Source organism: Leptosomus discolor, chromosome 3, assembly GCF_034619465.1.
Source record: "Leptosomus discolor isolate bLepDis1 chromosome 3, bLepDis1.hap2, whole genome shotgun sequence".
Lineage (NCBI taxonomy): Eukaryota > Metazoa > Chordata > Aves > Leptosomiformes > Leptosomidae > Leptosomus > Leptosomus discolor.
This window is the reverse complement of record NC_141393.1, coordinates 68,357,603-68,496,083: the sequence shown is the minus strand read 5'-3', so window position 1 is coordinate 68,496,083 and position 138,481 is coordinate 68,357,603. Positions and strand designations below refer to the sequence as shown.

Sequence of the window (138,481 nt, the reverse complement as noted above, 5' to 3'; positions counted from 1 at the left end):
CCCATCTTTTTTCAAGGGAAAGGGGAAGGGTAAGGGGGAAGAACATCTTTCCTTCCTTGTGGTTAACTATGTATCTTCTGCAGTCAACTGTAAAACCAATAACCACAAAAATATACAAAATATCTGTACTCTCAACACCAAATTAACATGGGAAAAAAAACCCCAAAACACTAATACTGCATCTTCTCAGAAACTCCCCCTACACCATGGTTAAAGCCACAGCTGCGTTTCTATATTTACAATGGCCTGCAAGACATGTCTCACCCTCAACAAGCCCTGGCCAGCGCAGCGTCAGCACATAAAGACCACATAACACACAATCAACTGTATTTCAATTATGAGGACAGAAAGTATCTTCAGAATATTAGTTGAATGTAGTCAATGCCCAAATGGAAATGGATACTAAGGCACATCTCTGAGAAACGCTCAGAGCCCACAGAGATTTCTCTTTGCACAAGCTATGCTAATCATGAAAACCACAAATGGCACCCTGAGCTGTGGTACGACTAATATAGAAAAGCCTTCTCATGCGATTTAACAATAAGCGTATAAACCAGTCATTATTAATCATGTCACGGGAAAAACAAGCTGCGTAGGCTAAGTTAATTTACCAGCAGCAACCAAAGGACAGCCAGACTACGACTGGCTAGCCAAGCACAGATGACAGCCATCTTCAGCGCCTGTGTGGACACCGTGCCCTGCCTGCAGAGGTCACAGGGGGTTTCAATGGTTCTGAGGGGCCTGAGCAGATCATTGAGGCACATCTCCATCAAAGATTAAGGCCGCGGCAAACAGCAGATGACAATAAGGATCATCCTTTGAGCAAGCAACCAGTGCAAAATCAGGTTTGGCACAGTAAAAGAGCACTAGTATAAAAGTACGTGCAAGCCCACAAATGACTCCATTCCTGCACATTAAACAAATTTACATTAGGTCTACAGTGAGGCCACCCTACCGCCCAGTTACGTGGCTCTCCCACCTTCCTATGCATCAGTGGTAGCATTCAGACAACCCAGATTCAAGGTAGTTCAACAATCCAGCTTGCAGACTCACCCAAACACTAACCACGTTCTTTGGTTGGTGTGCAAACCACTTATTATTGTTAGTTTTTGAGCCAACGCACAGTTCATCATCTGACTATAAACCACCACTACTGGTGCAAGTCAGAGACAAGGATGTGCGGCTCCGATAGTGGGAGATGGCACATCAAGTGTCTACAAAGACTACCTACCTACAGAGGGACACCTTAAGTTATTCGAGTCAGCACTGTCACCCAAAGAATGGCCCTGCCCTCCACGTAATTCCCACCTTCATGCAATGAACTCCATGAAAGACCTGATCAGTGTCAAAGCTTGGACACTTTTATTTATTAATTTCTGGCTTCAGTCCTCCCTCCCCCAAACCTGGTTTCCAATGTAGTTCCACAAGCATCTGAGGAGGGCGCACCACGAGGCCACGGACAAGAGTTTCTCCTGGCAGCAGCACTAGCAATTATACATGCAGGTAAAACTATGGCCCAGGCCAGTCCAACAAGGCAGCTGAACCACTGAAACAGTCACGAAGAGCCCACCAAGAGGGACAAGGAAATTTGGTAACAAACTGTCAGACCTTCCTATTTTCAAAATCACTCTTTTCAGCACAGCGACCAAGCTGGGCACCACTCAACTTACAGGCGACCTGCTCTGACAATGCAGAAGCCTGGCTTAAAAGCCCAGTTTACCATCTGAATTTTTTTTGCCATCATTGTCCTGCCTCAGGTGACAGCTCAGTTTGGCCCTTCCCAAGTTACACATTTTGCCTCTTAAATACGTTCCTATAAAACCTGTCAGCTGAAGCAGGAAAGAAAGTGAAAGTAGTCCAATGATAATGAGTTAAAACTGAAACGTGAACATGTTACTAGCAACTGCTTACAGCAACATAAAAACACCATGAAGGGTAGAGGGTAGGGCGAAAGAAGGCTACCAAGCCTTAGGGATGCTTCAAGCTAGTACTACGATCCCCCGTTAACTATGTAATACTGATTTTTATCTAAAGGAAAATAAGTGCTTGCGCTAAAAAGACAATCACGTGTTTATATGGAAGTAAAAACATATTATTGTTCATCTCAGTTCTGTTCAGGCAGCCTGTATCTCTCCAAACAGCACGTCAATCTGCAATGAGAAGCACAGACAAGGAAGATGCACCTGACCTGAAAGCCCTCCTTCTTTCAAATACAGACTCACCCAGGAGAGCCCCCAATAATACTACTATTCTTAAATCTAAGAAAGCAAACAAAGCAGATCAGGCTGTAACTGTACCCTCTCATTGTAACTTCATAATTTCACTTCTTTAGTAATTCTAAATAATTTTGAACACTGCTGTTATCAAGATCTGCTTTTGTTAATTTTTAAAATCAATCAGAATTTGTAGGAAGCTACACAGAAGAACACAGGTCATTTCAGAACAGTTACCCCTCATTATGAGACATGTATACATGTACACATATATTTTAAGAAAGCCTTGCAGACCAGTGCTGGCCAGCTGAAGCACGGGACAGAAGCGTTTCATACCTTTGGAGCTCAAGCTGGGCACTCACTTTCCTAGACTGATTTTCAGGAACGCTGAGTTTCTCTAGGGGATTTCTTCTTGGCGGTGTGGGGGAGAATATAACTAGAGCCACTACTTAAAAGGTCATTTACTTAGTTTTGTGACAGCTTTGAAACTAATTTTGGCTGAAAACCTCCGCAACAACGTAGATAGAATTTACAAAAAAAAAAAATTAAATATTTACTATGAGACATTTCAGTAATTCGCTTAAGCGAACAACCAACAATCCTCACCAAACATTTCTCCTCAAATTACACAATTACGCCGTGATTTTGCTCTCTGTAGCTTTAAGCAGGTGAGTCGGCTCTGACTTTTTACTGACATCTGCCGAAATGACTCATCAGCTGCTTTTCTCCAACAAACAACAAAACACCCCGGAGGTTGCTATGCAATCGATTTCACAGGCTAGCTGCAGAGCCTGCGTGTTTCTCCTTAGGTGCCAACATTATGCCTCATGCTGTACGAGCCAAGAAAAAATTAATCCCTTCATGAAGAAGTTTACCGTGGAGAGCAAGAACTTAAACTTTATTGTTTTAAACTGAAGATAGCAAGAGTGACAGCCTTGAGGTACTGCAAGAAAATATCTACACGGTTTTGGAAGAAAGTAATTTGAAGAAAAGGGCAAGTCTTTGGAAAAGACTTGGATTGGAAATGAGGATTACGAAAGCTCTGGAAGCCTGAAGCTGGTCCTGGAATGAGGACAGAGATGGGAAAGGCAGCCACAGAAACAAATGAAATTGTAACGAAACTCCAAAATTTTAAAAAGGGAAAAATAAGGTGAGCTGTGAGCAGAACTGTGTGGAACAAAAGGCAAAGGGGTCTAGGACAATGACAAAAGTAAACCCAGGGGTATTCTCAGAAAGAGACCCAAAAAGGAAACTGGCAGGGGTGAGAGGATGAGGCAAGGGTCTTCAGGCTTGACAAAAAGTGGGAAAGAGGCAGAGCAGCCGCTTACTCCTGCATCAGAGTCGTGGGAATATGGGTTGCACAAAACGACAGTAGATGCTCTTTGAACCAGAAGGCATCAAGAGAAGGAAAGACCCAAATAAAGTGTTCAGACGTCAAGTACATTTTAAGTGTCCGACCAGAGCTGACACAGTAATCCCTGTGCTCCCACGGTCCCAGAACACCACACGTTCCCTCCTGCTGTTGACAGCAGCTGCTGATCTCTTACCACAGTCAGGTAACTCTGAAAGTGTTTCGTTTTGGTTTTTAATTTTCTTTTTTTTCCTGAGCTCCTTCTGAGCATTATCTCCAGCTACTACTACTAAACAGAAGACATAATCCAAAGAGTTTTGTTGCTTTACCATCCAAACTCAATCTCTATGTTACAGAAGTACAGGAAAACCCGCTTCCCTCGCTACCTTTTTAACATATTCCTGATCAACCTGTAAAAGAAAATGGAAATAAACAACCATAATGGCTTTTTTCATACTGTAGTCAATGGGCAGGTTTATTACATAGGAAACGCTTCTCATTTTTCACTACCTCTTTGGGATATTTCCTCATCAACTGTGTCTCTCATTACACCAGATCTTTATTCTCGGCAAGCAAGAAGTCTTCCAAGTCAATATCCAAATAATAACACCTTCTAAATATCACGGTGGGTCATCATACACACAAATCCCTAAACTAAAGCATGCCTACTGGCATTAGTTACCAACATCATATCGCTTTACTCCCAGTTCAAAAAGCAGCATGAAAGTTGCCTGTTAAAAACAGCAGCAAAATCACAGCTACCATGAGCAGCCTATAAAGTCAGCAGAGGACCACATGCCTGAAAACCAATTTTTTTGGAGTCACAAGATCAATACTATGCCACTTACCATAATCTTATTTGTATATCATGAAGCTAGAAAGCTATCATCTCAAAAATACTTGTGTACGGTTTGCAAGGAATTTGTTATGCTCCAAATGACAAATAAGGTCCGAGGGCAGGCAAAGGTTTAGTCAGCACAAGTACACAAAAAAAATCATAGCTCAGATGCCAATCTGAAATAAATATGGTTAACTGTACTCCTAATTCCTGTTTAAAAACATGTTTTCTCTTCCTAAATACACTATGCCTTTTGGGATCTCCTATCAAAAGGTCTTTAGAAATTCTCCAGTAAATCCTGGAAATTCCAGAGAAGAAACGGTGTATACAGCAGTGACATATTCCTGTTCCCAAAACGTACTTCAGTCTCACCAGATCAATCTTTCTTCCTATCTTCCCCTCTCTGGCTGACTCCTCAGTAGCTCATGCTCTCCCTCCCTGCATAAGCCTTGTTATTTCAGTTTTCACAGGCAGGCTCCACAGACCTTTGCTTAGATTTCTCAGACTCATTCTGTCACTTCCACTCTCTGTATGCTGCCTGGTTTGTGTATGAGTTTAGTAATCCAGTGCACAAGGCTTCATGTATATTTACTTGTCTGCTCTTTCTCTATCTCTTTTTCTGTTAACCCCCCCCATCTTCACACCAGTGTATACTCAAACTTTCCTTTGCACATGCACAACTGCATCCCTGGTTGAGAGCTATAGATAAAATATGGAAGACCACAAGCATTTTAACCACTGTATTATCTACGCCTGCAACTGTAAAAGTCAGCCACTGCTCGCTATATTCTCACAGCACTTCTGAGAGAAATGAAATAATTGTGTTTATCCGTCTGTCCACCTTGCCCCATTATATTCCTATTAACTTTAGAATCCATTACCCACGTTTCTGCCAAATTTGTCAGAGGAATACTTCCATGAGTTTTACAAAAACAACTGGCCAGACGGCGGACAGAAGCCTCAAGGAGCCAAGGACAACTGAGTATATATCCTCAGTCTTTGCTAGCCACTGGCTGGCCACGCAGCAAGCAGGAACACCCGACTCAGCTGGCTGTGCACACACAGACAGGGCAGATCGGGACACAGGCAGTCCTGGGGAGAGAGAAGCTACCGAGGCACTGAGGGCAGTAGGAGACAGGCAGGAGTTACTACAGTAGGATGTGGCAAACAAGTCCTCAGGAAACCAGGTTTCATTAATTCTCCTCACAGAACAACTCTCCTTCAAGCACAGTTTCCTATGGAAACTAAGTTTACATAATCACACTTTTCACCAGTAAGCTTTTGGATCCTTCGGCTAATTTCAGCTAGAACCAAGAGAACAGTAGACGTTTTGAAGACAAGCGTTTGTGTTTATTGGAAACTGGCAGCTTGGGAGCACTGAGGGAAAGGCTGCAGCATTAGCTCAACAGTTGTCTGTTCACCTTGGCCATCTGGGCAACCAGCGTGAGCACAGCTGGGACACGGATGGAGCTGGAAACACTGTACAAGAAGGAAGGAACTAAAAGTACCGTAAAGTGGAACGGTACGGGACACGGGCAGCAGCCAAGGGTACTGAAGTGGAGGGTGCTGGGACCTGGTCTGACAGTAACTGAAAACACACCAGTTTCACTACTATGGAAACAATTCTCCCTTGTCCCCATCCCAGATACTGAAGTTCCACCTGACCACTGTGGGCAGATATGCAACAACAAAAGCATGAGCTGGAAACATTTTAGGGAGCCTTGTTCAACTTGGAAGTGAAGCCAAAGCAGTGAGAGAAACTCTGTAGTTTTCCTTCTCAACTTGATTTTCTTCTCTTTATTCAACTAATACGTAAGATATGCACCAAAAATTTAACCAGGGTCCATATACCCATCTGACATTTAGCAACAACGAGCCTGTCTCTGATGTAAGACAGTGCCAATCCATTTCCCCCCACTCTCAAGAAGAGAGGGAGTAGACAACAAACCAACTGAGCTACCCACTTTGTTAACGTGCAAGAAAACAAAATCCACCTCGCCCTCCTGAGATTTCGTACTGCAAACGGAAGCAAATCTTGTTGCAACTAAGTAGGTCAGACTTAAGGACATAAGTGGTGCATGAAGTCATTTTCAAATTAAAATACGACCACAGTACTACTGCCTTGTTCTGTAATAAGTACCAGGTGGGATATACTCCCATGGAATTCACTGCAAGGCTAGAATCTACATTTTATGGTTTTCTCTGTTTGCTCAGACCCTAAAGCACGTATGGGTATTGTAGGAGCAGGGCCTCAGCCAGCATAAACCAAACCAGCTGCACTGCTTACACACATCTGTATCCAGAAAGGATTTAAGACAGATGTCCTTTAGAAGCAGTTAAACCCACGGTTTTGATGACTACGGTCAGCAATTCTACTGAAGAGTACACACTTATTTTTCACAACTGGACAATGACCTTAGCTAAGCTGCAAGTGGTACTCTGGGAGCCAGTCCGTGGTGCAGACGGCTATTCAGAAGCAGGAGGGCATCGTTAGAAAGGCAGCGGGACTTCACAGCGGTGCGGGGTTCTTTTCCCATCTGAAAGCAAGGACCCGGAGGAGGAAGGAAACGTAAGAGTGCAGGTAAACATTCACATCTGCCGTAGCAATGCCCGCGAAGTCCTCAACTGACCACGGATGAAACGGGGAGGCGCTTGGGGAACCTGACCTTCCACGCACGGAAACCGCAGAGCTATTGATACGCTCAGACCCGGCACGTCCTACGTGCCGGAGGACCCAGCCGTGCGGATTTCGGTGCGCTACTAACGCCGACCACCGAGCCCCGCGGCACCGCAGGGCGGAGCGGCGCAGCCAGACCCGCGGGAGCCCTCCGCGGGGCGCAGCCCGCCCCCGCCGCCTCCTCCCGCGGGGCAGCCCGGCCGGAGGCCGCCGCTCCCCGCCCCGCGCCAGGCCCAGGCTCGGCGGAGCAGCCGCGCACCTGCGCGGGGGCGGCGCGCCCCGGTCAACGGTCGTAACGGTTGTAACGGCTCCTCAGGCGGCACCCAGCCCCTGAGGCGGCAGCGGGCGCCCGACCCCCGCCGGCCACCTCGGCGAGCAGGCCCGGCCCGCAGCCGCTGTGCCCCGGAGGGGGGAGGCGGGCCGTCTGCCCCGCCTGGGCCGGTGCCCCGGGCAGGGCGAGGCGGCAGGGGCGTGCCCGCCCCTCAGGTGCCGCCGCCCCGCCGAGCCACGCAGGCAGGCGCGGGAGCGGCCTCCTCCGGCCCCCACCGCCCCCGCCCGACCCGCGGAGCGCCCCGCGGCCCGCGCCGGCCCGCCCCCCGCCCTGCGCCGCACTCACCCCGCCCGGTGCCCGCGCTCCATGCCCCCGGCCGGCGCCGCCGCCAGCCCCCGCCAGCTCCCCAACATGGTGCCGCCCGGCACCCTGCCCCCGCCCCGCAGCCAATGGGAGGCCGCTCCCCCTCCCCCGCTCCGCTCGCCGCCCGCCTCCCGACCAATGAGCCGGCCGCCTTTCCCTCACCAACGGGACGCGGCGCGCCCTCCCATAGGCCGGCTCCTAGCGCCCTCGGCCTCTCGCCTCCAATAGGAGCGGCGGAGGGAGCGCCACCTCCGGCCGACCAATAGGGTGGGAGCGGGGATTAACCCCGTGCTGCCCGGCGGGGAGCGGCAGGCGGCGCTACGCGGGGCGGGTCGTGTTCTCTTGCTCAGGGGGCGAGGGCGGGAAGCAGAGTTTTTCGGGGGAAATCAGGGAAAAGAGGCGGTGTTTTGTGGCTATTAAAACCCCTCAGCTCGGAGCGCGTGTAGCAGCGCTCCGTGCGAAGGGGCCGCTGTGGCAAACAGCCCCGTAACCGCACACAGCGCCGGTGGGAGGTGTTCGCCCGGGGGGCGGGTTGAGCAGCGGAGCCTTGGCCCCCCGGGTAACGCAGTGCTGAGAGGCTGCGGAGCCCCGCTCTGCTGCGGCTTGGGACTACAGCATCGCCCTAGCGATCTGCCTCCTTCTAAAGTTTATCCAGAACATGAACAGGCCCACGCACATTAATTTACACTTTTTTTTTTTTTTTTTCCCGATGTGTACACATTCCTAATAAAAAATAATGCTCCAGTGTTGATTTAATTTAACAGGCATTACTCGAAGTTTGGCAGGGAAGGCGCAGCTGGTGCAACGCCAATCCATCGCAGCAGGAGTCACCACCGCACAGCACAGGAATGTTCTCCGAAAAATGCTACAGCGAGAACCGTGGGGGAGCAGGGAGGTAACAGGGCACAGCTATTCCGGTCGCACACAGCGCCCAGGGCACACAGGCGCCGTACGTGCTCTGTAACTGCAGCCCATACGACCCGTCCCTCCATGGCTCCTCGCTCTCCAGAACGCTTTCTCCATCATTTCTGCTCCACGTGCTGTTTCCGATTATTTTTTGTCCCTTTTGCCCACCCTCTTTCCACTTCTTCCTGTAATCAGTCTGCCAAGCCATGAAAGGTCACTCCCTCCCTTTCTTCAGGCCTCTTAAGGGCATCTCCTGTAGCTCTTCACCAATCCAGTGCCCACCATCCAGGTCTCCCGCGACTGCATCTTGCTTTTCATTGCACAAATTGCTGCTGAAGACTAGACGCTACTTTTTTTTTTTTTCTTTAATTGGGGTAGGGGAAAAGGAGGCATATCAGCTTGGAAGACTGTCTCCCTCACAAAGCACTCCCTACCCTTGGGTGAGAGATGCAAATGAAGCAGGTCTGAAGGCCAAGCCAGCAACAGCAAGCGCCAGATCTCAGTTACAAGGGCAATGGCAAGAAGTACAAGCTTTCCACCACAGAAGTTCATGGTGGAGGAATCAGCTCCGTCCCTCGGCTCTGCTCCTCCATCTGCCAGGGAAGGAGTTCACAGGCAGGCACACTGGGAACGCAGACATGGGACCGGCTGTCAGGGAAGAGGGGAGCTTGTTGAGAGACACACTGCAGCTACGTCCCAATCCGTCCAGCTTCCACCGACTCCTTCCTAAGCCAAAGAAAGTTTCTTTCTGTGGTGCTGGAAAGCAGTCTCTCGCAGAGATATGCAGAACTTGGTGCGGAATTTTTCACCTGGCACATGGATCTAACATTTCCTATGCAAAGCATCCCAGATTTGTTCGGTACCATGCATCCTAACAGCACTATTTTTATTATCATTGGCTCGCCGTGACTTTGTAAGTGTAGTTGAATGCAGTATCTTCAGCTGCTTTAAGACTGCAACAAATACTGCATTTGCAGGCTGGCCTGTCTGAAGTGGAAAACAAATATATTTCTTTCCAGGAATTTTCCCCTCCCCTCCTCATTTTTAAGCCTCAGAATGAAAACCTTTTTTAACAGGACTTTTTAAAACCCCTTTGAAAAAAAAGTCATACCTAGTACTTTATGACTTCCTGCTCCCAGCTTCCAAGCGTCGCAAGCAAACATCTTCACAGACATCCAGACACAGGATACTTCTCTTGTGCAATGTTATTGCTAGAGGGAAAGATAATATATGTATATATAAGTAATAGTGCAGTTTCATTGTTATGGACTGCATCTCCACTAACTCTTCACTGAATTAAAATTTTAAACCTAACTACAATTATGGTTTTCATTATTAATTATCACTTAAATATTTCAGTGCTGAGCACTTGACTACAGCTATAGAACATTAAGAGCTAGAAGCGGCCAAGCTGATTAGGTTATGGACAAGCCATGGAGCTGGGCATGGTGGGTGGCAGAGGGACCAGGAGACAGGGTAGTCACAATGGACCATCATCTTCTGAAGCTGATGGGCAGAAGAGCTCCCATATCCCTTGCCAGGGAGACAGTGGTCTCCAGGAAGATCAAGAAAAAGAACTGATGGAGCTGAGGCTGCCTACAAAAATCTGTAGGTCGTGGGAACAAGGACTGTCTCAGGCTGGAGAACAAGGTCTGACTGGGGAACAGCAGTCAAAGGGCTGTCTCAAAAGCTGGGGCTGGTGCGGGAAGGAAGCCAGAGAGACTGTTAAATAATTCTATCTGCTCCAGGAAAATCTCTGCGTGCTCAGAAGGAGAAAGCTTTAAATCAACATACACACTGTCACCAGATGCTGCACAGATCTTCCTAGTCAGAGGGGTGCGTGATCCTGGCAACAACTGAAATCAGATTTGTACAATACAAAAGAAATTCCTGAGTCAAGAACACCACTTAGACCCAGTGAAGCATGTTACGTGTCGCTTTGCAGAAGACATCTATATAAAATAAAACCATGTGCCAATGGAAACATTAAGCTAAAGTTACAGAAATAATTTCAGACAGGGTGATGCTGAGGTCAGGTATCAAGCACAGGCTCTCAGATGGAAACTCTTCAACTGAATAGGTGCTACCTCCAAAGCTGTATTTCTCCCTGCTAGGCAGCAGTGAGAAGAACAGGTATCGATGCCTTGAATTAGCTCTGAAGAAGAGTTCTTGGATATTGTGAAATGGCAATGGTGAAAGAACCTGAAATAGCAGGACCAGCAGAGATGAGACAGAGCCTGGGGAAGGACAGGGCAGGTGGGTTGAGGAGCACTTATGTGCACAGGGTCTTCTCAGTCTTGCCAGGCTTGGCTGCATCCCATCATGTTAGTGTGGTGGTAAATGCAACCTAGTGCCCACCCTCCCTACACCTTCCTTGTGGTGCTACCTTTAGGCAAAAGGAAGGACCACAAGTTTGTTGTTCAGTGGAAAGATGCCACATGAAAGCTTTCACCATGACTAGAAAGTGGCAAAGGGGTCCCTCAGTACACGGTCAAAAAGGCCAGATCCTTAGTACTGGGATCAGATGGATGGGATCTGGGCTTTGGACAATGGGCAGGGCATGCAGAAGTCTCCCAAGCAAGCACGAAAATCAAGCGTGACACATGATGACTCTGTCAAGGTGACCTAACCAGTTGGCAGCAGCTTTGCTAGCACCTAAGGAGCAGATCGGCCAGGCAGGGCTTGCTCCTCTCTGCTGGACCTGTCCAGAGGGATCCCTTTCCAGCCTGAGATACTATGCCCTCCAGCTGCTGGTCACTACCAGCAGATGAAGTCACGAGCACCAAATTTCTGCCTGCTGAGAAGTTCTGCATCATCACTCCCTAATCTGCTTCAGGGGAAAATCAACAGGGTTAGTTTGTACAGGCGCTTTGAGCTACCTTGGGTGATTTTGCCCGGAGCAGATTAGGAAACACACACCTCAACTGCTCCCCAGACAACGCTGAGTGGAAGAGTTACAATAGGAAACTACGTGTGTTAGTGTTTTCATAGCGCACCGCACCCTGAAGCGTGAAGTTAAAGCAGTTATGCAAGAGATTAAAACCCTTTTTGTAATGGTGTCAGGCTTATTACACAATTAGATTGTAATTTTTTAATTAAATATTGGGATTTTTTTCTCCAAAACTGTGTTTAACTGGAAAGACGAAAGCATACATTAAACATTCAAACTTCCTTAATTGCTTTTAAATGTGACTACAAACTAAACACTGTTTATTTGCAGTATAATTGCCAAGCAGCACCAAGACCTCACCTGTCCACCTGAGCAGGAAGGCTGGCAAGGGAAGAGCACAGCAATAGAAATTTGCATTGCACAACCTGATTTTATACTCCCTGCCTCCCCACCGGCCCCTCCATGTGAGTGTGTGCGTGTGTACCTTTGACAGTCCCGTGCCTGCTCGGCAGGGGAGTTGCCGGAATCCCAGCCTCATCTGCCAGTGGAGCAGCAGCCAGCTCACTGTAGATCAAATGTCCTCACGGCGATCGCGGCAAGGGGGAAGAGTGCAGGTCCCTTGGAAGAACAAAACAAAAAGCAGTTAATCGAAGCCCAGATGTTGGTTGGGGTGGGTTTCCCGTGGAGCAGAACTACTACCCTCTGCATCCTTCCCACCAGAGGCTGTGCCAGGAGAAGATGGAGAACTTGGGGATCATTAAAATCTCACCAGAGCTGCACGCACAGTGAAAACCTGACAACAGCACTGAAGTGCCTGTTTCGAATTGGCCAGTCCAGCCACTGCAAAAACAAAATCCAGGGAGTTAAAGGCAGTTTTCTGTGCTTTCACTTTTTGCATGAAGGGAATGAAAGATTAAAAAAATCAGGTTGGTTTGTTTGTTTGTTTTGGCTTGTTTGGTTTTGTTTTTTTTTGTTTTTTTTTTTTGGAATCAGAATATTTTTAAATTAAACTGCAGTTCTGGTTTGGTTGTTTCATGAAGCATCAGTGGCCAAAATCAATCTTTGGAAGGTAGAATCCAGTTAATAAAAGCTGTGTGCATTATTTTCAGCCTTGTTTGAAAGATTAGCCTGGGAAAAAGAATGGGAGAAGAGTGGCTGCCTTGCTTGGAAAACAAACTCCACAGAGCAAGATGGTGCCAAAGAAAAGGAGCAATACCTACAACACAGTGGTTTTCCCTTTCTCACTAGAAATAATAGGGGTGTTAGAGATGCTGGATTTAAAATATTCTCAGGCTTCATGTAACAAGCCAAGCCCTGTTCAACTGAGAGGTTGAAACAAGTCACTGTGCCACACAACATGCCAGCCAGGCTTTTGTATACCTTCTTCTTCTCTTGTATGTGTACATTAGCGGGAAATAATTCAAGATATTTAAATCATATCTAGCTGACATTAGAGCAAACCAAGCATGTCATGCAGAGGCTCTTACGGTTCTTCCTATCACTTTTTCAGGCCGTCAGCAGTCACTTGGCTATTTCTTTACCTGTGTCACTGTTTTATTCAATTCCTGGTGTGAAAGTCCTTCATTCTTCACGTAAGCTTTTTGAAAGTATGCTCAGCCATTTTGAGAGAGGTCAGAGCAAGGATCCTAAACACTGGCTTGAGAACCAATTTGGGAAACTTTTAAAGTTATTTAATCTTAACCCCAGTTTGGCTGCTTACACAACAGCTACAGTTCTAGGGCTGAAAGAGAGCTGCTTTCACAAAAAAGGCTTTCAGCTCCTCTCCTGGAGGAGAGGACATCACCCAAACTTACCTAACCTTTATTTAAAAGGAGCGATCGATGCTGTTTGTCCTCCATGGCTACAAGTTGACACACTTCCTTACAGATAACCCTCATGATTGAGGGCTGTATGCAACTGTTGCAGAATATGGGGTGAATTTGTCTCTCCCCTTTCGTTCAGAAGGCTATAGGACTGTTATGTGGTGGTAAACTCAGGAGACAACCCAAAGGAAATACACCTCTGTGAAGGGCAGCCCTCAGGGCCAGAGTTGGCTTGGTAGAAGGGGAGCCTGCATTACCCCATCTGCAGCTGGCAGGGCTGCGGATATTGCATCTGGAGCACAACCAGGAGGGATTTTGGGCGGGTGGGGATGGGGAGAGAGCAAGCCCAGCCATTTTGAGGCTAAGCTATTCATATGTCAAGTCTAATCCTATTTCCATGAGCGTTTCCAGTCCTGGAAGCTGAATCCATCCGTAAGAATTTTTTAAGTGTATATAAATACTTTTCATCTCAAAGCTTTTTACAAACAGACATGCTGGGTCTGTGCAGAAATCCTCTCCCTGATGGCTGAGATAGGACTCCTGCTTGAAAATGAAGCGACTGCTTGGCCACTTGCTGCTCCCCCATGCAGCAGTTTTGCATCGCATATTAAATATTGATCTCAGCAGAGGTGAAAGCATGGAGCTCAAGGGAAGGTTGACAAGGCTAGTTAGTTAAGTAAAACCATACTGCAATTTGGCCATGGTCCTGAAATATCCATTATTTTGAGAAGTGAGATGGTATCTTTAAACCCCTTGATACACTAGAGCTTGAACTTCCTCTATGATGGAAGTCAGGTCCAAAGACGGAGTGAGGGTCTGGTGCTAAGGCAAATTGACCAACATCATTCTTTCAGTGGGAAAATGATTCTACAGCATAACGCTAACTGTATCCAACCTCGCTTAGCCAAAAAACCAAAGATCAACTTCTTGCAAATAGCTCTAGCAACCATTGAGTTTAGATGACAACTCATTTCTACTGCATGTTCTGTCCCCACTCAGCCCAATCTGTCTCAGTTTTCCCTTCTGCAGACAAAGCAGACATGAGAGAATTAAACACGTTGTCATCCTTGGAGGAAATTAATTAGACCAGGTAATTCTCGAAGTGAATAATGCACTTCCAGTGCTCAGGTTCACTATGTTTCAGACAGCATATGAGAAACGGGAGTGCTCTCAGACTGCCACCATCTCCCGTGCAACACCTGGCTGCACTCACATCACCAAGAGCCTCCTCAATAGCCATCCTTGTATTTCTGATCTTTAACTCTGCATGCAAATGGGGATCCTGTGCTCAACTGAAGCGAAGAGGGAAACTCATCCCTTTTTAATTGGGATGCTCTCTGCCCAGAAGTAAATTCAGAAAGCACACACAGTAAGGCCTCTCAAGACACACCCCTAAGAGCCAGTCAACTAAGTGACTTGCAGCAAGAACAAGAAAAAACCACAAAGTTGTTGCTCTGCATATTCAAAATTCAATATTCATATTACAATCAGACAAACGGTTTTGCTCTTGCAGTTTTCAACAACAGTCCAGAGTGGAAGGGAAATGATTAGCATCCTGACTTCACCTCGGCATGGAGCAGCTCCCTCCGACGGTTCTAGCTGTGCAGAAGAAAGTCCTTTGGGAAACTCGACCCATTACAGGTACATTCTTCAGATCTTGTGGAATATTCCTCATCATCCTCTTTTTGGCAAATGAGCTTTTGTGGGTTTACCTACAACATTAAAAAAATTATATCTAATAGAAAAGACAAAGAATTTCTGGTTTTTAATTGAACTTCGAAAAATTTGAAACTTTCACTGGAAAAAAAAAATTCTTTAAAAGAGGACATGAAGGAATCTAATTACTGGCCTGTAGTATCAGGAACATGGACCAGCAAGACCTGCAGAATGTCCCTCCACACGTCTCCACAGGGTGTCAGTGTTATTTCAAATTTGGGCCATTTTATATTGGAATCACTAATTTTCTCACCACATTATTTTTGTAAGTCTGCTCCTCAGAGGGGTGCTGCCATCACAGCCTGCTTGTTACAGAACTTCCCCTTTCCTCTCATAGCCAGCATTAAAATGAACTTCCTTAAAATGGGGAGATAAAAACACATAGTCATGGTGGTCTGGGGACAACAGGAGGATTTCAGAGATTTGAAATGGGGTTGACGTTCACCACTCCAAATCTGCTACCAATTTGCTGGTGGGATTCCCAGTTCCTGCTGGGTGATGGTCTTTCAGCAGGTGATGCAAAGCTCTTTCACATGCACTTACCCAGGGCTGTGTGTCCTTTCCCTGACAGACATGTAGCCACACTGAGCATCTCTGGCACTTCAAGAGACTGCTGCAATCCATTCTGTGTTTTAAAGTCATTCGAGAGCTGACTCTGAGGCAGAATAAAGCTGTTTAAGTTGACCCTTGCCAAAAATTATTTTCCAGACATGTTACTAATATGGCTGTGCTGAAACAAGGTCCCACTGTACTCTGGCAGCTGTGGCAGATGTGTGGTGCAACACACAATATCCCCACCAACCCATGTACTCCAAGTGACTGCACAAGCCAGCTTCAGTTCTTCTGCAGAGGCTCTGCTGGGATGCCCTCTGAACCAACGCTCCCACTCTCAGTGGCTTGCTTCAGTTTCCATTGGTCCAGCCGCCCTTCTACAATACTTCTTCTCATAGAACCTTCTGACCTGTAATTTTGGGAGAGTTATTGGAGGCACACCTCATCCCCAACAGGGATGGACCCTGGGTCAGGAAGTTTCTACAATTATTAACTACTCAGCATTTCACATCTTTACCATATTATTCTGAAATGGGCCATTCCTTATCAATATTAAGGACGTTATCCCAAAGTTTTCCTGAAAGCAATGCTCAAGAATGTGCTTGTATAGGGACAGGCAAAAACAGGCAGCATATTGTGTGCTTAGCCCTGCAGAGGACATGCTCTGCCTTAGATACTAGGCAGTAGTTTGTCAAATAGTGTTTTTCAGCAGAACCACCAATTTAAGTTGCCCCCACCATGCTTCTCACTGTTTGTCCTCCCATCCCTAGGCCAGCCCTTCAGTTGTGCCAATACGTGAGGCTATGCTGCCAACTGAATTGCAGAATTGACTTCGATTAAAAATAATCTGGCAACAAAGTAATAAGTATATATTTAACCCAGATTAATTATCCCATCTAATTCACCAACTGGCTGCATGTTAATTGCACCATCAGGAACAAGCATGGGAGGAGCAGCAGGCAGGAAGGAGGTGCTGGACACTCAAATCAGTGCTGTTAACAACAGCTACGTTCAATCTATACCCTTGGAGTCTGACCTGCACTAAAATAACAAAGAGATGAACCCCCAGATCTCCAAAAATACCTAGGGGACCCATTTCCCATAGATTTTGGGGTTTTCATGTTCCTCCTACACAAGCAACCAGCTTACTTTCTCTGGCGAATCTGTCCCAAACTCTGCAAGCAGACAAGCTCAGAGGTTGGGAACAGGCAGCTGGACTCCTGATCTCCAAGTTGATACGCGCTTCACAAGCTCAGCAGCTCTCAGGTGGTTGTTCACAAGATTACAGTTAGTCAGAAGCTGGTTGATGGATCTTCCACTCAGTGGCTAACCTTCCTTGCTATAGCCCTTTTCAAAGACTTTTCTACAGGATGGCCACTACCTCTACTAAATTACAACTACTTTTTCAATTTGAAGAAAGCTGGAGGAGTTGGGACGTGATGGTGGCAGGTCACACAATAAGATGAGGACCTTGTGTTGGAAGATTAATGGAAGGCCAGGCTCTGGGATCAATGCCAACTATTTCCAGTGCTGAAGCAGAAGAGGAGGATGTTTCCTCTTGCCGCAGTTCTCAAGGGCAAAGCGAGGAAGATCACATGGCCCAAAGAAACTCCAGAACAAGAAAGCACCTTGCAGACCTTCACCAAGACTCCAAAGCAGTCGTTGCAATATGGGTTTGTCCTGGCTGGTCTAAGACAGCTGGTTCTTTCTGCTTTCCCCTACCACAGCAGAGCAGAGCACTAGGCAGGCTACCAGCCTCACAGCAAGCCCTGCTCCTGCTCAAAGCTACCCGGTGGTCTGCAGAACATAAAAAGATTTTGGAGCAGCTGCACTAGATGATGGTAGAGAAGGAATATTGACTGGGACCACTGTGGCTATTTCTTAAGCCTTTAAAAAAGAAACATCATGGCAGCTATTTAGTATGGTTTTTGAAAATTCAAATATTGACAGAAGGAAGTTTTCCAAAGGATGCCAGCAGCTTTTGCAGCAACCCCAGTAGTAGAAACACACTGCGGCGTCAGATGTGGGCTGTAGCACAGACCAAACCCACAAGCTCCACACGGACGGAAGAACTACCAGCTGAGCAACAGCAGCGCTTCACCCTTCTGCAGCGTGTTTGACTGCGCACTGGAGCAGGGGGTGGTGAGGGTTGGAGGGTGGAAGGGAGAGGCTAAAATGCCCTGAGGAACTGCAATCACACTTGCCAAATTCTGCATTTTACTGGGAAAAGGAGAGAGTGACTTCACTTTCTACCTCCCCTTCCCCACTTCCCCTACCCCAAACAGACAGATGTGGCTCTGCAAGAAATTAATTACAGATGGAGGCTAAAAAAAGGGAAAAAAACCCCAAACCCTCAACCACAAGGTTTTTTCCTCTGCAGACTTGACGATGGATGGGGCGACCTGGGAAAACTGGCAAATGGAAAACCCATTACAGATGTGAGGTTTGGAGAATAAGGCTGAGGGACAATTTAAGAGTTGTAAATTTTAAGTTTGGGGGTATAAATGCGTTGCTTAGCAACAAAAAACAAATAGGAAACAAGAAGCCTTACGAGAGAGATGCTTAAATATTTTAGAATCCCTACTTGAGGTGAAGACTACATTACCAGAGACCTGAGGGGCTGCTATTCTCAACAGCTAGAGTCAAGATAGAAAGAAAATGAGGATTTTAATCTCATTTCCACACAGAAATGTATTTAACTTATTTTGGGCAAGAAAAATAGTTATTTGTTTGTTCCCATACTTGTTTTACACAGCATGTGCCCGATAAGATCAGAATACACAGTGTATCTTTAAGCACTTTGCTACCCAGGAAAGATTTCTCATAATATGTTCAAATATATGCAGGGAAGCTGCTTTACTGAGATGTACAATCATTGCTACCATATGTCTGACCCTTGCTACATGGTCCAATGCATTTTTACACTGCTGCATAAATCTTCTCCTAAAATTCCTGACATCTCAAAGGATGGCAGGGGCCTCCATCTCAAGGGAGAGAAGGAGAAGGGTGAAAAAGAACAGATCACCTGGAAACAAATGCTGAATGTTTCACATTATTTCTTCACCATGAAAAGACAAGGATAAAGGAGAAGGAGAAAAAAAACATTACCAGCTTTGGAAGGTCTAATGTTACTGCTTTTGCTTTTTTTTGATCCATTGAAACACTAGAAATACAAAGTAAAGCAAAGCACAAAGTTTCCAAAATGAGCCTGTGACCAAAGCCTCACTGTCTGCAGCAAAACACTAAGGGAACTCATTAAAGATTAAAAAAGAAATTCACAAGAAACTAAAACTCCCTTGAAAAATTCTTTTCTTCTAAGAGCCTGTAAAAGTAGTTCTTCAAATACCTACATACACACACGGACATATATACACACACGGACATATATACACACACGGACATATATACACACACGGACATATATACACACACGGACATATATACACACACGGACATATATACACACACACATATATCCATACACATATTTATACACAAAAAAGTAAGCATCAGGTAGTTCTTTGGGGTATTAGCCCATAAGATTACCTCTGGCGTACGCTGAATTGGTAGGAGCATGCTCTAATCCTCTCCTGCACTGCTGAACATGACATCATTCTGTTTCTTTCATGAAGGAGGTCCACATTAGTGGAGTTCGGAAATAACCCAGACATTCCCATTTGATTTTGCTGCTTGAGCTGAAAGGGATATTTTTTTTTCCTATCTGAAAAAACCCAAGAGCACAAGCTCAACCAAGTAAGAACTCTTGAAATAACTGAAGCTTGCAAGAGTTAAAATCAGTAGGAAAGTTCCTTGGCAGCTTAGAACTCCAGGCCAGTAAAACCAGCTGTTCATATATATACTTTACCTTCAAAATTAATGAAAAAAATAGAAGCAAAATGGACACATCTTGTTTAAACTAATGGCTTGTTTAATATAATGGCCAGAAATATGGAGAGCAAACAGCACTTTGAGAAAAGGCATTCTGACATAAGACAAAACAGTTCATCACTCACACACTTCTAATTTGGAGGACTAGAAGAGTTTTATACTTCTCTAGAAAGAGAAGACAGAGAATGCAGTATCAAAGAGAACTGAAAATTTTGCCTAGAAATGCATTCAATTTCAGTCTTTGGTGTACTGATTAAACCAGTTCAGAGGGCTGTTTTTTTTTTTTGTTTGTTTGTTTTAAAAAAAAAGCTGTAAATTTGGATGATGATTATTCTTTACTTCAACACAATATAAAAGAAGGCCTAGAAGGGCTGTCCTCGTTCACTGCCTCCTGGCCTTTCGCCTGCCCTGGGATCACATAATTCTTTCAAGGAGTACACTTGGCTTTGTTTGCTGTTCAGAAAAGGTGAAGTAACATACAGGCCACCTGAAACTGAAAATGTGATGAGCTAACGTGACAAACATCAATAAATTTTGAAGATCTAACAGAATATTAAAGGCTAGGGCTACCTTTAAAGATGAGGGGAATAAGTATTTCTATACAGATCCTCAGCAGTTTTATAAGTAGCACTATATCAGCTGAAATTACCAGATGCAAATTCCATGGACAAGATTCAATGAACAAACTCCAACTGTGCTTAATCTCCTAGGGTTAAGAGCTGTTCAAAAATCCAACCAAATACCATTTTGCAGGCATGCTACAAAGATGGTGTAAATCAGAAAACAGTGTCTGCTGCTATATATCTGTACATCTGCCTGAAAGCCAACACTAAGCCGCTTCTGGAAGACAGGCTTTTGGGAAATGGCTTGATCTTTGGCCAGAAGAGTCATGTAAGCAAAGCTCATATAGGATAGATTTCAGATAGACAGTTTTAGCTTGGCCTGGGACAGGAGCAGAGACCATAAGCAGACAGATGGTAGAAACCAAGTGTGTTTAAGGTACCTGAGCTTGTGTTTCTCTTTCCCATCTTCCCATCTAAACCCGTACTAGCAGGACTATTAAGACTTCTTTCCACCACTGTCATTGCAAGAAGTTTTTTGCTTTGCAGACCAAAGTAGTGAAGGGGCATCTTTCCAGTCCCTGAATTAAAGACTAGGTTATTAAATCACCCATATCTCTCATTTACTACAGTAAATTAAGCAGAAGAAAATGCCTACTGCACAAAATCTCTTGGTAGAATAGCATCAGCAGATGACCTTAATAAACAAGGCCCTAGCAGCTCCCAGTAGTTTTTTCTACGATCAGTTAAAACTATTTGACAAGATGGTAAATACATGCCAGGAATGGATGGTCTCATCTAAGCACACAGTCCCTGCTGCTGCTAATGCTAATAATGCCACTAACCTGGGGTAGCATTAGCTGGAAAGTTTTACAGAGTTCCTTCAGATAGGATGGTTGCATCCAGAGGATAGTGATCAATGGCTCAATGTCCAGATGGTGACAAGTGGTGTCCCTAAGGGGTCCGTCCTGGGACCAGTGCTGTTTAATATCTTCACCAATGATACAGACAGTGGGATCGAGTGCACTCTCAGCAAGTTTGCAGATGACACCAAGCTGAGTGGTGCAGTCGACACGCCTGAGGGATGGGATGCCATCCAGAGGAACCTTGACAGGCTGGAGAGGTGGGCCCATGTGAATCTCATGAGGTTCAACAAGGCCAAGGGCAAGGTCCTGCACTGGGGCAATCCTCATAATCAATACAAGCTGGGGATGATGTGATAGAGAGCAGCCCTGCTGAGAAGGGCTTTGGGGAGCTGGTGGATGAAAAGCTGGATATGAGCCAGCAATGCACACTCACACCCCAGAAGGCCAATCGCATCCTGGGCTGTATCAAGAGAAGCGTGGCCAGCAGGTCAAGAGAGGTGATTCTGCCCCTCTACTCTGCTCTGGTGAGACCCCACCTGCAGTGCTGTGTCCAGCTCTGGAGCCCTCAATATGAGAAGGACATGGACCTGTTGGAGTGGGTCCAGAGGAGGGCCATGAAGATGATCAGGGGGCTGGAGCACCTTCCCTGTGAGGACAGGCTGACAGAGTTGGGGTTGTTCAGCCTGGAGGAGACTCTGGGGAGACCTTATAGCGGCCTTCCAGTACCTGAGAGGGGCCTACAGGAAAGATGGGGAGGGGCTGTTTACAAGGGCACATAGTGATAGGGCAAGGTGCAACCGTTTTAAACTAGAAACGGGTAGATTTAGATTGGATATTAGGAAGAAGTTTTTTACCATAAGGGTGTTAAAGCACTGGAACAGTTTGCCCAGAGAGGTAGTGGAGGCCCCATCCCTGGAGACATTCAAGATCAGGCTTGAGGGGGCTCTGAGCAACCTGATCCAGCTAAAGATGTCCCTGCTCACTGCAGCAGGGTTGGACTAGACAGCCTTTGGGGGTCCCTTCCAGCCCAATGCATTCTATGATTCTATGATTTCTAGGATTAAAAAGGCAAGAAAGCCTGGGATCTTACACACAAAAAAAAGCCCCTATAATTTCCTCTATTTTCCTCTCTCCAAAATTCACATGGATCTTCACTGCACGAAGTGCAAGAAAGTAAAATAAACCAAACTCATTATTCCACCTTTGCCAGCTGCTTTTCCTTGCGATGAAGCTTTTTTTTCCATAACATTCCCATCATAGGTGCATTGCGAGGCTGGCCTGCTGCAGCACTGCTGCCCAGCCTGGCTTGCATCTTTTCTGGAAGAGAGTGGCATAGAGAAGTCATAGTGAAAAATGAGCCTCGCTTTGTTGGATTCTTTCCTGGGTAAAGGTAGGAACTCCTACCAAATCCCATGTGCTTGCAGCCAAATGCATTCCCTCAGCCAACAATGTGACACCAGGTCACTTGACACAGGGAGCTTAACAAAAGGAAAAAAACCCTCAGAGTTTACCCGTACTCTGGAGTGAAAACAGGCTGCTAAAAATTGCACTCGAATTAAAGAGCATTATAGTGTGGAAACTGAAATCTCATCAAATATTCCACTGGAAAACAGAAGGAGAAGCTTCTCCAAGCACAAGACAGCGCTGCTGCTCTTGGAGAGCAAGAGGGAGCGAGCAGCCAAAGGGCTGGACAGGCCAGCCCAGCTGAACAAGCCTCACTTTTTTTTTGGATGTTGCTGAAACCCTGGCTTTGATATGAGCTTCATGCAGAGGAGATAGATGTGGGGCAGGAGAGATGACGGGGAAAAGGAGCACACACAGAGAGATAGGAAGGGAAAGGGGCTGCTCTGTTCCCAAAACCCCTGCCTGCCCCATCCCTCGTGAAAAGGCTCCTTCAGCCAGACATATCTGTCAGTCTCTGATCTGCCTTTCAAGATTATGATGCTCTTTGATTTTATTCATTCCTGCTGGAGGTTTTGCTTAAATATAAACAGCAGAGTATTTCAGCAGGAATTAAAAAAAATACAAATAAAAGAAATAAGAAATTCCCCAAACCTCCAGGCACATTTTAAAACACATTAAAAAAGACACAACAGTAACAGCTTCATACATACCACAGTTGCAGTGATTTGGAGCAAAAGTAAGGTACATTGAATGTGCTAGTGTTTTGTTTTAAAATATGGCCTATAGACTTCACATTCGGGCGGGAGCCCTCTACAACACTGAAATCTCCTCTTCTTTCCCCAAAGGAGAGAGTGAGAAATTCAGCGATTCCCACTTTTCCCACCTGCATTTCTGCTCCTCCACGCTCTGGGCAGGCTGGACTCTGGGAGAGCAGAGGCTTTTGTGAGGTCCCCAGGACTCCAGGAAACACAGGCAGCTTTACATTAGGATTTACAACCAGTAGGTGAAGAACAACTCAAGAGGTGTTTTATTACTTGTGATGAGGGACTATCAAAGAAGCCACAGGGTACTTTGCCAGCCATTTGGTGTTGTTTCTTTAGTTCTTATTGGCAGCGCTCTTGGTTATTGCTCTATTTTTCTTTCCTCTCCTAGTCGCTTATCTTTCATCTTACAGCCTCCAACATTGATTTAATTGCAATGCACTGTATGTTGGAAATTAATCGACACAAATGCTGAACAAATTTCAGCTGCTAAGGAAAAAGAAAAATAAAAAAAGGTGGCAGCTCAAGCTCCTGACATACACAGGCCACGATACTACTCCAGCACTTTATCACAACACTGGTTGTGCAAACAGAAAATTAAATCCTGGGCTTGAACTTCAGGGCTCCTAGTAATCCTGGGCCAAGGATGCTCAGGTCAGTAGCACTCTTTTCAATTCTGCCTTGCCAGCACAAGGGCTACAGCAAGACAAAACACGAACCAGAGACAGGACCCTTCAGCTGACCAACCCAGTTGAGAAACTCACCCTGTAAAAGATGAGGATGGCCACAAACCTATGAGCTGTATTCCTTTTTAACCTTAACCCCGATGCTTTTCTATTTCCTCTGTTCAGAAAAGGAAAGTGTACTGCCTTTGCCTGAAGTGAGCTCTGCAAGTCCCTCAACCTACCAGTAAAGGCAGAAGGCCCTTTTGCACAGATTTAGACATTTTTATTTTCTGGTGTCCTGGTTTGGCTGGGATACAATCACAGCCCAGCCACGTGAGGCAGGCCGTTAGCAGTTTTGAGTCATCCAGGGCAGCTGCCCTGAGCTACCTACAGGTGTAGCCCATACCATAACGTCACAGTCATTGCAAGGAGGGAAGGTTTGCTGAGGAAGGGGAGCTCCTGTGGGGTTCCTCCTGCTCCTCCTCTGGCTTCTCCCTGCTCCTGAGGACTGCTCTCCTGTTGATTGTGATGGCTGGATACTCATTTGTCCAAGTATAACTTCACATACCTTTGTTGGTACCAGTGCTATTTTCATTAAATCTGTTTTCACTTCAACCCATGGGTCTCCTCTCCTTTTTCCCAATTCCCCTCCCTGGCTGGTGAGGGTTCACTGGGTGATAGAGCGACTATTATAGTTTAGCCCGGGATAGGGGCTAAACATGGACACCTGGTTTGAAACATGGCCAAAGGATGAACAGCTTTTCCTTCAGGAAGCACAGAGCTTTAACAACACATCCCACCTTGTGATTAACAGTAATGGTTTCGTAACTGTTTTGACACAAAAAATGAAACCAGATAACAGTCAAACAGCATGTGGAAACTAAATGTATTTACCATATTCCTGTGCTTTTAGCAAATCTCAAGTACTGCCTGAAATAAAAGCTCAGACTTGCATGGCGAGTGGCACATGTACGATCTCTGTGAAAGACAAAGCAATTTGCCAGTTTAAGAAATGGAGGTGAATATCTCCTGACACTCGTTTGCACTGTGTGCAAATAAAGGGGCCCAAACCAGGGCAGTTATTTTTTATAGCATCACAAATGTCAATACAGATGGACTAGCTGCCTGTGTAACTTAAACAAAGAGGGAGAGGTGGTGTACGCTGTTCATCTATGCTGGAGGATTTAGAAGCAAATAAACCTCTATTAATCTTTTCTGGCTTGTATGTACAGATGTTTTACTTTTTGTAATGCTATTTCAAGTTAGACCCAGATGTTGTAAATCAAGCTGTAATACTCATTAAATATATATATTTATACATATAAGAGCATTTATTCTACCCCTTCAGCATTCCAAGCAGTTCAGCAGGGCAGAGCACCCACCCTCCGCAGAGAGTGCAGATGGCATACTTGACCATGGCAATGCAACACAGTTCAAGCAGCAGATCTCTTTGTAAATGGTTCCTCCTTGAGCCAAGACAAGAGACTTCCAGACTAGTCTCTCTCAAGCAGGAGGCACTGGTGTCTGTAAAATGCACCTGCTTTCCGAGCTGACAATAACAACAGGTATTGGACCACATATGGAGTTCTTTTTAGAATGAGATTAATTTTTTTTTCTCTCCATTGAGAGCTACAAGGCATTTTGGATACCAAAACTGAATTTTAAAAGTACTAAGAATTTTTTTTTGTTTGTAAATTATACCTTCACCAAGAACCCTTCGTGCTTATGAAACTCCTTATTCACCTTTTCCACAGATTACACTGTTTGAGGTGACTGTTCAGTTCTATACAGACTGCTATGTAAATGACCAGTTAAGCCCAAGGAAACCTTCACCTCATTTTTCAGTCCCACCATTACTTTTGTACTCACTCCAGTTTATTTTCTGGTCTGCAATGCCTTTGCTTGGCCTTACAACCATATTAACTTACCACTACAATCCTTTCTATTACCAAATCGTTTAAAAGACATACCTATGCTTTTATGTAATAAAACATGAAAAAACACAAAAGATGGAAAAACTGCAGTCCAGTGTAAATCATGACGGGACACTGATAATAAATGACCTTATTCATGACAGATAAAGCAACAAATCCTCATTTAACACACCAAATAATTTATCCTTAGCCGTAAAGACACTCAGTCTGACATTCAAACAGCCGTCTTTGTACGTACAGAGAAGCTGCCAAGTCTCCATACTTGAATGATCTCATAGACTCTGGAAAAAAAAAAAAAAAAGAATAACAAAACATTTTACCATACTAGCTGAATACACAGGGGCATAAAAGGTTCGACTTTAAAGCATTTTAGTGGTTTGGGTCCTAGTACAGATCTGTAGACAAGCTTTGGGAAAAATTATGACCACAAAGTCACAGAAAAATCAAAGATCTAAGCAAAACCTCCTTTAAGTTTTCTTGCCTACAATAGTGCTATCAATGAAGAATAACCACCACTATCTACTGCTGTTCTCTCCCCTACTCATACCAAGCGTAACCCGTACTTGTTTCACAAACAAGGAAAAGGTACGTAACAAATTATAACCACTATTGGAGAAGTTAAAGTGTAAAAGCAATAAAGTTTTTCTTTGAATCATCAGAAAAAGGTGATTAGTTTTCATCAATGATGCCTTTCCCTTTTGGTGTCAGTGAGGCATTGCTCAGTTAGAAGTGAAAGGAGAACAGGGGACGACACGGATACAAGCGAACAAGAGGACATTGATCCCTGTACTGCTACCTAGGAGAAATCTGTGTGCAACCCAGTTGGCTTGGGCTTAGTACCGAGCACAGAACGTTACTGAGCTCAGCTTGGTTCCCAGCTGTGTACACTGGACCTGATCCTCTACTTGGGTAAATTTCCATAGTTCAGTTCGGCTGTCAACGATGACAATTTTACCGGCTGGAGACTGGCTACATTTGGGGTTTTCTAAAAACACTCCAGTGCCTTTCATCATGTGACTGCACATGTGAAACCAACTTTGAAAGAGCACACGAGGTATGTCTTATCCTGCTCAGATGAGACAATGGCAAATAGAAATCTCAGGTTTAAATAGTAATTGGTAGGTTTGGATTTCTCCTTTGCCAGTCAGGATGGGCTGAATTTCCAGATGTGCCACATACTCAAACTCCCAGTTGACAAGAGAGACTCAAACAGTCCATTATACCACTGAAAATTATGTCCCTTGAAGTGTTAAGCCAGGCATCAAATATGCATAACTAATCTTAAAAAAAACCAGGCATAAGTCACTTGCTTCACCTCACATACTGCATAAACCGCACAACATGGAAAAATAACAGGGAACATTATGGAGAGATAATGTGAATTTTCTTGAAGCCTTACATACTGTTATCTACAGTTTAACTTAGTATTTCTCCATACTGTTTCACTGCTGCATTTCATAAACGAGGAAAGTGACATCAGATGCAAGAATCAACTCTGTCTCAGCACCCCTTGCTCCATCTTAGCGTCCCGGTGCTGCTCCATGCAGCGAAGTCTCCAGCATTTCACAAGACTCATTCGCGTGACTGAAACGGCACCGGTATGGCCACGTTTTGTGCATTTGCACGTGTGGTGCATCATCTCAGCTCTGTTCCTCTACCTGTGCGGACTAACCAGCGTAACTGCCTATGTATGGACCAAGCCGTGCCGGGCTATCGCGCCCTGCTGCACACCTGCAGGTAGTTCACACTCAGCGTACAGCTCTGGAATCTCTCTCTAGTCCTCTCTGCATAAATCAAGCAGCAGGGAGGCTCAGAAACATGACGAATACGTTGGCTAGAATATCTCCTGCTGTAAAGACACAGGGAGGAAGGGGGATACTAAACTAACCTTGCCTTGGATGGAAAAGCAGCTGGAATTTAATGTTCTTGGAAGCCAGCCCTGGCTGTTCAGACATGGATCTGCCAGGGAAGTCCCCAGCGGAGGCATTGCTCATTCTCCAAAACTAAAATGTCAAGAGAAAGCACTGGAAATCATTAAGCACTCTGTTCAACATTTCTTTAACAATCTCATGCAGGGGGCTGGGGGGGGAGGGAAGCCTCTTAACCACAAACAAAACAGAAACAAATTCTCAGTGTTAATACGAAACAGAGGGGGAACCATCAGGAATCTGAAGTGGGATTTTGCTTGATTGTGTCAATCTGAAATGATACAACATCAAGCCAGCCTTAAAAAAAATAAAAATGGAAGAGAGCAGAAACATAAGAAAAGATAAACAAACAGAACTGTGTTTGGCCTGGGCTTTCAGGGACTTCACTATTACAGCCCACCTTGTGCAGCTGCCCTGCACCAGCTACACCACCCACACGTGGCAAGCTGTTCACCATGAACTCGAAGTGGAAGAGAAATGGTGATCAAATAGAAGGCAGCAAGGAAAGCCTTCCCCTGGAGAAGAGCTAGCAGATCCCACACAAGCTCTGTCTCACTGGCACAAACCCCGTTTGGAAGTACGTCACTACTTTTCCTAGAGTTCAAATTAAGAAGCAAGGAGGGCATTTTGCCATCCGATACAAGTGTAGCTCTAGAAAAAGCCTGTGTGAGTTTTAATCCTGTACCACTTTAGACACACATACCAACCAGCTATTATGGAAATACATTTCTGGAGTTCGTACTTCCCAGCCCTTCCAGCGTGAGGGAAGATTTTCTTACAGATGTGCCTCTCCTCCAGACACTTTGCTAGTGAGGTACCTTCTAAATCACTGACAGAAAGTCATAATCAGTATAGAATTTTGATGCTGTGCTATGGAAATACACACCATGGGAACCACCACCTTTCAGCAGAAATATGAATGACTAAGTCGTGCCCATTGAAATAACTAAAAACCCTTTGGCCATTTTTGCAAAAAGAGAGGCAAACTTGGTAAGTGGCAGGTTAAACTGGATAGGTTTGTTTTGTTTGACGGCAGAAAGATTTGTTCATCGTAACAAAATAAGGATCTGTATTTTATGAGTTGGGTAAACTGATTGCTCAGTGCTGGCTAAACTGGTTGCTTACTGCTGGCTGATCCAATAGGTGCCAGAAACTATTTCTCTTTTTCTGCACGATCTGTAAAGCATTTGGCAATCCCTTTCGGATGAAAGCTGTATCAAGGAAAAAACAAATAAAAATCACTATTGTACTCAAGTGTTAAATTCTCAGGAATAAACTGAGAACATGCTCCACATTAGCTAATTGATTTTTTTTTTTTTTTGTTAGGATGTGTAACATTTCTTACTATGCTGGAAAACAAAGGTAATAACATTTCCCTGAATGGTCCTACTGAGGACCACTGCACGTTGATGAAGCATTTAGTCTCATGGCAACAGACAAACGGACTTCATCCTATTCCCTGAACGCCTGGGGAGGTTCTGCCTATCCAGGGCAGATGGAAGGGGCAGGTTCTGAAGCAGGCTAGAAGACTGCCTCTGCCCGATGCTCTGCTGAAAAGCTCAAGGTGCTCAAAAGACAGAGAACAGGGTGTACATAAATCCAGTACCTGCTACTATGGAGCATCAGATGGGGACCAAAAGGATCCCCAACAGCAGTCCTGAGGGTAGCCTTGCACAGCCCCCCAACTTCTCTGGTGGCTTGGGAAGGAAACAAGAGAAGCAGAAGTCTGAGGTACGAGAGAGGATTTCCCAAATTTGTTTATGTACATGTATTAGTGGACACATTCCAGCAGAAAAGACAGATATTGCTTTAAAAAAAAAATCAAGAAAATGAGAAACAGCCTTTGTGCATTGGGATGAGACACCTCTTCCCAGAACAGGCTTCCAAGCAGAAATGAACCACATTTATTCCAGTATCTAGCAGCGTACAATGGATTTAAATTGACAGAATTAAAAAAAAAAAAGAAGTAGTTTTGTCTTCCCACAAGCTGACTGGTATAGCAATTTTCATCTAAAGCAGCAGTAGATCACCAAGACAAACATATTCACAGGGATTTCCTGTCAAAAGTCACTCTAATACAAACACATTTTTACTGGGAGAAAATAAAGCTCACTAGTGACATCAGCAGAACATTATTTCCATTTAAAATGAAGAGCGTGGCAACTTCAGTTTTAATGGAAATTAAAGCATGCTGGCACAGTCAACTAACTGTAAAGCCACGTGAAGGTTTTAATTTCGAATTAAAAAAAATGGTACTTCGGCAGAGGACATACTGTCAGTCCTTTTACAGAATCAGTCTCACTTTCCATGTGTGCTGATGTAACCCTTACAGTTCTCAATTCACATGACTTAAATTTGGGTTACCACAAGAAACACGTTATGACTTTAATACTTTGGCTTGAGCTTTTATGGAAAATTAAAAGATCATTTTTCTGTAGCTTGTAATTACTTATGTACAAAATATCTGTTTATCTGTTGTTCTGATTAATCTTCTAATACTAACAAAGGAATGAGAGTCCATCTTTGGAGAAGCTGCATCAGTTAAACTTGCATTTTCAGAGTAGTTGCGACCTTCACAATTTAAAATAAGATGAACAGAGGCTCCTATGTATTTGAAACCTCAAGTCCTTTGATGTGCAGACATCGTAACTTGTAAGTTTTCATCTTACAAACTTGAATTTCGATAGAATGCATAACCCCAAGGAAATTCTGGGCTACCCTGTGAGCTCCCAGAAAGTGGCAGATTTCAGTAACAGTTGCACCATTCTAGCCAGATATACTTGTCCCTGCAGTACAATTGGACTCAATATTTGTACTGGTCACAAACTAGAACTAACAGGATATTTTAAGAAGTACCTTTAGAAGATGACATTTCCTTCAGCATTTAACAGTCTCTGGAACTGTCCATAGGAGACCACAGCCCAGAAGAGACTTCCCACATCGCTAAGTGCTGTCTTGTGGTATTGCAGACATCTCAGTAGTAGTGTAATTTCTTTTGTGATCCAATTAAGCCCCATAAACACACCCACCCCACCCCCCCACCCCCAGTTAGGGGCTCGCCCCTCATTGTTCCTTTGAGAAGCTGTAACAAACTTTCCCTCTTGATGGTGTGAAATCTGTCTTTTATTTATATCCAGTTTATGCACATTTGTTCATGTGACAATCTTCTCTTAACTTTAGAGGTTTCTTTTCCATTTCTTAAAGGGTAAAGAGCCTCTTCAAGTTTCACAATGTGGGAATAATACATTTTCGAAATACTAAAGTAAATCTAAACCAGTAACATAACCTTAAAATATGGAGTGTTGGGTGCCTAAATAGCCCTTTAAAACGAACCATGAGATACTAAAACTCATCTAGTTACCAACATTCAAAACAGCACTGACTTAATCCAATTTGTTATTTCCTTGCCAGCAGCATATTTTTACTTTAATCTAACTGCCTATTACATTTTCGTTGCATATCCTTGACACTGAAAGAACAAATAATGGGTTGATATCATCAGAGCACTCAATGTCATTATCTAACTAGAAATGACAGGCAGAACAATATATTAAAGAACTCATGCTTAACTGAAGGACGCGATGAGCTCAAGGTAAACCATTCTGACGCATCACAAAAGCCTGCTTCGGAAACTGTTCATACATGCACAGCAGGAGGAAAACAACTCCATTGTATTTTCTTGTTTACATTCAGCACTGAAAAAGAAGCACTGCAAGGATGCTTGTATAATAATAATAATGAATGTATAAGCCTTGCAGGATTTGTTACCCCCTTTTACTCTTGAAAAGGAACATAATACGGGGGTGAATCAAGAGATTTGTGTACTTGCCTTTTTATTCTTGGACCTAATCAATCATTTTTTCCTTACCTTTTTAAGAAAGTATTTTACTCATGCAAACAAAATGGCAACAGGACCAATGGCTTACCCCTTCCGAGACTGGCAGAAGACTTAACAGGAGCAGTAGGCTATCTCCACAGTCTTCCCAATGCACAATTAATCTTAAGTAAACCACTTCTTGGGAGCATTACCTGATGTGCTACTGGAAAGCTTTCAGCTCAGTAAGCTTTGTCTAGAGAGTATTTTCTTATAGTGGTTTTGATATTATAAGCTTCTTTGAGTGCAAGAGATTGTTCTGTCTGCATGGAGCCCCACTGGAATCCCTGGGGTTCCACTTCCATGTACACCCATCCACAGCTCTGGCAGTACCAGGATTTAAATGATTTATCTTGCCCAACATTTTCCTTGGTCTGACCGTCCTAGAGACACGGCCAGGCCACCGATGGGCTTTGCCTCCACACATCATCAGTGTCAGAAACTATGATTTAAATCAGGATAACGGATATACTTCTGCCAGAAACACTGGAGCAGATGTGCTTTGACAAATTCTTGCTTGCTTATTTTATGCGTTTATGACCCATTGGGAAGTACACTGGATATAATCTCAGCAGAGCTGGCTTACATCTCCAGCGTGGCATGTTACTGTTGCACACCGAACACACCACTTACTACTGCTCTGCTGTGCCTCAGTTACTCCACCTGTAGCACAAGGACAGTACGATATCAGTGTCCTCCGGAAGGCACTCTGAGACCGACTGATGCATCCCATGGTAAGAGCAGATGTATTAACTGCTTGCTGATACTAAGAATTGGGCAGTGAGGCACCACCACATTCTTGAGGAACAGCTTCCCTCAAAATCTTATAACCATCAAGTTACTTAACTTGACAGCTCTCATTTGGACAAATGTGATTGGAAGAACAACAGCAAAAGGAATAGGATTTAAGCAAGACATTGTTTAGTAAATATTTATTAGATACCATAGTAGCAAGTGTATGCCTCTGTATAATGGCTAGCAGATATTCTCAGATAACCAAATGGCTAATACATTTATCCTGAAATAGTTTCCTTATTCCAACACCTCACAAATTTAATGCAAAGCTGTGTGCAATAACCTCATGTGTAGATATTACATGAAGTATTTTGACTCCTAAAAATAAGTAATACTATACAGATGTCTGTGACAAGATGTAAACCAAGATTTAACACAAAGCCTGGGGCATATTTCATATTGGCTCTAAATTGGTGCTTTCATGCCACATTGGTTCTGCTCTTTATCATCTCACATGCACAGCTTCAATCCCTTTTTGCAAAACATTCTTTCTAGAACGGGGACCAAAAGCACCCCATCCCCCCCCCCCCCCCCCCGCCCCCTCTGACCAGTCCCCAAATACACTTTGGGATTTATAAAAAAGTAAGTTTCATACACAGGGCTTTATGTACAACCTTGCTTCCAGCTGACAGTCACAAAACTCTCCTACAGCTCTGGCGGTGTACAGTACTGCAGGCAAGACACATCAGGAATGCATTCTCATTTCTCTATAGCTGTGGTATTCAGAGGCTAGAAGCAAGTAGAAGCAAGACTCTAGGTTAAATTAAAACTGAGCAAGTATATGGAGAACATGATCCTTATTTTCTATCTGGCCCTTTTCTAGTGACTGTTGAAGACGTTCAGTACAAAAGAGCACCAACTCAGCTGGTGACTTTGGTCTCTCCAAGCCATTACACCTGATGGCTATGAAGTATCTCCACGTGTATGACTCCTCACAAATGTGCAAAGACTGGATCCTTTCTAGAAGGGCAAGGTGATTCTTGGGCCATTCAATTGCTATCCAGTCTTTATAAGATTCATTCTGCAATGGAAGGTGGGGCTGTTGAGAGCTCCCATGTAATCCCTTGTGCTGTCAAGCAAAGGCTTCTGGGTCAAAACAAGACTAGAAGTGGCATTGGTATCTGTTGCTTTTTAAATCATTATTTAATCTTACCTGAGAAGTCCCTACAGATCTCAACTGCGCTGACTGTGGGCCTGTTCAGTAATCCAGATTACTGAAATGGTCAACATTAAAAAGCAAGCTTCTGGAAGAGGGTTATTTTAAACATGCTTTTCAACATAGATCTCAAGTATTTTTATTATCAGAGGTGTTTTAATTTTCATTAACATGCATTTTGATGGATTACATCAAGGAAACTAAGAGATTAGCAGAAACATTTTTATTATTACAACCATCATGATATTGTATGAAAATAAGAAAATGAAACTATAAAGCTTTCAATACATAACGCAGTCATCAAGTGTCAGAAGTTACTTACCTTGCTAGAAGTTCACTTCTCATCTGCACGATGTAGGTTTACTCTTTCCTCTGAAGCCTCTGATACAAGCATCAGAGACAGGGTATTAGAACAAAAGCAGCACTAGTGTTAACATTATAGATTTCATACTGATGGGGAACCAATTACTGAGGTGAGAGTGACTTGAGTTTAGTAACTGCCCATACACAGTATGTTGGGCATGTAGCACAAGTCAAATCAAGAAATATAGTAGACTACAATTATCCCATTCAGACTGTCTTGGTTTGAATAAATCTTAGACACATGTTTATACTCATTAAAGAGCATACTGCTGTTTCAGCATTGGGAACTCAGAATTTGTATATGCTTTTCCCAGCTCTATCATATAATGTTACTGAGCTATTCACAATACCATAAATTTTTCTGTAAGCCACCGCTTTGGGATTGCTCCTGTATGAGGCTACGGCTCCCTCTTCTCATGCTTGCTCACTGTATTTCCACATATCTTCATGCACAGAATGAGCTGCTTTCTATATTCCAGACACTCGTTCTAAAACATTAAAGAAATTCTGTACAGGTTAGGTAGTGAGCAACAGAAGCCACAGTTTACTCCTGGCTGTAACGTGCATCGCCAACAAGCAATTAATTATTTAAATATTTAGCTATATTATTTGGCCTTAAAACAGTTCAGCTCCTTATCCCTTTTCCGTAATGAAAGTGAAACGTTTTCCTACCTGAAAAGAAAATGAAAGACACATTAGCACTTTGCCGCTGCCTGTACTCTTGTATGAGTTCTCTTTTTAGCTTAAAAATTGGCTTGGACACATTTTTTTTTGCTACGCATCAAAACCCCCTAATTTTTAATCCGAAAAAAAAAATGCTTTAATTTTTCCCTTTGCAGAAGGCCCTTTTGAATGTTTCAGAATAAAAACTGCAACATCTTATAGGCTGGAACTTTTCATCAGGTCCCTGATGTACTCTATCATATTATACACATTACATACAAACTGCTTCTTTTAAAGAGCAAGATAAAGACATTTAGTCAAGGCTAGTTTTGCACAGCAGCTACTCAGCAACTAACAGTCTCTTGTATCAGTCCAGGGAGACAAGCAGAAGATTTTACTTAGGATCTGCATTCTGTCCTTAAGTACCAAATTGAACTAAAAACGGGGAATTGAAAGAAGCAAATATTGCAAAGACAAATATTACCCATGTAAGGGTACGTTTCAGTAATAATGCTCGATTTAAGTGAAAACTAATAAAAATATTACTTACAAGTTAGAAGCATGGATTCAGTCTTCTGTATTCAATTTATTGGCTGTTATTAAAAAAACCCCAAACTGTCTCCTCACTGTTCAATCAAGGCATAAAATTCATGCCAAAACTGTATCATCTGCTTACAGCTGGATATCATCCGCTTACATTTTTGTTACCTAACATTCTCACTTACAAAAACTAAGAATAGCAAAAAGGGAAAGGATCAGCTCTTCTTTTCAGCTTGCTTATTTTATGCATCTGCGGTTTAGTTTCTCTGTTTCTCCCACTGCGAAGCCCCCTGGTCCCCTCACTGGTTCCTTCACAGGCAAAAGGAAAAAAAACAACAACCCCAAACAAAACCAAAACAAACCAAAGACAAAGTTACGAAACCAAGGCAGGAGTTCATACTTCTTACAATTTCCAAAGGAATATTCAGTTGATGGACTCACTAGCATGTGTGCCTGGTGAAAGACAGCGGCAAGTATACTCACAATGAAATCTATTCCAGTTGGGAAGAAAGAGACTAGGTGCCTTTTCCCCACCTGCCTTCTCTGCAGATGGGAGGCCCTCTCCTGTAAGCAGCAGTCCAAGAGACAAGAACATAAGGAAAGGGGCCAAAGGAGCCCTTGACATGTTCCTCGATTTGGAGAGAAAAAAGTAAAAAGCTTCAAAGAACTCTCCCTCCAGCCATTTCTAACAGGCATTGCAGAAAGATGCTATAGCCCTTAAATATTTAAAGGCAAGAAAGTATATGAAAGACAGAAGTCACAGATCAACGATGGAGGTAACAGAGGACAGTGCCAGACTTGGAATCACTAGCATTGTGGCAGGCAGAGATGCAGTTGGAACGGGAGAAAGTCTTTTCTGAGAAAAGGCATCTGAACCAAGAATTACTTTGGTCTGTCTGTGCCTCTCAACTTGCAGTCTCAGGCTCCTGCCTGAGAGCATGGAGTCAGCATTTGAGTTAATAAAGCAGCTCATCAGCAAATCTGTTTGCCAGAAACTGATGAGTAACAAAAAGAGCTTTGAAAAGGAACAAAAAAAGGAAAATCACCAGCTAATTAATTCTGTGTTTCTTTTTACACTATTGAGCACAAAGCACTCTCTCAAACTTGGTAATCTGGAAATAAGAAAAAGGGGGGCACAAAAACCTACTTTATGCCTTCTCTCTTTGTAAATACATTTGAAATGAATTGTTCCATTAAGGAGAAAAAAAAAGAAAAAAAAAGAGGAGAAGGAGCTCAAGGCTCACAATCTGACAAGCATTTCACAACCTGGCCCCACAGCATTTCCCACTGAGGGTTGTAAGATCCTGTTCAGTAAGGCTTAACAGAATTAAAAAGGCACAGAAAGTAGAGAAACAGGACCAAACAAAAAGCTAATGCAATACAAGGCTTGGCATGCTATTAATTAATTTTTCATTTTCAGTTTATCTTCCATGTAGTTGCTCCTTAAATTAAGAACCAACCTGCCTAATGACTGCTTTCAGTTTTGTGAGTTTAAATTTATCACACCTGCAAGTATAGAGATAACAGAAAAAAAACCCCGATAAACTACCATGGAGAGAAACCCCACATAATTTAACAGAATGATCTCTGAAACCAAACATAAATCTCTTAAGCGAACTTTGTTTTCCTGCTTGTTTTTGGATTTCTTTTGTACCAACAGACAACGGTATATCTACATGCTACATTTCAGAGGTTCATTCAAAAAAGCTACTAAAATTCCAGCTGATCTCAGAACCATTCTGAAAGACAGTCAAATTCCATCATACAAAACCTGGTATCAATGCAGTTTTTAAATGAGAAATTAAAACTTCAGACACAGGCCATCTTTTAAATCATTTATTTCAGTAGGAAAGGTTTTTGAAACTAGCTTAGGCAAACACACAATTTCCACACGCGCACACAGAAAAAGTATTCAAAAAGTTGAAGAAAAAGGCTAGAGGACAGCCAAACTGCACATCACCCAATGAGATCATAGTGCAATCCCTCTATCCCTGTAATGCCTCACGCCAGCTGGGAATATTAAAAATGGCTTGTGTTTACTGCATGACAACCTTGATCCCCCTTCCAGTGATGGTTGGTCCTTACAGGTTTATTATAAAACATGTCCGTGATTTCCTGGTGCTTTTCACACTTCAGTACAGTACTATTTGAACGGATATGCTCCTGTACACAAGGAGCTAGAAGTGCCTGTAAACAAGGCACCCTAGAACCCTTTATTTCAACGTTTAACTGATTTATACTGCTTTTCGGTTTTATCTGTGAATAGCTTTAGTATGGTAAGAAATGGAAACATATGTGAAGGCCAGAACATACCCAAATAAAGAGAAGTAATACGCTAATCAAATACACAAAGGAAACAGAGTATTATTATGCTTTTAGTCATTCAAGAACAAGATCAGGCTAATGGCTCTAACCATGCCATGATCTGCAGGAACTTACATTTCATCACACTTCATACACCTTTTCTCTTAGCAACGTAACTTCAAGAAAACTTGTCAGCTCTGTTCTGCAACAGGCACGGCTAAACTAAGTAATTTGTCTTTTCTCCTTTGACCTAAACCTTCTATTGTCTTTGAAGATTCTTAGAAGCCATAAGATGAATTTTCACATTATTTTCCTTTTCCAACATCCGAATTTATAAACACTACAGTAAAACTGCCATGTTTGTATAAGGATGTGTTCCAGGAAAACAAATATTTAATTGCTTAAGAACAACAGACTCTTTCTTTCATTTCCCCTTCCAAAGCTTATAAAGTCTTGCTGCTATAACAATCTCTAGCAGCTGTTTCAGTGAAGGATAGTACTCTCTATATAGCGTTGGCACTAGAAATACAACATACAAAACTTGAGCTTATGGGATATTAAGAAAGAATAACATTTATCCAAGCCTCCTCTTTCCCAAGTTTTTTTCCTGTAGTATTTATTTTACATTAACAATAAGCTTGTAAGAAATAAATCTTCTCGTAAGAATGCTCTTCAATGTTCAAATCAAAATGGGAGAGAGGAAAGCAAGGTCCTTTCTCACAATGTGAGCTCTTAAGTTCATGAGGTCTAGACCATGACTTGGACTATCCTTTTCAATTTCCCGCCCCACTAAATCTATTTAGAGACACACCAAAATAAAAATAAATTAATTTTGGAGAAGTCTGAGCTACTTCTGGTAAAAGCTGAACAAGCCCAAGCTACTAAATACCTCTGTATTTTTCCTAAAAAGAGGCTATTCAAATACAGAAAAAAAGACAACTAAACAACTCAAGCCACAACTATTTCACACCGACCAGAACAACTAACTTCTGCAGAAGTGCAGTGACTGTAAGGAATGTTACCCTTTGGTACATCAAGGACACAGTACGCAAGCCTGCCATTGTGGTACTCTCAGCACTGAAATAAAGGAATTGGTCTTCAAGGTAATAATAAGGCACTGACAAAAGTCCTCCTAAAATCCAAGCGCTCACCCTCTTGATGCATTACGAATTAGAATGATGGTTTTAAACAAAGGATAATCCCTACAAACAAATTCAATGTCCACTCGTACAGATTCTTTTAATGACAACCATCCCAAGCCAAATGACCTTATGCAAAAGCCACTTCTAAAGAAAAATTAAAGAAAAAAGGCAATACTAAAATAATAAATTTTTTAAAACTTGTCCTTGTAGGGAGACTAAGCAATTAACTGATGTGATTTAGTACCAGCCCTGGTGTCTTGATGCTTGCAACAGGCAGCAGACTACAGCTGTTCATGGAAAAGATTTGAACTACTAATGCTGGTGAGTTAGCGGACCAAAATAGGACAAAGAATGAAGAAAAATGACACTGACAGAGCCAGAAGAAACAACATGCCATGATTTATCTTACCTTGATTGGGACAAGATAAGCTACTGTTAACCAAAACCAGGGTATCAATTTGCCTTTTATCAAGAGGGACCTCATCTCCTCGAGTGCTTCAGCAGCACAAAAACCTGCAATTACTTCTGCTGGAAGGGAAAGCACTTCCTTTTAACATTTGTTATGTCTGATACTAATAGAGGAGGACTATCGCTGAAAATGTGTAAGTGCAAATAAAGGAGGCTGATGTTGCAAGAAGAATTAGATTAGATGAGTTTACTTCTAGTGAGGAAAAGATAACTAATAAAATCCTGCTGTGGTTTTTTTATGCTTTCTTTTGCTCCCAATATGTTTTCAAATATGTATACTTCTGTAAATGCTTTTCTTGGTAAACATTCAAGTGCTCTGCAGTTGCATTTTGAGAAGGAAAGTTAATCAGCTGATTCCCCAAAAGAGACACAGAGTCTTCAAGCAGGAGGCTAAAACATCTGCGTAACTAGGGGGCTGCTTAATACACCAGCTGCAGAGTTGACAGATAATGTCTGCCATTACAGTATTTTCCTCTCCCAATCTTTCTTAAGTAGGATATGATTTTCACAGTAATTTAAAGGAGCTAACAGGAACACAATTTTAAAGCTGGATGCTAAAGCTCATTCATTAAGTATTTATGTGCATTCATTTAGTATTTGTAGTTTTAATGCCTATAACTTGCACCTAAGTACTTAGTGAATCATAACAGCCTGAGTAAGACTTCTCTGGCCTGAAATGTCTGCAAAATGAAATATGTCTAAGATGAGCTACATTTACTCAAATTATCAGAATTTTTCAAAACCAAATCCCCTTATTTGCTTTCTAAGAACACTAGAGCAGAAGTCAGGTTTGAAAAACCTAGCCCAAAGCAGTACATATCAAGTTAGAAAGACAAAAGTTAGCAGCATGTATTCAACAACCAGTGCAATGTTACGTATTTCTAAAGCACTACACAAATTTCATAAGCCAGACATGCCCTGTTGTTCAATCTTTCCCCAGACTGCTAGTTTAGCTAACAAAGCGGTCAGCAGTCAGCAGATGATTAACATTCACATGTGAAGTCCTGCTATGAAGACCTACTTTTTGCTCATATGCCTCCAAAACAGGGAAGTGTAAGGGGCATCTTTAGTTTCAAACCCAAAGTTTTAAGAAATAAAGGGACAAATATTAGCTGGAGTATTTCAGCAGTTATTAACAAGATAAAGAGTTAGAGCAATACATTAAAAATAAAATCAAAGAGAAACTGCCAACTATCTGAAGTAGTCTGGATGACAACCTTACCTGAATACCATGAGCTCATTGCTGTCCTTGTTTTCTCAGCACCGGTTTTAATTATTTATATTTTAAACTCCCTTTTAAAAAAAGAGCATCACTTTTTTTTTTTTTTTTTTTTTTAACAGTGTATTTGAGTTGTCTGAGTCTTTCCAAAGCTTAGCTGAGGCAGCTTTCCCTCAGGGAACAAAAGCACCACCTCTTTCTGAGCACCATTTATCTCAAAATATGTAACATTTCAGTATTTCTACATTGTCCTGTAGGATTACACTGCTAAATAGGAGATAAACAATAGAAAAGTACTGAACTCCTCATTGCAACAAGTGCCAATAATGTTTTCCATGTTGTCATTAATCACTCCGGTTATTCTGGCTACACATTTTAAGAAACTCCTCCCACAACATTCAATCTCTCCCATGAAAAACAGTGTATCTGAGGGTAGAAAAACAAGGAAGAGTAGGAGGCCTAAGAACAATGAAAGCTGGTAACAGCAACAATTCACTAAACAATGATTTGTGAACTGTTTCCCCCACCATCTTCCTATCATAAAAACCTAACTCAAAACAGCTGGAAAAATACAAAAACCCAATAATAAATGACACCTTCTGACCTGGCTCTGTCTTTACCAAAGCCATAGGACATCAGGCTGTGGCTCCCAGTTGCATGTTTCCTTTCACTAACAGGAGAACAGATACAGTTATGCTGCAATGAACCTAGAATAACTTATTTAAAAATTCAAAATCCACAGGCTATTATCCACAATGCTTAAAAAAGTACACAGATTGTTAAAAAACACTTAGCTGTTCAGAAGAAACACACATTAAGTAACTTTAAAAATGAAAAAAACCCAACAAACCTGAAGTTGTGCAAAGTCTACTATGGTAACACTGCTGGCTACGAAGATGTTGTCTTTACACCCAACATGGGTAAACTTGAGAGATGTGTGAATTGCACAGGGATTCAACACAGGCAACTCCTTCCCAAAATACAAGACTTCAGGATCAGAACAGACTATTTATTCCTCATCAAAACAACAACTAAAAAAATATTGCAAAGGGACACAAATTCCCACAGTGCTTGTGGTGTAATTCTGCAAAAGCATCCTTCTACTGTTTTCTTTCTACCGAGAGCCATTTCGCAAGAACAATTCTTGGAAACCTAAACCAGCCTATTACCCTCTACATCACCAAGTGGTTGGGGGTTTTGTGTTTTGTTTTGTATTTACTGTGAGATTGGATTATCCTTCTTTTTTGCACGCCACCCCACCCACCCCCCCCCATATCAGAAATTATGATTTCCAGTAAAAGATTAATTTGACTCTGGAAAAACCCAAAAAGTGAATTTATAGGCTTCTACTCAGATGCAATAAACAAACTGTACATTTTCAAAATAATAACTACTAGTAGAAACCTTTATTAGACAGTCAGAGAACTCTGCCACAGACCAGTAGGTAGGTTGTTTCTATTTAAAAAGGAGTATTCACGGTGGAATCTGCAAGCGTATTGATGGCCACTAAACCACAATGTCAATGGAACAGTTACTACTTTTTCACAGACTTCGAAGTTCTGATATCGGAATCATATTTTGGACAATGTTTCCTTGCTTTACAAAGATCATATTTTTGAAGACTAAAGAAAGACTAATCATCCATGAATTTTTTAGGTTGACATCAAGGAAACCCAAATAAAGCAAGAATCAAAATCTTAAGCATAAAACACACATAGAAAGCACGGCTCCCTTTTTACAACCATAATGTTTTTCTGTAAGTAATTTCAGTGACCAAGAATTATTCCTGTCAAGGACGGACTTTTCATAGTCCCACACCTCTTCTCTCCTTAGGTTATCCTACCTTCTAATAAATTAATTATTTGCCTGAAGATCAAAAGAGCTTCTGCATGTAAGGTCTGCTTTAGGCCATGTTATCAATACCATACAACGTCAACTATTTTGACCAAGACAGATACTAAAATCAATTATTGCCAAATGAGAACACGAGAGCTTGAAATTGTGCCTCTAACTTTTTAAATGTAGATCTTAAGTGATATTATGAAACACCATACACTAACAGTGGTCCTTAACTGATAACAGATACCCAGAGAAGTAATATGCTTCAGTGAGCTATACCCAGGTGTTGGGTTTTTTTAACATTCAACCTTTGTATGTAGGAGAGTGACAGGTGTAGAAACAAATGGGAAGAAAACACTCAGTTCTGACCCAACAGTGCTTTCAGTTTTGTCTCTCCCACACATGCAAACCGACCACCCAAAACACATGAACTACATTTTTAACCAGGAATTAGGTAACAATGTACCAAAAAACTTTTTGGTGTCTAAGTGCTCAGCCTTTGTGCCACTCATAGGGAATATGGCTCCCATACAGTACTAAGGTTTGCAAGCTTACAGCTATTTTAATCTTGCAGTTGTTACATTTCTTATACTTGTAGGTCTGAGAGAAGTAACATTGCTCCAGGCTTACTGTCCCTGGGACAAGCTCCCATCGAGAACTCCTGGTATAGTCTAAACAACATCTCTAGAACGTGTAGTACCTTTTACCCAGTTCATACACAGCTTTTGATACAACTCTTAAATACCAGTTTACTTGTTTTCTTAAGAATGCCTAAAAAGGTAAGTTATTTTCAAAATTAGTATAAAGTTAAAAGAAACTCAAACTAGCTACAATCTATTTAACTCAAGCACAGCACCGCCAGAAGTTTCACACACACTATTTGGTGTTTCATGTTGTTTTTCCGTTCACTCTTTAAGGCAGTGGTTTCCACAGGTCAGTTCAGAGAATATAATGAAGCATGGTCCATGGCAATTCATGTTGCAACTCCATTTTTAATTTGGGGGACTTTACTCCCCAACTATTAGTGGTTTTGTTCAGGGCTCCAGAGTTCAGAGATCAAGTTGACAGGCTCTGTTCTGGCACAGAATTCAGCTGGCACATTTTTCATCAGGATCTCATTCTCAATTATGAGATAGTTCAAACTGTTGGGGTTTTTTTTGTTTGTTTGTTTTGAATTAGCCTGTTATTCAAAGGTCATCAAGTTGGCAGGAACCTGAAAACAAAAATATAAATGACAGCAGATTTTACCTTGGGCAGTTGCCACTTACATTCCACTGTTTCATAGACTAGCCACCAGTTCAAATGCACATTGCTAATGCTCGTTCTATCTCAAAAAAGGGGGAGGAGGAATGCAACTATCATTCAGCTGTACAAATATACTTAGAGCCGTAGAAAACCCAGGTATAACCAAAATATTAAACTACTGCATGGTTTATAATTTTATTATACGGCCATAGATCTTATTAATTTTGATGACATTTAAGATTTAAGTTGTCAGCGACACAACCTTAACATGATAAATCTCAGCACCAAACTACACGAGTAGAACCTCTCACTTGTGTCCCAGCTAGAGAATTCTTGGCACACGGGTCAGCGACTGATGTAGGCCCTCTAGTATTTTTAAGACTAATTTGAAAAAAAAAAAAAAAAAAAAAGGCATAAACACTTGCCTGGACTTTTCCCATAGGAAACTTGAATGCCTGTAAAGACATCATTCCCTTTCATGAAGATTAAAGCTAATTTGCATTACATTAGTTTACATGCCCATTTTCTCCCCACCAGGAATTTGCCTGACTGCAACATCCCTTGTTTACTCAGGTTATTAAAGAGCCACCACATTCCAGATAACTGTCAATAAATACCCAGTTTGGTCAGATTTGAAGCAAGCATTTTGTGCTTTGCATTTACCATTTACATCTTGCTTTGTAGAAGCAAGAATGATCAACTAGGCTGAAGTTCCACCATTAAAATTAAAAATAATATTTACTAAAACAGTTCCCAATGTTATTCAGCTGGGTAAGTGTCTATACTCAGTTGAAAGCACATTTAAACATCCATTCTTTCCTAGGCAGTCATACTGTTAACAAGCAAACAAGACCTTCCATTTAAACAGTACTATAAGGCATCTCTCTAGGGAAAGCACTGCTCAGGAGTCAAATCATGATCTTGAGAAAAATTTTACAGGATTTTTTTTTTTTTTTTAAACTCATTTAGTAACCCAATCTTTGTAACCTAATGTTTGCGTGAAGCACTGCTTCTTCTATGGGAGCAACTATGCTGCAAGAATCCATATAGTACAACCACACCACATGCAGAAAACAGAAAATATGCAACAAGTTACAGTAGCTGAGGTTTTGGCCTTTAGTGGCAGGTTTTTTTCATTAATCCTCCCTTACTTTTTCTCTTTTAAAATCTCCTACACTTATCTTCACTTTGCTGTCATAATTTCCACAAGAGGCCCCGCCAAGATCCTTAAGTCTCCTGCTTTTGCACAAGCTAGGGGCTGAACACTTTGAACAAGTTTGCATTAAATAGTATTGTTAAGCCTTATTGAATAAAAGCTGTCCTCAGAGGGCAGTTTTCAGGTTTGCCTGGAAGTCACCACTTTCTTGCAAACTCTTTGCCACTATTTGCTACTATTCCCACATTGTGCAGCCAGGAAAACAACCTCCTCTCCTTCGCATGGTCTCAAATACTTTCAAGGGAGCTTCTGCAACCCTTCTTACTCCTTAGATTTCTCTCAGAAGCAGAACTGAACAAGAAAGCACAACAGGATCTGGAAAGGTCCTTTTGTTTCCCCTTGAAATTCGGCAGTACTTTTACTCCATAAACAAATGTGCAAAAGAAAGGGGAGATTTCAGGAAGACAAAGTAGTAACTTATAGAATTTTGCTGATGAAAAAGGGCAATAAGAATTTATATTGGAACAGAATTTAATAGGGGTTGGAGTAGTCTTATCTTCCTTTTTAATTCATGGAAAAATTCTACTTTTGCCTTCAAAGTCTGCAAATGTACCTAAGACTAAACTATTTTTTTATACATTTTAGAAATACATACAAACAGCAGAAAACATGCATGCCCAAGACCAAAATGGCAGTATGGGAAAGTTATTTGGAATTTATATTGAATGGTATAGTTTACAGCTTTTTATATAACTGTACAATAGCCTTTTTAAAATGGGCAGTGACAAAAATACTGCCACTCAGACATTTTAGAACATTCCTTCTATTTCCTCAGTTACTTTAAATTAGCCCACGATAGCCTCAAGTCTTTCTTCATTACCACAGAAGCTCTGAGGACTTGTTTGCAAAGCAACAAACAGGAAAGCTAAGGCAATCAATAAGCATGTGAAATTGATGTACAGGCTGCTCAGAGCAGATCTCTCTTTGCACAAAGTGATCAGTTACAGCTCGGTCATCTTGAAGATCTACCAGTTCTGAGCTCTTCACAGCTCATATTCCTTTTCAACATCTTGCTCTCACCTGTTGTCTGTTGCTTTGGCAGGCAGCACTCAGGTGTTTAAACCAGAGCATTGCATTCATTCTGTTTCCAGCTTGAAATTTATATGAATTTCCTAAGTGAGAAAGGTAGAGAAAAAACTGATAAACACAAACAACGCTACATATGTAAATCCTACCCATATTCAAATAACTCTAAATTAAAACATTATGAAAAGATTTAATGGCAGAAGGTTCATCTAACTTTACACTTTGTCTGGCATAGGTGAAACTTAGTTGTTTGATCCAGTGCGAGAGAAGATTCAGCTCACCTGTCTGGCTTTCCAACATTCTAGATTTCAACTAACACCAGTATCAACCAGGAAAGAACAAAACATTTCTCAGAACCATACAACAAAAATTATTTGTCATTGCCATTACTGCAATAATGTCTACTGTCTATAATATCATTTCATAATTTTTTGATGAAGTGCAAGACAGCACTCAAATGCACTCTAGAAAGCTACATTTGAAAACCAAAATTGTTTCTAAACATTGATACATTTCAGATGAGTATTGTCAGTGTCTGACAGTCTGTCTACAGTGCTTGCCTGGGTTCAGAAAGGCCAAGTATTACAAAAATACTTCAGGTTACTGAGTTTAAGCTGACAAGCATTCATAATTTACACCATATATCAGCGGTGCTAGAACAGATACTCAGAAATAAAATGTACGAAGACTTGATGTAGATAAAGCAATAAATAATGTTAAGCTCCTTTATCAGACATTTTAACAATGCTCTTTCTCCATAGTTTGAAGTGCTATGGAAAAGTAACTATTTCTTCACAGTTTAAAGTGAAACCAGGATGCTATGTTGGAATAATGGAAATCAACAGTTCTCTGCAAAACAGTCAAGATCTCTTAGTTCTGTTTGTTTTTTTTTTTTCCAAATGTAATAGCACTACATTTGAACAGATGGTTTTGTTTTGGTTTTGTTTTTCATGCAGAGGAGAGGGGACTGGTCAAGCACCTAGTGTTAGCTAGATATTGAACTTTTTTTTTAATTGTTACTTACATTTTTACACATGTGAAAATGTCTCTCTGTGGTCTAAATATAGTTTAAAAGAATACAGATCAACACCTCCAATAAAAATCACAATTGGAGTTTGGAGAGTCCTTAGAACATAATGAAGGCTCTATGGATTCTCCATGGACAATTGTTCCCATAGCATTCTAAAGGCAAACATGACATGCTGGAGAGCAGTTGAACAAGTGAATGGTAACATCCTTCCAGTTTCTTTATAGTTGTTTATGAATATTTCAGCAAAGCAAATGTTTATTCTATGAACCACTGCACTCTTGGTGCTAGCATTGCTTACCCTTCTCAGAATCAGTCAATAAGAAGAGATCCGGATGCTCAGGGTCATCTGCCATCATCACCATCCAGCCCACCACAGACACATTCTTACTCGGCGTGGATTTGAACTGAAAATACAAGCAGAGATTTAAAGTAAAACAAGAAGTTTCAGCCAGAATAACTGCACTGCACAGAACAAGTATTGAAAAGGGCAGTTCTCAGTGACACTGTTAAAGACACAGAATAACTCTGAAGGAAGCATAGCGCTTCATAAAATTAAGAGATAATGAATTTTATATGGAATTAGTGAAAACAGAACTTACCACAGTGAATGATATTCAAAACAAGTTAAAAGGAATATCACAATCCCCCAAAATGAGTCAAACAATAGCATTCCTCACCACATTACTGCACATGTGTACATATGCTATAGTTCAACAAAAGTGCATTAACAAATGCAAAGCTAATCCTTCCACTGTTAACAAACAGAAGAATTGAACTTGTCTGTGCCACAATTATTCAAAGTTAACATGCATTAGTTATTATAATGCTTGTAATTACACATAAGTCCTGTGGACAAGATACCATAGCTGTGTAATCAAATGACCTGATGAACGGAATGGATCAAATGAAGGTGTAGACTCAAACAGGTGTGCAGAACATAACGTGCTCATTTAGCGACAAGATGTTAAAAAATATGGGATTTTCCTCTTCAAGGTGTTACTCACATTGACATATAACTTCGGCCTCTTCTAAGCACAATATCTGTCACTACTACACTAGCCCCTCTCCTGATAGCTCCTTGGTCCCACTCTCCTTTTCATTCACCTGGTCAGTATTATTTTCTACTTCTCAGGCCTCTCCTCCCTATTCCAGGCTACTCATTCATTAAATCCAACTCATTACCAAATGACAAGCTTCCTTCTCCCTGGTGTTCTTGCTCATCTATCAGCAGACCCTCACAACTCACCTCTCATTACTTGCTCAGGCAGTCCCATTCACTCCTCAGTATCTAATTCATTCAGTTTCTCTCATGTTTTTAGTTGCCAGATCTCCTCTTCCCACATTCATGGGTCTGATAGAATTTTTTGCTCAATCCTTGCACTCTTACCATCTGCATGCTTTACCTCACTTCTCTGTACAGAAGGTCCAACTTTGCTATATGCTACTTACCAGACGTGTCTTCCTCCTGTCCTGTGAAATCCCTATTTTAACCTCTTTATTAGCACAGTAATTTTGACCTCTCTAATTATATCATTAGAAGTGATAAAGCTAAAACAATCTCTGGGACATTTTAAGTCATTAAAATGAATTTATAGTTCTAGAATACTTTTATTCTTCATACTAATACCACATAGCAGATTTACAACATTAAACATCAAATGTCTTTTGTTTCATTTTAGAAATGCCTTTGGGACGTGGACAGACTTGATAACACCTCATAACAAGAGGAGGTAAATTATAAAGCTCTATCAGAAAACATTTCATTACAGTGAGGGCTGGATAACATAACTTCTTTCCAAGCAGCAACTAAAATTTCTTTGCAGATTATAGTCAGTAATGAAAAACGTTAAGGAATGTTATCTGAAACAATTAATAAAGACAGGGAAAGGGAATAAAATAAGGATGTAGCTCTGGACTCACTGAAGACATTACACTCAAAAGAGACCTGCAAAATGCAAACTTCCAGGTAGTCCTACAAAGCATTAATAGGTCATTTTCACAGAGGTGGAAATTTGAGTCACAAACTGGTTTTAATAGGTTACAGATAAACAATGAACTGCAGTCATTTCTAGAGTTTCATGAAAATAGCACATTTGCACTTTCCTATCTTAGTTATATATCATAACAGTAGGTATACAACACATGAAATTACGATGCAATCAAAACTGCTAGAGCTCACTTGTGTTTTCATTTTATTCAAAACAATTAGTTAATCATGGACTTCTCCAAAAAGCTCCACACAAGGAAAGTGTTTCCTGCCAGCATCAATCCGTCATCACTTGAAACACATGTCAGTTTTCCATCCTTGTGCACGGCTGGATTTGTATTCCATGTTTACATAGTCCCCCAGGGCAGTTCATTCTCCACCGACGCACAGAGCCTTGCTAACAGCAAGTCTGCTTTGTTAACATGAAGGGAATGAAAGCTTCATTGTAATTTAATGTTCCCAGTTCCTCTTTGCTTTTTTGATTTTTTTTTTTATACAGGCCACTGGAATCACACTGTATACACACAGAAAACTACACAGCTCTGGTGCTAGGCTTCACATAACTAAAGTTTTGTTGTTGTTCTGAGCTCAAAGCATTTATACATAAATCTTCAAATCAAAAACTCTGAATTAATCTATGAATAGACTTTTCCTTCCAACCTTTTGGCACCTACAAATCTCTTCCTCCTCATCTCCTTGATGATTTTGAGATTTTACAGCTTTCTAATATTCAAATCATTTTCTCAGTGTTTGAACATACTTCCTAGAATAACAGCAGTCTTTATCCGGCTATTTCAGTGAAAGTGCCTGAGCAACATCTACCAAGTTTGCTAGAGTGACAATAAATGGGTCTAATTCTGAGTATAACATGCAATGGAAGGCTTGGAATGAACAAGGGTTCATGCTTTAGCACGAAGCCTCAAAAAGTCTCTGTTGCTTTTCCAAGTACCTACAAACATGGAAAAACCTCTCACGCATGCTATGTTGTCACAGAAATTGGCAAGATTCTTCCAGCCCAGCCACTATACACAGTTTTTTATGGGTGTATTCACGTTTTTCAGGGACAATGCTTTCTTCAAGACTAATTTTAAGTTGGGTATTTTTACTATTGTCCTTTTCCAAAGGTGTGCAAGTGCTATAGTTTTACCACAGAAGCTTGTTTGTGGGTACCATTTCAGCATATGAGAGAAGACCTTAAGCACTTTACATACATTCCTCTCAGATTCTCCTGTACCACATCTCCGGGCTCTGAAGTTCACATGCTCATTATAGACAATTTTACATTACTGCAGTAATAACTGAAACTTGTTTGCTACTTAAAATACAAAGTTCATTATATTTAGTAGTCTTTCTTAGTAGAAGCAGCACAAGAAAGTGCATCACATCCAGGTATCTACAGCATCCTCTGTCTTTGGACTAGATTCACATCTAGAATACACACTATATTGGATGCACTCCTTTGTCTTTGACCATAGGCGTGAGAAGAAGAGCTGGCTTGCCCATGTCTAAAAGGGAGGGGATTTCTTGCCCTTTTTGCTGGACTGCACTGGGATTTTTATGAGGTAATTTTCCAAAAAGGTTGGCTATTATAAGCCTGGAAGAGTGTCGGCGCATTCCAAGTCCTCAGTCTCAGCTGCCTGAAGCATTAGCAGCAGCAGAACAGTCAAAAGAATGCCTGTAATCAAGACACATTTACCATGAGAGTTCTAGCCAGGAAACTTTATATAGCAGACTGACTTTTTCATTGCCAGCATTCCTTTCCATGTCACAGAGGCCTTGAGAAAGGAAGCTGAAAAGACAGATGATTACATGGATCCAGAAGATGCTTGGAATATTTTATCTAGGTAAATCTCAAATGTATCAATCTTTGAAAAAGAAGCCTGTATCAAAGTAGACAGCATTATCCTTTTTAATCTGGACAGTAACAAAACAACAACCTAGATCTAGCCTCAAATCTCTTTATTTTGCAGAATGGAGCTCTTAGGAATACCACTGGATAGTATTTGTACAGTGAACGTATACTCATGCACTAGCTATCTACAGATCGTTGACCATCTACAGTTTGGTCTCTCTGGATTAACTTACTTTCTGAAAATTCAACCAAATGTGACTTGAAGCATGATACCTGACAAGTCATCTTCACAGACTCCAGAATAAAAGCTGAGGCTTTGTACAATAACCTTGTAGTGAAATGGATGGAAATCTAAGCCATCAATAGCTAGGCTAAAAGTACAACACAAGTAAACAAGCTGAACAAAGTTACAGACCACCTGTTATTAGGCTGTTTAATAAACTGGAGTCTCTCTGCCTAATCCCCCAACCTTAGTCTCCCACAGCAGTTACTGGGTTATTTTCTACCTTAATTTCAGCATAAAGATTATACTCTGTGTTCTAATAACCTTCGGAGCAGAAGTATGCATGCATTCACTATGAACTATTTGTTTGAATAAAAGACAATCCAAACCGCAGCCAATAGGTATTACATTATTTTAACCGTGACTGCACCTGGGATACCAAATCAGAGACCTGTGCTTCAGAACATGCTTTGCACCCACAAACAGAACAAAGTATGTTTGCTGCCCTAAAAAGCTAAAGGGAAGACATCAGCTGTGTACAGGCAAATCCAAGGTTGTGCTGGATAGTTCAGTCCAATTTCACAGAGCCAACTGTTAAAAAACAAATCTGCTATAGCAGTCATTGCTTTTTACTACTGCTCCTCCATCTCCCTTTCCTGAGAACTGCATTGCTCAAACTCTGCTCAGTATTTACAAACCATAATGCTGGCAGGCTTCTGATTGGAAATCCCACCAGCATTAGGACTTGAATGTCTCCTAGCCTCTATCTGCAAACTTCATTATTGGTCTGCTGGCACATCCTTGGACAAATAAACACAAGAACATAAGGATGCAAGACAGATTTTAGCTCCTTATGCACTAGTGTGTTCACTAGAAGTTTAGTTGTTGTAGGTATCACAACACATCAGTGACTTGGGGAATATTAAATTCAACAGGTTCAGAAAATCTTTGAAAGAGTGTTCTAAATGGGTATGACTGCATTTTAAGTCAAAAGTAAAGGCTTTTGCAGTAACAGAGAGATCGTCAAAAGGATCAGATACAAGACTCAAATGTTTACATCTGTTACCTTTTTACTTCATTTACTTTTCCTAAAGAAAGGGCAAGACCATCTACGTGATTAATATTGTTATTCTGAAGGAAATGTATAAGCAAATGGAATCACACAGAATCACAGAATGTTAGGGGTTGGAAGGGACCTCAAAAGATCATCTAGTCCAACCCCCCGGCCAGAGCAGAACCACCCAGAGTAGGTCACACAGGAACACACCCAGGTGGGTTTTGAATGACTCCAGAGCAAGAGGCTCCACAACCTCCCTGGGCAGCCTGTTCCTCTGCTCTGTCACCCTCAGAGTGAAAAAGTTTTTCCTCATGTTAACGTGGACCCTCCTATGCTCCAGCTTGCACCCGTTGCTCCTTGTCCTATCATTGGCCATCACCGAGAAGAGCCCGGCTCTGTCCTCCTGACACTCGCCCTTTACATATCTATAAACATTAATGAGGTCACCCCTCAGTCTCCTCTTCCCCAAGCTAAAGAGACCCAGCTCCCTCAGCCTTTCAGCATAAGGGAGATGTTCCATCCTCTTCATCGCTGGACTCTTTCAAGCATTTCCCTGTCCTTGAACTGAGGGGCCCAGAACTGCACCCAATATTCCAGATGTGGTCTCACCAGGGCAGAGTAGAGGGGGAGGAGAACCTCGCTCGACCTACTGACCGCACCCCTTCTAATACACCCCAGGACACCATTGGCCTTCTTGGACCACATAAAAATTCAATATACCTAATTTCCAAACAATAGAATTACCAGCTAGGCAATTTTTCCAAGTTCTCTAAACCTGTATGTTATTTAGATTGTTTTAAAATACTTATACACAACACTGAAAAAGCTTCTGATTGAATGGGTACAAGTATGGTAAAGTCTTCCATTGTTCAGTACTTTGACAGACAGCAGACAAGAGACTTACAAATGCATATTCTATTCTTAAAAGAAAACAAAATACAATTTTGGCATAAAGCCTGAAGGCATCACATCAGCAACAGGAGCCTTTCCTGTCTGACATTACAAAAAAACTTCTTTTCCGTTTCTGAATGTTTCCAGAAAAAACAAGCAACTAACTGTTAGTGACATAATGCCAGCACAAGTTCTCTCTTGGTCCTTTTTCTTTTGCTTTAATATTTCGCATTTCTGCTCATAATAGTTTACAAATCTGCTCTTTTCAATTAAGACACTACACACAAACTTTCCACACAGAAAATTCAAATATCCAGGAGTCTACTAACAAGAAGTCTTAATCTTCAAATCTCTACCCTCTGAACATAAAAATGTTAGGATAAGAAAACACTATTTTGTACCAAAAAGAAATAAGATAGTCCCCTTACAAGTATTATAGAAGCACATCACAGTTTGTAAAATTACATAAGCTTTATGCAAAGCAAATGTTTTTCAGTGACAGTTGTCATAAATTAAACTGAGACACTGGCCAAGGCAACTATAAGTAATGACTCAGAGTAGTGAATGAACTCTGAAAATGATCCAAGTATCACAAATTTTGCCCAGTTTCTTCGCAGAATCTGTGGAGGCATCCTCTTCCCTTGTAATTAACCAGTGATAACAGGAACTATGCACATCATAACACCCTTGGAACATCTACAGAAAATCCTTTTGTTACTTCCTCACATAAGCAAAGTATTTTTAGCTTCTTTCAAATAAAGTTGCAGCACATAAAAGGAAAGCCAACATCACACAATATGCTAGCTCTCTGCTTAACATATAAAGTATTTTGTATTCTGTTGCAGTTAACAGATTACAGGATTAAACAGAAAAAGACAGTAGTCTAATTTTACCACATATATGAAAATCAGTACATGTTTAATGTCATATGTAGTGACTTCTCAGTCCTTCCACATCAATGCCTGCTTGGAGTTCAAGTATCAACAAACTGTTGCAAGACTCAGAGATCATCAAAAGATATGACTTCTACCTTAGAAAAGCAGACAGACCCAATGACATAGTTCCCTTCCTTATAGACCAACAAATTCAAAGAGACCCATGGCATATGTGAAGCAGATGTTCTTGGTGTAGCATGTAAATGTGCATGACATTTCCATTAGGGCATAGCCATAGGAGGTGACTGACTGGAAGACAGGATAGTGCTGACTAGAAATCATGCAAGTCCTGAACTACTCTCAGTGTTTACATCAGGAAATCACATTTTAATTTTGGCAGACGATACTGGAATATGCCTGTTTTACATACATGTTTTCTCTCTGTAGCCTTCAGAGATTTTGCAGCGTAGTAAAAGAGTTGGGTTCCACACAATGCTACCCAGTATTTTGTCCAAGATGCTACCTAGAGAGAAAAGAGAATAAAATGAAAGTGCAAGGGATAAGTGAAATGTTTCATAATATTGAGCTATAAAATAGCAGGCATCCTCCTGCAAGAACAGGACAGTACTAACTGTCCAGTCAAACCATCAGCCATGTTCCCAAGCTGCTGTTTCTAGTTATTCATGTAGGCCTACGAATGCATTAAAAAATCTAGAAAGCAAAAAGAAAATGCACCTTTCCTCGCTAATTTGACAAAAACTTTCTGCATCTTATTCTATATTTTCTGCAACCCTTATTGAACACTTCATCGAGTTAGAGTATGTTTGTCCCTTTTCTTTTCCATTTTATGTACTGCCATAAGGTATCCCCCATTGTCATGAATATGTATTTCAATTGATAATTCATAATCAAATATTTTCAATGTAAATGCTAAGGGTTATTATGTATTGATAAATTGTTAGGATCCACCTACTGTTCAGGAAGACAAAACATGCTCCTGTCTTTTAAAGTTATCATAATTATAAGGAATTTTATGTTCTCTTCTATTCCCTAGATTATGGGTATAGCATATAAACTGAATAAATCCACCAAACAGAAGAATGCAAACTCTAGTGGGGACCCTAAACCCTAATCAGCAAGGCAGAGGAGATCTCAGACACTTGGTTTAGTTGCACAACGATCATTTTATTGTATTTATAACTGGGCAAAGGAAGAAGGTGAGAAAATGAATTAAAAATCTTACTGTAGGTTTTTTGCCTTCTTTCAACAAAGTCTTCCTCCTAAGAACACCTTGAATAGTAACTGCTCCTGGATACAAATGAACAGCCAAATCTTCAGATTCTAGGGAGCTGAAAGGAACATGTGAAGATTTGTGTGAAAAATATTTTTTCCTAAAATAGTTTTCCAATCATTACCACAAAGTAATGCAAACATCTGAATTTTAATTCAGAAAGGTCAACTTTTTATTTACTGGACTTCATTGTGGAAAAAGACTTTGGCTGTTACAAGGAATTGCTGTTGTGGAATTTACACTCACAAGCAAAAGTGATCAGCAAAATTAATTAGCCAAGCAGGCAATCCTTAATTAAAAAAAATAAAACTCAACACACAACTGAAATACAAGAACAATTAATTTTAAAAAGCAAACTTTTGAAGTACATTCATACAGTTGCTGTATGTGTTAAAACCTCTCCTTCAACCCTTGCAAGAAAGATTTGAGTATTTTTTGTTAGAAACACTGGAATCATTAGCACATCAAAAACGAAGCATAGCTCAAACATGCACAATCTTTAAAATATCTGAAAGCACAAAGAGTAGGCAGGAGCAGTGATAAAGAGTAGAAACCCGAACCACAGGTTTAAGGTGTTTTTAATGCATCTGGTGCTCTACTAATCATCTACCCTATGTAGAATCCAAGAGCAAGGGGCCAAAACAAATGCCAGGTACAGCACTGTGAAAAGAGAACTTCATTAAAATTATTAAGCTGACTGGCTTACAAAACATTTTCAGTCAAAAAAAACTACAATAGGAATCATTTCAGTAAATGTCAATCAGAGCATATAACTAAATTGCTGAGCACAGCAGCTTTCTAGAAAAGCCAAGAAATTGAACAGCACCTGAAACTCATTTTCAAGTAAGCCAGGATTTGCTGTCTCATCCATCCTAGCACTCATGAACATTCAAAGTGAACTGGAAATCTAGCAAACATTTTCATTGCAGCACCTACTGAGGATGATGATATGGAGACAATTTTGGACATTGATACATGTGAATATGAGTTTAATTCAGTGAGCCAATGCTTGCTTCTTAACATGAAAAAAGTTTCAGAGGTAATGGCCATCTCTTTCCCAACTACAGTGCCACACAGCTGGAGACAGAATTTGTATTTTAATTAATCGGAATAATTAGTTATATTACTCTGTCAGCTTGCAAATAATACTGTATGTAATAAATTTGGGCCAATTTTAATGCGTTACTCATTTTAGCTGTATCTCTGATTTCAGGGAAGAGAGGGAAAAAGAAATTCAATACGGAACTGCCAGCAAAGAAAATACCTTGAATGCCATCCATTAGCACAAGAAGCAGCTCTGTTGTCCACATGAGAACTACCAACACTGCTACACAGCGGCAGGCAGTCAAAAAGCTACCTCTGGTAAAACATCCTTAAGCCTTGATTTAAAGATCCAATGGTTCAGAATTTGGATTTGCAGACCAGAACGAACAAAAGCTCTTATGGTGCTATAGATTAAGTCTTGGAAGAGGAAAGCTTTAAGTCTGAAGAAAAAGGTCTCTACCTTTATTTTGACATGTAAGTTAGAAAGATAACATCAGAAAACACCCACTTAATTATTAAACCAAACCAAATCACCAACACCAGAGGGAAAGTCTGACACCTCTGTGTGCAGTGAGATTGTACCTGCTGGCCTTCATGTGGCCTCGATAGCCATTTCGTGACACTCTTGTCCCCGGACCGAGAGAATGGTACAACCTGTTCCTGTTGGATTCCATTATAAATTGTACGTATTACATATACTTTTATTCACACAAACAGCAGGACTGCTAAAACAGCATAGATTTTTTTTTGTGTGCTTATCACAAAGCCACTTCTTCCACATAAGAAACAGAGGACAATTTTCTTTAGAAAAATGCATGCAGAGGCAGATACCATGGGTTTTTATTTCATCAGATGTTTTCTTTGTCATAATACTGAAATGTTTTATTGGCACTGAAGAATAATTAATTTTGCGAGCAAAGTCTGTATTTCGTTCTTAAGACATTACATCAATGTAAAGGAACCATATTAATAAAGCTTGTCTTTAAATTCTGACTTTAGATGTTACTACAAAAAATAGTTTCAACTTCTATGAGTATGCACACACATAAGCTGTTGGGCTGAAAGGCATCAAAAGCACTACCAAAATATGCCTGTGTTGTTTAAAATACTGTTGTATTAAGTAACATTGAAATAAGCTAAGCAGTATTTCAATTCTACAGTTCACAGAAGCTTGAAATGTTACCTGTAAGCTTCGCATTTTAGAGCTCTTAACCTGATCTATACTGTTATCTCGAGCCAGGACTTGTGTTCTAGACCTGCCTTTTGAATACTGCTTTGCTTCATTGAACCTTGTTGTTCTGGATCAGATCCCTTAGTCAACTGAATTCTGTTTAAGTCAATAGAAGCACAGGCACTTCGTCCTCACCTTGTATTTTTTTATCCATTTTTCTAGTTGCTTGTATTACACCTAAAGATTGAAAATCAGCTCCAATTCTGCAGAAGCAGGCAGTTAAGTTCAAGCCTATGAAAATTTTACAGGCAACATCTCCTGCATGGTATAAATCTAAATTTGTCACCTGTGAGAGAGGCTCTGCATTAGCTGGAAAGCTGCTTATATATGGACAGGACAGTATTTCTCAGTATGGGAAACCTAAACAAGTAGCATTGCCATGTTTCAATCTGAACTCAGAATAGCATACAGCAGGCAAATAAAACAGGCTTAAAGAAGGGATACACTAAAGGTCAGCAGCATTAAACAAGAAGAATGGGGCTTTCTTGTTTGGTTTTGGCATTTTTGTTTTGTTAAATCAGCTCAAACTATTGCCTTTGCTGCAAGAAGAATTATCAAAAAGATACTAATGAATTACCATCTACTAATCCATCCCAGAATTTGCCATCATTTGTTTTTCAACATAATCAATATCTTTGAATTTATGACTTTTTAAAAAAAGATACATTCAATATATAGACAAATAAAACAATAAATAAGATGAAGGAAAGAAAACTGGTATCAGCTGTATGTTTGTCTGTACATATATTTTGCATGCAAAATGAAATACACTTTCTTACCTTCAAGCTTGGTTGTTTTTTTGGTTTTTTTTTTTGCATAACAAGGAGGCTATTACTCTTGGGTTCGAACTATTTCATGGAAATCTATTCAGAGACACTCAGGATGACAACCAATGAGACTGAAGTGCCACTTAGCATACTGCCCTTAACATGTTAGGACTTGGAATTAAAGTCCTTCAAGTAATTTTGATTATCCTAAAGGGACACCCCAATGCTGAAAGCTCTTTCTCAAGTTTCAGACTAAGTTTCTGTTGCACGTAAAAACAATCAATGACTCTAGTTCTCATCCCTTCTGCATTTCCCTGTCACAAACAACAGAATGGCCAGGGAAACCAAGATTATTTGTTACAATTCCTTCTGTTACCTGGGGAATCTGTGTGTGGAGTCTCTCATTTCTTCCTGTAACACATATGATGCAGATTTAAGCCCTCCTACCTAAAGATCCTGTTCCTAAATCACTGGGAAACATTGAATTCCCACTCGCACTGCATAGGAAATAGTCATTAATAACACTGGCTGTATCCCAATTTTGCCAGTAGCTGTTAATTGCAGACAACTAATGCTTCTCCCTCACTTAAAGACTCCTTTATAAGAATAGAAACCCACTGTACAGGTCAAAACAGAAACATCTTAATTTTTGACATTTGCATGTCAGTACATTACCTATTGAATTCCAAAACATGCTTCATCATCTTATAAACCAAGGAACAGACATGAGGCTGCTGCCTAGATCTAGGCATTAAACACATGACGTTTTGAATGTCTGTAAGGAACCCAATCCCTCTCCCTGGAAACAGGCAAGAGAACTCACCCTGAAAAACATGCAACTGCAGAGTTCACAAAAAACTCTCTCAGGAGAGAAGAAAGTACTGAAGGGAAGTGGAATTTGGAGGAGACGGAAGAATCTTCTCACATAATTGTTTGACATGGAGCAAAACTTTCAACTGGTGGGAGTCTGGACTAGCCAGTTCTCATTAGGACAGGGATAAAAAACCTCTGCTTTGTCTCAGGAGTCCACACAACATTCTGGAGAGCGTTACCATGAGCTTAAGCTTGAGGCTTACTAAAATTTTAAAGTTTCTTAGGTTTCTAAGTTTCTTTTACTCAGGGTAAAAGCACTCGGTTCACCATTTTGTCTAAGGCTTTTCCACAAAACTTTTTAGCTTTGAGAAATAACATGAACTTGATTAATTCCATAAGGCAGCAGTGAAGGAAAAGCAAGAAAACATTTTGAATGTTGCAGGTTGTATCACAGAGGACATGTAAGTCAGATTTTCTTTCTGACCCCATTTTCTTCCTATAATCATGTGGAATATGCTTATTGCTTACGTAATAGAATCATAAGGGCATTTCCTCATGTATGTAATCATATCTATAGCATGAAATATCAGAGAGTTCACCTTTGGCACAGACAGATTTTCAAAGATATCCTTCCAAAAAATAACATAGAACTTCAACTGTGTCAATGAATTCAAGCAGAATATAAGGTTTGTGGTAATAGTTTCCAACTATAAAGTTCTTTGACAAAAATTTCTACAGAATATGTCTTCAAAGCATGACAGAAAAAGTCATCCATGGCAACTCTGAAGCTGACGGATTACCTGAAATTGAGTTAGAGAAGCAAACTACAACTCTATCATGCATCTTACTCAGCTGTGGGAAGGTGAAATTTCCACCTTTTACTATATTAAACTACAGCTGTTAGTCGTCTTCCACATTCTCAAATACAACATGGGAAATGATTGAAGTGGTCAGTGTCACGTGAGCATTTGCAGATATTGGATAAGAAGCAAGATGTTAATTCTGGACCATAAAACCAGACATTAGTAAGGGGCTTTTTTGTGACTTCCCAAATAACAATGAACTGAAGATGAGAGGTGACAATGTCCAAGGCAAGAACAAAGGGACCACAAAAGGATGAAATATCTGAGGGAAAGTGAAAATGAAAACCAGACAGATCACATGGATAGTATACACAGGGTATACAAATACATAAAACCAGGAAAATCATTTGGGGTTTAATGGTACTCTGGTTGAGCTACTTAGAAGAATGTGTGCAAGGAGTTAGCACCTATTAGATAAAAGCCCTGTTAACTACTAGTAGGCAGAAGGTACTTCTCTGCTGCTTTAATAGACCCAGTGAACTTACTACAGTTTATTAATATTATTACATACAGAAGATCTCTAGATCACTAAAATAAAGCATCATTTTCAGGAGTGAGTGAGAGATTGTAAGTAGCAAAGTCTGAATAGAGAAATGCAAGTTTTGAGTGGCAGTTTTTCTTACCTTTCAAAAGCTGGCCAGGACGTCTCTTCACTGAGTTCAGAACCATCACTGCTACCTTGAAAAAGGTAAGAAAGAATGATATGTTATTTCACCATCTACAATCCATTTATTTCAACTACATCTGTTTCTCCTCAGAATATTTAAGATTGAGTGTGTAAAAAATACTTCACTAAAATACTGAATTTCACATAAACTGAGGTAGAGATTTGAATGGACAGGTGCACATTAAGAAGTTGAAGAAAACTAGCGCTAATAAATGGGAAAGGCATTTTGAAAATGTAAAGAACGTCCTAAACACAGATCTGTCTGATTAACATAATAAGGACTGAAAAAGAAAGGTCACTTATTTAAATAATTCCTTATGAAGTCATACATGGTCATGACACAGCTGCAAATTCGCAGTAGCGTAAACTCCTTGCTGAACCTCCAATACATTGTAAGACTTTGCTGATCTGAGAATCACAGAGTCATATCATAGAACGGTTTGGGTTGGAAGGGACCTCTAAAGGTCATCTAGTCCAACTCCCCTACAATAAGCAGGGTCATCTCTAACTAGGTCAGGTTGCTCAGAGCCCCATCAGACCTGACCTTGAATGTCTCCTTAAACAGCTTTTTTTAAGCTATTTCCCTCTTACAGTATCAGATCACAATAATATTTTTTCTTTCTGTGCTTCACACAAAGTAATCCAATGTTACTGCAAGTATTTTATTTTAAACACTGAAAGTAGAGGAAACCCACAAAATTCAAATATCCAATGCATCCACTCATGGCAGACCCACAAGTAACATACTAACTTCATAATTACAGTAAATCCCATCAGCATTAAAATTAGTATTTATATTACAGACACAAGGTAGTGTTATCTGTAAAGTTGTTAAAAAAAAATCAGTAAATATATATCAGTATAGAAATACTGTTAACACAACTCCATAATTTCAGTTACTAACTGTATTATAAACAATGCTCAAGCTGTTATCTTGCTAGCTCTTCACTTTTCAGACCAGACCAGCTTCCCATGGCAGCTACCATCATTGTCCTCCACCTCAAGCCAACATGTGTAGTTGACTCCAGACAACCCCAACTCCTCAGTTTCAGCCTAATTCAATGTTAAGTTACTGCTAAAGCCCACCTTTCGTCACACTAGCTTGTTTGCTCTGCCTCCTCAATATCCATATATAAAAGGAAGAATTTATTTACAAAGATTTTCAGACAAACTAAAAAAAGAATATTAGAAAAATAAAAATCTGAATCAATGCACCTTACTTAAGGGTTCCCACAGAGAAACAAAGGCTGAAAATGGGAACAAGTTCCCTGTAATTTTACACAGAAAACCAGCAGGGAACAGTGCTGCCCTGAAGAATAAAGCTAATCTGTACAAAGCTACATCTGGAATTTCACTGAGTAAACACAGAGTAAAGATGGAGGCAATACAAATTCACACATGGCAGGGGTAATTCCAGCCAAGAGCCATGAAAATCTCAGCATGGACTGAAATTCTTTCTGTGCAAAATCCAAGAGAAAATACATGCCTTTTTCTGCCAGCCAATTCAACTTAGATGCCTCTTTTCCAAACATTAGCTCAACATCCTCATATTAATATGATCTCTAAGGGATACTAGATAAATTATTCTCAGCTTATCCCGAACTTTTCCTAAAGAAGGTCCTAACTTGGTTCACACTAACATTACAGTAAGAGGAACTTGTATAGTGGAAGAAGACAAAAGCTGTGTTCTAGTGGAGCTACTGGCTCCATAACCTACTATGCTCCTAGGCATAAAGGTCTGCAAGAAGGGGAGTACAACACTCAACAGGTGACTAATTATGTTCTAGAAGTGTCTTCAAGACTTCAGTGCTTACATTCACAGATCATTAATTCTTGAGCATTTAACTGCTTAAAAGGTTACAGTAGTAGGTAGCTTGTTGATAAAAGAAAAGTACAGTCACTTAGACTTCTATGACTTCTTCTGTAGCTGTAAGGACAACATATCAAAAAGCCACAATTACTACACCCGAGTACGTGTTCATACTTCAAGTGACTGCACAATTTAATCTATCAGCAGTCATTCTTGTGCCACAAGGCAGGTGAGTAAAAATTGACTATAAAAATATTCAGAAGTTCTGTTCAGCACACTTTACATCTGAACTGCAACATGGAAAAGTCAGAGAATGTGTGGACTGAACTCCACATTGTTCTATGCACTTTTATACAGGAATATCACAGACAGATCATGAAGCATTCCAGGCAAAGCTGGAGCAACCAGCTGGAGTTACCTATCCAGATGGAAACTGCTGTTACAGTAGAAGTCTTCGAAAAATCCCAAAACAAAGCCTATAATTTCCTAGAAGAAACAACTGTCACTTAATATTTTCAGCAAATTCCATGTCCACAGCATAGTGAAAAGCTCAATGATTTATTTCATCCAAACAAAACCACAGCTGCACTCTCTAAGGCAACATACAAATTCTCTTCAAATAAACAAGTAACATGGTTTGGGGATGAAGAGACAGAATCAGATGTAACAGAATTCACAGACAACTTTAAGTAGGTATTTGGGGTAAGACCTCTCAGCTGACTGTCTTTAAGATATTCTACTATAAACAGTCTTCCTCATAGTACTGTAATCCTTTAGCAGGTGAAATGACAATTGGGAAGGTAGGTTTCAAGTATGATGATTTCTCAAGAAAGGGAATCCAGCATCCTGGACTGCTGTGAAGACAAGAGTGAGTTTCTCGAGCCATTTAAATATCAAAGAGCACAAATGAGAGAATAGCATGAATAGCAAGAGAGTAACTGATGCTACTATGAGGTGCACTTGCATCAAACTACTGCACAGATTGCATTATTCTAAGAAAATGTAATAATCCAGTACGGCAGGTCCTGAGCTGTTTCTAAGAAGGCCTGAACCAGACTTGTCCAAACAGAGTCTCTCCTATTTGTTTCTGTAGGTTAGCCTTCTTACGAATTTTGTAATAGTTCTGGCTTGAAGGGAGCTTGGGAGGTCACCTAGTCCAACATTCTAGTCAAAACAAATCTAACTTGGTGATTAGACCGCTGAGGGCCTCATCTAAGTCATGTTCTTCAAGGAGGCAGAGTCTACAGACTAAGTAACCTTGTTTCACAACCTGCACGTGAAAAAAATTTCCCTTGCACATAACTGAAATCCTCCTTGTTGCTACTTGGAGCAGCCTGTCCTGCAAAATGGTACAGCAACTCCTGTTCACCCTAGTCATCCCACCAACACCTCAGTTATTAGGGACAACTAGAATCTTATTTATTTCCTTATTACTGCATAGATTTAGCTTTATATTAACTAGAAGTGCAACTTTAATATGACTAGAACCCTAATTGATTGAGGCCCACATGATAGAAACCCACATAATTAGAACCCCCTAATAATACTGTATTATGAAGTAATGTTTTTAGATTTGAAGTAGGCTGATACATTAAAATTTTGTCTGAAATTACATTTTGATGGCAACTATATTAGCTTTGCTAAGAAAGTCATATTTCAAACACTGACCTAAGTACTCTACAGAAAGATTTAAAAGCTAGTGTTGCTTTATAAAAACGCAAAACAATCTAAAGCAAAAGAGCTGAAATGTCATCTTTCAGAAAGTGCTAATCCTTGTTACAGTATCAGCAGTCACAAAAGTTAAACAAATTGGGGGATTCATAAACAAAAAGTTTAATTTAAAAAGTTTCACCTAGACAGAAATTGCCAATTACACTTCTAAAAGCAATGTTAATTTGGACAAGAGTGGGCAAACATCACAGCTATTGATTTAACATTTATTTTGGTGCCCATACAGGTTTTAAAAAACACGAAGAAAAACCTCCAAAAGGTTGAATTTTAGCATTCGCCTAGTCTTCTAACTTCTAAATAGAACATCTCTAACACGATTTTTTATATCTTAAAAAACTCTAGGAGATTTTTTTGCACAACAAAAGTTCTGATACTTATAAAAAAACCCTTTCCCAAAAAGCAAAATAATATACATTACATCCCTCCTTCCAAAACAAAACAGAGGTAAAAGGAACTGGTTTTAACTTAATAAAAGTTAGATGTCTAGCCAAATTCTGTTTAAACATTAAGTGCACTATTTGACTGTTCCCTTCAACTGGAAATATTTCATTCATTCAGTACTTTAAAAATATACCACCTTCTTAAATTCTTCTCAAGTATGTACTCAATATTTGAGTTTTTCCAACAACCTCAAGCAGGTCTTCAGGTTAAGCTTAATAACAAATCCTAGGCCATATAAGTCCTTTCTATTAAGTAATGTTCTACACAAGTTTTGGCTTTATGTAAGAAGCTACTTGACACAAACCACTATCTTCCTAATTTTCTTTATTGCTAATAAAATTTAAAATTTCTTGTACAGCATTAAAAATAAAAATCAGAGTTGTGTTTATCTTTATTACATGACATGAAGGCTTTTTCCTATCTTAGGAATAACAGCAATTGGGAAAATGTCGGGGTTTTTTGCTAACTGTGCCAATGAATATTTGAAAAGTTTCAGGATTGTTTACACAGAGCTCTAGTATTGCAGCTAAATACAGGCATGAATCTTCTGTTCGCATTTGTAGATGTGCGCATACATATGTCTACGCTACAGCCACACAAACGGCGTAATGCTAGGTTCCTAGTTATGCGATAGGGAATGCCTACACCATTGCATACCCGTTCCCCCTGGTCATTGCTGAAAGTCTGAGGATACTGAACATTTAACACAGGCTTCCTTTATCCAGAAGTTAGTCCCCAAAGTAAAACAGGTGTTAATATAAACAAACCAACCCCAAAGAGTTTAAAAAGCATTCAGACTAAAAATTCTTTCCCCTTCTCAAATCTGCAGCTGACATTCTCTTGGCTCCAGTTCCATAGTGTTTCCAGAGTCTAGTCACCATAGCTGGTGACTGACCTGGTAGAGCTGGAAATTCTAACATGAAAACACAAAATATTGGTCAAGAGGCCTGAACATCAATTGCTGTACCACAATACAGCCCAGCTAACAACATGGAGATGGCCTCCATGCCCTAAAAGTTACGTTCTGCCTTGTTGAGTCTATGAACATACTGAAAAGCCTCATATATATTTAACTAGTTCACTACCATTTAACTATCGTACAGTAAAGTTTAAATGGCTCAACTTTGGCTTGCTAGTTAACCAAATAAGAACGGTGTGAAGCCTGGTAAACGATGCAAATCAAGCAAAACGATGCCAGGGAATCAACACAAACTTTTAACACCATCAGTGATGATGGGTTTCATGTGAAAAACCAACAAAAGCAAATAACCAAATGGATAAAGATGAGGCAGAAACAGGGGGTTTGTACAACTGCATGAACCACAAAACACTCAGAGCACATGTCTTGAGCCAAACAACACTAATAAGGATTGGGGAAGAAATGGGGCCCTAGAACTCCCGTATATCCTTCTCCTCCTCTCAAATCCAGGCACCTACACGTGCAATTTTAACCTAAAGTATTATACAGCTTTTATATTTACCCTATCACAAATAAAGCAGTAGTTCACAACAGCAAAACTACATGTAGGACAAGAGATAGACATCCTATTTAAATGGGAGAGTAAAAAACAAACAAACAAAACCCCTAAACCCCCCAAAACACACAAAACACCCCCATATTTTTTCTGTCTGAAATCCTACCCAAACTTTGATCTTCTGATGCTGACTGATGATGACTCAGAGTCCTAAACACCTGAACACTATACTACAGGGTAAGGAATCAAACAAACATTGGCTGTGTAGAGTTCTTCCCTACTGTAGAGGCTGCCAAAAGCCTGAAAGTAAATGCATACACTGTATACCTACACCTATATTTAATTTATTTAAACAGAAATATAATCCCTTGTAGAATTCAAGTACTTCAAGATGGTAACTTAATAGAGGAATTAATTAAAATGCTGATATTCTTGTATGCATTTTATGCCAGTTTAGGTTTGAAAGTGTACTGTTCTTACAAAGGCACTTACATTACTTCACTGCTATTTAAAACACCTTTCTTTGACTCTGCAGCATTACATTCTCTGATTGCATTAGAATAAAAGCTCAAGTTATTCTCAAGCGATTGGAACACACAAATGAAGACAAATGTTCAAGAGTATTAGTTTTTCCAGAGCTTTCATCCATATCATTATAGATTAGGAAAAATAAGTGGAAAAAAAAGTAGTTTGAGAAAGAAAACACTCCAAAGTTAGAAAAGAATTTGCATCCACACTGCTACAAACAGAATCCATAAATGTGTTTTCTTTGAATTTTTAAACACCTAAAATTACATTCTCAATTTCAGCTGAGTATTTCTGTGTTTATACCTTGACATCTATTCTCAAGTGGTATACATGTGAGACCGCATCCTTAAAAAACCCCACCTCCTAAGCAAAATGACTTTGCATCCCATATGTTAGGTGCTTTAAAAGGAGAAGAGTCACACAGAAGCAATATACGAAGAGAGGGGTCTAATTTTACACTGTCCCTTTACCTCTACAGAATTATTTAGACAATTAGCCATTGTAAATAAATTCAGTTTCAGAAAAGGAATTAAGTAATGCAGCTAAGCCAAATCATAAGAAATGGTGGAAATCCAAAACTGAGAACACTAACAAAGCAAGCTGAACATTGCTACAAAGATGCTTAAGAGTACACTTAAGCAACAAAAGAATACTTTTCTTGTATTAGAAAACCATGTATTCTTAAGAATATGTATTAGTATTAGAAAAGCATGTATTCTTAAGAAAAATATCTTATGAACAAAAGGGAGTTTCATGCTATTTCTGAGTGGAACCATGATCTGGTAAAAGCATCTTAATTTATCCTACTTTTAGGTGAGGAGGTGACAGCAGGCAAATACATGCAGGGGAACAGCTGGTGAGGGTGTGCAGGTGGTTCCTTCAACCCAGCCAAGAGCAATGCTTAGGCCTCAGAAGGGCAAGCTCACTCTTCTGAAAAAGTGTATACAGTGACCTCATCAAAATGGAGGGTTTGCAGAAGAAAACTACCTGGTAGCTTTAAGACTTACTGATAGCAAGTAGCGGGGGTTCTCACTGAACTTTCAGTGCAAAGTAAAAGCATCTGTCCCAATTTACTAAAAGCAGATATTCTGGATTGTCTGCACAAAACAGACATATTTGCAGCAGTATTCATCTGTCTGTATTTTCATGTGTTATCTGTCAAAAGTCTCTTTGCAGTCAACAGAAATAAAGTGAGGTTTTAAGGACACAAATCATAAAACCTCTTTTTAGCCACCCACCTAAGAATGAGATGAATCACATCCTTGAAGACCTTAAATCTCTATGAGATTATAAAGAGCTCCAAATGACTAGCTCAAAATGCAGCTGTCTAAATTACAAACATCTTAGACTTAGACTATTTCCTCTTGTTACATTCCTGAATTCAAGAAAACATTTCCTATCCGATATTGTATATACGACTGGTCAAGTGTTTCTTCCTTCTAAGACAGCCTTGGCACTGGTGGAAGAAGATTCCTCATGTTTATTCAGATTAAAGGCAGCTATGTTATAAGTAAAATGGCCACAGAACTAGACATACAACTCCCTTACACTAGCATACTATAGGACTGTCTGCTGAACAGTCTCATAGTTCTAGGAACAAGAACTGTTTTGACCCAAGCACAAGAAATTAATATAACAGTGGCTACATCTTTAGGGTTGGGGTTTTTTTGGTGGTTTTGTTTGTTTGTTTGTTTTGAGTTCTAGGTTTTTGCAGAACAAGTTGAATGTACACAATCAGCCTCCAGACCCTGAAATTAAGAAAAGAATCTGATAAAGATCTCTGACCATGGCTGTCATGTTACCCATAAGCCTATTTTCAGGAAAACCCATACCATACCTGGCTCACTTTCTGCACTTGCTGCTGCTTTAGGAATAGTTCATCACAAAGAAAAATACTTAGTAATGCGACGTAAAAATTTTGGTATGCTACACACCATTCCCAGAATGGATCATCACTCTTTCCCAGCACAACATGAATTGTCCATCACCACTTGAATGTGTGTTTTTAGTTAGACAGATGCACACTGCTGGATTAACTGCTCAGTTTTAGTATGCTTATATGCAGAAGAGAATTTCATCCAACCATGAATATCAAACCTAGTAATGCTCTAACTGATCTCTATCACAGACTGAAAGCTTTTATCGCAGGGATAACTGAAGAAATCCAAGTGGAAGAGTCCTGATGTATCTGAAGAAGTTGGTGTGTTCATCAGTGGAAAAAGAAACAGTACTCCGATGAATCTTTGTAACATGCCTATAAATTGTTCTACTGAATTTCACACGGACTATAGTCATCTGTTAACAGTAAAGGCAACTTAGACAAGAGGTCTGATAAAAAATGCATAAATCCATACGCTCAGATAAAGCATCGTAATGGTACAGTGCTGCATACAAACATCCTATAGACACTGTTGTCACATTGCTGCTTTTTTGATATTTGATGTCGAGGCAAATTATATCAGATCCTCCAACATGAAAAGACTGAAAAGGTCTGAACACCTCCAAGCCCTCAAAACACAAGAGTGATTTGAAGTAGTATTACAGTCATCTTTAAGGCCACATTGAAGGTGCTGGCATATTAGAACCACTGTTCATGTTCTGAAGAGGGATCATTTATTCAGAAAGTTAAGACCTATATAGGCTTGTATCTAAGAAAAGGTAGTCCTGTTTCTAGAGCAACAGGCGTAAATCCACGTTTATGGGCAAGGTGAGGAATAACACTCTTCTCAGTACACACATTCAGAAGAAGTTTTCTTGACCATCTTTTGAAGTTGTGTCGTATAATACTGTAAACCTCCTCTCTCTTGCAATGACTGTACTATTTCCAAATACTGAGTAAACAGACTACTTCAGACATGATGGAGGAACTTAGCAGCTTCAATCAACTTCCTTAAATCCTGCTGAAGCAGCAGTACAGAATGCCAGACAACTTACATTTCCAAGAATTCTTCAGTAATAGATACTGCAAGCATCCAGAACTTACTTTTTCCTTCATACAGATTTTTAGCACCTCTACTAATCTTTAGTGTCATTGAAATTTTTATAATCAAGAAGCAGCAACAACAACAATGATGCTAGACTGTCAAAACAGTCTGATAAAACTAAAGTATCCAAGTATGGGAAGGCTGGAGGTGGAAGAGAATGGGAGAGTGGAAATTCTAACAATAAACGCTAATATTACATAAAATACATAAAGTTGATGTTTTACAAGTGACTTATGGAAGTCTTCTGAAGTGACAATGTTGTTCCAACCCGTAAGGGTGCCTACATCAAGTCAACAAGGTCACGCCTGAGCTAAGCAAGAGAACAGAGTTGAAAAATTCAGAGATGACAAGAAGTAGGAAACCCCTGTATTCTCCCAAATATCTAGATGGTGACTGGTTCTTAATTGTACCTCATGAAAAACTGCTCGTCAGCTCTAGCAAACCTTCCCTGCTAGGCTCTAATGGAGTAAATAAATAATTTACCCTGGAATAAAGAAGCAACTGCAGAGAAGTTTGTTAGATATCTACATAGAAAACACCAGCAAAAAACTGCACTGAGTAAAGGGCAATGCTACATCTCAAAGGTGACAAAAATTTTGTTCTCCTGTACTGTACAATCCCTGACAATGCAAGCTGTCTGTATGCTGATGAGAAGTACCATTCTTGCTGGATGATTTTGAAATGGTAAACTGCCACAGCAGAGAACCTGTAGGAAACAGACAGACAATGCACATTTACAAGTGGAAGCTGTCTGATGTGAACAGGTTCAAACTACTTTGGTCTAAGCTAGTTCCACAGATTTACTTATTAACATATTTTCTTTGAATTATTTCCTCTAGATATTTGACTTTTTCCACACAAAAAATATTTTTAATGTTTGCTCAGAATATGCTCTTCTCCTCAAGATAATACATGAAGAGCTCCTGAAAACAGCATAATTTGAAACTGTGTGACCTTGATTCTCTCCATGGAGGCTAAAAAGCAGTTTAAGTTATCCAAAGAAATGTGTAACACTACAAAAATCTTTTATTACCATAAATGCATAAAAACTGAACACCGTTGAATTCTATCAAACTAATAATTTTGATTAAAAGGACTGTGATAAAGGTTCCACCTCAACCCTGTCTGCAGTTAGGTGGATCTGAGAAGTACTTGCCCTCCACTTTAAGGATCTGTGTGTAACAGGAAAAAAGAGCAACTGCTGTCACATAAGAAACTCAGGAAGCAGAAGTTCTCAAAAAGAATACCCTAAGTATTTGAAGATAAATAACTTACCAAAATGAAGTAGATTCTAACATTTTGAAGTATCTGAAAGTTAAATTACTATCTACTCCTGACAAAAGTCAGGAGTATTTAGAAATTATGCTCTTAAAGGCTGTCAGCAATTTACATTTCTCACTGTCAATTTGATATGGCATTTTAAATAGAAATCCTACCACAAGACATTTTTAACTTGCATTCATTTGGGGGGCGGGGCGGAATAGGAAATGGTGGCTTGCACTTCTCTCCATCCCCATCAAGGAAGAGGAGGAGTATCAGAGCTTGTATCATCAAAGAGGATACAAAAAAAAGGAATCTGCTTTTTTTACGATTTGTCAGTTTGTGTTGTATAAATTATGCTGCCTTTCTCCACCTACATTTCTCAAATTTGTTCTAAAATAGAATTGGTATTTTAGAATAGTACCACTGCTTGTATAATTGCCAACTAATCATGCTCAAATCTTTATTAAAGACCATGCACTGCACAGGTATGTTTACAGTTCCTACCTATTGAAATTCCACTAGAAAGGGTGGAGCTTTCTGCCTGCCCTCGGGATGGGACATGAGGCTCCATGACGCTGTCATCCAGTAGGTGCCTTGGTCCTGCATTGGGGAATGTTGCACTTTTAAATTCAGCCGTATTCATTTTGTGTATGAAACTAGAAATGAACAAAGATAAAATTGTTACAACATTATCTTTGATACATTTCAAAAGTTGTTGCTTTACATCCTGAAGGATTGCAGGCAGCGTGTTCTGATACCAAACTAAATCATGGCTTGAGTCATAAGCAATTGTGCACAAACTGTATTATCTATAGGAACTGCTAGTCTTAAAACTGCACAGCACTCTTGCAGCAAAGAGAAAGTCAGGAGCACTTTAAAAATTACTTTCAATATCCTAAGGTATTTTTGTCTTACTATAACAGTTACATAATTGAACTTTAGAATTGCATTCTAGCTCATTAAAGGTAAACTTACACAATGTAAATTAAGAGATGAATTACTGAATAGCTACAATCTTGCATTTTGAGAAGACGACAAGTGATGATGATATAATGATAAAGATATTAACTAGAAGTACACCTATATAGAAAAAACCTGAAGCCGTTACTATACAAAGTTATATGAAAGTCTACAAAGGAGGCCTCACTACAAAAATACCAATAAAGCAATTATTTCAGTTTGAATTTGAAAGAATTAAACTGGCACTGCGTTGCTGTAAGCAGTAGTTTTGTCATTCAGAAAGAGCCTATTTTGGCTAACCCACTGGCTATTCTTATCATCATAACCACCACACAGTCTTCCTATTTTCATCAATTCTCTTTGGTTGGGATATTATTATAGTTCTGAGCTTGCTCTCTTGCCACAAATTGGCCTCTCAGTGAAGTATTGTGTACAAATTATGCTACTTTTTAAAAGCAAAGCTTTTATATTGAAAGATGATACATCACAAAGCTTAGGATTTTCAGCCTAAATAAAATGCTGACTTGTATCCCAGACTGTGACATTTCCTATGTCCATGTGGTAGCAGGTTCCTAGGTGAAGGGGGTGTTGGTGGTAGCAAGGCTCCTTCAGCTGCAACATTTTTCCGTCCACTTTGTGGAGATGCTCCAACTTCAGAGCCTGGCAACAAAAAAGACATTAGTCCCAAGTAACTTCAGAATTACTGTCAGGGCTACTTGTCAGAAAATTGTGGAAGAGTTGCACAAAATTTCCTAAACTCAATTTGTAATAGATAGCCTGTAACAAAACTTGTTGATATATTCATATTGATAATCAAAAACCCCTGTACTTTAGGGTTTTTGCGCAGGTTTAAAAATAAACACTTATTTCAAATAGACCACCTAGTTACAAGCATTTGGTAAGTCTTAAAGGTTGCTGCATTAGCTACTTTGGCATTAAACGGGCCCCACTGATTCTACGTTTTGAAACTCCTGCCTTCAACCACTTTTGGCACTGATTAAAAATAATGTACATTTTTGGAAGCATATTGTACCATGAGAAGTTTAGATGAAGGCCCTTCTGTCTAGACCCAACAAAGAATGAATATTTACTAGCTTTTCACCCCAAATGACACTAACAAGTTAGTGCCACAATACATACATGAACCTAAAAAACTGACTCAATTCCTTGAAAGAATTTCTTTACAGATCACCTTTAGACTTTTTATTACAAATATACAGTGTTTATACTTCACACTTCTTTATTAGCCTCAGGCAAATATTTTCCACATTCACAACTCAAAAATAATGCATTTGACAACCTCAAGTCTTCTCACATTTATTAAGCATTTACCTACTAAATCTTCTCTGGAAGCAGCAGAGTGGGGGGTGCTGGTCCCTGGTTCTATCTTTAATGAAAGTCTGCATTAAAGAAGCATTAAAAATTACTTTATCAGGAAACAGAAGCATATAAAAGTAAGTTTTTGAATTTTTTTTTTCATTTACAATTAAAAGCTGCCTGTTTCTATAATTGCAAGAAACACTACAAAGTTAATACAAACCGTGCATAGTTCTCTTTAGCACATACTATTTCCAAACTTTCTTTTTAAATTTTTTTTTGGGGGGTGAAAAAACCGCTACTACTACAACAGGGCCCAAATTTCAAAAAATTACATGCTAGGGCACAAAGTAGTAAATGAGCCTTGCTTTGGTTCATATAGACCAGGACAGGTTTGCCATACCATGCTGAAAGAGGACCAGACTGAACATCAAAACCTTGGCTACAGCACAGCTCTGCAACCTTCTCTGCATCAGGGAGCCTGACACAGCTGGCACAGCCAGCCACAAGCAGCGAAACAGCTACCAGTTGCCATCTTCACCCTCTGTGAAGCAACAGCTTGATGTGAGCTGTTAATACGGTGTGGCAAAGTCACACTGTGGAAGAAGCCATTGCTCCATGTGGGCACCACCCTCCAGGGAAAACATAGCCACACATAAGCCAGGACCTACATGTCCCTGGGACTCTTAGCAGATACATGAAACTCAGTGATGATACCACTACACTAGCGTAAAAACTGGGAAGACTAAAAAGTATACAACTGCTCCCTCCACATTGCCTAAAATATATGAATACGTACTACACTCCGTATTTTCCATTTTTCTATGAAGTGCGCTAGAGTGCTGTGCCAAGCCTTCAGTCTTTGCTGGTCTAAAAGCCAAAGCCTTTCTTTTGTGTTTTGGAAAATTCATTAGCAACTGCATCCATGATTCAAGCTTTTTCTACAACAGGCACTTTTTAATGCTGTTTCCAACAGTACCACAAGGAGGGCGGTCTCCAGGAAGATCAAGCATATCTTGTGCACACCGTTTGCAGAAGTAGAATCTTTTAAATCAGCAGGGTTGGAAAGTTTGAAGCGTGACAGCTCCTCTCCGTCCCATCCCCAGACAGTTTAGCAATGACTCATTACAATTTTAAAATTTAGTTTTTTAAAATAAAATCCTTTAGGAAGAAAAAACCTGTATTCAAGTCACAATGGCTATTCTCAGACTTCAGCATTTTTGCAGACACCTTAGGGGATAAAGAGTATACTAATTGCTTACAGCAAGGATAGTTCTTCAAACTACACTCCTCCCTCAAAAAATTCAGTTTGGAGACATACAAAACCCACAGGTGTAAAAACAGACTTCCTAAATAGCAGCCACATTTCTGCATTAGGTGCAATTGTCTCCATTCACTTCCCTGCTATCAAAACATGAGTTGTACAGGATGAAAAGACTGTGGCTCCTTCAGCAATAAAATTCTCACTAGTAGTGAGTCCTACCTAGTGAGGGCAGAGGAAGGTGGAGTGTAGAATTCATTAAAACAAGGTGCCACTAAGAAGCAGACACTGCAGTTAAGAAACTTGGGGGTTTTTTTCCCTTCAAATGTTTGACCACAGAGCTTTACTCTCAGTGATAAGCAAGCAATACTTTCACAATCAGGCTATAGAATGTTTCAACAAAAAGGTAAAGCTGGATGCTTGCATATGGAACATGCAGAGAACAATTTACAAATCTTAGAAGGGAAGCCAAGTGTCTGAGCCCTCATTAACTGTTCTTTGACATAAACTGAAGGGTCGCCATTTGCTACCTTTCAGTAAATCCAAGTTAGAGCTATTAAATGGTAAAGCTTATCTGTTCTAGTATGCATACCCCTCCCACCATTTGAACGTAGCTACACAAGCTACCAACTGAAAGGACCGAAGGGACAAAATTCCTGGGTGGGCAGGATGAGAATGGGTGGGGAACGTCCTCAAGCAGATCAGCCAATGAATAAAAAACTTTATTCACATGCAACAGATTTGCTTTAGGTTTTTTCCTTTCCTCAGGGTTTGTTCCTGTCTCTTGCCAGAGACTTCCATCCCCCAGTTTTGCTGGATGCCAAATCACTTAATACAATAATAATCTTTTAATTAAGGAAGCAGAAAACTCTGTTTTGGATGGTATGCTGGGAGGAATGGGCAGGGACACAGACGGACAATATCTTGCCTTTCAAAAATCAAGTGTTTACATTTTATTCATACTGTATAACCTAATCAAAGAGTAAAATATAAAATGAAAGTGAAATATATATGAAAGTGAAAGCCTTAAGTCACCATCAGTCTTGGGACTGGATGCACAGATGACTTTGTTCTGATGAAAAATGACATAAGCTACCTCCAATCATGGAATCCACCTTATTGACTGAACAGTGTTACATGTGAGCCAGAAGTATGGAGTCTTCATTAATGAACACTTAAAGAGGTCTGCAGATCAAATCAACAGGCCAAATAGACCTAAAAGCTAGGGCTTGATGAAGTCAGGCATAGAAAAGGAAGAACGTATGCCAACCAGCATGCTGAAAATTGTCTTGAGCACAGGACCCTGCTGTAACGTCACTACTTGCAACTACTGCATCTGAGATACCTAGTCACCTAATACAAGCGCAATCTTAAAAGTGACAGGCTTTGTGTTATACAAGTTATTTCATAATGAGTTACAGTCAGTTATATCATTCCATACTTACTTATAATTGTCATCTTCTACAAACTTTTGTAGTTCTTCTATGTACTGAACTGAGTTTAGATATTTTTGGACATGAGGCAACAGAGGAATATCTGGAGAACAGAAAACATTCGTTATCACTGTACCATTCACTGATAAGCAAAGTTACTTTCCAGAAATTATCTAACCAGAATTGGATCTCTTGCTTATTCAGGTGTGATGGAAGTATAAACTACAGTCCCTACTGATGCCGAAATTTTTGTCCTTCACAGCAGTTCTCATGTGTTGAGCTGACATTCCTGACATTCATAAAGCCAGGTATGTATCCCCTTGACCTGCTCTGCTTATCAGAGCACACATAAGGGAAAAGTGAGAAAGCACGCCCCTGGCCAAACTGAAGGCCCAAACCTGGAACGTGTAGGGTTGTGTCTGAGGACTCCTTCACAGCCCACATTCTCATTACATTGCGCTTTCAGTGAAGCCACAATCCTGCGCTAATTCTTATTCCACCATCAGAAATGCAGCCTTATGACTTTACTAGACTTGAAAAGGATTGTGAGGGAGACCACCTTTGACAAAAAAAGAAATTATCTGATCTATGAACAGAACTATAAATGTCCAAAAGACAAGCTGAACTTATTTTATTGTCTCCAGTAAAAGTACTACTCCAAAAGCAATCTTACTATTTTTAGAATTCATAGTCATAAAATTACAAAACACAGGGATACAAGTTTATAACGTACTAGTAAAACTACTGTTAAGTAGAATGTATTCCATGTTTTTCACAAGAAAATATGTACTGCAAAAGATGTGCATGACGCAAGAATAAGGCAATTTTATTCTGTCTCCTTGAGCTGATGCTCTGTCATAACCAACAATACCAGAATTAACAGACTTGTGGACTAAGAGGGTGAGGGAGAGCATTAATGGCATTCAGATGGATTGGGCCTTACTACATTGCATTACAGAAGAAAAATACTAAAGCTCTTAAAGTTGATCTCTTTAATACTGCAATATTTACACAGTAGCTTACCATATTCACATGACTGCTGTAAATCTGAGATAATTCGAAGAATGTTGTTCATTAAATTTGTTCTTTGCTCGCTTTCCAGAATGCTCCCTGTTGATGGGTAGGCAGAGTCAATATACGTCAAGTCTGACAGATAAATACCTGAATAAGATTAGAATGAAAAGTTTCTTTATTTAGTGTCTCACATTTAGCAGAAAAAAACCTCATAAACAGTATTTTGAAGAATTTTTGCCTTCATTGAGTAAGGCTGACAACAGCATTTCCTCAGAAGAGTATTTTGGATTTACCTGAGAACTCATTTCCAAGAGCCTTCAGACCTCACAGTAGAACAGTAATAATGCTTGGTTGTAACTGAAAGTACATCACCATGCCACCCTTGTCTGGGATTGAATTTGCACTCTCCTCAATCACTTAATCCTTAGTTCTGTCAACCTTATCTCAGCTTTATTTGCAGATGCTGAGGGTACAAGCACAGACAGGTTTCTGCGTGCAAACTTTCATTCTCTGTAGGGCAAACCGCAGTGGGAGGCAGAGAGGATCTTTCCTCCTGCATCACTGGGCATGTACTGGCTGACTTATTTCTAAACCTAAAAGTAATTGCAAGGACATTCTCAACTACTCATGAACCTAATCTTCTGCCATATCACCAATTAACTATTCCCTTGACAAATATGAAGCATAATAAACACACTGCTCTAAAATACATAGTCAAAATTACTAATGATTTAGGAAGTCTACTACATTCCTCCAATTCAGCAATTAAAAAAATAATAGAAGGAAAAATTGTGTTATCTATAACTCTTCAAGCTGAATAGAAACTCAGATTCAATTTGCAGCAACATGGGAAAAGTTAACTAGGCAAATAGCGTACTCAGATTGAAATGCGGTACGAATCCTGCATTTACATTAATCACAACTCCAAAGATCCAACAGCCTTACAGATAAGTCTTTTCAAGTCTTCTACATGCTTTCCTCCCCACCACCACTGTAACCTTACTACTCTTTCAATCCCTTGATCACGTAGAGAGGAAAATCCTCCTCCTTACATACTCATGCTGTAGATAAACTGCTTATTTTAATTCTAAATGCAATTCCATTTCTTGAACTTCACCCAAAGACAATTTTTGTCTCAATTAAATGAAACATATCCTGACCAGCTCTACTATTTGAACGAATTGCTCTTCATCCCCTGCATCTTCCACAGGATATAAATATATATATATATATACACACAAACTCAAATAATATTTTTAAGAAACTTATTTTAGTAACAGGGAATTTCTAGAATTATATTTTGCTTCACCTCTCAACCTTGTATAACCGAAATCACAACAAGAAGTTTGGCTTTACAGGTGGAAGACTATTAATACAACCTCACAAGAACAGCAGTTGTGTTTATATAGCACCTAACGAGTACAGTACTCAAATGTGAGTTGGGAAACTCTGGGCATCACTCCAAAATCAACACATACACACGCGTGTGCACACACACACAGAAACAAATTAAAATACTTGTGGTTGAAAGGTGACATATTAAAAAGTGAATAAAAAGGTATTACACATGACCTGATATACTACTACATTTCTCAATTTTTTATGCTACTAGAATCAGTTTATTAAAAAATAAAGGATAATCAGAAACATCAGATAGTCACAATTAATCGCTATGCTATCTAGACTACATAAACTGTCCCAAACCTAACTTTGCTAAGCAATGTCCAAACAGGCCTCAAAAATCCCAAACCTAGTCAGTCTTCCACAGAAAGCAGTGAATCATGCTTACTAATTATAATTAAGGAAATTCATTATGAAGACACACCTGCAATATTATGCATGATTTTATAAACGAATGTATTTGTAGGATTATCCTTCTGAATGACTTGCTCAATTACGCACTGATTTTTATTTAGTTTTAGCTAAATCAAGAACTCTTCTGTAGAGTGCTGTTCTCTAACCTCATTCAATGCATTTCTATGAAGTCTAAAATAATTCTGAAAGCATACTAGGGTAATCCTCTTTCAAAGGTAATTGCCACGTGAAAGTCAACGGAACGCACTTAAGTGCTGGCTGACTATTCACAGAACCAAACCCAGTATTCTGCATTCCTCACACAGCATAATCTCTGCAGCTTTTGCTACTTCTAACACCAGTTAGATGTTATCAAATATTCTGATACCTACCCAAAACCATCACACACAGTTTTAATATTTTCCACATGTATCAGCAAATTCATGCATTTAACAACTGGAACTGTTTCTTATTAAGTGAACATCAAGAATTGAATGCGACATTCTGTTGAACATTCTCCTGGACTATAAATGGTTCATTTTTCCTGTTGTATCCAGCCAGGCTGCCCCTTTTATTCCCAGCAACACAAATCGAGTTTTATCAGCCTGAAAGAATCTTTCTTCTAAATGAAGCCCAGTACTGTAATAACTTGAAAGGCATCTTTAGGCAGCGTAGTAAAAATGTTTGATTTGTAATTGCCTGCTGAACTCTTGCACAGTCTGTTGCCATATGGTACCCTCCCTTCTACTGGCAAACAATCTTTCCTTGTTCCTAACTTCTCAGCCTCCCTACCCCCTCCTTTTCTGGAGGGTATGGATAGGAAATCCGAAGGAGGAGTTTCTTCTGCTTTCAGTGTGTTCGCGGTGACATCATAGGTGGGCTGAACATCTAAGTCGAGTGTGTGTTTGTTTAAAAAAACTGTCCAAAAGTGATGTATATGGAATCTGGGTCAGCTGTAGCTGGTTAGTGCACTTCTGCATGTGAGAGTAAAACACTGCAGTTTCAAAAAACCATTTCTTTCTCTCTTCTGGAATAATACATACTGGAACATCACTTTTTTCTTTTTTTTTTTTTTTTTAATGATTAGTTAGCTTGGTTATTGTATGGAGAAACCCAATTCCTCAATACAGCTTGGATCTAACAGAGAAAGACAAAAGCAGTTTTCAACTCCAACTGCAGATTAACAATCCACAGCATCGGGTAATATAGGAAGAAAAAGAAACTTGGCCTCTGGATTTTCCATCTACCACAGAAGCAAAACAGCTGGAAGATTTTTTTTTCTTGGTAAGTTTTAAAGTTATTCTTACTTGCAAGTTTAATTTTGAGCTGTTTGTGAATTCTGCATACATCTCCCTCAACATACAATTGTGAAGAAACAAATGTCTCTCAGCCTGAGAAAAGTTTGACAACTAAAATATAAAACTCACTTTTGTGGCATTTGGTAGACTTTGGAAACTTGGAAAAGAATTAAAAAGAACTGCATAAGAGCAGAGACTAATTCATTCCAGCTGTGAGGATGAACAAGTTTCAGTTGTTTAGCTGTAAATCTTCTGTAGATTGTTATCTACAGTTACCAAAGATTAGTACTATCAGATTCTTTGCTCAACATGTAATTTTGGTATTGTGAACATATTAATGTGAAATTCTGATCCTACCAGAAAGCAGAAGCCAAAAATCCTATTGATTTCAGGGAAGCTGGATTTCACCCAACACCAGAGCATAAACCTAGCATTACTAGAACTAGAAAATGGATACCTCAATAAAACCACTGTAAAAAGTCCCAAGTAAATCAATGCACATCTGTAAGTGGCAATCATTGTATATCGTTTCAACTAAATTTTTATTTATGGTACTTCTGAGCAGCAGAAGCAGTCTGAGTTGTACAACCAACCAAGAAACCCGAGTCATACGTTGATTCAGAGTATAATCAAGTTTGTAGCACAAACAATTGTGCAGCTGAAAATCCAAAGACATTGCTGCAACAGGCAGTAATCTCTTCCTTTAATAATTTTTGGGATGACAGGGAAGCTAATTGTACCTCAACTGAACAGCAGTTTGTTTCTAAATAAAGATTCATTTCATAAACATGAAGGCAACGTATGAGGCAACACTATATTAAGTGGAAAACAGAGGGGCTTGTTACAGTTCTTTGGGGGGAGAGGGGGAAGGATGCAGTTGCAAGTCAACAATTAAAATAAAGCTGTTTACAAACAGAAGACACAAATACAGATAAAAGCCAAAAAAGTGTTGCTAATACACAATTTTCTACTTTTTGCTTTTCTTCATAGTGACTTGGAAATTAAAATATGGTAAATAACCCAGAACAATGGAAAATAATTTAAGTTATGTATTTGTATTAAACTCTCAGAGATGTCTGACACATTAAGAGAAAATGAAGGGGGTGATGCTAAAAGAAGAGACAAAGTGTTAGAGAAAGCAAACTTAATTAAGATTTAGCAGCTATGGGAAGAAAAAAAGTCTGAAGCAGTCTTGACAAACAAGAAAGATGGAACCTTTCCAAGTTCTTGAGCCCTTTTTCTTACTATCCTTTCATGCTTCTTTACATATTAAAGAGAACAACCTAAACAACAACAAAAAACTCCATTTGAAGCCTACATTGTGTGCCTTGGACACCAGTCTCCGTTCATTCATGATTAGCCAAGGTTTTGATTTACACTGCTTAGAACAATTCCTAAATCTTTCACAAACGAAAACAGCTGAGTCAATAATTTTAAAGCAGTAAACTGGCTATGTGCAAGGTTTTAACTCTCTCCTTTGCTGTCTTTCAACTTTAGAGTTCAAATTTCAAAATGCTTATTTTAAAACAAATAACTGAATACTAATATGCTGTTGCCACAAGAATGATCTGAAGTATGATGGAAAAATATGCCATTTAAAGTTTTACAGGAATTTACTTTGAAGAACAGAAATTGTGAACCCTTAAACTTTTGCCAGTAACTACATGGCTTTATCAGGTCTTAATTACTGTTTTACTGGGTTTAGTCTGTTTTTTATAATGTGTCCTATTAGTCTGGTCCTTAAAATTTATGCACCATTTATATCATGTATCCAACTAACAAAACCAAGAATGTATTATTCCTGGATCCTAGTCAATACAATTGAAAGAAATCCTGTCTTTTCAGCAGGGAAAGTAACTTACTGAACTACAGAGGTATATCAAACATTTCTCCTATAGTAAGAGTGGTTTCCTCACATCAGTATTACTTCTAATGTTATGGACCCCGTTTTAAACAAACAAACAAAAATCAACAAAAACCTCCACTTATTCTGTGTAGAGATAGGGGAACATAGATGGTTTTATTGATTTTTAGCTGCTTCAACAAAGCTTAGCAGAAAATAAAGTACACGTAACATCAATAACAGAGCTTTCAGATTAACTGGTATCATGTTCAGAGGATCTTTATTCTCAGTATTATCATTTACTTTTTCAAAAAAACCCCTGTCTCTCTTCCAGTTTTACACATTCTTAAATGGAGGTTTATAAGAGAGCACTATTGCTAGTTATCATTTGACCACATTCTTTTAATAAAGATATGTACTGATATTGCATTTTCCATTCAAAAGCAATCCTATATTCACATTTACGTACAACTACCTACACTGCCCAGGGAGAAGCAGTCTTTGTCAGCTGTGAAAGAACAGATTCTAGCTTGTGTTGGAGGTCTCCAAGTTCTACATCCTACTGAACATGACAGTCACAGCAGTACAGCAAAAAACAGTTTGTTGTACAGAAAGCTAAAAAATGCCAAATATATAGTAGCTTCCACACTTCCTCATCCCTGCAACTCTAACATTTGTAAGTGATAACAATTTTTTGGGGGTAACACAGCCCATGTTACAGGATTGTATCAGTGAAAGTTAAAAATAGAAGTTACTGGTTTATTTTGTTCTTTTAAATTGGAATTTTATTCCTTTAAACACTTTAAAAAGTAATATAACAAAGAATAATTTTGGAAACAATTTTTTTTGCATGGGGATCAGTCTGGAAACAAGGGGAGTTTTTGCATGGGGGTCCTCTGGAAAAAGAAAGAAAACAGAAGGAATGACATTAAAACGTAAAATGGTGTTGAAGCCCTATCCACAGCTCTGAGTATTTCTGACAAGATGATGATGAAGTTTGCGTTGCTATGAATAGCTACACATTTTCTCTTGCAGAAGCAATAAAACATCAGCATGCCAGAACATACGTAATGCAAGTTCTACAGAAATCTGAGACCCAAAACTGGGTGACACAGAAACACAACAGAACGAAATGAAGTGACAGTCTATTCTAATTTTTAAAAAATGTGACAGTTCATAAAGAGTTAAATAACATATTTTAAAGCAATAGTGTCTGTAATCAGAATCTCTCTTGCTCGTTTTCCAAGGTCTGCATTCTGGTATTTCAGCAGCCCCACTCACTACAAGCAACACTAGATTTGTAGGAAGAGTTTGAGACATTGGTTCCGTCTAAACTGATCCCTGAGCTTCAACTGCTTTACCTCATAACAGTTAGGACACTACCTAACATCTAAACCTGGCAATCTGTGACAATGTTTCTGATTTAAGAAAAACCCTAATACTATTTCCCAATTCTAATATTTGTCATTTTTAGGTCTCACATATTAGGCTATCATTCTGTGTTATTTTGGATAAACAGCTGATATTTTTTTAAGCTTCTTGCCCAGAATATCAGGAAGTTTCTGAAACAGTATTTTCATTTCCTACTAAGCTGATTAAAACTCCAGGTAAATATCTTACTCAGAACCTATTCTTGTACAACAAGTTAGGCATTAAGCTGCTCAAACATGTAAAGCAACATCGTAAAACATTTAATTTTTTCAGCATCAAAATTTCCATGGGAGCATATTTGTTCCCTACCAAGTAGATTCTCAGAAGGAACTCACCCCTGCTTATCTGAATGTCTCAGTTTGATACAAGACATTTGAATTATTTCAAATTTCTAGGGCATAATTTTATGCAGCTGTTGCATTTGGTTATGCTATATTAGACCATTTAACTTTATGGTCTGACAGCACATATATAGACACAAAACTAACTTTAACAGGTAAGTGTAAAAGTTCAAAATGAATACATATAATATTAAACGAAATGCATAAAGCAGACTGCAGCAGAATACATGGTCAGAAAGTGGGCTGCATTGCAAAATGTTGGTTTTGAAAGATTCATTTAAGTTTTAATGTATTTCAGGGGAAAAATGTGCTGCTGTGGGGAAAACTCCCAGCCATTCATTATTTAAATACCTCTATAGGGTCTTTAAAAACTACCAAGAACTAAAGTGTTATTCACCTTTTGGACTATGAAGTAGCTATTATATACTGTGAAAATAGTAAAATACTGGACTTGTACTATGGATTCATCCTTAACCATATACTATGAAGACACTTTCCCTGCATCTGCAAACACTGAACATAAAAGTATTGAAAAGTAATTCAGGAGATGTGGAGAGGTTTCAGACTTCAGGCAATTAGTTCGGCTCATCCTTGTCAAGTTAGAAACCACACAGAGATCTGTTTCCCATGTGTTTACCATGATTCATGTGAAAATTTAACCTAATGAACTTCCAACTCTTAGCACTGTTCAAGTGATTAATATTTTAAATGTCTGAAACTACCAAAGAAAAATACACAATTAGCTCTGGAGAAAAGCGATATTTTTTCCTTCCCTTTTTTTTTTTTTAACCAGAAGTTACACTTTCAGCAGAGAAATATTAACAAAACATTTAATCAAGTTCTGGTTTTGAAAAAATATTTACTAAGAGACACCAAAATAGTTTATATTTAAAAACTTATTTCTGTATGTTTTACTGTTGGTATGTTGTATAACTAACTTTCTCAAACTTTTATGTATTCCTTCCACTTATGTAGGGTAAGAAATTATTTTCAGTATTAAAGCAAGTGTCTTCTTCCCCTCCCAGAAGCAGGACTTGCATTTTAACTGTCAGCCAACCAAAAACTTATTTCTTAGGCAACAGTGGAACATTTGATCAAGATTCCTGACTGCACGTGCAGCATGGTTTGAAGTTTGTAACCACTGCTTTCAGTGAAGCCAAAAAATAAAGACTTGATACCTTTACTCTGAGGTTGAACAGACATAATTTGTAGCAATAATATTAAAGCCAGTAACAGAACTGGGAGAAGTGACCTGACACAGAAGTCACCATTTGTGAATGTGAATGTAAAGGAAGCAGCACAGGTCTGATTCTCCCTCAGGGTGACTGTTTCAGAATTGCCAAATGCACTTAAACTTGAACTTGGCAGCAACAGCATGAGAATTAACCTTCTCTGGTTTTATTTTATTTCTCTTTGTGACTATACAAAGGTCACTATACAAGGCCTTGTACAACTGCTAATAGTAGTCTGGAAAGGAAAGCCAGATCAACAGCTGAGATTGGAAGAGTGATTTGCTTGACAAAGCAAATAAAACATGAAAAATCAGGTTGTTTTTTTTTCCCCTGGTTTAAGTGCCACTTTTGTTCATCATCTCAAATATTTAAAAAATAGTTAAAAAACAAGTCTCTCTAAAAACATTTTGGATCTTTGTCACTGTATTTTAATTCTTTACACAAAGTTAAAAGAAATCCGTTATTTTCTTTAAAAGGTGAATGAAACGCTTCAGTATGGTATTTATACTGATAATACACCTGATACTTCAGTGTTACTTGGATAAAAATGTTCTCAAAGATTCAAAAATAGTGTGATACAATTTTAAATGTTCATCTCAAAAGGCAACTAAGTCACAACACACACGCAGAGCAAACAATGTTATAGGCTTCCCTTACAAATTTAAACTTACTTGAATATGTAATTTTCAATGTTTGAGACACCTATCTTATGCTAATCTCCTGCCTAACACTAGTGTTGTAAAATAGTGTTAGATACATGTGTATTTTTCAAGTCTACTATACCTGTGTATACATAAATTTGAAAAATGTGTATATGTATATGAATGTACATACTATTTAACAAATTATACATCTATATATACATGTGTAAAGCTAAAAGAGGACCAGGAAGGCTTATGTAATCCAAATTTCAAAATTTATATAAATATTTTTGAAAATGCTATCACTGTCTGCTACTTTCCTTCCATGACGATATTCTGCAAGCAATCTGTATGTTCTATAATCTTGTGCATTTAATTGCAGTGAGTACAGATCTAAACAAATTTATAGTGAAAGCATAATACATAATCTAAGCAGAACACTGTTTCTGAAAGTGTATACATTGCAACACCTTCTCTACTATGTAAATTTTAGTGTTTGCTGCTCAAAATAGAAAGCTATTCTTTGAAGCTAATCTAATGGAAACTAACTCCAAGTAACAGATTCCAAAGGCTTGTTTACATACATATAAGCACGGCAAACCCATCACTTTAGGCAGTTTAAGCAGTACAGGAGCCTTAGTTACGACTCTAATGATTTTTGTCTTTTATCTGTTCAATGGCCTCTTCTGACAGTCGTCATACTTGCTTTAAAATGAAGATATTTAAATGGACTTTGGGTGTACTGTTGTTCCTGCTGTTGTCTATTGGGCGCTGTACAGAACAATCAACGCCTAATAAAACATCCCAACGGAGGCACCCTCGTTCAGCAGATGGTGGAGGGGAAGGGAAGAAATGTGGTTACACATTCTTGGTCCCAGAACAAAAAATCACAGGGCCAATTTGCGTGAATACTAATGGACCAGGTACTGGTAACAGAAAAGATGAAGTCACAAGAATGGACATAGAAAACTTGAAGGATGTGCTGTCCAAGCAAAAGCGGGAGATTGACATTTTGCAATTGGTAGTGGATGTGGATGGAAACATTGTGAATGAAGTAAAATTACTGAGGAAAGAAAGTCGTAACATGAACTCTCGGGTCACCCAACTCTATATGCAACTCTTGCATGAGATAATTCGAAAGCGTGATAACTCACTTGAGCTTTCTCAACTGGAAAACAAAGTCCTTAATGTTACCACAGAAATGTTGAAGATGGCAACAAAATACAAGGAGCTTGAAGTAAAATATGCAGCACTAACTGATCTTGTAAATAATCAGTCTGTGACTATCTCACTGCTGGAAGAGCAGTGCTTGAGAATCTTCTCGCGACAGGACACCCATGGGTCTCCACCTCTTGTTCAAGTCGTGCCACAGCACATTCCTAACAGCCAGCCATATACTCCTGTCCTTCTGGGAGGTAACGAGATACAGCGAGACCCAGGTTACCCTAGAGACAGAGATGTAAGGCCACCACCTGATCCAGCTACTTCTCCTACAAAGAGTCCTTTCAGAGTACCACCACTGGCTTTAATTAATGAGGGTGAGTTACCTATCACTGTTTATCTAACCTGAGATTTCTCCATTTCAGAGGGAAACTGTCCTGGCTACAGAAATAAAATGAAGAATTTAAAGTATCTAAAACAGCTAGCCCTTGCTCCCGATTTTCTCCACATTCCCCCCACCCAGCCCGGAAAGCTTTAGTTTGCCAGTCTAATTCTTAAGCTATAGCTGCAGAAGATGAAAGTGTTGAAATAGCTGATACTCAGAAATTCAATCTGAAGAATTTGTGCCTTTGAGTCAGAAAGTATTGGGGTTTCTGTCTCCAGCTGTGTTTATGGCAATGAAAATTCAATATTAGCATATACTTTCCAGTATTTAGCCCTTTTTCTTTGAAGGTGCCTATTAGCTACATGGTACAGTAACTGGCAATGGTGAATAAAAGAGAAGCTAATTCATCTTAAATATATGAAGTAATTTTAAATAGTTACAAATATACATTTGCCAGAAGTTAATCCTGCTAGAAGAATTTTACTCCTTCTATTCTGAGCTGCTTTAAAATGAACATCTAAATCCACCAATACAGTCATGCAATAAGACTTTAAGTGTTCGGTTGAAATACTCAAGAGCATAAGTAAGTTTGAAAGGATAACGGAATCAAGGCTGGATCCAATTAGATGCACTCAGCTTTGAAAATTTAAAATGAGTAACTACATTCACAGTAATTTGATGTCAGTAGGGGACGGCAAGTTAAACTAACACCATGAATATTATGAAAATACATTCAGGAGACTATCACATCTTCATGTGTTACATTATTCAGGTCACTAGTTAAATTTATTTATCACTAGAAACAAAATTAGTGACGAGAAAATTAACTACCTCTGAGCTGCCCTGAATTCTTTGATGATTTTCTCTTTGATGATTCTCACTTTATTAAAATTTTGACAGAATTGCAATAAAAAAAAAATTAAGGATTCAGAAAAGCAAGTTTTTCTCGGACATCCATTCAAGTGCTTGCTCTTGGCTTCTGTTAGCTTGCACAGCGAAAGGGTTTGCCTGTTGGGGTGTTTTTTGTGTTTGGGTGGTTGCTTGGTATTTTTGCTTTCAAATTGCCTTTAGTCACAGCTGGAAGTTCAACTTGGTTACTAAGATGAAGACAAACATTTATTTCTGACTGTTCTACAGAATTACAAACAACTAGCTGCTGATGTAAAGTACAACTATTTTTATTTGGGGTCTGCAGAAAATTCAGGCACAAGCCCAAGTAAAATGCCAGTTGTCATGAGAATTTAAACTGTACATCGTGACACAAAGGAAACATCTAATATAAAAACATTACATTAATGTCTGGTCAGACAGTAAAAGTATAACTCTAAAAACCGTTGACTTCCTGTTTCCCAGAAAACCCATGCTTCAAGGTTTTGTTAGAAATGCATCTTCTTCTCTCTCAATATACGCCTGCTGTACATAAAAAAATGAAGCAACAGCACTAAATATTTTCCTCTAAGTAATCTACCATGGTTTTCACTAACCCCTTTAGGCCTAAAAGTTCAGAGTTTGAATCCACTTTCATAAGGGAACACCAAGAAATCTCAGGAAATTTATTTTAAGATTATTCAACTTCCTTTATTTAAGACTAGGTTCTTGCGTTTGAAGTTCAAGTGCTCCTTGCAGTGCCTTGAAATCAAAAAATCATCAATCCTCAAAACCAAAACTTCTAAATTGCAACACAATGTCCAGTTATCTCTGATTTTTTAAATTAAACTTAAGCATATTTAATGTTGCATAGAACCAAAATTGTCTGTTATAGAAAAAATTACCCTTCCAGTTAAAAGATGATGACTATAACATATAAAGATGTCAAAAAAGATCAGTGAAAAATGAAACAGCCCCATTTAGAAACAGGTCTGTCAAAGACTTGGTTGTTTCATCACTTTCCTTCTCTACTACATCTAATTTACAATAAGGTATGATCTGTACTAAATCATAGAATCATAAGGTTGGAATAGACCTCTGAGATCGATCATCAAGTCCAACCCTTGACCCAACACCACCATGCCCCAAAGTGCCACATCTACACGTTTTCTGAATACCTCCAGGGACGGTGACTTTACCACTTGCATCTAAACCACAATTTTAGAAATGAAATATTTAACAGATCATCTTCTCAGAGTATTTCTAACTTGTAACTAATTGCCTCAGCAACCCAGTGTACACACACTATTACCAAAGAATAGATATGCATGAGATACTTATTCCTTACACAGATAACATGATTTTAAACAGAATAATTATGCTTGTTTCATTAGCCAGAGCCTCCACTCACACCAGCACTGTGGAGAATCTTACACTGTTTCACAATTCTCAGCACTTCCACTGAATGAGAAATGCAGCAGTTTTTATACTGTGAACTTAAAATAATTACATACAACACAGAATTTACTTCTCAAAAAAGATTCAAGGCTATACACCAAAAGTTATGGGGTTTTGGATTTCCTTACACTAAGAGCAGAAGTCTGTTACCTCTACTGCACTAACTTATGATAAGCCCATAGACAAACCTGAGCATCACAAAGCAGACAAGTGGCATCCTGTGACCTTAATGACATCTGAATTTCAGAAGCGTTCAAAGTGTATTACATAGACTAGTACAATTCTGTCTGCCTTAAAAGCTACTTAAAAAAAATCACTCCATACATCTGCTTAGGTGTCTCACGGAAAAATGAGTCCTCAATTCTTCCTCCAGTAGAAATCCCATGAAATAATATACAGCAGATCTAACCGAGCTGTTCTTAATATCCAACGAACACAACAAAAAACACAACTTGTCTGTTTGTACTTTTTCTAATGCAGTAATTGCTTCACAATAAATACTTAGAGAACAACATCTCTGTTCAGTCATACACTGCCCAAATTTACTTTAGACAGTTCAATGAAATGGAATGAGACCCAACTTAGCCCAGGAAATTTTCTATCCACTGGACAGTGTGCAAAATCTACATGGAAATTTTAATTGTGAACAAGAGAAAAAGCATTCATATACTAAAGCTACAGTATTTCTTCCCTAAGCTACTACTGCATGCACTGCAATAATGACAAAAACATTGTCACGTACCGACAGTACAGCATGCAGCAGTACTTACAGTGATGGTGCAATGGCTGCAGCATTCTTGGTAGCACTGTCACAGCCAGAAGCTCCAAGTAGTCACCTTCATTAGATATAGAAACTTTTTGCATTCTAATTAATATGAACTACTTTACGAATTTCCTGCTAATTACATACTTATCCAACTACTACTTTAAAAACTAAAAACCCCACAACTTTCAACTTGTTTTTGCCATGCAACCTTAGTCCGCAATGAAGGTCATTTTCACTCTACTTTTGATTAAAGAAAAACCTCAACAACTGTCTTCTATGCTTCTTTGCACATTAGCTGCTTCCGTGAATTATGAGTTTTCTCTGAACTTCCAAGTAGATTTGAGAAAATGAGCCTTCTAAAGTGAGAGAAAAGCTGTAGGTAATTTATTTTCAGATTTACTGAGTATGAGTTTTCAAATACATTTAGGACATCCACCACTAACTAGCCATCAGAATGTATCTTCTCATCAGTAAACAACCAGTCTCTCTATATCAACTGAAGTAATGATACATGAACATAGATCCTTTTCTAAAAAGTAGAAAATAAAAACATTACCAAAAATTGAAAGGCAAACTAGGCAAAGTTTTCAGAGATACATAAGCTGCTTGCTTCTTACAGAATAACCAGATGCTCTTCTGTAAGCAGTATTTGTAACAGGCACAGTAGACAAAGTTAAAAACTGGGTGTTGGTAACCAAGGTCCATTGTCTGTTTAGCAAAATGAAGTTTTTGTTTAAATATGTGACACTGACATGTTTATTTATATGTACACAATTAATCTAAGACAGTAACTTTTTACACTGTTTTCCATGGTAATTTTACCTTAATTGAATTACTGACTTTCCATTACCCTTACAAAATATTCTTGAACAATGTGCACTGCATAGCCAAGCTTGAATGCTTACAGTATTTCTTTTCAAAAAGGTCCATTCAAAGACTGCCAACAAGCCAAGGAAGCTGGGCATTCCAACAGTGGGATTTATATGATCAAACCTGAAAACAGTAATGAGCCAATGCAGCTATGGTGCGAGAATAGCCTGGACCCTGGAGGATGGGCAGTTATTCAGAAGAGGACAGATGGATCTGTCAACTTTTTCAGGAACTGGGACAGTTATAAGGTAAATTCTGGAATGCAGAGAATCAGCTGCTTCACTTCAGTGCAGCCGTGACATTATCGCAATCAAGACTGTGTGAACATTTCCAGTGCAACTCATCACTGCAAACAGTTCAATTGAATGATAAACACTGAGGAGCTGGAAATAGATAGCTGCTTAAGTTAGACAGTGAAATTAATTTTATGAACAAAGATAATTGAAAAGAATGGTCATCCCTCAGAGGCAAACATATTTCAGTGGGAACATCCTATTTCACTCAATGCACTACTTAACTTTGGATGAACTAAGTTATTGTCTGAAATAGCCTGCATTTGTAACGCAAAACACAACTGGGGAGACACATGTTATTCTAGACAGTGACTGGGAAGCAATTCATTACAAAGACCTAACTAAACACATGATTTTTATTAACACTGAGAACTACAGTAAGTACTTGAAAAGCTTAATCGTCTCCCTTATGAATAAGCAATCTCAGCCAGTGGAATTATTCATTTAAGCACATTAATAGATTTGCAGGATCAAGGCCTCAACTTAAGAACATTCCTAATAATGAATTAGAGGAAATAATTTCTACCTTTAAAATTAGGTTAGAAACCTGAAGATGTAGCGCTGGTGAAGGGAAACACATTCTTGTGTGTTACTGTGATACTATCCACTAGCAGGCATAACGTCTTGGATGACAAATGCATGCTGCTTTGGAGTAATTACATGCTAGATAAGAAATATGAAAATCCACTTGGTTGCATTTTTTCAATAATAATGTGCTGACTTCATACATATAAGGGACTTTTTCCCTATGACGCTGTGCTCACTTTAAATGGATGTACAATGCCACATGTATTGTAGCTGAAGAGAGAACTGAGCCACGATTATCATATATACAAAGGAAATTACAAAACATTACTATGAGGATTTTCACTCTTTGCATTCTTGGAATTTAACGACCCAAATAGTAATAATTCCTTAGTAGCAGTTATTCAAAGCCTTTACTTCTCAGAAAAGCAGGTGGTTGGTTTTCGGTCAGGGGTATTTTTTTAAATTATATTTATTTATTTAATGTTATAAGGCAGTTACAGAGTGCCTTTTGAAGTAACCATAAACATTTTGAACACAGTGCAAAGAAAACATAGAAGAGTATATAACTGGTGCCTAATAATGCCTCAAGCTTGGGCAAACTTGCTCCCAAGAGATTTCTCATTAAATTGCAGTGGCTGAAGATGCTACTCTTATTACCTAACTTCAAATACTTGAAGGTGCACCCCTGTGACTGGCTTTAAACTAAAGCTGAACCACTAACAACAGAGATGTCTCCCATGCACACATGGCTGCTACTTTCCTGACCTCTGTGTGGCTGCACAGCTATGATGCCGATGCAGGGGAAGTATTGCAAATGTGGCCGTAAGCCAGGAGAAAAGCACCGCTGCCATTTTTGGCAGCAGCATGACATTGGATCAACTTAAGCCACTTGTGAAACTGCAGCTTCAGTTAGGAGCCTAGACTGTTTATCCATCAGAGAGAGATTTCCCCAGAAAGTGATCTGAAGCATGAAATCAACTGTAGGTCCTACATATTCAACGGCCTGAGAAAAAAGGTAGAAAGACTGCAGAAACTAGGAAGCATAACAGATAGGTACGGTGGGCGACGTACCTACCTGAGCTGCAGCACCAAATGTTAGCAAGACTGGTTTACTCAGGGATAGGAGACAGCAGTTACGAAATACCACTTCACAGCTACCTTACTGGTAGTCTGATTTGAAAGGAAAAATGTCTTTATATTTCATTTCTAATAAATCTAGTAAGGAGCACGGATTAATTACATAATTAAATTTACAGTAAAAACACCACTAGTTGCATTAAAAAGGCAACAAAAAGTTATTCAGCTTGAACAGAGCCTGTTGATCCATAAATACCTTTTCCAACCTGAAAATATACCCCCTTAGAACACATTATTCAGACATTTACAGATTCCCTTAGCTTTGTCAAGAAATATACTGTTTCAGTTTCTCTATTCTCTCTTCCTTTACCTTAAAAAAGACATCACAGAAAACAGATAGTTTTGACACCTTTACAGTAGAATCTGTTAGTACTGCATGTGGCTAGCATTCCAACTGAGTAAAGAGTCAGGTGCAGCAAAATAAAGCATTTAAATGCATGGGTTGAGCAGTCGTTCACAAGCTTAAAGGCTTTCAGTAGTCAAGTTCCACTGGTTTATAATACTGCTGCTGCTGAGCGTTTTGACAAATAAGAAAAACTAACATCACTTTCTGATCTACTTTTGTACAGAAAGGATTTGGAAATATTGATGGAGAGTACTGGCTGGGACTAGAAAATATTTACATGCTTACCAATCAGGACAATTACAGACTATTGATTGAGTTAGAGGACTGGAGCAATAAGAAAGTCTATGCAGAGTACAGCAGTTTCCGTCTGGAGCCTGAAAGTGAATTCTACAGGCTACGCTTAGGAACATACCAAGGAAACGCAGGCGATTCCATGATATGGCACAACGGAAAGCAATTTACAACACTGGACAGAGACAGGGATATGTATTCAGGTAAGGAAAGTAGTATGTATGTGAAAAGTGAATGCAGTAGATCACACTAGTGATATCATCTTTAAAGAAGAATATAGTAAAAACGAGTATCTAAATTCTGAAAATAACTCTATTGAAAGATGCTTCAAATCGATAATGACAAAAAAAAATGTTGACAGGACCCCCTTCAAGCCCCTGCACCATTCAGAAATTCAATTCTACTACCCTCATTGTAGGTACGCTTGAGCAAGCTTTATATTTAGCTCAACGACATCCTTATCACTTGCATGTGACACACTGCCATCAGAATACCTGCCCAGGTGATCTCTCAGAGTAGTACTGTAGCTACATAACAATAGTCACTATGAACTAAAGCCTCTGAACAGGATGAAAGGAATTGCAGCTTGGCATAGGCTTCATTATGGACCACTACTTGAGAAATAGGCAGATCATTTTGTTTCATTCTCCTTAAAGGACACTTTTTTGTTTATTTCCACACTCTTCCTCCAGCTTTACCCTTAAAGCCTTAGCAGTAAAAGAAAGGTTGGGGAGTGTAATACTTCAACTGCTTTTTCTCAGCTGTCAATAACCATAAAAAGCTGGACAAATCTGGCAAACTTTTAAACAAGCCTTTAACAGTAAACACACAAGTTACAAGTAACTCTTTGTGGAACCATGGCCCCACGTGCTGCTTGGGACTGCATCAACTCACACTGCTTCCACTGACGTATTTCTAAACAGTACATAATCTGAGTTCCTTGAATGTTAGCTCATGAACAAGCACGGCTGGTAGCCTGAGAAGAACTGACCTCCTCAGTTTTCAGCTGTTGTATTAAATACCATGCCAATAATCCCCCCTCCAGGCAATGGTTGCAGTTAGAACAGAATTTATAATTTAGGCAGAACCAGCAATTGATATGACCACAACAGGCTACGATGTACTTCAAAAGTTCCTTCCAAGAATAAGCCAGAATATGAAAGTGTTTGCTGATCTCCACTTCTGCTCTTTGCTGTTGAAGTTCACCCATTTCTTTCTGTTCCACAGGAAACTGTGCACATTTTCACAAAGGTGGCTGGTGGTACAACGCATGTGCCCACTCTAACCTTAATGGGGTGTGGTACAGAGGAGGCCACTACAGGAGCAAGTATCAGGATGGAATATTTTGGGCTGAGTACCGGGGAGGTTCCTACTCCTTGAAAGCAGTTCAAATGATGATCCGACCTATAGACTGAGGAAGAAAAATCACACAGTGCTCAAGTGACCACATAATAAACTTCTCAGTGCCTGAGTTCCAGAGAAATAAAATATTACTTCTTAACCATTATTTTGCACAATCTGCCCCTGCAAAAAGCAGGTCTACAGTTTTCCTGTCTTTTTTTTCCGCCCTGTTGTGTTCCCCTCTCCTTTTTTTAGAAACCTTTTCTACTGTGACAGTGTTTTTTTAAACACACATTCACAAAAGCAGATGTTTGTGCTTGCAAAGCATATTTATCTTTGTTCAAGTTCAACATACTTTATGTAAACAGTCATTAAAGCTGGTAAAAAATTCCAGATATATGACAAGGCATAAGCATTTTCATTTAAAAAGCTTATGCTTTTTCAGGTTAGCTCAACTCTTAAATGTAAATATGTGAAATGACATTGTCTTGCTTTAATGTGAAAATTGATTAGTTATTTAACAATTTATTTAAAAATGTTGGTATTACTTTCAATGAAAATCTGACTTCACATTACTGTTTAAGATTTACTCCAAGAAGCTTCCAAAAATTGAAGACATTCTAGCTTTGCCAGCAGAGAGATATTTTTGCAACAAATAATTATTTCAAAATGAAGTGGCAAATTAAACATAAAATTTCTTCGTGGTGTAGATAATTCCTTAATATCTGCATATCTTACCTTGTGTAAAACACTTTAGGCAAAATGTTCCTAACATAAGAAAAGAAAAATAACTGTATGAAATTATTGATGAAATGCTCAGTACTTTTTTTAGTTTCAATCTCCATATTCGAACATCCTAATTAAATAAAAAAATATTTCTTGATACTTTGAACTTAAATGGCAAAACTATGAGTCCTGATACTAAAATCATAACTTGACACTTGGAGACCCCTACCCTGCTCCAGTTCGGAGTGATGAGGACTGAACAAGTGTTCACACGTATAAATTTAGAGAAGGTCTAAGTCTCTGAATATTAGAAGGTTTCCTCCAACACTGTTTTACTATGTCAGCAGAAAGCTAAGTTCAGAAGTCAGCACCAAGTGTATTCTCCCTGCCACCCCAAACTTTAACTGCTCTTATGACATACATGTTTCCCTTCCCCTATATGTATACAACCTTTGATACAGTCTATATTAAGTTTTCTACCTTCTCAATATCAGATTTCCACTGCAATTAATATGTAATTTAAGAAGTTAATTAGAAAATACTTTTCTGACCTTTAACAAAAGCCATACAACATACTGCATCAAAACAAGATAATTCCAAAATTAGAAAAAACAAAATGTTTGCTTTAAGTACCAGAGTCTCTGAAACTAAAGCTTTCTTCCTAGTATATAAAATCATTTAATAAGTGTACTTAGCCACACAGCTTACCTAATTTAATTCGGTATTACACAAAAACTAAATATGCTGTTCTGAACTGTAACCAATGTATTTGTTTGGCACCTCATATGAGCCTTAAGGATCTTAAGGAACTTTGCCCCTATTTAACGTAAGAAACCCTAATAGCTAAAAGAATAATCTAATATTATTGTTACGTTAAATTACTCAACATCAATTGCTGTGCAAAACCTCATTTGTAATTCAGAGGAGAGAAAAATAGCATTCTGCTTTCAAAACAGTTCTCTGGAGTAGATAAAGATTCGTTGAAAACAGATAGCTGGAAGGGTTGTAGTTAAATCTTTGGTCAGAGATCAAAGCCCACAAGTTTCCACAAAATCCAACTGGGGTTGGCAGGAGTGGGTAGGTAGATGGGGGATCAGTTCCAGCATATTCCATTTCCAGATTGCAAGAATTTTAACTGATACAAATGTTTAAGATTACAATTCTGAAGTTGTTCTTCATATAAGGAATATTTGTTTGTTACAAATATCATACAGAGCTCATTGATTGAGTGTTCTGTAAAATGCTTTTTAATTGCAAATGCTTAAAATTCAGACTGTCTATAGTCTGTTCCTTTTTTCTATGGTAGCTGGATAGAAGAGCAGTTCAGGCAAATTTAAAAGCTGAAAATGCCCTCCAAAACATTCCTTTAATGAACACTTCTGACAGCTTTAGTCCATTCAACCAACAGGTTTCCTCTCCTCGGAAGAGAGATTATTTTACCACAAGAATCTCTTGCCTGCTACAAAACCAGTGTTCGTTTACTCAGTGCAGTCAATGAAAGGTGTACTTTGCAGAAACCCCTAAGTAAAATTAGCTTGCGCTCAGCCTTTAAATTAAATCTTATACATTAGACATCTAAAAAGTGAGTCTTCCCCAATTTAAAGCTGCAGGATGAAGTTAACTACACATTACCACACAATACATCCAAGAAAGCTCAGATTGTACAAATGATGTGCTTTGAAAGGAAACAATTTGAAGTTGCCGATTTAAGATTACAAGGAGGGAAAGCATAGTGTCTGTTTTTCAAGTTGGTTCATACTCTGTAGAATAATTCACTACTTTCAAATGCTTGTAACTGTATCAGCTCCTAGCTTTTCGGTCAAATTTTCTAAGCAGGGTAAATTACTTGAAAAATTCAATGCTTTCTTTCACACTTTTTTTAGAAAACCTTTTCAAAAGAGGCTGCAGCATCCCTCAAGCTTATTGCACTGGACATTCAGAAGCAGTCTGTTTGTGAAGGATATAGCTTTCACCATTCCTGTACTATCAGTTCAAATTTAACCAAGCAGACCTTGAAAAAGTTTAACCTGTACTAAACCTGAAACACAGTATTTGCATATATTCCCAAAGTCTATTGCAAGCATTATCACTGAAGGAGCTGAATATTCATCAGATGAATACTTCAGCGACCTGTTTTCAGCTTTTCTGTTTCCAGATATAAGTCCTGAAAGACAGCTGTAAGAAAATATCTCACAAGGTAGTACTGCTTAGTTAAATAAAAATCTTACTTCTCAAGATATGGCTGAATTGTTTCATTGTGCAATGTCAAATTAATCAGAAGTCCATGGTAAGACTCCCTTTGAGAATGAGTTTTTATTCTAAGGTGAAATATAACATCACATACAGCTCCCATTTGTTTTGGTTACTTTAGTTGGCTGGGTGATGCAAGTGATGACACATCCCACATCACATAACGAGGACGTAATGCGGAACATTTTCATTGGTGTTACACAGCTCTTAGCACTCACTAAAGTTTGTGAGTCCAGACTGACAGTGTGCTGCTCCCGCTTGTGCTTCTACAACTCTGGAATGACATCACACTGCAAGGAACTGAGAAGTATCCCTGCTCCGCCCTGCCCCCCCCATTAAACACGGAAGGACATCTTTATCTTGTCCACAGCAAGTGAGCTGTGGTAATAAGAAAACAATCTGTACTTCTGTGGCTCCATTCCCATTGCAAAGACTACACAAAAAAGCATTTAAGCTTTACCTTATAATGCTAACACGGTCATGGAAAACACACTCCTCTACACCCACATTTGCTATTTGGTTGCATAAGGGTAAATCTAGTAGCTTCTGAAGGGCAAAACATTCATCCTTGAAATTGTAGCTGAAATTCCTTTATATGCTCACTGTCCCTACAACCTTCCAAACAGGGTCCTTCACAATCACTGCCAATGTTTCTCCGAAGGGAATTTGCAATGGGAAATGTAACTGTGTGGCAGGCTTGATTCTCTGCATTCTTCTAAAGAACATTTTAGGGGAGCACGAGTTTCTGCACCAACAGTGAAGAAAGTGCCACCCCACCCCTTCTTTTACCGTGAGAGGAAATGGACCTTATGATTAATCCCCCCCACCCCCGGCACATGATTTCCAACTGCAGACTTTCAGGTAGATTTTTCTAAACAACTTAACCCAGGAGCGGCACTACTCCCATACATGATTTTATACTAGAAATAACAGCAGAAAAAGATCCTTTCAGGAATTATAACCTGTAGCTGATAAGCTTAAAACAGTAAGTAAAACAAGCAATTTCAGTTACTTCTGTTCCATATGACACTTACATTAGTAAAAAATGCCTTGGGAAAGAAATTGTAGAAATAATACTCCTGCAAATCTACTTAGGTCTTACTGGAGATTAAAGCTTTGATCAACTGAGAAAAAAAAAACTGGATTCAACAATCAATTGTCCATGATAGATCCAGATTTATCATGTCTGTAGTTTCAAGGCAATTTTGTTCTTTTTGCCACTTATTTAAACCTTACAAAATTAATTTTAGCGGGAATGTACCAGTGGGCATTTGCTATTCCTTTGGAGAATTAAAGAAGCCTTCTTCATGTCATAATAAGAATTGCTATCATGTGAAACCAGGTCACAACACATTCTTTAACTACGGTGGGTCACAGCAAAGAGCTTTTATTTCTTTCTAAGTAGAAAAATACACATTTCACTTCAACAAACTATCAAGTCAAGCTAAAAGCTTATTTTAAAGCAAATGTTAGACAAGAAGTTGCTAATGTATTGAGGAAAACATCTGTAAGTGAACAAAACTTAGAACATTATTTTCCAACATTTCACCTTTTTTTTTAAAAAAACCCAAACATACACTTGCACATAGTAAGGCAGTGTTTTTAAAGTGTCAGACAAATACACCAAAGCATAAAGACTTCTCTGTACAGCAGTAAGTATCAGAAGACCATAACAGCAAGGGGCAGAGTATCATGAGATTTTAAAAAAATCTGACAGCAGGTTGGCTTGGGACTTTCATGATCAGCAAGAAAACCATTTGATCCTGGCTTCATGTTTCAAAAATCATGGCATGTAGGTAAAAAGCATCTGGAGAGCTAGAAACCACATTTCGGAACAATATACAGCACATATACACTATATGTGTATACCTGACAGGAAAGCTACAAAATTACATGCTTAATCACATTGCATTATGCTTGTCTTCTTTTTTGCCTCTTTTAGTTCAGGCCCAGTTTTAACAGTTATGTCAACAAACAGGGCAGCATGTGATAATATGTCACACCAGCAGTTTTCACACCCGCACTTCAGTCAAATTCCACTCATGCTGATTCTTCCATTCTGGCACAAACAAATACCAACATCCAAATATTTGAAAATACAGAAAATTAACAGTTGTTAAGATCATGTTGGAACTGATGGATGTTTCTGGGTGGGATGTAACAGGGAAGTAAAAAACGAAAAGAGAATGAGGAACTCCATAGGACTACTTGTCACTGAAATTATTATTGGTTCTCCACAGTAAAGTATTTTTTTTTATTTAAGCATAAAGCACGTAAAATTCAACCAATTTTGCAAAACCCGAATACATGCATTTCAGAGGCACCATTCTAGATTCTAACATCATTGGTGGTATTGCCACTCATACCAAGCTATGAAGCAACTGAAATAATATTGTGACGGATACATAGATCACAGCATAAAGACGACTCTCAAGTTATTAATCTTGAAAAAGTTAATACCCCAGCTGAGTAAAGGAAGTAGCAAACTTCTGGAACAAAGAGATTACAGTTCAATAAGCCTTAGTGACCACAGGAGGTCATCTTGAATTTAGGCAACTCGTATCTGCAAAAATAGAAACGATTTTTTCTGGAAAAGTGTAAACACTTCCTTAATTTTATGTGACTATCAACATCTTGTTATAGCAAAGAAAAACTACATTAAAAAAAGCATACTGCTCACTTTAAACTAAACTGAGACATTAAGTAACACTAGATTAGCTTCGCAACAAAAAACCCCATACTAAACACATTTATCTAGTTTTCAGATAGAAAGGAATGTCCCTTGCTCATAATTATTGCATAAAGCTGAGTCAGTCATAACACCCAGTTTCTCCTGTCACCTTAGTATAATTAAACGCAGCAATATCTCCAGAGTTTAGCATTTTCCAAACCCAAGACCTACATTTACTTATCTCTGAGGCTGGCGATTTATAGGTTCTCATAAAATAAAAGCCATCATTACTAAAACCCTCAGGTGTTTAGCTCCAAGTGTGCTAGCAAGCATAGCAATTTAATTCTCCAGAAGTCAATCAATGTATCTATACAACACATGGGAAAATAATTTCCCAGAAATCTGATACCGTATGTAAAACCTGAAGCTTCTTTTCTGAAGCTAGTGAAGTTATTTCTTGCCATATACAGAGTATCTAGAAACAACTAGTGGTTATAGATTCTTTACTGAAGTGTTGAAATAGTTTCATGAATGCTTAAAAGACAGTGTTTAGCTTGAGTAATTACTGGAGAAGTATGTTTGTCATCAGTGTTTCCCACTAGAAATACTTCAACTTACCTAAATAGGGAATACAAGGAGTCATCTTCAAGCTGCTGATATAGTCTCTAAGCCTTTTGTAATTATCTTCTTTACTCATAACATACTCCAACTTTTCAAAGGTGGCTTTATCCTTACGACTCAACAACTAGGGGAAAAAAAAAAGGCAAAACCAATGAGCTTAAGTTTGATCATTACTATTTCTTTTACCCTTATAAGCACGGATTTCAACCTCTACCCCCCCATAGTTCTTATTGGGTTTTTTTTTGTTTTGTTTTGGTTGGTTGGGTTTTTCGTGTTTTTTGTTGTTGTTGTTGTTTTAAATACAACTGCATTTACTCCTTAAGGATGAGCAACTGGAGAGCTTACAAAGAAAATCAGCCTTTTTGGCTGTTTTAAACTATCCTTTAAAAAAAATTAACCAGGTAAAACTTTGGTGGCCTGAAGGATTTTTTGAAACAATGCAACTTATGAAAAGACTAATGAGCTAACACAAATCAGTTTCAAGTGCTGTCCACATCCACAGTATTTCAAACCAGTAATTTATTCACTCTGATTATCCATAAGTTAACATTTCTTTGTCAGATACACTGAGAAATTTTATGCTAACCCAGCTTCATAAAAACCCAAATTCCCAAATATATTCTTATTCTTGATTTGAGAGCTCTCTCAACAAGTAATTTTCCAGAGCTAAATGCCACCGTTAAGATCCGATAAATAACTTTTAACTAAACTAAAATTTAAAAAACCAATGAATGCAGATAAACACATATCCATGTACTTGAAAGACTGCCAAACAGCCAGGATTTCACCCCTTTTTCTTTACAGAAGGCATTCTGCGCTTGAATACAGGTTATGTATATTGTTCTGCCAACCAACAATTTTACTGTCTCTTAATATTACAGGAATATCCACTCTGAATACAAAACTTTCAAGTCATGGATCTCCTTCACTGTCCATTCCTCCTCACCGCCACCCCTTTGACAGAATTAATAGCAACTAGGCTCTCTTTGTAAGACTGGGAAAGTAAGATATTTTTAAAACATCTAGTTGAACTACTGCTGCAAAACCACCTTAAAGGCTTCATTTCCATTCAGAGTCAGAATTTAAAGAAGGGTGTTAAGATGCTCCCGCTGAACATTTTCGTAGTGTTCTAGTCCCAGTCACAATTTTTCCCCTATAAGATACCCATTAGTGCAAAATTTACAATGGTCAGATCACTAAATTTTCATGCATATTCCCTTTTCTCTTTCAGATAAGATCAACCTATGTGAACAAGATAGAAGTGAAGCATCCCTTCTGTAAACTCACTATTGAAATAACTGCTCTTTTTACTTACATTTCCTATACCCTAGTCTTCATTAGGATAGCACATCACTAGACTAGCTTTGGTTCCAATATTCAGATAAACAGCATCTCATATTCATTAGAGCTGCAGACATTTGCCAATTCCAGGAAAAGGAAACCATAGATCGGCGTCAATTCTTTCCAGCCACTGGAACACGACGTTTATCTTTTATGTCCTCAGTGTTTATCTCCTCAAAGATGGTTCCAGTTTAATCAGCCTAGATTACTTGCCTTTAACGATATTCTAATATATCCACCATTTGGTGTCTGGAAGACTTTTGTAGTTTTGCAGACTAGAAGGTAAGTCAAGACCAACAGATGTAGTAATAGCCTAAATTCAGACTTCAATGAAATTAGTTGTCTTTCCTCAAAACAGGCTGATTTGCACCATCTTGTTTAAGTCTAATATATAATTTCGGGCTCTCTGAATAAACAGGTCCATCCTGTATGACTTCTCTGGTGCTCACAGAGCAACTCACATCATGCCTCCACTTCCCGCATTAATGTAGAAAAGTACAGACAAGCTGACAATATTAAAGAAGTGTTTTTGTGAGGGCAAGTAAGCTGTTATTTCTTCATTTTTAGAGCTGCTTCTTTTCCTAAATAATTTTTCTTCCTCTGTCTCTTAGGCTCAAAGGATGCAAAGAACAGTAAAAAGATGTACATACGCAGAAACAATAAAAGCTAAGGCTGATAGTTTACAGTAGCAGGGAAGGATTCACAGCCTTCCAGAACACACTGCTTTCTAATTATAGTGTGCCAGCAGTGAAGATAACCTTTTTTAAATTCAAGAACAGAGAGATGAGGTTTCAGGGCACTGGCAGAGTGGGGCGGGATTCACTCACCTAACTTCAGATGTCTAATGTTTTTTGCTTACATTGCCCAAGTCCTAGCTGGTCATCTAGACTTCCTTTACACTAAATGAAGAGAAATAGAATATTCTATTTTATGAACTTTCTTGGAAAGGTTGATAATTCTCTTCAGTTTTTGAATGGAGCAAATGACACACTAAAAGCATTTATTATTCTCCAGAGTTCACAGGGCGTGCAGGCAATGAGTGAGGCAAATTTCAGACATACCGTCAGAAGACATGAATTTAATCTTTTTTAGGAACATTAGATTATCAAGTAAATATTCAACAGCTCCTTTCAACACTAGATTCCAACCATATAAGGTGATTTTTTTTTGTTTTCAGGGAGTGAATATACAAAGTCACGAAAATAACTGCAAGTAAGTCAAGTTGATTGCGGGTTGCTACAAACTATGTCAGAAATGGAGAAGAAATCCTTTCTTCTTAAAGGTTTTGGAAGGTTATCGTATAACTTATTCAAATGACTTGGTGACTCAAATAATGGCTTGGTGTGCCTTTTCACACGTCTTTTCCTGCTTTTAAAGTACAGAAAGCCAAAGGCTTAAAATTACTTCAAAAATTTAAAAACTGAACTTCCAAGGGAAAGATAACTAAATCAGTTTGCAGTGCACACTGCTAGGAGCTATCCCGCAACTTGAATCTGCAAACGCATATGTAAGATGATGAAAAGTATAGACTCACTTGGGATTGTATGAGAAAAAACACCTGCAGAAATGTGGGAGAAGTTACCTGGCATTTCAGAGGCTGGAAGAGGGGCAAACTTTAAAAATCGATACGTATGCCAACAGCACACAAATAATCCTCGTAAGCGCAAACTAGGACTTCTGGTTGACCAAGCAGGAAAAGAAACTGGGGACTCCTAGTTCTGAATGGCATAATCACGGTAGTAACGAATATGGTTATATTAATATATGGTTAAGGTTGTCACTTGTTTCGAGTCACGCACAAAAAAAGATAAAAATAATCCATTTGGCATCACAGTTATGTAAAATGGTTAAGGCATTAATTCATTGACATGAAAAAATGAGAAAAACAGAAGTTCTCCTCCAGATCCTTTGGACGTGTTAACTTCATTAAGATTTCCTTAGAGAGATTTTTGGTATTTTGAAACAATGTCTTAATTGTGCATTTGCAAAATGTGTTTCAAATTCTAGATGAGTATCTTGACAGTAGTGCATTATATTCAATTTTGGTAACATTTATCAACTGAACAACATTATCATTTAGCTATCAGACAAAGAAAGACTTTTTGTAACATGCAAGGATGTGCTGACCTGTCTTCAGTGAAAATTTTTAGCTCTTCTTAATGATCTATTTATATGGATCCCTCTCACAGGAGTATTTCATCCACCTGATTATCACACTTGAAAATGTCACAGTTCATCTCTTTATACAGCTCGATAACTACACAATGTATGGCTGAATCAAGCACAGTGTATTCTCAGCTCTGAGGTATCAATAAGCAAAAGGCATTCCTAATGTTCTTTTGATCAAGGATACAACTACACAAAAATAATACTATTTCCAGTCAAAACACAGATGTCAAATAAAAATGTTTCCAAAGAATGCCATTCTTTCATAACTGTACAAAAGCAGACCTACAAATATACTATGTAATGCAGTTGTTCTAACTATGAGAGGGATTCTGGAAACTCTGTGGAAAATTGCTAGATTTAGTTATCAGTCAGAGAAACTACAAATCTCTTTATGGAAACTGAATCAAGAGTTTCAGGACATCTGCTCTCCATAGCAAAAAAAATTCCAAAAATATAAACCCCTAAATGATTAAAGTATGACCCACTTTGGCATTCATAATTTTCCAGCAACTAAATACAAAATAGCTTCTGGCCAAATTAGAAGCTCTGCATTTAGCAGAATCTGCAGGGAACTATTTTTCAAAGGAAAATATTTCTGTGCCAGAATGGAAAAAAATTTCAACAGGAAACCATAGACTTAAGAGGCACTAGAAACATTACATACACAGTACAAGATGATTAAAAAGTATCTGTAATAATTGTTGCACCCTTCAAAACAAGCTACAGAATATTGTATTTTCCTAAGAATAAATTAAAACCCTTCCATTGTCCTGCTGCTCACTTACCGCCCACGTTTTAGTCAGCCGGAAGATTGGAGCGCTCTGTAGGCCGGACACAACTGCCATAAGAGCATGCAGATTATTCAGCTCATACAGTTTCTGAGGACAAAAATATAGATGTTAACAGTAACCAACATTCCATGTGTTGTCAATAATGAATACAGAATAAATAAGAATTGAAAAATGAAGAAACTTGTGCGCTCTAAAATGAACAGTTACAGTGAACTGCTGTGCACTCATACCACTTTTACGGCACCTCCTAATTTTTCATTACTGCCATCTATAAAGTTTTGGATTAGACTATACTAGCTGTTTCATAGTCCATAGAGAACACTTCAGAAAAAAAAAATCTATATAGGCCTACATCTTGGGACATATATCCAGAGATACCAGAAATTTTCTGACATTCAAAGCCAACAAATTCCTTTTGTAGCATTCAACAGAACTTTAAAACTTAACATGCCAAATAGGATAACCCAGTTGTGAATGATGTAAGCATGGAAGTACTTAATACTGTAAATGCATTAGCACTGCAGGTTTATATACCAAGCCTGCATCAAAGCACCCAAAAAATATTGTTGCAGGATGAAATCAAGCAGGTGAATTTCAGAAGCCACATACCTAGAGTACTTCTCTCACTGAAAGACAATTTTTGGGGTATGACAACTAAACCTAACTAGTGCAAAAGAACAATTAAATCAAAATTGAACACAGAAAACATCAGGCTAAAAGAATTTTTTTAAAAGCTCTCTACAAAACACTGCACATAACTGCATTTTTTACATTCTTGGAATTTCTTTCCCCAAACCCATCAAACTGCCTTGGCCAATTAACTACTGGTACTACTGTGCTGAAAGCTTAAAAATGGTCTGGGAGAAAATGCTCTTCTTTAAGCTCTTCTGCAATATCAATTATTCCGATAGCTATGAGCACCCAGAGACCTGAACTACATCCAGGGATTTTTGGTGGAGCACACACAAACTGAGGTTTTACTACTAACAAAAAGACTTTGATAAAGAGAAATAGATACTCAATCACAGTACTGCAAATCCTGTTTAACCCGTTTGGAAAATTCACCAAGGTACGTTAAGATTCCAGCTAAAGACGATACAGTAAGTAACCATTGCTATTCAAGAAGTGGTGAAAGTCCTTTTCCCTCCTTGAAATTCAGCTTACCCAAGTTTTCTTTATTAGAACACCTTTCATGAAACAACAGGACAAAAAAGTTAGACTAACCTGATTCTGAATAAATGCTGAATATCAGAGGAGACCTTATATTTGGAAGGCCAAAAGCAATACTACAACAACATGTTTCCGGCTAATAGTTTTGGGGTAGGGCAAATGATTCTCTACTTAACACACAGGCAGAAAACTAGAAGCCTTTTATGAAACAAAGTCCTCATAGGTATTACTCAGAAATGACCCGTTTAATGCTTACTATCAGGTCACTCTAGTAGCAATTTCAATCTGAGTGCCCAGAATCCTATTCCAGCATATCTACTGACAAACAAGAGTTTTTCCAGACCTACTGAAGAAGTGTTTCCCTCCCCTTATCCTCCTTTAGGACAATTCTTTAGTAAAGGGTAATCAATATTTTGTGGAGTGAGGTGAGGGAGAGAATATTTGTCATATACCATAGTCCTACTATTCTTCCAAATAGTACTGCTGGTGTTTGTCCCTTCAGTTACACAACAACCCTTTTCCCCCCCCCCACACCTATCCCCAAACAAGGTAATAAAGTTCACTGTCCCAAAGGACAGTGTCGCTGATAAAAAAAATGAAAAAAGGCTTTCCTAGTTGCTGCCAGCATTGAAATAGAAGTCAGAACCAATGAGGATAGCCTGGGAACTTCAGGGGAATGCAACTATTAAGTTCAATTAGTTCATGCATAGAGCAATATAGTACGAGATACCATTAAAGGACTCCTAGCTATACAATAGATATAGTTGTCAGCACAAAGAATTCACTGTACAGTAGATTTACAGCTTCTCTGAAGATAAGTAATCAGTGTGACCTCTGGCACTAAGCTGCTTTGATAATAGCTTTGGTGTAAATAGAAAATCCTTCAAATGGTACTAACTGCAGTAACTTCACGTTAGCAGCCATATATAAACAAAGCCAAGATAACAGATACATAAGTAAATTAATAGATACAAAATCCGTCCCATATATAGTTTCTTGCTTTCTGTAATTGTGATTTTTACAACCCATGGGTAAGCAAAGCTCAACTAATTATTAGAGCACATCAGTGTCTCAAAACCAGCAGCATTTCAGCAGACACTACTGTCTGCAGTCCACTGATGAGATGAGGCACGCTCAGGTTGCTGTGCCCACAGCAGAGACTACAACACCCAGCACTGTCAAGTCCCAACCAAGTACTAACCAAAACTGACCCCACTTGGCTTCCAAGATCTGTTCTGCACTATGACCACACAGGTGAACCTCTCTGCTCCTATGGAGAGACAGGGATCATCAGGCCAATTTTTGTATGTTTGTATTTCAAATTTAAAAAAAAAAAACAACCGATTTTTATAAATACATGAGATGAAGATACATTAACTCACCAGATATCAAGGGATCACCAGATATCAAAGAATATTTAAGAGAGATCCTTAACAGTTTATGACCACAGCATGACTACTACGCAAAACCTGTGGAATCTTACAAAATTACCTTGCTTTGCCCAAAATCTATAGTCAAATCCCATAGAAATAAATATTACTTCATTAAAAAAGTGCATATCAAGACAGAACACATTTGCAAAATGAATACCAAAGTAATTAAAAACTTCACTTTTTTTTGCAGGTAACCTGGGGTGGTCACAGAATTTAGCTGTAGTAACAGTAGCCACCATCCAATAGCAAAAACTTGAAAAACATCCCCGTCTTCACACTACAATGAAGTTGTTTCATTCTGTCTGAAGGGCCAGGACACTGGTTCATCTACACCTAAAGAGGTCAGCAAATCTTGACTTATTATGAATGGCAGTCCTAAAGGGCTTTCAGGAAGATATCACAGGATAAGAGCTCTAAAATGTTTTCTGAGTTCAGGTATATTTTTGAAATAGTATTTATTAAGTTGATACTATTCATGCCACAATTGCAATAAGAGATAACAGGTCCTTTCCTTCCAATAGTAAAAGCAAACAATTTCCGATATGACTGATGCTGTTTAAACTGATCCTACACACAACATTTTTGTTTAACCAACATCAGAAAACACATCTGGTAAATTACATTATCCAATAAACAAAATTTGAAGTAAGTCATCTGTATTTCCCTAGTCAACCTATTTTTTTTGTAAACAAAGGCCTCCATTTCAGGACCTTGGTCTGTCAGTATTTCCAACAACTTTGTTCCATGCAGAAGCCAAACAGCTATTCATGTCCACAGATACAACCACAGCTAAATAAGGTATCAGATAAATATTTACCCATGTGTATTTTTGAACTGACCAACTTAAATGTAAAAACTTTCATCATGGTGAATCCCACAACCCCCCTCAATCCAAATTCTTACCTTCGCAGTTTTAATATAGTGGCTCAAAACCTCAGCTCTTATTTTTAAAGTTTGCGCATGTAGAATCTCTCTAACAACCCAGAAGCTTACCTAAAAAGAAGAAAATTTGCCTTTTTAAAATACAGAGCTTTAACATTACACTTTTAATATTTTTATTTCATGAATAATACATTAGAAGTCTCATAGCATCCAACTCCCCTCTAAAGTTGAATACATATGAGGAGACGCAAGTGCTTATACTATAAAATTCCAACCAACATAACCCAGAACCTTACAAAAAACTTTCTTCAAAGTGTTTTGGACTGTAATTCTGCTCATTCTTACCCAAGATACCTTCTACCATTGCATGGTTAAAGCAGTTGCTTAAATCAAACTAATAAATCAAACATATTTAGAATTTAATCTTTTATCATGTTACTCTCTTCACCTTCCCTATTTCATAACTGGTAGCCATGCACTCCAGTATTTTGTTGGAGAGCACATGTTCTGGTGCCTGCTTTTCTCAGTAAGTGTGTGGGTGGCTAGAACTTGTCTCTGTAAAGTCTCTCACATCAGTTAGTTGCCTACAAAGACACTGGGATCTGTTTTTTTAATGAGGAAAACCCTTCTGCCGCCAGCACATCTCAAATCCCAGCAGAATTGGTTATGTACAATCTATGCAAACAGATTCATTTTCAGGCTAAGTTTAAAGATGAGGTCTCATAGGCATAAAGCAAATGGCAAAACTCTCAAACTTCAAACAAAGTTCTCCCAACAAAATAAAATCATGATGGAATTTTATTAAGAGATTCTACAAAATCAAAGAATATAAAAACTCAAATTGAGTTATAGCCTTTGGTTTTACTTTTTCATGGCTTCAAAGCTGCACTATCCAATTCTCAGACGAGTTGAACAGCTTCAACTGCAGTTCACTGACATTCCCGAATTCTCAACACCTCAGAATAAAAATAATAATCAGAGCAATATCACCTGAACAAAACTGGACATGAGGTAGGAAGCCTCTGCTATAACCTAGAGTCTATAGCTTGTACTCTTATTGCTGGCTATGTCAATGACCTGCTCATACAGAGCATACTACCACACTTATTTGTTAAGTTTTGTCGGACTAACTTTACTGCTGTATAAAAACCGCTGTTATATTCAGTATGGTATGAAGGATCGTTGTGCATTTCATAGTTACATCAATGCCTCAAAAGCTGTACTTTGAAAATTCTTTGTTAACATGTCTAAATTCTAATCTTTTCTCTCCTCTGCTCCCCCCATGCCCTCTGACCCCATATACTTTAGCACAAAGAATGACAGAAAATAAAGACCTTCACAACTGTAATAAAAAGTAGCAAAGAATTAGCAAATGGTAACAAATATTGGAGCTTTTATTCATGTATTCACTACAAGTTAGGAAAAAATTAACAATTAGCAAGATAAAGCATACCTGCTACTTACAAAACTCCTGAAAACAGTGTATGAAATGTATGCTCTTATATGTAAACATCTTTCAACCTGTCATGCTGCTTTGATTTTTAAAAGTGATATCAAACTACTTCTTGTAGTACATATTCAGGTTCCTGCCAAAAATTTCAATTAAAAACCATGAAATATCCTGTTTCACATTGTACAGTATGACAGCTCTTCACACAGATAGCATGAGAAGATCCACAGCTCCAAAATTATTATGTTTTCAGTGAAGTTACAGTGATCCGATGAGAACTAGGATGTCAAAACACAATAGCTCTTTGGAACCGGAAAATGGAAGAATTACAAAAGAAACACAAACCACCCCACAAATATCTTGCATAACAATGGCTTTCCTTTGGTCTGTTTATCTAAGGCGGTATTAGCCAGGAAAGAATTAGCCACAGAGCTCAGTTTTCTTTTTCATTTCTTTTTTTTTTCCTTTATTTCCCCCCCCTTGCCTTTTTTTTTTTTTAAAGCAAAGTATCTCCAGATAAACCGTGTTATCCTGACAAATACAAACAAAGGTTCTATGCAAACAGCATTAGTATCAAATACATAAGCACTGAATATATAAATACTAAAGTATTTGACTATACTTCAAAACATTGTCAGAAAAAGTTAAACCTCAGTTTGATGTTTTGCTCTAGCTACACAACTTGAGAAAACCAACTTTTCCCTTGACTGACAAACAAGTTTCTAAGGAGATGCCTTCCCTTTGAAGATCAAGGGAATTTAAATTTTTAACATAGATTTTCTTATCATAAAGAATCAGGTAGAGAACACACGTATTGCTATGCCTTAAAATCCTAAACCTCTGGTCTCAACCTAACAGAGCATCAATGTAATAGGAGACTGCTTGTGGTAGGCCAGACTATGAAACACTTGTTCAAAATACAGAGCAATGCTCAATCATTTTCATAACGATGAAAACCAAACAATTTACTATGTTGGCCCTGACTTCTATGGAAGTTCACTAGTATCACAGTGACATAAGCACTCTGCCACACAAGTACTCTTGTTTACTCAAAGCAGCCTGGTTTCCATCCCAGTCCCCACCAGACCCAGTCTCAACACTTCCAAGCTTTCGCAGGAAAAACAAACGAGAACAAAATACAAAACTTTCTTCAAAGTTTAGAGCCATCCAGTCCCTTCAGTGACAGAGTAAGCAGGAGATAAAGAATTAAACACACTTATTTCCACTCGAACCACCTCCACTCCCCTTTGACACATTTTTACTGGCACTGACATTGGTTTTTGGCTGGTCTTGTCTATTCACTAGTATCTTTAGACAGCACCATAAACTAATGTATTCCAAATACTGAAAAATAAACTACTTAAACCCTTTTGTTTCAACAGGCCACTTTATTTTATCCAGGTCCGTTCTTCATGTAAATCATACGTATTTGTTCCACACATACTTTGTGCTTATTTTGTTTCAAGTCCTCTCTCACTGCATTTAAATATTGTTTCTCACACTGTCCCACCAATAACAACCAGTTAGATGACCCACAGCCTTCGGGCATCAATGCCTTTGATACCAGTTCAAGCATTTAAAAATTGACACATTATTTGTGTGTTTGTATTCTTCCCTATCATAGTCAACCTAGAAAAACATGCTTAACTTTTGAACATATCTTTTCTTGAACCAGTTTAAGCTTTTTAAATTATCCCATGTTTGCCTTATCTGAAATAGTAATTTTGTTATACTGGTGCTTTTAAGTCCCTAGTCATTGGTTCCAAAACTAATTGTGCTTCCTGTGCTAATTAGAAGATGGGTAAATTCAAGACTCTTTAATGGAGTTTCTGGATCGTCCTTCCAAATATCTGTTAAAAACATTACATTAAGCTACACAAAGAGTACTGACCTTGCGTCATTACAGTTAAGGTAGAATGCCTGTCCTTTTTCGTTTGGTTTCCACTAACCTCTTCCCCACCCCATTTTTTAATTTCTGATAACCCTAGTAAAATTTCACTCTCACTTCACTGCAGCTCAGCAACACTACAACATTCAAGGCAAACTTCCTCTCCTACATTGCATTTGGTTAAAAAAAAACCAAACAAAAAACCAAAACACCATTTCACAGAGTTAGTAAAACAAACTTTTCTTTTTCAAGTGGGATCTTTTGCTTTAAAATTTTTCCGGTGTATTGAATCTAGTTGACAAGTTTCTGTAACATTTTAAGCTCTGTGGCAGCACAGTTCCATTCCCCTTTAAATAATCTCAAGAAAGGTTTTTAATATAGATAATCTTATAACCAGGAGAGCAACAGTTACCTTTACGTAAACTACGAAATGTTTTCATATCAATTCTTAACAGCAATCTTCAGAAAATACACCCCTTTTATTTGTTTGAAATTTATGACAAACATTTATTTTCAAAAGGTAGACAATAATGGTTACATAGGCAAACTTGACAATTTTGCACTCTTGAGAGATTTACCAGTTGCAACAGTAGCATGCAAGTATACAACAAACTTTCAGAAGAAAGCTCAAAGAGGCAGAGAACTGAGTTTTTTGAAAAAGCATATAAGAAATTACATATTTAAAAAACAACACTTAGTAGTAGATGTGTAGATCTATAGAGTACCACGTAGCAAGGTATTCCTCAAGAACAAAGGAGTCCTGGCATGGAATGATTCTACTGACTTCTCTTCCCTGAACTAGATCTGTTTTTACAGGCACCACATATAATTATCACATAACAAGTGCTGGAAATACACTTCTTCATTCTCAGTGGACTGCAATCAACTGCACATAACCATTACTGTTTCCAAAACGCTATCAGCAGATCAATTTGCTGTGAAGCAGCTGTTCGTGATTTAATGTTCTCTTTACTTACAAGTGAGAGCTATTCATGGTTTTGTTTTGGCAAGTTGGGGGCAAGGGGAAAGAGACAAATGCATAATACGTAATCTAAACCCAGTGAAATTTCAAAGGTTAACAAAGTTTGATGAAAGGTATTCATGCCTGACAAAGCCAAAAGTCGCAATGATTTTCCTGATTACTTATTTTAGGTCTAAGCATTAGAAGCCCCCAGGTAAGTGGGGCAGGTGCCCAACTGGAACTACACTCTGCTGAGCAAGCACCTGGGGTAAGAACTGAACACGGAGAAGGCAAACCAGACAAGGAAGGTGAAAATTGCTTACTCCACCATGCCTTCTTATTCCCAGCTGCCACTGTCTATCCCATAGGAATTCTTGGGTTTGCTGCTCCCGAAAGGACAGTGAATCTACATATGACATTACTACTGGAATGAACGAGACTTCCGCAATGATGCATTTGGAACGGTAAAAGTTGTCCAAACTACTGTCTCAAATGTTGAGGTACTAACATGAATAGGAACCTGTGACTGAAACAACACTTTCCCCTTTTCCCTCCCCTCTCCAGTCCCACTATACAAAAGGAAGACTGATGACTTTCCTTGGTGCTAGAATAAAGGCTGATGCAAACTTCTTGGAAGAGCTCAAGAGCTTCCTACAAATGGTATGCCCCTCAGCCACCAAAGCTGCATGCAGCAGTTTTTCAGAAAATTGGTTAAAGGCAAGCTAACCCAGCATCTGAGCAGACATTAAATAGCTGGACTTGTTTCCTCTTTGTTACCTGTTCTTCAGCTCTTCAAGGCAGAGTTTCTCCTAGAGGCTACTACAACTCTTATCAATGTTTTTAAAATGACACCTTAAAGAGAACAGAAACAAACAAGAAAAAAGGAATAGGAAAGAAGACCTAGAAATACCTTAAAATCTTTTGGCTTTAAATTCAGTCCAAGAGACAGCATAAGCACTGCAATATCTAAATGCAATGGCGCTGACAATGTGAAAAACAGAAAGAGAAGCTACTTGAGGAGAGCAGGAAAGCAGATTTTGGCTTTTCAGGGATCTGCTTGGTAGACTACCATGGGATACAGCTCTGGAGGGAAGAGAGGCCCAAGAAAGCTGGTTAATATTCAAGGATCACCTCCCCCAAGCTCAGGAGCAATGCCATCCCAACAAAGAGGAAGGCAGGCAAAAACACCAGCAGGCCTGTGTGGATGAACAAGATGCTCCTGGACAAACTCAAACACAAAAAGGAAGCCTACAGAGGGTGGAAGCAAGGGCAGGCAGCCTGGGAGGAATACAGAGAAATTGTCCGGGCAGCCAGAGAAAAGTTAGGAAAAAGTTAGTAAACCTAAAGCCTTGACAGAACTCAGTCTGGCCAGGGACATCAAGGGCAACAAGAAAAACACCTATAGGTACATCAGTGACAAAAGGAAGACTAGGGAAAATGTGGGCCCTCTCCAGAAGGAAACAGGAGATCTGGTTACCCAGGATATGGAGACAGCTCAGGTACTCAATGACTTTTTTGCCTCAGTCGTCATGGGCAAGTGCTCCAGCCGCACCCCCCAGGTCCCAGAAGGCAAAGTCAGGGACTGGAAGAACGAAGAACTGCCCACTGTAGGAGACGATCAGGTTCAAGACCATCTAAGGAACGTGAAGGCGCACAAGTCCATGGGACCTGATGAGGTACATCCACAGGTCCTGAGAGAAGTGGTGGATGAGGTTGCCAAGCCACTATCCATCGTATTTGAGAAGTTGCGGCAGTCTGGTGCAGTTCGCACTGACTGGAAAGGGGGAAACATAACCTCCATATTTAAAAAGGGAAAAAAGGAAGACCCAGGGAACTGCAGGCCAGTCAGTCTCACCTCTTTGGCCAGCAAGATCATGGAGCAGATACTCCTGGAATCTATGCTAGGCCACGTGGAAAATGAGGTGATTGGCGACAACTAACATGGCTTCACTAAGGGAAAATCACGCCTGACAAATTTGGTGGCCTCCTACGATGGGGTTGCAGTGTTGGTGGATAAGGGAAAAGCAACTGACACCATCTACTGTACTTGTACAAAGCATTCCACACTGTCTGCATGACATCATCATCTCTAAATTAGAGACATGGATTTGACAAATAGACCATCCGGTGGATCAAGACCTGGCTGGATGGTCACATTCAAAGAGTTGCGGTCAATGGCTCCATGTCTGAGTGGAGACCAGCAACGAGTGGCGTTCCTCAGGGGTCGGTATTGGGACCGGTGCTGTTCAACAACTTTGTCAGTGACACTAACAGCGGCATTGAGTGCACCCTCGGTAAGTCCACTGATGACACTAAGCTGTGTGGTGCTGGTGACACACTTGAGGGAAGGAAGGCCATCCAGAGGGACCTTGACAGGCTGGAGAGGTGGGCCCCCTGTGAACCTCATGAAGTTCAACAAGGCCAAGTGCAAGGTCCTGCACCTGTGTCGGTGCAGTCCCCAATATCAATACAGGCTGGGGGATGAGAGGATCAAGAGCAGCCCTGCGGAGAAGGACTTGTGGGTTTCGGTAAATGAAAAACTGACTATGAGCCAGCAATGTGTACTCGCAGCCCAGAAAGCAAATCGCATCCTGGGCTGCATCAACGGAAGTGTGGCCAGCAGCACAAGCCCCAGCCCAACCCCCCAGATTTCAATATATGATATGGTCACAAGAAGTTTGCGGTACAATGTTTTCTGTTCAGTCAAGAGAAAAATTAGGCAAGTGTCCAAACTCTATACCCAGACAAGTATTTCAGTCATCAGAAGCTTAAGGAATATTCTAAGTGTCGTCAATAGGAATAGGATTGCTCCCATTCAGGATATGACCAAATAATAGAAAGTGAGAAAGTACACAACAATTGATAGGGGAAAAAAAAAAAAAAAAAAAGAACCTGAAAAGGTTAGGGGTTTGGTCTGAGTTTTAGATGATTAACAAATATGTCTGTAGATCTTAGACTGGGTACAGAAAAATCAGTCTGGAATAGAGCTTCTAAGTTTGAGACAGTATTAAACATTTACAAGAGGAGTGAGGAGGGTAATAGAATTACTTCATCTGAAATACAAAATATGGCATTACATTAAAAAAAGCATAACAGTTTTGAGACTTGGATAGCTAATGACATAGCTGGAGTCCTACAGCTTTAACTGTCAAGAAAGCTAAAATTCTGATCTTATTGACGCAGAAAAATCTTTAAGATAGCCAGCCATAAATCTCAGATACACTATCTGAAAAATTATGCCAAATAGAGAGTTAAAGAACAAGCTTTGCACAGTAAAATTGTTTGGAAATTTTAAAAGTTTTTCCAGAAGTCACCTTAAAAAGGTAACCATACTGACAAAAGGCTCATATTTCTAGGGACAAAAACATCTATGTGGAGCAAAAGCCAGTCAACTAACACAGAAAGAAATTACATCTAATTACTACTCCAGAGATCCTGTATGGTAAGCCTTTAACCTGTAACGATTAATCTGTGTTTATGCAAAGGACAGCCAGCATTTATGGGGGAAAAAAAGAAAACCACTTTATATTATCCTGTTTCATCAATAACTGCTATTTAAAACAAAACCACAGCTATTTCTTCCATACAGTTTTGGTCTTTCTGTATATCCTGAAGATAAGGAAGCAGATATTTTAAGTTCTCAAGTAATCAGCTACGTTCAGTAATAAAAGTGATGTGCCAGAACACTTAATTCCCCAGACTTTTTAAATGTGTATATGTAATGACACTGGAAAAAAAATAACTCACGTGATTGAATCTTCTGGTGAAAGCAACAGCATTTGGTGCAGAACTGTATTTCTCTTTTTTATTCCAGCCACAGCTTGCCAGCTCCTTGGAGAACAAGGATGAAAATTCATTTTTTTAAATTAGTGTATAACACATATTCAGAGCCAAGAGCATAGAGACACAAATCTGAAAAGTTTCAAAATAACTTAACAGAGCAATAGATGTTGAAGTAATATAGTTACACTTTTTCAGATTTCTTCTGTAAATTGAGATCCCACAAGTGTCATCTCTAACTTGTTTTGAATTATTAGATTTTTACAATTCATCTTTTGTTGAATTAGGGACTTTTTTCAATTTAGCTCTTATTAGAAACCAGTGACATAATTCAAGATCCATTTTGTTACCACAGAAAATCCCACTTTAAATGTGAATCTGAGCTAGGGAGAGCAGCATGTTCTTTTCTTTTTAATCGCTTTCTGAGGATACTGAGAAGATACACCTCCTTAACTCAATCTAGACATGTCCCATTATTTTAACTAGGCATGTTGAATTCAAGAAATACCAAAATTGTCTTCTTTTACAGCAACAATAAAAGAAATATTACTCCAGTTTTCTCTTCCAAAGGAGCCAATTTTATTTTAAGCTGAACACCACTCAGCACTTGAACAAATAGTTTTGTGGAGTAAAAGGGAGACCAAAGGGACCTGCTCAAAACATTGAAAAAAAAAAAATCAATCACATACTTCCTGTACTTAAGTCACCCTAAAAACTGTAGGCCTCAATAGTCTAACAATTTACTTGTAATGCCTGAAAAAACATTACTTTATAACTAGAAAGTTGCAATGCCTCTTGTCTGTAAAACTTAGTCAGCAGTTGGATAACTACATCATCTTCCTTGTTATTTACTACCACTTAACTTCAATAAAGCAGTTGTCATTAAAATAATCAAAAATTAAACGTACCAAAATAAGCTCTTTATTTGTATACAACAGCAAACAGAATAGATGCAAATATACACAGCATACAGCACATAACCTATTCCACAGTACTACCAGGAAAAATCATCAATACAGAGACAGCTTAATTGAATTTGCGTAATAGCAGAGTACAGCCTTTCATTTTCATTCATTCATACTTTCTTTCTACATCTTCCATTCTGAAGGACACTCAGTTCTATCACATTGAAAACTACTTACTGAAACCAGTATGACACTCTACATCCAGCTACCATTTAACAAAGCTAAGATGACTCAACATGTAACCAATAATTGTGCCATTAAGCATTTGGTATCTGGATATTCTACGCTCTAAAGTTTTTGAGGGCTTTTTGTAATCAGGAACTTCTTAACGTCTTTTCAACCAACATCCCAAAACTAAAGACTCTCATGCCAGCTAAGAGAGACCTTGAATTCTTCTACTTGTTGAAGTTTGCGCATGCTGGTACCTGTTAGAGAACTCCAAGACACTCCTATCCACAGGCAGCGGGAAGAATGTGGAGTCTCCAGATTTGTATTTAGGGCCACTCCTTCAAATGTCACTAGGAAGTTCTGCCACCAAAGCCTATCCTGGAAAATGCCGGCATGTTCAGCATAGGAATGCACATGCCCATCTCCTTATATCTCCACTTCAATGACTATGCACAAGACAACCTCACAGCCCTGAGTTGCTCCTACTGCAAATGAGAGCAGGCTACTGGAGAAGGAAACCATCCAAGAGATTCTTGTTTGCATTCTCCATCCCTCAGCATCTCCCAGTGCTGCAGTTTCCATCGGAATAACAATCATAACTCTGCACTTGGGAGAATACAAGGTGATTCATCCTTACTGGCATCTGATGACTACACTTCCTTAACAGTGGAAGAAAATTAGTTGCCATCTCAGGTTTAAAGAAAGCACGGTAATTTCTTAATAATTCAGGGCATGTCCTTGTACTATTTCAGTTCTCATCACCAAGTGAAAAACCAATGATGATTGTGAGCAGAAGTTACCCATTACCCATTGCCCTGGCACTGTATATCTAAAGGCTTACATGGCAGAGACATCAGAAGCAGACCTGGTTTAGCTAGCACTAAGGTTTGTGGCATTGATGTGATTAGCAACAGAAATGGTAATTTTTAAGTAGAAAACATTACCAAGAATCTTGAGACAGTACATAAGTAACAGTATTAATGTTAAGGTCAAATTTATACTTGTACACTCAAAATTCGAGGTCTAATGTCAGTTAGATGCACAGGGCACAGATGCAAGGTTTGACTCGCAGACTGTGAACCATATATCTATATACATGCATAAGCAATGACTGGCAGAAAATAAGTGTTTTAGTAAATAATCTAAACAATGAGGCAGCAGAAATAGCTCCTGGAACACATTCCTAGCAGATTCTCCTGACTAAAACCATTTCTGTATTCCTGGGCCTGAGGCTGGCTATAAGGTCGTACATTGAGTTGTATGTTATCATCCTTACCTGCGAATGAAATGTGTTTTCATGCAGTCTCACAAAAAGGTGAAGACTTCATTGTACATTATTGACCATATCACATACTGTTTAAAACTCGGAAATTCTAGTTCAGTCAAGAACACAGAATAACCCACCAGAGCTGACTGAAATCAGAAGCTTTCCAAGTTAAAAAAAAAAAACAAAAAATATTCTTCAACATTACTGCAGGTTTTTAGAGTTTTTCCCCACCATTAAAGCTAAACAGATGAAATGTTGTATAAAGGCAATGTTTTGTGATCTTGCACTCAAAGGGTATTATATTACAAGGTCATCACATTTTACTCCAACCCAGTGACTCCTAAACAGTGCTACATCTGCAACTGGTCTACATGAACCCTTCACAGGCACAGCAGCTCCCAGCTCCACCTGCATGGAACACTTGCTTCAACCACTCTTCTAGTAACTCTCCTTTCTCTTCCTCCCCCAAAACCTTTGAACTCTATAGTAAGATCACAAGCTGAAATAGTCGTTTGTGGAGTGTACACTAGGACACAGAGGCTCAGGGTTGATGTATACAATGAGATGGGAGACTTACAGGCAGATTTGGGCTCCTGGATTTTAGGGGGGAAAAGAAGATGAACTCAAGACTACAAGAGGTAGCAGGCAGTAGTGGTTGTCAACTGGAGACAGTAGAAAAACTACATCGTAACAGATTTAGGATCAAGAAACTTTGAAAATACATGTGTGCAGCAGAAAGAAGATGGGTATGGGACTGATATGGTTCCAGAGTATATGGGGTCCCAACTAAAACGGCAGGACCAAAGGCAAATCCTTTCCTATACACACTTGAAGCTCAATACAGAGGCACAAGTAACAGACAAAGCAGTACCACTAACTGCTAGTAGCAAAAAATTTGAGAATACTTTAGCTCTATCCACGTTCTTGAGTGAAAGCACATAGCACTGGATACTGCAAAGCAAAAGATCCTGCTCCTGACTGGAAAGGTACACATCAAAATCCTTTTACAGAGGTGCCGAGGCACAGCTATGCAGGCCCCCAGCACCTGTGCTATCAGTTCAGATTCTTCAACAGTTTAACCCAACATCTACATCACTGTTTATGGACAGACAAAGAGGCGGCACAGACTTTTGAGAGTTCAAAATGCCTTTTCCCCCCTCCCTTTAGATAGCACAAGAAATGTTTCTTCATCTCACTTGCAAGACCTCTCTCCCCTGTACAGCCAGCTTTCTTTTCTCTTGACTACAGACTGAAATAAAAGTAGTTCCCCTTTGCTTTATTTCTCAGCATTATTACCTGATCAGTCTGCCTCAGGGGAAACTGTTGTTCACAACCCTCCTCTCCCTCACTAGAACCTGCCTGTCCAGAGTCACTGCCCTTGACAGTGCTCATCCCACTGCCCTAAGATGCCATCAACAGAAGGGAAGCCACCAAGGTTTTTGGCTTCACTGCATCTGATCTGGGAGAAGTATGATACAGTTCTAATGAGTATGGACTTGATTTTCCACACACTACCGCAAAGCAGCACATTAATTAGCTGAATTGGAATTCAGAAACCATTCTTGTACTTTATGAAAATACTCACTTCTTCACTAATGAAAGAGATCATGCTGCCTATTCTGTTATTCCAATTCAGGCATGTTTCTTTGATCTTTCTCTAGAATTGCACTTTTTCCACCACAAGGTTCAAACCTGAAGTATTCACAAGGGTTATTTCCTTAGTCTGCCAGTCAACCCAAGCACAGGAGCTACATCACTACACCTACCAATTCCTTATTTTGTGTAATTTATTTCAAATGAGGTGCAAGACTGAAAAATTTACGATCAAGAATACAAAAGCTAAACTTTCTTCATAATTCATTCTGGTTGTCATTCCTTTTTGAATCTATAGAATTTTGTTTTCCTCAAAATACTACAGGAACACTTAAGTTATAATCTGTACTACATGGCAGAAGGAGAGACTGTGCTTCTCATTAAAATCTTTATATACGGGTCAAAGTGAAAGTTTCAAAAATAGAAGGAGAGAAAAAGCAAGGATAAGTGGAACCATTATACAACTTCAGAACAAGCAGAGACGAATATTCAATAAGCAATTTTTTTTTTCACTGTGTAGTCTAGTGAAGCAGGGGGATAAAGAAGGTAAAGGCAATAACCCAGTAAAGATTTTCAATGTGAGTACATATGGGTAAATAATTTTGGACAATGTATTAAAATATGTAAAATAAGCAATCAGATTTTCCAATAAAAGTAAGCTAATGTGTTCTGCAAGGGGACATCTGGCAGTTAGTTAATGTTAACATAGCTACCAGCAGCACAACTGAAGATGTCTGACTATCTTTTTGCCTTATAGTCACTGCTCTCTAGAAAGCCACAACCACTACAAGGAAAAACGAAACAAAACCCAGCATATCACTTGTCATTTATGGGGAACAGATGGAAATCACACAATTGACTTGTGGAACTCCACCTTTTTTTGTTTCCCAAAAATGAAAATGCAAGTTGTCTGCTTTCATACACACAGCAGTTTATGTAGCAGAGGTGTGATCTTGATTTTCTTCATTTCTTATATTGCATCCCCCAATTATTAATTAACAAAGAAACAATAATTCCTTCTACTTTCTTTTCTCAGAAGTAACTTGCAGGCATTTTTAATGATGAAGACTGGTTTCCAGTATCATTCAGAGTGATTCAGTCCACTTAAAGCTCACGCAGAGGATCATGTCACTATATACTATCTGAGCCATGATAACTGTTCAAGTCCATGCTTCACCCTAACTGTACCTTAATCCTGAGTTTATGCAGGCTACACTAAGCTCCCTGACCCAAGAGTTAATCTGTATGCCCCCTTTCCATCAGGGATTAACACAATTTAGAGGCACATGAGATACAAGACCTCTGTATGTGAGCAAGCACTGATGGACAGGTAATACTTGCACGCTGTCAGCGCCTTCAACTGCTTTTGTGCAAACATTGAGAAGTGTCAAAACAGCTACCCTTCCTCATATAGACATTTTCCAGTGAAGGCATCACGTGAATTTTTCTTATGCAGTACAGACTTCTTAAAAGGAATTACTTTCTAGATATATTCACCTACTTTCTCACAGTTTTCCTTTCAGATCAGTTTCATTCTTTTATTCTGCTTTTCCCCTTTATGGTTTACAATAATGAGTTAGACCAACCAACAAAAATGAATGTGCTTTCTTGACATTTCTTCTCATCTCCTAGAGACTTTTTTAGGTCTTCTCACACAACAGAATCTGAGATACAGAAGGCAGCATTAAAAGAGCAACTAATTATGAAATACGGAGTATTGGATCACTGCTGCTATATCTAACTTGCTTGCTTTCTTCCTTGTGGTTGTTACACAGCTGACTGCTCATCCTGTGCAGTGCTGGACACAGAGTGCAAAGAATAAACTACAATCAAGCTCAAGCAGTGGAATTTCTTTATCAGCAGATCATTAGGAAAAGTCCTAACTAGTTAAATTGGTGTCTTGATTTTTCAATATCCAGTCCTTTGAACCTCAGTATAACTAGAGATTAGGCCCTGCCTAAAAGCACTCAGAACTTATTCAACTTCAACACTCAGGGGCAGGGGAACCCCACACAGCAGTAATGCTTGACATTAGAAAATGAAGTACAAAAACACATATGAGGAAAATATTTAAAAGAATCAGCTAAAAGGGTAAAGTACTTCAAAGTTTTGGAAAAGAGCTTAAAAAAAAAGATAAATCCTATTAGAAGACGAGGATAAACATATTCTGCCAATCAAAAAGACTAAGAAAGCCCAGGAAAAAAAGAAGGCAAGCCAGAGAGATCAAATGGGAGGCTCTTTGAAGGATTTATAAAAACAAAACCAAAAAAAACCCAACCAAAAAACCCACACAAATCCACATGGGTTGGGAAATAGCTTGCTGACATCATGAAAGCTAGATCACGACAATGTTTACAAGTACAGATCAAAAAGGAAGCCTTCAAAGAAATCTGTGGGTACATAAATGATGAAATCATTAATCACAATAAAGAGATTCAGCAGGTTTCTCACTTGAAGCAAAATATTCTTTACTGTGCCACAAGTGACATGACAAAAGCCTGCTACCAATAAAATAGCTTATGATAGTCTAAAGGTGACTGATGAGCTGAAAAGGACTTCCACACTACGAACAAAAGACAATAAGCTGAAAAATAAACCTTCAAAAGTGCAAAACAACACCCACAGGAAAGTGATCATCCTACAGACATAAGGATAAATAAATTCATGATTTATTATAGTCACTGTGAAGATTCTGAAAACATCAGTTCAAGTCAGGCTACAATCAGAAAGGAATATGGCATTATATAAAAACAAAACAGAGAATACAAATCATTAATATATTAATCCAAATACATACACAGATCACACCCATCGAATACATGATACCATTACAACCATTTTTCTTTTTCCAAAAAAGATATGAACCAGTCAGGGAAACACAGGACAGGATAAGCTATGGCATGAGGTGTCAGGAGCTAAAACCTAACACATTATGATCAGAACAGTCAAATCAAGATGTTTATCATTCAGAAACATTATACCCCAGATATTTCATTTCTAGCACTAGCTGAAAACACTTAAATATCAACACTTCATTCCCCAAACAAACTATTAGTTCCATATATTTTTGTGTTATAAATCCATCTGCTCCAGAGCTATACGAACTGGGACAAAATTTAGATTTATTGATATACTAACACTTTGCAATTCCAGAATTTATACACTGGCATAACTGTCTTTCATTTAAATTTGAAAGCAAAACCAATGAACTACTTACCTCTGGCTGAATTGCTTTAAATACAGGGACATCCATTAGCGTTATCTGACCCTGAAATAAAAAAAAAAAAACAAACATTAATTTAAGCTCAAAATTAACCTTGCATTCCATTAAGTTGCTCTGCTGCATGAAAACGGCATTCTTTTATTATTTGACTTTCATTTCACAGCTAATTTCAGAGGTTTTAGCTCCTACCACAGAGCCATCCTGCAAAACCAGAGAATAAAGCGCTGCAAACTTTACATTTAGTAAAATAAACAAATTATGATAAATTATTCTCAGGAGCATAATCCTGCAGTTATGTGTGCAAGTCAGAGCTTGAACTCAGAAACACTATATAACAAGCTATCCAAAAATATGAAGAACTAACTTTAGTTGCTCAAGGGCATTTTCTCTTCAAACTCTGAATCTTGGTCCAGGTGTTACACAGTTCTGTTGAAACATCCCTAAAATTTTTCAATCAATCAGTCAATACTTGAATCATATTTGAATAACTAAGCTAAGTCATTGTTCTGTTGCACAGCAGCAGTTAAAATTAAATACAGCCATCTCACAGCAAGACAGAACCAATAAGTACATTTTCACCCCTGAGATGTCCATTTGGCTTTGAAAAGGGTTATGGGGAACTCAAAAAGACCAGGTTTTGCATTTTGGAACTCATTCACAGAGCCTTATTTTAAGCATACAATTTAGGATTGCTGACTGCCTGTGTATCCAAAAGAAAAGACCATCTTCTCAAAGAATGGGTAGGTAGTCCAGAAATACCAGTGCCATCCAAGTTATATATCATGAATACCCTTTTAACAATGAATACAGGGACCTTGTTCCCTTTCCTCAGGTGAGCTGCATAGCTTTATTCCCATTGCCTTGAAAACAGTGGCTCCCTCATTTATACCTTCTGCAGTACACACTGACAGGTTTGTGACTCTCACAAATTACAATTGCTACTGAATGCCATTGTTGGATAGCAGAACAGCTTCTCAGATAAAGTCAACCTTGCAGAAAAATTTTAACTAGGATGCTCTAGCTGAAAGAGAGCAGGTGCAAAGAGATGCACTGGCTCTAATGACAGTACCTGCTCTGATGAGACCAGAAGTGATGCGTTTTGCCAAATCTACATTTTGTAGCACATCTCCTTGACCTCTAAATGTATTTTTAGATAGGAATTCTGGCAATCAAACATGACCATAAAAAAGAGGGTATAAATCAGTCCAGTTTCTGTAACCAACACACTGGACACAACGATGTTTTTCTGCAGTAAACCACCATAGAAGTAATAAGCCCTTTAGGTGTCTCCTTTTTACAAACTTTCTTTCCTGGGCTCTGTTTCAGTCAGCTGCTCCTTCTTCCAAACAATGATATTTCAAAGCTACATTAGATTTTTCTAGTCTTAGGCTAAAGTGAGATTAAATCAGACCAATTTAACTGAATCCACATACTCAACTACAAGACAATATATGCTTGCAAATATGCATGTTTCAACATCCTTGTAGCACTAAATCCTGTACAAACTTTTACATAGACAGGACATTCTTGGTCCTGTAACCAATAAGACCAACACCCAACATATGGTATGAGGCATATGATTTGTACCTACCATTCATTAATATCCATAAACTATTTAAATGCCAGCTTACAAATTAATCCCTGTACTACCATCTTTAAATGTGATTTAACAAACAACTGATCAGCTGCATCATCCGTCTTGACAGGACAAATTACACTGTACCTTTAAAGTTTAAATGAAGTCAAGGATATCAGACAGACATACCCACCAAAGTTTGTTTTAAGCAGCAGCAATTAGTAAGAATGGAAATTCAGGAATATGGTAGGTCAAAATACTCTGTGCCTTCAACATAACGTCTCTACTCCCTTGCAGACATAGCAACTATAGTAAAAACATACAATAAACTTTTGCCAAAATCAGAAAATGCCTTTCAAACTGAAAGTGACCTTGCTAACTGAAACCATTATATTCTTCTATTATGAGGCCTATGAAAAAGTAGCTTATTCTTGAAGGAGTACAAATGGTTTCTTTTCCTAAAATTAAAGGCTTTCAGCATTATTTTTTAGGCCATCAAGGTCGGAAAGACAGAAATCTTTACACAAAGCCTTTTTTCAAGACAGGTAAGTTTTATCTTGCCACAAAAGTATTGACAGCAACAAGTCCCTGGCGAGGGAAGCGGACAAATTTGGAATAGTTTGTTGTCTGGGCGCACTTTCACAAACAGTGGTTAATGAAGCTTTGCTTTTGAAGGATTTTTGAATGCATGCACAGACAACGTTGGCAACTTGTTGAGCTATTTCCCACCTTTTCCTAATCTGAGCAGGTTATCTGGGAAAGGACTAGGATCCTTGGACAGTGACAGGACCACCACCTTGCCAAAAACCACAACACGCTTGACAATACTTTGCTATAGGTGAAGGGAGCAGCTGGATCTTTACATTACACACAGAAGAGCTTTAGAAACTTCCAAACATGTTACAGATATTCTGATTTATGTTACACTGCACCTGGGTAACCAAATATGGCTTCATCTGGAGTATTTAATAGTATGCCCCCTTCCTTATTTGAGATACCTACGTACAAGGCCCTTCCGAGGAAAAGAATAGGCAAGGCATGTCTTTTCTGGAGCAGGGAAAGACATGCAACAAGTAAGGGGAACAAGATCCTTCTCCAAAAGCATGATGTCTATGAAGGGGGCAGGGAAAATCTGGCTAATTTCTAGAGTTAAAATGGATTTGAAGCTAAAAAAAAAAAAAAAAATCAAGATGCATTCAGAAAACATATACTAACAGGAGTTGAGGCACAAGTTTGTGTATTTATTACTAAATCTTGCCTGAAAGTTTAAGATGATAAATTGAGAATGCCTAAGAAAAAGGCTACCCTGTGATGGCAGCACTTACCTAAATACAGCACAAAGTCTGTACCACTGCGTAGGACAAACTTGCCGGATATTTGGGGGTGTTTGTTAAGTCACCTAACCATGTATCCATGGCTGCGCAGGCACAAGCACAAAGGAATTAGAGTTTCTTATCTTCAGAGAACACTCAGACCCAGGGACAGAAGGAAAGCGTGGATTCATTTCTCTCACCTGATCCAATCCTGACCACAGAGCAGCCACATATTACAGCAAGAGTTAACTCTTCCTTTTGACTTCCAAGGTGAAGAACCCAGTTCCAAAACACCAGCCATAGAACTCAAATATCCAGTCTCCCATTTGCCTGCTAAAGTGTACCAAGCCTTCTCAGAAAGGCATTATTTTAAGTCAATATTGGCCCAATTGAATATATCGCTATGCTTCTCAATAAAGGAAATTAATCAGAACATTGGTTGGAGTGGGGAAGGCGAAACCAAAAGAATGGGCAGTTCAATGATATTTGAATATAGGGTATATCAAAACATCCTTACAAAAGACCCAGGCATTTCAATGGTTATTAACATTTCACTGCAAATCTTCCTCACTAAAACAAGATTACAACAACAGTACAGTAAAAAAAAAGCCAGCAAACTGATTTGTGGTTCACATAGAAGGGATAATGCTTAAAAATAATTGTCTGTCTTCCCAACCGTCCAGAACTCGTCCTCTTAAACAAGCTGAACTGCCTTAGCTAAATTACTTGCTCCAGTAGTGACTCCTAAACAAATTATTAATTTGAGACAGAATCAATGCCCAATATTTATGAAACAAAGACTGTTATTATAACTTCACACCAGAATTCACATATCAAAACAAACGCATACATTTTAAATGGGCATATTAAACAAGTATATTAACACTGAAAAACCACACAAATGCCAAAGTTCAAGATTAACATTCATTACTATGAAAGACTTGAAACTGGTATTAAGTACACTACAATATTAAAAAAAGCAAGACTGAGAACTAAAAAAAACCTCAGTAAGCTTTAACAGAGAAACTTCTTTCTTCTAGTATCACATTGATATTAGGCTGGGTTGGGTTTCTTTTGCTTGTTTGGTTTACGTATCTTGCTGCTTTTCACTAAAAGCAATCTCAGTTTTCGGTAACACTGTATCACATTACCACTTGTTGAAGAAACATCCCTTACTGAGGTTCTTTTCTTAGAGCGGCTGCAATTTTTCCATTAAAAGTTCCAAGCACTTAAAAAATTGTTCACAACTCAAGAGGCAAGCAACTGACAACTGAATATCTAAGCTGATGGGTAAGAAGCCATTTGAGTTTGTAGATATGACAGTGCACATCACATAGGAGTTTAAAAATACCTTTGACAAAACAGAATTTTTTAAACACTAACTTTTTTGTATTTATAAGTAACACTTCACTGAATTTTTACCCTTTTAAAGGTGCTTGCTCACTGCTAAGTCAAAAATAAAGCAAACTGAAAGGCTGGCATTCTAATTAATAGCACTTGAGGTGACAGACTTCAAAAATAATTTATGATACTTATGTTAGATGTCATTGCTCAACTCTAACAACAACAAAAAAAACTTAAACTTCTACCATGACCAAATCGAGGGGAATTTAAACCCCAATAAACAAAGCCACCAGTTGGTTTCTGCAGCAAGAGAGATACAATGCACTAACTTTTCTCATTCCAGCTCTTTAACCCAGCCAACACAAATTCCTGGATAGCTCCCTTTCCTAAATGTGGTTTAATCTTTTAATATTCAAACCAAAAATTGTAAGCGTTCACATCAATTTGTTACATGAAGCAAGCCAACCATAACCTCTCTAGGTTTTGAGTTGTCAGCTGCATAGATTTAAAAAAAAAAAATTAAAAATCACAAGTACAATATAAAACTGTGAACTTGTTCTTACTTATCATTTAAATAAGCATTCTGATTACACAAAGATAAGGAAACTTGTTATTTTCTGCCTCTCCAGAAGTGATATGTCTATCAAGTTCACTTATATTAAAGTAATTCTTCACTGCTGTGACAAAGAGAGCCAAATGGAAGTTTTTTGTTTATGTTTGCACTAGATCCTAGATAACAATTCTAGGATATGATTAGAGGAGGTATGTTTTTAATGTACAACTAATATATTTCCCAATTCTTAAAGAACCCTATAAGAGAAAACCATGTTTTAAAAACAGTGAATGATCAACCATTTTGCAATTAACACACAGGAATGGCAGCTGGAAGAGAATTCCCCCCTGCCCTGCACAGCCATGGGAGCTTTTGCATGTAGCAGAAAGACCTTGCCTGGGGACAGTCCCCAACAGCCAAGTTCAAAAATATTTTATCTCTCCTGGGTGTTGAGATGTTGGAGTTCTTAACAATCAAGTACTTCAAAACACTAAAATTATTACCACACAGCTTCATACACATATAAAGAGATTTACACCTCTCTCAGGCAGATCAGTCAGGCCAGAAATTTCACATCCAGATGATGAAGAATTCAGCGTACTGCTGCTTTGAGGGATATGGAGAAGATCCATAAAAGTAAAATTTAAGATATTCACCAATTCTTTCTCTTTTCTGTGTACACACATGGATCACCCTCCTTCCATAAAAAAAACTAACTTAAGAACTTCCACTTGTAGTTAACATCACTGCATTGAGCTCCCCTCCACAATCCTATTTCAAAATTCCCATTTGATCTAAACTACAATCCCACCTTTCTAGTCCCCAGACCTTCTCAAGCAAACACTCCTATCAGGCTACTTGCTGTACTACAACTTTTCCTGCCATGTACCTACCATAAGGACAGTGCACTTCCCATAGAGCTCCTGGACAGAGACCCTCAGTATGAAAAGAAAAACTAAGTTTCTGTCCGAGATTAAATTAAAAAAAAAGATATCAAATATCTATATTTTGGTTATTGAATAATACTGCCATAATCTGATTTTCCTTGAAGCCATGTTGGTTCAAGCAGCACTTCATAAATTGTTCCTTAATCTGAATTTTTAGAAGGAATTACATTTAAGCCTTCCAACTTGGCTTAGCACTGTCTCTCTGGGCTGCCAGAATACTTCTCCTCACTGAAAAAATAGCTAAGCCTCTGTTAAGCACTGCATCAGTAGAAGAATAATTCTGCTGTCCAAAATGAACGCTGGGGAATTAAAGTTCCTGTGTTGAAACTACTTGTTTTCTCACAAAGTCCGCTCCAAAACTTTTATCATTAATAGCTCCTCCACATGCTATAATAAAGTTGCTGCTTCTTGCTCTCATTGGGAACATACTTACTCTTTAATATTCTTCTATAAAATACAGCTGACACATACAGGAACACATACAAGCAGAAGTCCTTTTTCATCAAAAGCTCCTAGGGCCCAGTACTTCATTTTATTCAAACTGTTCTCAGATGTAGCTCAGACTTGCCTCAAACTCCCTAATCCACCAACAACCAGCCTCAGGAGAGGCCAAAACCAACATTACTGCCAGGAACCGTGTAGCACAACTCACATCAGTAGCTCTGCAGGAACTTGCAGAGGGGACTGTGAATCTGCCACAGTCCTGTACAAGACAGAAAGTTCTTCTCGGGGAGCCTTGGGCCAGTTTAAGTTATTTTTGTTCTGTTCAATGAGGCAAAAAATTAGTTTGTTGAATGCCACGCACCTCAAAACCTATTTCTGCACTTTCATTACACACACAACGTGGTTCTGGAACTCTTGGGACCTGCTTCTTTTACAAAACACATTCTCATCCTCTTTCTTCAGACATAGGTAACTTCCTATTTAACTGTCATAAGAACATCTCAGGGAAAAATTCCTTGTTTCATCTAAACATTTTTAAAATAAACTTTGTGTATTGTTTCCAAAATAAGCAATACTCTTTTTTTTCCAACATCCATTTGACAAAGCTTAACTGAAATCAAAAAGAAACACACACACATCTTAGTGTGAGCTTACTTCGTAGCGCTTCCAGAGACTAGGGCAAAGAATAAAGAATCCTTCTTAGATAACTAGGTGGAAAAAAAGCAATGGATTTATACAGCTGCGCTTCCCTTAATTCTACCTCAAATATTTACACCACCGTGGCTAAGTTGAAGTATAAAATGGAAAAGTCAAAAAGTAATAAACAGTCAAATAATTAAACAGTAGCAGTCTAAGGAATAAGAATTTACTGTAAAGCAAAAAATAAATATTTCTTCAGCCTGAGGTTCGCCAGCATCTTAATTTGGAGTTCATGTCCCCAAGCATTTTCCTTTTTTCTTTCAGTCTCACCAGCCCCCCCCCTATACTGCCACTGCACCATTAACATATCCCTCCCCTACAAATTGTGCCCTGTACACTCGAAACCACACTTCTCCCTTCAACGAAAATGGACAGCATTCACTGCAACTGTGTCTACCCTGTACACACACAACGGCTCCATCGGCAGGGCCAGACACCAGTGGGTAATCCTGGCACCAACTTGTTTTGTGGCTTTTAGCCGTTTAATAAAGAAGTGAGCAGTGATCAGCCTAAAAGCAGGTATTTAAAACAGAGACTGTCTCCTTATTAGCTACAGCTAGAAAGCTTTCTGTAGAATCCTTAGCAGAAAACAAATGTGTCCTACTTCATACCCACTGAATGGGATTTTTTTTCCCCCCAAATTGAGGTTTTTTTAATCTGAGGCATTCAATAAGTCCCCTGGAAACTGTTTTTGTAAGCTGCAGGGGGATAAAGCAAACTCCATATTTGCAACAGCAGCAGCTGTATCTGAAGATCTCACCTGTTTCAGCTGTAACCTGGCCCTTTCTAAAGTGGCCTTCAACCTTACAGAAAACCTTAAAACACCCAGTTGGTAACAACAGTCTAACTGGACTATTGCACATATATTGCAATAATAATTTCCATTACTGTTCAAACCAGACCCCTTGAAGGTCTGGTGCATTTTTGCCAGAAAGTTAGTAAGAGACTGAACACAGGAGCATTACGTGAAACGTCACACTGACTGTGCATTCAGGGTAGTGTTAGATGACTGCCAAAGGGAAGAACATGGAAATAAAATCACCAAAAATATTTACACTTGGGCTTCTCTTTGGCTTGGTAAGCAGCTTCTTGACAATACAGGATTACAATCAATAGCTTTTGTAGTCCAACTTGTCTCTTACCCACTGACTGACTAAACAGATCACGTTTTGAAATAAGTGATGTCTCTAACAGTGGGCACTGGAAAGACATCTGTCTCATATTGGTACTGAAACCACTAGCACAAATCTTATTTCCAGTATCTCTCAAATGTAATTATCTTTCAGATTTTTGCTCTACTTGCTCCAGCATAACTATAATTGTCCCGTCTGTACACAGTGACCCATTTTGTTCAAAACACAACTTATCACATAAGGTACATGATGAGACTTCTTTCCAATATTGATCTTGACTCTACCAGTTAACTTTCATCTTTATGCTACCTATGCACTGGAATTCTTTTTGATTTGAGCCAAGGTTTCCTAAACATTAACTAGACAGTTGTCTAACTAGCTCTTGTGCAGCAACTTGCTTTCATTGCTATTTTACTGGCTTTCTCCGGTATCTTTTCTGTCCATGAATACAGTATTTACACTGCCGACAAAATATTTCCTCAGTTTACCACTTAAAAAAAATCATTTTTTTAAAACAGTATTTATTCTGCAGTTGGTAACAGAACTCAGCCTTCACTAACTCACAGACGCTAGTGGTCTGCACTGCATCCGTTTTACAAGAGCCATCACTAAACTAGAAGTTTTCTCATACTTCAAAAAAGCAATTGGTAGCATATCCATGTCTAATCAGAGGTACATACCCACTATTACAACAAAAACCTTACTAATACAATTTTGCATTCTCATCAGTGCTGGTATATGCAAGAGCCTGGCCATACTGCATCACTTTGGCAGTCTTTACATTAACACTCAAATCCAGATGAAGATTTTATACTTCTCTGTTATGGTAAGACTAAGGAAGAATAAGGAAATGGCCAATAAAATAAAAACAAGTGTAAGGGTTAAAGATACTTTTCCTCCAAGGTACCTAAGTTTTTGGCAAATTTACTTATTTCTACAACCTTCAGCAAGAATGATCAGAAAAAGACAGCATTCAAGGCAAGTAAGCCCTACTGGAAAAGCAGATAAACTTGCCTGGGGAAACAAACATTAACAAAGAAGTGCAGCTGTGTACAGAAACATTGAAAAAGAAATGAAATTAATTATAACCTTGCCAAAGGACTGAACACTGACTACAGGCAACTTTGCTCAGTTGTTCAGAATTCTATCTGTAAGACATTTCAGATCCATTTACAGTAAACAAAACCTGATATGAAGAACTAGATACTTTAAAAAGTAGAAGGCTAAGAGTAAAGATGTTTTCTTTCCAGGAATTGAGAAGACAGCAAAATTATGCCAGGTAGTATAAACCAAAAATATAACCACAGGTTCATAACTAATGTGAAATGCTTAATTAGAAGATTCCTGTTTGTGAGTGGAACTCTACCCAGTTTGAGGCATAATATAAAACACTGGATTTTAATAAAGATTTTTGTCTAACCAAGATTTACTAAGTAGGTAATGTTTAGAACAGCAATGAAAGTAAAATGTTTCTGCACATGAGAGATGAAGGATTAGACAGTAGAGGACAGTAGAGCAAAAGGATTATGAAATGTGATACAAGACAAAGCACCTTTGTATATTTTGCTGTCCAAATGAGTGACAGCAACTCCACAGAGACTAAGCGATCCACTCAGCTGCTCAACAGCATCCACCACTGGCTAAATAGCAGAGCCATTCAAAGTAACCTGTAGCTATTCTGGTCTGAATGCATAATTCCACTTGAATTCCCCAAGTACTTCGATTTCCTTTATGTAGAGAAATTGTAAGGAAAAACTGAAACAATAGCCAGCCCCAAGAACCAGCTTCCCATGAAAAGCAGGTGATTCACTGCCCATCTGTTCCTAACAACAGAGCAAGGAAGAGGTCCGAACCAGACTTGAACCTCAGTCAGCAATAAATCCCATTAACCACCAAGAAGAATTTAACGTGTAAGTACCGCTTCACATCCAGTGTGCTCATTAAAATCAATTTAGCCATTACTAATTAACTGAAATAGTTATTAATGATTAAAAAATAGAACAAACTTAATAGGAATATTTTGTGATACATACTACCACGTATCGATAATCTCTGCAGGATGATGCATCACAAGTGTCATCACTTTAATTATAAAAGCAGTAAAAGCAATTGTTAGTAATCTTTCTAGTATCTTACTTGATTCACTTAGAGGGACTATCTGTCACCTTAGCCTCTAGAAGTAGGGTAAAAAATAATAAAAAAAATTCACCCAATGTTTTGGTTAAACATTTTTACTCATTTGTTCTTGGTTCTGAAGGATATCCAACTCATTCTGTACCACTGAACCCAAAAGAAGAAAACACTCCCTAGATTAAAGGTAAGAATTTGTTAACAGAGTTAAACATTAACACACCTCCAAGAAAAAAAAAGTACAGACCAAGTATATTCTTGCAACTAAAATATGCATGTCAGAATTAAGCTGCATCATATAGTTTTAAGACTCTTTAGTCTACGTTAGATATAAGAGTGTGAAAAATACCTGGACAGCATAGCCCAAAAAGATCACTTAACATTAAACAGAAGATAGACAATGAAGAACTATAGCGCAGGATCCATTTTTCAAACCCATGGGTGACAGAAGTTAAGCAAAAAAAACATAAAGAAATGGAGAAGCAGAGGAAAAGCTGCCAAGAAGATCCACGTACAAAGTAACAAAAACTACTGGAATTACTTACTGCATATTCTTCTGGTGTAACCCTTAGAACATCAAATACCACTGCATCAAAGCTCTTCAGTTCAGCTGAACCTTTGTCACTCAAGGATTCAGAGCTGCTACTCTTCTGCAGAAACAAAAGCACTGATGATATTTTGGTTCTCTCCTTTTTTGTTTTTACACTCACAAAAGCAAAATTTCTGTTCAAACATCACTGTTCACAGATTTTTTTCTACTGGTAAAATTATTAATTAAGAGTCAGTCACAGGACATACTTTCTCCTGACAAAGATTGCTAAAATCAGAGACTCTCAAACAGACTTCAGTGGACTTCAAAGGTGTTCCTCAAAACACAAGTTACATCTCAACACATAATTAAATTCCAATTTTGGGAACAGAAAAGTTAACAACAACAACACAGTCACACAATTTCAAACAGAAGAAATACCACTATCATGAGGAAAAAGACACAATCTGTTCTAAAGGAACAGTTAACATCAAAGAACAGTATTGATCTCTTCCTGTTCCTCTTGGAAGCATTAAAACTTACAAAAATTACACTGTGAGCTACATACGTGTTCCTGTTGAAAACACTTAGTACAAACAATTTTAGTGGTTTTTTTAATGCTAGTAATTCACACTTGCAAAAACTACCAGATCGTATAATATTATTCTATGAATCTTTACCTACAACATAAAGATCAAGCTTCCATGAAAAAGTACAAATGTAGTTCAAAAAATTAACACTTCATATTGGTTTCATGTTTCATATATCGTTTTCATATGTTTCATATGTTATAAGTAATCACTTCCTCTTGTGTATAGATGCAAATGTAGATTCTGTTCAGTCATTACAAGAAAGAAGGTGTTTTCACACGGAGATTGAGATGTCACATCCAGGTTTATGCTTTGCATCTGAACCCCAGGCATACTTATTTCAGAAATACACATACAGCATGCAGACTTTGCTGCCCCACACCCTCCTCTGAAGACCTGAAAGGCTATGTATGTTTCTTGCTTCTTAAGTTTCTTCTCACTTTCAGAAACCCAGTGTAAAGCAAACTCTCAACTAAAAAGTAAGAAAAGATGTGGACAAAACCATCGTGAAGGACCACAGTTACTACAGTCAATAACTGCACCAAGTTTAACTCTTCTTCAAACAGCACACTTGCCTGAAGTACAGCATGGCATCTGCATGCTTCAGCAAGAGCATAGCCCTGAGTGCTAACAGAGCTCCCACAATAGTTTTGCTAATACTTTGTTGAGAGAGATTAGAGAGAAAGAAAACTAGCATTGGGGCACAGAGCTTATTCTCACCAATGCTGGGAGCTCCAGCTCAGATATGGCAAAACACACTGAGCACAAACCAAGACCTGCCTGGTTTTAAGTTGGAGATTGATGTATCCTTAAGCACTCTGTCCTAACCACCACCACAGGTGGGCACCTCCTAAAAAGCTGAAAAGATTTAGACTCTGGCCCACATAACGAAGGCACTTTCTGACAGCCTGTGTATTTTTTCTGCTAATGTTTAAAGTTTAAGACCATGGATATGGGTCACATACACAACACACACATGAATGACCGCTTCACCAGATTACTCCTGGTGGAAGCCAAATTTCAACACTGTTACGCTCTGCTTTCAGTAACACCTGCATCACGTCTGCTGGTGCCAAGGCAGGAGGCAAGATAACAGACAGTCACTGATGCTGTTAAACAGTTCTGCTGTGCTAATGTCTTCTCCTGAATACCTAACAAGGCAGTATTTTAGGCCTACGCTATATATTTTGACTTCGGCTTCCCACTCACAGAAACAAGAACATTTGAACTCCCTGAGAATTCAGCCAGCTGAAATACACTCTTGTCCTTTTTTTAAGCACTTTGGTTATGAGGACATAGAAAGAAAATACACACTCACTTAATAACCATGTCTGGTTTTAGTTAGATTCTTCTAACAGTACCATCTCTCCGAAAAACCTAACTTTTGACAACTCCACCAAAAACTCCAAACCAGACAGGCATTTTCAGTAACCAGCACACTTACAGAAACATTGCAGTTACAAGTCCTCCCTCCTCCTGGTTAGCCAAGATAGGAAAAAAAAATACCACTTGCTGAAAGAAGATTCATGTAACTTTGCCAAAATACATTTTACTCAATTTTATCAGACATCATGTAAACATTCAAGACTATCTTGTTGAGTAAAAAGAGAGCTTTCCTTCAAAATAATTTTTCAGTTGCATGCCAACAAATGGTCAATCAATGATTCATAACACAATGATAAAGGAAGTACAAAAATCTGTATAAAACCAAACAACAGTCTTGGAGATTGAGGCCAGCTTTCTTGTTTAAATCTTGACAATACTTGTCAAATTGTGCTGGAGATTATTTGATTCCTTTTGACAATACAACACTACAACACTCCAATTTTCCTTTCACCTTGTTTGTGGTGCTTTCCATTTCCATACGCACATGCAAGTGCATAGCACACACGCAGCTCTGCTATCAAAACACTTGTGTAAATATATAAATAAAACAAACATTTTTGGTAAGGTCCGAAGATTCATTCAAGGATGTAACTGTTTTCAGGACTTTGTGGCTCTCACCACTACTGACTTTGTAGTGTTTTTAATATCTTGTCTTTTAAACAGAAGACAAATGAAGAATGAAAAAAAAAAAAAGGCAAAGTGAAATGCACTATGGTAAAAACATGTTTCACACTGTGACAAAAACAATAAAAATATGCATCAGCAATAAAGTAACTGTCCCCTGAGCAGAAAGTTTAGGTTAGTATCGTACATCTGTACAAGCCAAAGCTTATATTCAGTCACCCTATAGAAGGCAGACAATGCATCTGGAAAGACCACTCAATAGACACTAAAGGCAGATTTTCAGTTCCCTTCATCCTAGTGCTACAAGGCATTAACAAAAAAAAACAACACCAAAACCAACAACAACTTGAAGAGTGATTTGCAAGTTTTTTGGGGAAAAAAAAAACAACCAACCAACCACACAAAAAACCCAAAACCAAAACCAACCAGGTCTTGCAAACCCTACAACATTGCTAAGAATTTAGGAATCAGTCACAACTCTCAACAGCTCTTCACACGATCCTAGTAAAAAGAACTCCAAAAGTTCTGGTACTAATTTCACCCTGCACTTTCTTTTCCTTAACAAATAGATGACAAATTGAAAACTATTAACTTCAAAATAAGCAGCATCAGCATAGGAGGCCAATCTCCATTGCTTGGTTGATATACACGCTCTTATTGCATGAGCTGTTCACTTCTAGAGGGCAGAAACTTTGGCAGGCAGGAGGGGACCCAAACCAGTGCCTGAATATAGTCCAAGAGACAAAGGGAACAACCTTACTGAAGTGCTACAGTGTCAGACCACCCCTTCAAACACACACGTACCCATCAAAGAAGAGACGACTTCCCACAGGCTTTTCCAGCCCAGCTTATTGTGTTAAGAGCATATATTACTGCTAAAACTTGAAAAGAAAAGCTTCTGATCTAGATGTGATGTAAGAGAACACAAAAAAAGGCAGCTTTGGCTATGGCAAGGCTGTAAATGCTAGCTCATGCTTTATTTTGGTATGCAAAGGTCAAAACTTCAAAGTTATTCACATCTAAATGGGGGCATATGAAACCAACACACAAAACAAGAGTCTCCTGCACCAGATCTGTTAAAACAAAAACTTACATTAAAAAAATAAGTACTTATGGACTTCAGCATCCAATAACTGAGTTTTGCAATCCTTACCTCTGAAGCAGTAGCTGCAATATTAACACTGCTTGACTGTCCGTTCATTAGGTCCATACTGCCCACACCATTAATCTTCAGCCCTACGTTTACAGCAACAGGATCATCTCCAAGGCAACTGAATAACCATTCCTACAAAGAACAAAAAGTAATCAGAAACCATTTTATTCATGTCTCTTAAACAAGATTCAATACCTAAAATCCTTAACAAAAATAAAGTACTTCCAAAATGGCTACACCACTTTGAGGTCCAAACTTTAGATTCAAATATGTATTCTAAAATCACCTACTTAAAAACAACAACCAAAGGTTCCATTGTGATCTGTTACTTCCTGGTAGTACAGACTTTCATATTCTTTTCCCTACTATTTTCTATATACCAGGTATCGATATGTAAAAGTGTGCATTAACCCTAACTCAGGTG

At 38.9% G+C, this 138,481-nt stretch overlaps 2 protein-coding genes across 3 annotated transcripts; one reads left to right on the top strand and one right to left on the bottom strand.

Annotated features, from left to right (window-relative positions):
• Positions 1 to 42,944: 42,944 nt before the first annotated feature.
• On the bottom strand, positions 42,945 to 138,189 carry RALGPS2 (Ral GEF with PH domain and SH3 binding motif 2). Of its 2 annotated transcripts, XM_086462391.1 has the most exons (19): positions 138,058 to 138,189; positions 134,321 to 134,425; positions 123,631 to 123,681; positions 116,388 to 116,471; positions 108,363 to 108,452; positions 104,851 to 104,943; positions 100,553 to 100,679; positions 76,274 to 76,411; positions 75,263 to 75,353; positions 72,572 to 72,639; positions 71,764 to 71,899; positions 70,784 to 70,935; positions 60,004 to 60,058; positions 56,289 to 56,366; positions 54,615 to 54,720; positions 53,802 to 53,894; positions 46,785 to 46,890; positions 45,451 to 45,542; positions 42,945 to 43,182 (listed from the first exon to the last, which is right to left on the bottom strand). In XM_086462391.1, the coding sequence occupies exons 1-19, from the start codon at positions 138,112 to 138,114 to the stop codon at positions 43,153 to 43,155; spliced, it is 1,752 nt and encodes a 583-aa protein (XP_086318517.1). In that variant the 5' UTR covers positions 138,115 to 138,189; the 3' UTR covers positions 42,945 to 43,152. The 2 variants fall into 2 exon arrangements, with proteins under 2 accessions (XP_086318517.1, XP_086318516.1); XM_086462390.1 differs by lacking the exon at positions 56,289 to 56,366 and having other exon boundaries at positions 138,058 to 138,151.
• On the top strand, positions 85,533 to 94,361 carry ANGPTL1 (angiopoietin like 1). Its single transcript, XM_009954910.2, has 4 exons — positions 85,533 to 86,382; positions 90,406 to 90,599; positions 92,879 to 93,149; positions 94,174 to 94,361. The coding sequence occupies exons 1-4, from the start codon at positions 85,557 to 85,559 to the stop codon at positions 94,359 to 94,361; spliced, it is 1,479 nt and encodes a 492-aa protein (XP_009953212.1). The 5' UTR covers positions 85,533 to 85,556.
• Positions 138,190 to 138,481: the final 292 nt, after the last annotated feature.

What these genes read in the sequence shown, in the direction of transcription:
- ANGPTL1 (XM_009954910.2), top strand. Translation starts at nt 85,557, where the DNA reads ATGAAGATATTTAAATGGACTTTGGGTGTACTGTTGTTCCTGCTGTTG. An exon ending in ACTGGCTTTAATTAATGAGG is followed by an intron (nt 86,383 to 90,405) that starts GTGAGTTACCTA and finishes CTTTTCAAAAAG; the next exon opens with GTCCATTCAAAGACTGCCAA. An exon ending in AGACAGGGATATGTATTCAG is followed by an intron (nt 93,150 to 94,173) that starts GTAAGGAAAGTA and finishes TCTGTTCCACAG; the next exon opens with GAAACTGTGCACATTTTCAC.
- RALGPS2 (XM_086462391.1), bottom strand. Translation starts at nt 138,114, where the DNA reads ATGGACCTAATGAACGGACAGTCAAGCAGTGTTAATATTGCAGCTACT. An exon ending in GGCCACATGAAGGCCAGCAG is followed by an intron (nt 54,721 to 56,288) that starts GTACAATCTCAC and finishes TGTTCCTTTCAG; the next exon opens with CTCCCTAGAATCTGAAGATT. An exon ending in AGGCTACAGAGAGAAAACAT is followed by an intron (nt 46,891 to 53,801) that starts GTATGTAAAACA and finishes TTGTATTTTCAG; the next exon opens with TTCAAATCCACGCCGAGTAA.